We start from the raw sequence: 121,896 nt of genomic DNA on the forward strand, positions 1-121,896 counted from the left end.
CCTCTTTCTCGCCTATCTCTCCAGATGAAATCCTGTGAAATTAAGTGAGGTATGGCCACCCGATAAACTGTCCGACCCCATCTCCGACCACATCCCCTCCTAACTTCAGACGATCTCTGGAGATCATCTTCCATTCCTAATATCCCTCATCAACAAATCCTTGACCGCTGGCTGTGTTCCCTCTGACTTCAAAATGTCCCGAGTCGCCCCTCGCCTCAAGAAACCTACACTCAACTCATACGAAATAAAAAAAACTATAGACCTGTATCCCTTTCTTTTCGTTCAACACCTAAGCGTGCTGTCTCTAACATTTCTTGTTACCTCTCTCAGAACGATCTTCTTGACCCCAACCGCCCTCCCAGAGTGCAAAGAACCTTGACATGACCCTGGACAACACCCTGTCTCTGCAAACATGATAGCAGTGACTTGCTCAGGTCAACATCCATAGAGCACAACCCTACCTCACAGATGAAGTGGCGCAGGTCCTATTCCAGGCACTTGTCCTCTCCTGTCTGGACAACTGCAACTCCTTGTTGGCTGGACTCCCCGCTTGTGCCATTAAACCCCTGCAACTTATCCAGAACGCTGCAGCCTGGTGTTCAACCTTCCCCAGTTCTCTTATGTTACCCCGCTCATCCTCACACTCCACTGGCTTCCAGTCGAAGCTCACATCCACTACAATACAATGGTGCTTACCTACAGAACAACAAGAGGAACTGCCCCTCCCTACCTTCAGGCTATGCTCAAACCCTACACCCGAACCCGAGCACTCCGTTCTACTCACACGGGAGGGCAGCTCCCACTCAGCCCAGTCAAAGCCCTTCTCTGTCCTGGCACCCCAATGGTGGAACCAGCTTCCTCCTGAAGCTAGGACAGCAGAGTCTCTGCCCATCTTCCGAAAACATCTGAAACCCTACGTCTTCAAACAGTATCTTAAATAATCCTCCTCCTCACCTCAACCCTGAACCAGCACTGATAGCTACTTTATTCTGGAAATATTGACTTTCTATGCATGTGAAATGTGGTTGTCCCACCTAGCTAGCTTAAGATAAATGCACTAACTGTAAATTGCTCTGAATAAGAGTGTCTGCTAAATGACTCAAATGTAAATGTAATGACATTTTTGTCCATAATGGGGCCAGAGTCTGAATTAATTTGTTGGGGCAGAGAGGAGGAAGTGGAATCCTTTAGAGATTTGACAGTTTTCCAGAATTTAGCCGGGTTCCCCCAATCAGAAATAGTGGTTACATAACAATCTGATCAAAAATCGGATTATTAAATCGGTCTTACACAATGATTTCTCAGTTGCCTAAAAGATTACCAATCCGGGCCTAAACTTGTGTTCCTGGCCTTCACCCAGGCAACATTTCTCTTTTATAAATTATTTCGAATGCCTCGTTAACTCCTGAATTATCCGATCTTCCGTTCACTCTGAGTTTTGAAGGAGGCATGATTATCTACAATAGTATTTTAGACATTAGCAAAAAATATTAAAGCTAAATCCGATTCAACGATAGCTGAGATACAATCAAGGTCACTAAAATAAAGATCATGTAAAAAAAGCTTGGTCACTAAAGTTTTTAAAGTTCCTCTTAGTGTTGACACGAGGCTTTGATTTATGCATTTTCACATCTCTGACGGACAACTGGGCAATGGTCACTAAAGTCCAGTTGGAAAAACCCACTAGCAACATACTGAACAAAAATATCAATGCAACCGTGGAGGCTGCTGAGGGATGGACGACTCATAATAATGTCCAGAATGGAGTAAATGGAATGGTATCAAATATATTTTAATGTGTTTGATTTCATTCACTCCATTCCAGCCATTACACTCAATTTCAGCCATTATTATGAGCCGTCCTCCCCTCAGCAGCCTCCACTGAAACTTTGTTTGAACAACTGAAGAATTTCTGCACAAACTGTCAGAAACCATCTCAGGGAAGCTCATCTGCGTGCTCGTCTTCCTCACCGGGGTCTTGACCTGATTGCAGTTCGGTGTCGTAACCGACTTCAGTGGGAAATTGCTCACCTTCAATGGCCACTGGCACGCTGGAGAAGTGTGCTGTTCACGGATGAATCCCGGTTTCAACTGTACTGGAAGGATGGTAGACAGCATGTCTGGTGCCCGTGGGGTTATGGTATGGGTGGTGGGGTTATGGTAAAATTGAATGCACAGAGATACCGTGACGAGATTCTGAGGCCCATTGTCGCACCAGTCATCACCTCATGTTTCAGCATGATATTGCACGGCCCCATGTCACAAGGATCTGTACACAATTCCTTGAAGCTGAAAATGTCCCAGTTCTTCCTATGGAAGTCATCCATTGAGCACGGGAACAGACATAGAACAAGACAGGAACAGCGTCAGAACACAGGTAACACGGACATGAGACAAATAATCCCGACGCAGAGAACAGAGCTTGGGAACAGACAGATATAGGGAAGGTAATGACACAAGTAATTGAGTCCAAGTGAGTCCAATGATCGCTGATGCGCGTGACGTCACCACCAACTGTTGGGGATCCTGGCGCCCTAGAGCGCAGGCGTGACAGTTAACCCCTTATTAGAAAATACTATAAGATTGGTTGGTTTGAATTGTATAGGTACAAGATTGTCTAGAACTTAACCAATAGGCCTATGCCTCGTGTGTGGACGCGGGTTAAAACAGTCAATGAGTCAGTCAATGAGGGCCTTCAGTATGATGACAATTCTGATCGTTTATGGTTTGGGTTACCTAAGCGGGACTTATTGAAAATGGCAACATTTTGACACTGAAGAATCTTGGTTTTGTTGGTAAAACCTGAGCAGAACTTGAACTCTCTTAGTCAATATCTTAATGCAGCCTTGAAATGTGAAGAGGGGGTCCAGGCTCCTAGATTGTTTGGGTGGAGTCCATTTTCTCTGTAGAGCATCTTTTTATTTCCAAAAAGTGACGAAATTGTCAAAAGTTTTGAAGTGCTAAGAACCTGCTGCACCTTTTGCAGCCACGACCCAGCGACAGCACAGGGCTAGAGATAATGGAATGCAGAGCCTTTCAGGGTGTTGATCAGCTCAATAAAAATCCTGTTTCATTAGCTCTGATTTAATACTTTTGATATCAATTAATCCCACATGCACTAGGACATCAGCAGCCCTTGGCTGTGTTTCTGCTCCAGGAACCGAGATGTGCCTCACCATGAAGCTACCAATGATGACGGCTGGAAGATGGGAAGTGGCTGTAGACTTCCGGCTATCAAGTTTCAGGTAAGACCCAAGTGTTGACTGTGTTGAAGGAACAGGAGACAAAGGGCTGTGAGACATGGGTTTATATCTAGACACATGAAAAGTAGGAAGTATACAGAGGGTACGCGGCAACAGAGGACGAACAGCAGAGGGGCTATTGATTTTGGAGCAGGGGGGGAAAGGTCTCGGCTTCCGGGGGTGTAGCCACAGGGTTCACTCCCGCAGGGTACACCCCCCCCCCCTTGGATACCGGTCGGTGCTGCGGAAGCGAAGTGGCCTGGGCCTTACTGAAACCCTCCCGGAGGTCCTGTTACTCTACAGGGCTGGCAGAGAGGTCCGGACAATTTCCAAACCCCGAGGCAGGCAAAGCTGACTTCAGGCAATGAGTGTGGCAGGACGGGCTTCAGCGCACGATGACACCAGTAGCCCAGTTAATGGATGGATTGTGTCGCTAGAGCCAAGAGAATCCCAATAGCACGGGAACCTGCGGAGACTCAACTAGCTGGAATTGGATTGTCTCGCTCTGGTTCCCTGACACGTGTAGGTTGATGGGGGTGGTATGGTGGGTGACCTGGCCTAGAGAGAGCCCGTCCAGTGCTCTAACATCTATAGGAATGGAGAGGGGTTGAGTGGGGATGCCCAGCACTGACGCCAGGGTAACGCCCATAAGACTCACATCAGCCCCCGAGTCGATGAGTACCTGCGGAGTCTTGGACTGGTCTCCCCCACCGCAGGGTGGCATGGAGAGGGGGGGCAAGTAGGGGGAGAAGCAAAATTATCCTTAAGACCCACCAGAGTACTCATTCCTACCAATTAGCTAGGTCTCTTGAAGGGACAGGTAGACACATAATGACCGGCAGTACCGCAATACAGACAACTCTGGGTGTAAATTGGACATTAGACCAGTGGAAATCTGTCCTTTTGGTCTGATGAGTCCAAATTTGAGATTTTTGGATCCAAGCGCCGTGTCTTACGCAGAGTAGGTAAACGGATGATCTCCACATGTGTGGCTCCCACTGTGAAGCATGGAGAAGGTGTGATGGGGTGGGGGTGCTTTGCTGGTGACACTGTCAATTATTTATTTCTTATTCAAGGCACACTTAACCAGCATGGTTACCACAGCATTCAGCAGCGATATCCCATCTGGTTTGCGCCATTTGTTTTTCAACATGGCAATGACCCAAAACACACCTTCAGGCAGTGTCAGGGATATTTGACCAAGGAGAATGGAGTGCTGCATCAGATGACCTGGCCTCCGCAATCACCTGACCTCAACCCAATTAAGATGGTTTGGGATGAGTTGGACTGCAGAGTGAAGGAAAGCAGCTAACAACTGCTCAGCAAATGTGGGAACTCCTTCAAGACTGTTTGGAACAGCATTTCAGCTGACTACCTCATGAACTTGGTTGAGAGAATGCAAAACTGCCATCAAGGCAAAGAGTGGCTACTTTGAAGAATCTCAAATATATTGGGATTTAACACTTTTTGCTTACATGATTCCATATGCGTTAGTTCATAGTTATGATCTCTTCACACAAATTTACAAAGCCAAATATACACTAGTTGCTTACCAGGATGACATTGAGTGGCCTAGTTATAGTTTTTACTTGAAAATCTATGACAAGACTTGAAAATGGCTGTCTAGCAATGACTTGAGAGCTTGAAGAATTTTATAAAGAATAATGGGCAAATGTTATAAAATCCAGGTGTGTCCTGGATTTCCCCATAGGCCTGCAAATACAGCTATAGAGAGCATCTTGGAGTTGAACAAGCTTCCTAGGGGCGCAATTTCAGATGTATATGCAATCATTCATGACTTACAGAACCCTTCTTTGGTGCCTTTAAAGACTCGATGGGAAAAGGATTTGGGGGAGGAACTTGGGGAAGACGCCTGGGAATCTGTGCTGCACAGGGTGCACTCGTCCTCTTTTAGCACTAGACACAGCCTCATTCAATTCAAGGTGGTTCACCGTATCCACTAGTCGGGGGCCAAACTTGGAAGAATAGTCTCTGATTTTGATCCTACCTGTGTCAGATGTAAAAATGGAACCAGCCACACTGTTGCATATGTTTTGGGGCTGTCATAAACTGTCAGGTTTCTGGGAATTAATATTGAAATGTTTCTGATATATATGACACTGTTATAGATCCATCTCCCCTTATAGCCCTTTTTGGAGTACTGCCCATGGGTACCCCCCTATCAAGAATCCAGTCGGACACTGTTGCTTATACAACTCCTTTAGCTAGACGGCTAATACTACAGAACTGGAAGACTGCAGCTCCCCCATCTTATAAATATTGGGTGAGAGATGTGTTGTGCTCTCTGAAACTAGAAAAAATGTAATTAAATTCACGTGGGAACCCCAAACTGTTTAATGAGGCTTGGGCTCCATTCCGGTCTTACTTTAAACAGTCCATCCTCTGATGGCATTCCAATTAAAACTAAAATAAGTCTGTATTTGACCCCCCTGTGACTTAAGGGTTGGAGGAGCCTCTCTCTGTGTTTTTGCTGGGGGGGCATTAAGGTCTATGTGCTTATTGATTTTGACCCACGGATGCCTTGTTCATCTTGCCCGGGCAGAGACCGAAGTGTGAGCTTGTTTTTCCCAGTTATTTTTACATTTTGTTCACACCTACATGAATAATCATTCTATTTTTTTTGGTCCAGTGGATGGTCAGTCTGTGGCCATGACTGTCTGTGAGTGGTTGCATTTCTCCACCCTTATCCTTTGACTGTTTACAAGAACAATGGTGAGGTGTTTGCTCTGTCCCTGTACTATAGATTACCCTTTAACCTTTGTAGCTTTCTCCCTGGTGTGTTTAACTTGTCTAAAGTAATCTATAGTAATCTATATTATTTTAATTTTTTTTTTTTCTAGTTGAGTATATTATTTATATTGCTTTGTGTTGTTTTGTATGTGTGTGTAAAACTTAATAAACAGAGTTAAAAAATAAATACAGGTGTGTAAAGCTCTTAGACTTACCTAGAAAGACTGACAGCTGTGATTGCTGCCAAAGGTGATTTTAACATGTATTGATTGATTTCAGGGGGATGAATTTAATAAAAAATATAAAAAAATCTTCCACTTTGACATGTGTTTTGATTGTTGACAAAAAATTACAATTAAATCAATTTTGACTAAATGTGGAAAAAGTCAAAGGTTGCGAATCCTTTCTAAGGGCACTTTACATTTTTGTGAATTAGATTTATTTGCTCTAATTTAAAACTTCTTAGGGATAGCCCCCTTTTTTTTCAATTTTCGCCTAAAATGACATACCCAAATCTAACTGCCTGTAGCTCGGGCCCTGAAGCTAGGATAGGCATATTTTTTTGTACCATTTGAAAGGAAACACTTAAGTTTGGAAATGTGAATTAATTGTAGGAGAATAACACAATATACCTGGTAGAAGAAAATACAAAGAAATAAAAACGTTTTTTTCATCTTTGAAATGCAACCGAAAGGTCCCAAATCTAGCCATCACTCTGGTTGTAATTCCGATGGTGTCCATAAGCGAGCAGCAGTGCATTTGCAAAGTTTCAGACGGATAACTTCAACTATGAGCAAGCTACATGACATTTAGTGTGAAGTCACCCAGGTACATTTGGGCAAATCGTGAAGGAGACATTTACATTACGTTTTTCTGCAAGAATATCATCAAATCTGTAAACTTGGACTTTGATTGAGCTTTTCCAGTATTAGTAGCCATATTGTAAGTTGAACATTTGCAAAACACCCAGTTTTCATAACTTCATAACTCTCCATTGTAATTTTTGTCCAAAAGAAAAAGGCTTGCTGTCGCACAAGGTTAGCAGCAACATTTTGCGACATATACGCATTCTCCTGTAAAGCACAGTTCATTGGCTATCTAGCTAGCTTTGTTTGACCCCAATTGGTGCTTATTTGACAAAGTTAGTCAATCAAGTGAAGACTGTAATAGCATGGCATTTTCTCACAGTAATAGCTACTGTAAATTGACAGTGCAGTTATATTTACAAGAATTTAAGCTTTCTGCTGATATAAGACACTTATATGTACCGACATTTGTTTCACTAACATCTGCGATCGTGACACGGCGCTGCATGATTTACAACTGTCCCGTTGACGGGACGCCTATTTAACTAGGCAAGTCAGTTAAGAACAAATTATTGTTAAAAATGACGGCCTGCACATAGGAAGAATATGTCCAGACCAGATAGTCTGTATTGAGCTTCTTCTTAATTCCTCAATGAGGCACACTGTAACGATGGACATTTGTAACCTGTAGATTAGACTACAAGTATGTGGGTTGTTGTGCCCTACTATGATACAAAATGCAATTGTATGCATAGACTGCCCCACTTGTAAGGTCTAAATAACTAAACATGGCAAGTTCATCGGCTAAAATGACATAAAGCACAATAACACATTGCTATTAACTCAGATTTTGGTTCTCAAATGCTTTTATAAAGACATTCAACTGACTAGAAACAAGACAGGCAATGTAACTGAACATTTCTTTCTCGCCCCAAAAACAATGTCAATGTCATATTTTAAAGCACACCAAACAATACATGGTAACACACAAAGACCAACCCGCTCCTCTAAAGTACAAAGCAACCAAAACAACACAATACATTTTACTGCATTAGATACCCATTTACAGAACCCATGGGAGTACATTCATAGTGGACATATACCGTACGGACCTGACTTGGAATCGTCTTAATGATGTACATTTCTGATCTGTTTGAGAAAAAATAACATTGCAACCAACTGGTCTCTGTTACAACCTGGTAAAGACATTTTTCACAACAAGAAAACAATGGGAAAGACATATTTTGGATGTTATCTGGTCAGATTAAAACTAGACAAAGACATGTTTTGGATGTTATCTGGTCAGATTAAAACTAGACAAAGACATATTTTGGATGTTATCTGGTCAGATTAAAACTAGACAAAGACATATTTTGGATGTTATCTGGTCAGATTAAAACTAGACAAAGACATATTTTGGATGTTATCTGGTCAGATTAAAACTAGACAAAGACATATTTTGGATGTTATCTGGTCAGATTAAAACTAGACAAAGACATATTTTGGATGTTATCTGGTCAGATTAAAACTAGACAAAGACATATTTTGGATGTTATCTGGTCAGATTAAAACTAGACAAAGACATATTTTGGATGTTATCTGGTCAGATTAAAACTAGACAAAGACATGTTTTGGATGTTATCTGGTCAGATTAAAACTAGACAAAGACATATTTTGGATGTTATCTGGTCAGATTAAAACTAGACAAAGACATATTTTGGATGTTATCTGGTCAGATTAAAACTAGACAAAGACATATTTTGGATGTTATCTGGTCAGATTAAAACTAGACAAAGACATATTTTGGATGTTATCTGGTCAGATTAAAACTAGACAAAGACATATTTTGGATGTTATCTGGTCAGATTAAAACTAGACAAAGACATGTTTTGGATGTTATCTGGTCAGATTAAAACTAGACAAAGACATATTTTGGATGTTATCTGGTCAGATTAAAACTAGACAAAGACATATTTTGGATGTTATCTGGTCAGATTAAAACTAGACAAAGACATGTTTTGGATGTTATCTGGTCAGATTAAAACTAGACAAAGACATGTTTTGGATGTTATCTGGTCAGATTAAAACTAGACAAAGACATATTTTGGATGTTATCTGGTCAGATTAAAACTAGACAAAGACATATTTTGGATGTTATCTGGTCAGATTAAAACTAGACAAAGACATGTTTTGGATGTTATCTGGTCAGATTAAAACTAGACAAAGACATATTTTGGATGTTATCTGGTCAGATTAAAACTAGACAAAGACATGTTTTGGATGTTATCTGGTCAGATTAAAACTAGACAAAGACATGTTTTGGATGTTATCTGGTCAGATTAAAACTAGACAAAGACATATTTTGGATGTTATCTGGTCAGATTAAAACTAGACAAAGACATATTTTGGATGTTATCTGGTCAGATTAAAACTAGACAAAGACATATTTTGGATGTTATCTGGTCAGATTAAAACTAGACAAAGACATATTTTGGATGTTATCTGGTCAGATTAAAACTAGACAAAGACATGTTTTGGATGTTATCTGGTCAGATTAAAACTAGACAAAGACATGTTTTTCTGGTTGATAAAAATAGCCAGTATGCAACCTGACCATGACCTCATAAAATAGATTATACTGACATCATTGAAACCAGTTTTGCACGCTGGGTTACCTGTCAGATTAAGCCTGACATTGGGTGAGTTACTGCTGATCAATAACTTGTCTCCCTGACGTTACACAGACCTGTTATCATTTACCACGTCTCATTACTAATCCTGATCATCTCAGGAGTATTGGCTTTGGCTTAGGCCTTAGGTGATAAATGATCAAACATTTAGACTTAAGTTGGAAAGGGGAAAATCTCACTGATAAGATTAAGGTTTAGGGGCGTTCAACTGAGAGCACATTCACATGGTCCATAGCGCTGGTTGGCAAATGGGTGCCTACTGTCTATCAGTGATGCTCCACTAATAAGCTAGGTGGTGCAGTTGTTCCCTTTCAACTGAGCAGAACCACCCAAAAATACCAGAGAACAAAAGGACAAAGAGTACAGTTTGTTGTAACATGTTTGCAAATCACAAGCCAAAGAAGTATCCTCAGAGAGTCAACTTTGAGATTGTTTAAATATACTGAACAAAAATATCAACGCAACATGCAAGAATTTCAAAGATTTTACCGAGTTACAGTTCATTTAAGGAAATCAGTAAATTAAAATAAATTTGTTAGACCCTAATCTATGGATTTCACATGACTGGGAATACAGATCCCAGATAACTTCAAAAAAAGGTAGGGGCGTGGATCAGAAAACCAGTCAGTATCTAGTGTGACCATTTGTCTCATGCAGCACGACACATCTCCTTCGCATAAAGTTGATCAGGTTGTTGATTGTGGCCTGTGGAATGTTGTCCCACTCCTCAATGGCTGTGCGAAGTTGCTGGATATTGGCGAGTACTGGAACATGCTGTCGTAAACGTCGATGCACAATGGGTGACATGTTTGGTTAGAATGAAGGCAATGGAAGAACTGAGACATTTTCAGCTTCCAGGAATTGTGTACAGAATTTTGTGACATGGGGCCGTGCATTATCATGCTGAAACATGAGATGATGGCGGCAAATGAATGGCACGACAATGGGCCTCACGATCTTGGCACGGTATCTCTGTGCATTCAAATTGACATCGATAAAATGCAATTGTGTTCGTTGTCCATAGCTTATGCCTGTCCATACCATAACTCCACTGCCACCATGGGGCACTCTGTTCACATGTTGACAACAGCAAACCGCTCGCCCACATGACACACACATGGTTTGCTGTTGTGAGGCCGGTTGGACATACTGCCAAATTCTCTAAAATGATTTGAGGTGGCTTATGGTAGAGAAATTAACATTAAATTCTCTGGCAACAGCTCTGGTGGAAATTCCTGCAGTCAGCATGCCAATTGCTTGCTCCCTCAAAACTTTAAACATCTGTGGCATTGTGTGACAAAACTGCACATTTTAGAGTGGCCTTTTATTGTCCCCAGCACAAGGTGCAACTCTAATGATCATGTTGTTTAATCAGCTTCATGACAGGCCACACCTGTCAGGTGGGTAGATTATCTTGGTAAAGGAGAAATGCGCACCAACAGGGATGTAAAGAAATGTGTGCACAAAATATGAGAGAAATAATATGTTTGTGTGTGTGGAAAATGTCGGGGATCTTTTATTTTAGCTCATGAAACATGGTACCAACACTATACATGTTGCGTTTATTTTTTTGTTCAGTGTATATATTTTTCAATGTACTGTGTATGTCATTTAGTAGGACTCCCATTCTGAAAATATTCACTTTTCCCCTCTGTAACAGAAGTGAAGAGCTAGACATCCTCATTCTTTTCTACCCTTGTGTGTGAAATATAAGGTATTTTGACATCATCTTGTAAGTAAAGGAAAAAGGATCATTAGAAAATATGAAACTCAAAATGAGTCTGGAATATAAGAACTTAATGTGAGAGGGCTAGCTGGTTATAAGTAACCATCTGTCTGTAAGTGACCAACTGTCTTATGTAACATATCATACTAAATGGAGTGTCTTGGATTTACGTATAGAATAAATCGAAATGCTCTGAGAACATATTGCGACAATATTAATTCACCCAGAAGTTGTCATTTATGGCCAAATCTAATTCTCCATTCTTCCTTGTCATCGCAGTTTATCTTGAGCAGACTAAAGCAATGAATTGTTTTTTTATGACCAAAAAGATTTTGAACAGTCCTGTTGAATACATATGTCCTGTTGAATGCTAATTCACAACTTAACAGCCATAAGTGTCCATTTGAGACATTTCACCAATGTCAATAAGATAATCACCACCATGCCAATTGCGGGCTACCTCCACTACTTCTTCCTAAAGCACATAGCCAAGCAGGCTGTAGAGCACACTTTGTGGACTGGTATTATTATGGGTAACTGAGCCTTGCACTATGAATCAGGTTTGAGGAGTTGAGGTAACTTTGGTCAACTCGGGATAAGTGGTGACACGAATATGGCTCTAGCCAGTAACATATCTATGGCAACGAATCCTTCAGAAGTAGCCTGCTCCCGGGCAGGCTAACTCGGGGCTTGTCCCACTTCTATTGAATGAAGTGTTTGAGCCGAAGGACCCATCAAATTCTTGTGTTAAAAATAGTAATAGTAATAACACATTTGAAACTTCACGTGCAGAAACACTCGTATGACTTAATACTATTTTTGTATCGTTAGGAGTGGGGAATCATGGGACTTGTGCATTGATAAGCACAAACAAACAAACACAATATGTGTAAAAAATATAAAAACCGTCTAGTTGCCCATTTCACACCATAGCCTGCTGAATTTGCAGGTAAATTGATTTTGGCAAAAATGTAAATGTGGCACTGACTCGCCCACGGATTGATGTTTCAGCATTGTCTCAATGAAGAGTTCGGAGTTCGACTAGCCATGTGCGACATGAACGCACAGTTCATGAAGTTAGGTAATTTCAGAAAAGCCTGAGTACATCTAGCTACATTCGTAGTATACTCCTCTGGTCTCCACTTGATTAATGTTCAATTATATAGATATAGAACAAACTGATATTGTGATACAGAACAAACACCACTGTGAAACAAATAGAATAAAGCCTGTGAAGGCTTCACATAACACTAAGGCCTCTACATGTTAGAGAACACCAAGTCAGTCACAAAGTGAAATAACCACAAATAACACATTGGACTACTCTCGTCACGATAAACAACAGGTCCAACAAGATTGTCCCAAAATGTTCGTTCTTGAAAGCGACAGTTACAACTCTTGAACACTGGGTGGAGATGTTCGCAAATGCCCATCGTCCTTGCCAATCGGAGGAGGTGGGGCCTCACCATTCGGCACACGGCGGTGTAACAGTGATAGCTTTCCTTTGGTTGGAGAGGTACAAGTCTAAAGCTGTCCATGGAAGGTCAACGTTGATAGCTTATGCACCATAGTAGGTCAATCTAGAGAGAGCGTTTCCACCTAAAGGAGCCAAGGAATGCCCTTGAAGAGCAGTGAGACTGAGTCGATGAGACTATCATTCTGGAGGAGGTTGTCAGGAGTATTTGTTTGTGGCTTATTTCTATTTCACCCCATTCCTATGTGTCTGTATGCATGTCTGTTCCTTTTACCTCAGTCCTCCCTTGCCTTACCTCTCTTTTCTACGGCATCTTTCCAATACTGTCTGTCTAATTCTCTCTCTCTCTCTCTTTCTCTCTCTACTAAGCCATGTTGTTGATGCTCTCCCCCAGTAGCCAGTAGGTCTTCATCCTCCCTTTGCCCTTCATCTCCACGTCTCCTCTCAGCTCCAGCTGGAAACAGTTGAAGTCATCCAGCACCGAGCGCGTGGCCTCCGACACGTGGATCTTCAGGGCTGAGGGATGAGAACATGACAGAAATTTGGTCATTTAAACCAGAGAAGGAATAGTGTTTGTCCTGATAGGTCATGGGATAGTAGATAAGAGGTTGGTCACTCTCACCCTCCCCATTGGACTCCATGCGAGAGGCTGTGTTGACTGTATCTCCAAACAAACAGAACCGAGGCATCTTCAGTCCTACGACGCCAGCACATACAGGGCCTGGAGAGAACACACAGACAAACTATTTCAATATTCCACAGACTCCAATGATTCCAGTGTCAGAAAAGCTCAATGAAGTGCATTTGTCCGAGAACAAATACAGTACTGCTTGAACTCTACAATCCTGCCCCCACCACTGCTCACCACTGTGGATGCCACTGCGCAGACGGAGCTGCTGAGCAGGTCGGTGGCGGATCCTGAAGGAGTGTACGGCCTCCAGCAGGGCCAGGGACATACGGGCGATCTCTCGGCCGTGCAGCTTGCCGTTCCTCACCGGCAGCCCAGACACCACCATGTACGCATCACCTATCGTTTCCACCTGAGGACGCCACAGAGAGAGCGAGACGGTCACACTGTCACTAGGGTTCTTAAAGGTACATTTTTCAACGTCATGTTTTGTCGTCTCCAGCACCACCCCAACATCAACATATATGAAAATGGTGCATTTCTATGTTTTGTAGTAAAAAAAGAGAGGAAGAAAAGTGTTTCCAATGACATCATCGGTGTGCATCGTGTGAGTAGGCATTGTCTACTAATTGGTTTATGATGTCATTCTCCACCCGGCACAGCCAGAAGAGGACTGGCCATCCCTCATAGCCTGGTTCCTCTCTAGGTTTCTTCCTAGGTTTTGGCCTTTCTAGGGAGTTTTTCCTAGCCACCGTGCTTCTACACCTGCATTGCTTCAAATCAAATCAAATCAAATTTTATTTGTCACATACACATGGTTAGCAGATGTTAATGCGAGTGTAGCGAAATGCTTGTGCTTCTAGTTCCGACAATGCAGTAATAACGAGCAAGTAATCTAACTAACAATTCCAAAAAAAAAAACTACTGTCTTATACACAGTGTAAGGGGATAAAGAATATGTACATAAGGATATATGAATGAGTGATGGTACAGAGCAGCATAGGCAAGATACAGTAGATGATATCGAGTACAGTATATACATATGAGATAAGTATGTAAACCAAGTGGCATAGTTAAAGTGGCTAGTGATACATGTATTACATAAGGATGCAGTCGATGATATAGAGTACAGTATCAACGTATGCATATGAGATGAACAATGTAGGGTAAGTAACATTATATAAGGTAGCATTGTTTAAAGTGGCTAGTGATATATTTACATAATTTCCCATCAATTCCCATGATTAAAGTGGCTGGAGTAGAGTCAGTGTCATTGACAGTGTGTTGGCAGTAGCCACTCAATGTTAGTGGTGGCTGTTTAACAGTCTGATGGCCTTGAGATAGAAGCTGTTTTTCAGTCTCTCGGTCCCAGCTTTGATGCACCTGTACTGACCTCGCCTTCTGGATGACAGCGGGGTGAACAGGCAGTGGCTCGGGTGGTTGATGTCCTTGATGATCTTTATGGCCTTCCTGTAGCATCGGGTGGTGTAGGTGTCCTGGAGGGCAGGTAGTTTGCCCCCGGTGATGCGTTGTGCAGACCTCACTACCCTCTGGAGAGCCTTACGGTTGAGGGCGGTGCAGTTGCCATACCAGGCGGTGATACAGCCCGCCAGGATGCTCTCGATTGTGCATCTGTAGAAGTTTGTGAGTGCTTTTGGTGACAAGCCGAATTTCTTCAGCCTCCTGAGGTTGAAGAGGCGCTGCTGCGCCTTCCTCACGATGCTGTCTGTGTGAGTGGACCAATTCAGTTTGTCTGTGATGTGTATGCCGAGGAACTTAAAACTTGCTACCCTCTCCACTACTGTTCCATCGATGTGGATGGGGGTGTTCCCTCTGCTGTTTCCTGAAGTCCACAATCATCTCCTTAGTTTTGTTGACGTTGGGTGTGAGGTTATTTTCCTGACACCACACTCCGAGGGCCCTCACCTCCTCCCTGTAGGCCGTCTCGTCGTTGTTGGTAATCAAGCCTACCACTGTTGTGTCGTCCGCAAACTTGATGATTGAGTTGGAGGCGTGCGTGGCCACGCAGTCGTGGGTGAACAGGGAGTACAGGGGGGCTCAGAACGCACCCTTGTGGGGCCCCAGTGTTGAGGATCAGCGGGGAGGAGATGTTGTTGCCTACCCTCACCACCTGGGGGCGGCCCGTCAGGAAGTCCAGTACCCAGTTGCACAGGGCGGGGTCGAGACCCAGGGTCTCGAGCTTGATGACGAGCTTGGAGGGTACTATGGTGTTGAATGCCGAGCTGTAGTCGATGAACAGCATTCTCACATAGGTATTCCTCTTGTCCAGATGGGTTAGGGCAGTGTGCAGTGTGGTTGAGATTGCATCGTCTGTGGACCTATTTGGGCGGTAAGCAAATTGGAGTGGGTCAAGGGTGTCAGGTAGGGTGGAGGTGATATGGTCCTTGACTAGTCTCTCAAAGCACTTCATGATGACGGATGTGAGTGCTACGGGCGGTAGTCGTTTAGCTCAGTTACCTTAGCTTTCTTGGGAACAGGAACAATGGTGGCCCTCTTGAAGCATGTGGGAACAGCAGACTGGTATAGGGATTGGTTGAATATGTCCGTAAACACACCGGCCAGCTGGTCTGCGCATGCTCTGAGGGCGCGGCTGGGGATGCCGTCTGGGCCTGCAGCCTTGCGAGGGTTAACACGTTTAAATGTCTTACTCACTTCGGCTGCAGTGAAGGAGAGACCGCATGTTTCCGTTGCAGGCCGTGTCAGTGGCACTGTATTGTCCTCAAAGCGGGCAAAAAAGTTATTTAGTCTGCCTGGGAGCAAGACATCCTGGTCCGTGACTGGGCTGGGTTTCTTCCTGTAGTCCGTGATTGACTGTAGACCCTGCCACATACCTCTTGTGTCTGAGCCGTTGAATTGAGATTCTACTTTGTCTCTGTACTGGCGCTTAGCTTGTTTGATAGCCTTGCGGAGGGAATAGCTGCACTGTTTGTATTCAGTCATGTTACCAGACACCTTGCCCTGATTAAAAGCAGTGGTTCGTGCCTTCAGTTTCACACGAATGCTGCCATCAATCCACGGTTTCTGGTTAGGGAATGTTTTAATCGTTGCTATGGGAACGACATCTTCAACGCACGTTCTAATGAACTCGCACACCGTATCAGCGTATTCGTCAATGTTGTTGTCTGACGCAATACGAAACATCTCCCAGTCCACGTGATGGAAGCAGTCTTGGAGTGTGGAGTCAGCTTGGTCGGACCAGCGTTGGACAGACCTCAGCGTGGGAGCTTCTTGTTTTAGTTTCTGTCTGTAGGCAGGGATCAACAAAATGGAGTCGTGGTCAGCTTTTCCGAAAGGGGGCGGGGCAGGGCCTTATATGCGTCGCGGAAGTTAGAGTAACAATGATCCAGGGTCTTTCCACCCCTGGTTGCGCAATCAATATGCTGATAAAATTTAGGGAGTCTTGTTTTCAGATTAGCCTTGTTAAAATCCCCAGCTACAATGAATGCAGCCTCCGGATAAATCGTTTCCAGTTTGCAGAGAGTTAAATAAAGTTCGTTCAGAGCCATCGATGTGTCTGCTTGGGGGGATATATACGGCTGTGATTATAATCGAAGAGAATTCTCTTGGTAGATAATGCGGTCTACATTTGATTGTGAGGAATTCTAAATCAGGTGAACAGAAGGATTTGAGTTCCTGTATGTTTCCTTCATCACACCATGTCACGTTGGCCATAAGGCATACGCCCCCGCCCGTCTTCTTACCAGAGAGATGTTTGTTTCTGTCGGCGCGATGCGTGGAGAAACCCGCTGGCTGCACCGCTTCGGATTGCGTCTCTCCAGTGAGCCATGTTTCCGTGAAGCAGAGAACGTTACAGTCTCTGATGTCCCTCTGGAATGCTACCCTTGCTCGGATTTCATCAACCTTGTTGTCAAGAGACTGGACATTGGCAAGAAGAATGCTGGGGAGTGGTGCACGATGTGCCCGTCTCCGGAGTCTGACCAGAAGACCGCTTCGTTTCCCTCTTTTTCTGAGTCGTTTTTTTTTTTTTGGTCGCTGCATGTGATCCACTCGGTTACACTGGTTGTAAGGCAGAACTCAGGATCCGCATCGCGAAAAACATATTCTTGGTCGTACTGATGGTGAGTTGACGCTGATCTTATATTCAGTAGTTCTTGTCGGCTGTATGTAAAGAAACCTAAGATGACCTGGGGTACTAGTGTAAGAAATAACACGTAAAAAACAAAAAACTGCATAGTTTCCTAGGAACGCGAAGCGAGGCGGCCATCTCTGTCGGCGCCAATGCTTGCTGCATTGGGTTTCTGTACAGCACTTTGATATATCAGCTGATGTAAAAAGGGCTATATAAATTAATTTGATTTAAATTTGATTAGAAATACATCTTAATTTACCTTTTTTACTACAAAACATAGAAAAGTGCCATTTTCACATATGTTGATGTTGGGGTGGTGCTGGAGATGATGAATTTGAAGTTGAAATTATTACAAATTTCCCTTTAAATATGTCCCTAACCCAGAGGTGGGTAAGTGTAGTACAGGAGGACCGCAGTGTGTCCAGGTCTTTGTGACATTCTAGCTCCAACACAGCTGATTCAACTAATGCTGAATCAGTTGTATTAATGCTGGACTGGAACAAAAGCTTGCACACCCTGTGACCATGTGTGAATAAACAAGGTTTGGACTCTGACTTCACCTTGTAAACGTCGAAGTTGTCGATGATGGCATCGAAACACGTGTAGAGGTCATTCAATAGGGTCACCACCTATGGGAAAACATGAAGATTATTAGCCCCTGCATAAAATATGTTTCCTTTCAGTAGAATAACAGTGAATTCATTTGCCGAGCAATATAAGGCATTTTCAATACAGTCAACTTCTGAAAAGTGCACATTGAACACAATTATGCTGAAATGGGGTGCAGTTCATCGGGCCCAACTCAAATATATTATTTTAATTTGCTCTGAAAATCGGCATACTCCACTTCTCATTCATGACAGCCCAAAGCCATTGCATATCAGGAGTAGACTGTACTGGCAAATTGCTGTTGACTACGTTCATTCTGGACTGACCTGCATGGGCGTGCTCTCTGCTGAGATGGCGGTGAAGCCCACGATGTCACTGAAGTAGATGGTGACTGAGTCAAAGGCCTCAGCCTGCACCGTCTCCCCTCTCTTCAACTGCTCCGCTACAGAGCTATGTAAGACACAGTGTTAATCAGAGTGAGTAGGCTGTGTGTGTGTGTGTGTGTGTGTGTGTGTGTGTGTGTGTGTGTGTGTGTGAGTGATTCAGTTTAATCACCAAATGATGTTTGGATTTATTCGTCCTCTGCAGAGTGGAGCCTCTGAGTATTTCTGTGTGGGGGTGTGTTTGTGTCATTTTTTTTGTCACAACTCAGTGGATACACTGCCTTCAAAATCATTGAGGACAACACAAAAAAGTTGAACTACATATTTCCATTGTGGTCCTCTTCATAGACTCACTGTGGAAGTATCTGGTAGAGCAGTGCCTCGGCCTTGCGTTTCTCTTCATGGTAAGCCTGTGTCCTTTCCTCCACCAGTTCTTCCAGGTTATTGGCGTACTGCTCCATACGAGACAACAGGTTGTCCAGGATATTAGACCCATAACCTCTGGGGAGGGAATGATGGAGAGGGGAGTAAAGGACAGGTAACACATTGGAGGGAGTATTGGAAGATAGTGGTCAGAGCAGTGCAAACCGGTTGTTGTGAGTATAAAAAGTCACTGGGGATAATAAATACATGCTTGTGTGTGGAGTGTTATTTTGAATGCAGAGGAAGGAAGATCTCTAAAGCGAGTGGATGGGTGAAAGTGCATGGCGTCAAGAGAGGTTTAAGCAGTGCGTACAGAAATAGAGTACCTGTTGTGTTTGCGCAGCAGCAGCTTGATGTGGTGGAACTCGGGCCTCTCGTTCACGTCCTCGCTCCAGCAGCGCTGCATGAGCTGGCCCACCTCTTCACTGTGGCTCTGGGGGCAGAGGGAGGGTCGCAGGTAGGGCCACTGGCCCAGGGCCACACGCTCTACAATCTCTGGTAGAGACAAAGAGGGAGGGAAGAAGAAAGGGGGATGTGCGAATTCATATAACCATTTTGTACTAAGGCACACATCAATTTCAGAGAGAGAACGAGAGATAGAGAAGCAGAGAGAGAGAGAGAGAGGTGGAGTTCAAGGGAGCTTCATTTAGAAAAGTTACACAGCCCTTGGACAGGCAAGCCTCTTTTCCTTTCACATAACAACACGACACGTTCAAATATTCCCAAGGTGACAGTAAAACCAGCCTCTTTCCCATGGTCAATAGTTTCAGAGACATAACTCTGTCATCTAATCTCTCCATCTCCTTCCTTTCTTCCCTCTCTCCGTTTCCTTTCTTTTCTGTTCCGAAGAAGGCGGGCGGCACTTGAAACGCAGCGCCATCCCAATAGACTTGAATATGGAAGAGGAAAGGCAATGCAGAATGAGGTTGAAAGAAATGATGTGTTCTGTTAAATGCGTCAATACTCAATACTGTATCTGGGTCACCTCCCGTGTTTACTCTATATCAGCTCTTCTTCATTTCATAAACCAACAATATTTCCACCCGGGGACCGGGCTCTTCCAGTGCTAATGGCCTGAACTCATTGTCCATCCCACCTCTCTCTTCTCATTTCATTTATTTTACTCTTATTTTTCGTTCCCAACTTCTGTCTCGTCTCTCACACATAAATGATATGACCCACCCACCTCTTCAATTCAATGTGTATATAACTGCCATAAGTGTGCTAGCTTAGCATATAGCGCTGCCTCCCTGAACCAGGGTCCCCTACCTCAGTGGTTCCCAATCTAGGGGGCGCACCCACCCCATAGGGGGCGGCAACATTTCGTAGGGGTGCACGGGTCCTTCCTTTTTAAAATATATATTTTTTAAATACACAATTAACGATTGATATAAACAATCTAAAATGACGCATACAACTTGTCTCTAAGACATTCATATGAAGCTGAGCTACGACCTAAAGTCGAGTAGTGAAAGAAATTGGAATTGGCTTAGGACGTTATCTTATACAATGTGTCACTGTCGCTATCAATTGATCTAATCACTTTCTGTAAAAGAGAATATGTATAATTAAATTAAGGGTTCATATAATTTATCATAATAAAACATATTCGGTAGCGGAATATCATTTTGGGAAATTGGGTCTAGACTTTATTTCCTTAAACATTATTATCATAATTATAATAATTATTGTTATTATTATTATCATTAAATAGCCTACCTAAAAGATGAGTCTTGTTAAACTACGAAGGAATTGCAGGAAAGCTTCAAAGAATACTTTTCCTAGGTCCCTCAAATGAAACAAAACCAAGCTGGCGGTGTATTGAAAATAGACAATCTCAATAATGAAAATGACAATGAAAATGTGAAACAGGGGGCCCTGGGGGAAAAGGTTGGGAACCCCTGCTCTACCTCACCAACACATGTGACCGTCCGTTCGACAACGTACCAACCGATTGAGCTATAGAAAATGGTACAGTATTTGAATGTACTTTCATAAAAGCATGCCTAGGCATTATTATTATTTTTTTTAAATTTCACCTTTATTTAACCAGGTAGGCTAGTTGAGAACATGTTCTCATTTACAACTGCGACCTGGACAAGATAAAGCAAAGCAGTTTGACACATACAACAACACAGAGTTACACATGGAATAAACAAACATACAGTCAATAATGCAGTAGAAAAAGTCTATATACAGTGTGTGCAAATGAAGGTAAAGGCAATAAATAGGCCATATATAGCAATTAAACACAGGAGTGATAGATGTGCAAGTAGAGATACTAGGGTGCAAAGGAGCAAAATAAATACATACATACAGTATGGGGATGAGGTAGTTGGATGGGCTATTTACAGATGGGCTATGTACAGGTGCAGTGATCTGTGAGCTGCTCTGACAACTGGTGCTTTAAGTTAGTGAGGGAGATATGAGTCTTCAGCTTCAGTGATTTTTGCAGTTCATTCCAGTCATTGGCAGCAGATAACTGGAAGGAAAGGTGGCCAGTGAGGAATTGGCTTTGGGGGTGACCAGTGAAATATACCTGCTGGAGCGCGTGCTACAGGTGGGTGCTGCTATGGTGACCAGTGAGCTGAGATAAGGTGGAGCTTTACCTAGCAGAGACTTGTAGATGACATGGAGCCAGTGGGTTTGGCAACGAGTATGAAGCAAGGGCCAGCCAACGAGAGCATATAGGTCGCAGTGGTGGGTAGTATATGGGGCTTTGGTGACAAAACGGATGGCATTTGATAGACTGCCTCCAATTTTCTGAGTAGAGTGTTGGAGGCTATTTTGTAAATGACATCGCCGAAGTCAAGGATTGGTAGGATAGTCAGTTTTACGAGGGTATGTTTGACAGCATGAGAGAAGGAGGCTTTGTTGCGAAATAGGAAGCTGATTCTAGATTTAATTTTGGATTGAGATGCTTAATGTGAGTCTGGAAGGAGAGTTTACAGTCTAACCAGACACCTAGGTACAGTGGGGCAAAAAGTATTTAGTCAGCCACCAATTGTGCAAGTTCTCCCACTTAAAAAGATGAGAGAGGCCTGTAATTTTCATCATAGGTACACTTCAACTATGACAGACAAAATGAGAGAAAAAAATCCAGAAAATCACATTGTAGGATTTTTAATGAATTTATTTGCAAATTATGGTGGAAAATAAGTATTTGGTCACCTACAAACAAGCAAGATTTCTGGCTCTCACAGACCTGTAACTTCTTCTTTAAGAGGCTCCTCTGTCCTCCACTCGTTACCTGTATTAATGGCACCTGTTTGAACTTCTTTTCAAAATGGTTTGTGTTCTACACAGAAGGTTATATAGTCCAGGTCTCTCTTGAAAAATTGTTTTTATCTCAATGAGACTAACCTAGATAAATAAAGGTCATATTTATTTGTACAATATTGTGCAATGAAACACTTTGTCTTTCCCAAAAATAATCAAAATAAAAGACGCCAACCTCATTCATTTTTATTTTATTTTCATTGTTCCAAGTGCCCATCCATATTTGTCTGTACTTTCATCTTTAACCCTAACCGTATTTACCTTGATATATATTCTTATATAATTGCAGTGCCTTCAGAAAGTATTCATACCCCTTGACTTATTCCACATTTAGTTGTGTTACAGCCTGAATTCAAAATGGATTAAATAGATTTTTTCCTCTCTCCCCATCTACAAAAAATACCCCATGTTTCTAGAAATGTTTGCATATTTATTGAAAAGGAAATACAGAAATAACTCATTTACATAAGTAAATGTCAATACTTTGTAGAAGCACCTTTGGCAGTGATTACAGCTGTGAGTATTTCTGGGTAAGTCTCTAAGAACTTCCCACACCTGGACTGTGCAACATTTTCCCATTATTGTTTTCAAAATTCTTCAAGCTCTGTCAAATTGGCTGTTGATCATTGCTAGACAACCATTTTCAGGTCTTTCTATAGATTTTCAAGCAGATTTAAGTCAAAACTGCAACTCGGCCACTCAGGAATATTCACAGTCTTCTTGGTAAGCAACTCCAGTGTAGATTTGGCCTTCTGTTTTAGGCTATTGTCCTGCTGAAAGGTGAATTAATCTCCCAGTATCTGGTAGAAAGCAGACTGAAGCAGGTTTTCTTACAGGATTTTGCCTGTGCTTAGCTCCATTTTGTTTCTTTTTTATCCTGAAAAACTCCCCAGTCATTAACAATTACAAGCATACCCATAACATGATGCAGCCACCACTATGCTTGAAAATATGGAGAGTGGTACTCAGTAATGTGTTGTATATGATTTGCCCAAAACATAACACATTGTATTTAGGACAAAAATGTAATTGCTTTGCCACATTTTTTGCAGTTATACTTTAGTGCCTTGTTTCAATTAAGCTTCCTTATTTTCATCTCGTCAATTAGGTTAGTATTGTGGAGTAACTACACTGTTATATGTTGTTGATCCATCTTCAGTGTTCTCCTATCGCAGCCATTACATTCTGTAACTATTTTAAAGTCACCACTGGCCTCATGGTAGACCCCCCCTTTGTTTTTACACTGCTGCTACTCGCTGTTTATTATTTATGCATAGTCACTTTACAAATTACCTCAACTAACCTATACCTGTGTATAGCCTCTTTATTGTTATGTCATTTTATTGTGTTACTTTTTGATGTAATTGTTTCAACTTTCAACTTTAGTTTAGTTAACTCTATTTCTTAAACTGATGTTGACGAAAATGATCCCCCGAAAGGGATCGGTGCGCCAAGAGGTTCAGAACTTGCAAGTAAGCATTTCGCGGTAAGGTTGAAAATACCTGTTGTATTCGGTGCATGTGACAAATAACACTTAATTTGATTTGACACACACACCTTTGGGGCTGAAGGTGTCCCCCTCAATGTGGAAGACCCCTCGGAGCAGGGCCAGCTCCTGCAGGATGATGCCGAAGCTGTAGATGTCCCCTTTCTGAGTGCCACATGGTGGGGGACACTCTGCCCTCAGCAGCTCTGGAGCTGCCCACAATTTCCCTGTAAAGGGGGATTGGAGAGAAAGAAAGAGGGAGGTAGAGTGGGAAAGTGGGAGAGAGAAGAGGTGGATACAGTTTCCTTTGTGGATACAGTTTGGATACAGTTTCCTTTGTTTTAACAGGGAAGACGTATTGAGACCTAGGTCTCTTTTTCAAATCCGCCTTGTAAAACACAACTTAAATACACAAAATATATATTTACACATTTAACGTGACATAAGAATAAAAGGCCATTTCAAGATGTATTATGAGTTTTCTTTAGCCAAAGATGTACTTAGAGAGAGAGAGAGAGAGAGACAGATTAACTGGGAGTTTTAATACCTACCTTTTCAATCTGCAACTAGTCAAGACTTTTTCAGCCAGGTGATTTGACTGTTGCGCCACATCAATGACATGTATTTCAATGTAGCCAGCAAGGGCTTTCTCTCAGGAAGGGACTTTGTTACACAACATTTAGACAGAAATCTATTGTGTAAAAACAAACAGCCAATTGTATCAGAAAATGGGCATGTTTGGTTTTTGAATAACAACAAAGGCAGGGAAATCACTTGGTTTGAGTTATTTAGAGTGTGTGTGTGTGTTTACTCATGGGTTCAAATCTGTGTGTCTTTGTCTACGTGTGAGTGTGAGTGTGTCTCTGCAGCTCAGGTAACTCACGGGCATAGTAGGCGTGTGTGTCCTCCATATTGGACTTTTCGCGGAAGCTGGCCAGCCCGTAGTCAGTAATCTTCAGAACAAAGCGACTGTCAACCACACAGTTAGAGGACTTCAGGTTACCATGGGAGACGATGACGCTGTTGTGAAGGAAGGCCATCCCCTAGAATCAAAGACAGTGTGATTCACAAGGTATGCAACCAGTGGATGACCCTGTGTAAAATGTTTCGGGAACTGTCACACATGCTTTAGGCCAACAAAATTGCATTTGCTGAACAATCTACAGTATGCATTGCAAGTCAATAACCAACAATTCTATACCCTCCCATTAACTTCCATTGAAGATGTGCATAGCTTCCTTTGCAAAGTACGGAGGTAGCCTTCTCACGACAGCTATCTCTGCTAGAATGCACAGTGAGGGGCATTAAATCGAGGCTAACTCAAGTAAAAGCCGTGAACTCGTCGTTCATCATTCTAACCAGGACACCAGGAGGTGTCAGACACCATCCGTCTACCCTTCGTTATAAGCATCGCACATGCCTGGCCGCATGCATCTACAAAGCCTGGACAATCCCAACTCCTGCTGCAGGCAATACACATGACGGGTTGGTTGGATCTGGTGTAATCCCAAACATCTTGTTGAAAATATATGATACAAATCAGCGTAAGAGCATGAAATAAAGTGAGAGGTAACATGCTTGGCATAACTTTTTGTATTGACAATTTAAAAAACCTGAAGAAGTATGATAGAATAAATATTATTTGAATATTTTCTACCTCTCCCCTAGCACAACGTTAGCCCCCATAATGTGAATATAACATTAAGTATCAGTACAATCAGTACATATATGCCCGTGACCCCGTTGGTTGAGAATCCTGGACCAATCGCAACTTAATCACAAACCTCCTCCTCTCTTTCCTCCTACAGTGTCTTATGTCTTTGTTTAAAACCTCTGAATGGAGGATGAAGGATGGAGAAACACCTTAACAATGTCGTTGATGAGAGAGTATCTGAACATCCAGTCCAAGGTGATGGTCTCGCTCTCCATAAGATCCTGCACAGCACATGAACATAAACATGACAATTTACACAGACACACACACAAATATTCAGAACATATTTCAAATCAGCCAGACATGAAAGTCACCCAGAGGTTAATAATCCCAGTCCACAATGCTAACATCAGAATATACATGACATGTCATACTCCTTTCACACAGGCTGTCGGTATTCAACACATGTAGCCTAGAGGATGAACCAACCATCTCAAGACCCAAGGGTTGTAATTGTAGGCTAGATGGTTCATGAATTCATTGTGAGAATGTGTGATGAGGGAGATAAGAGACCAATAGGGGTTTTGGTTAACAACGCTAAGGTTATATAAAGTTAAAGAATAGAATGGAATAATATAGAATAGAACAATTAGATCCTATAGGCTGTGTGAAGTACCTGCAGGCTGCCCCGGGGGCAGTACTCTGTGATGATACAGATGTTGGGAGGATCAATACAGGCTCCGATAAAGCGAGTTAGGTGCTCGTTTTGAACATCACGGATCTGGAGGAAAGAAGATTAACATCAATACCAACATACTAGCAACTGCATATATAATCACCAACATACAAAAGCATTTACAACCGAGACAAGTATACACCTTACAACATAACGAGTAGACAGAATACTAGAAAGGACATTGTTGCTCTGGCAACATGTTTACAAGCCTACTGAATAAAACCCTCACATGTTTAAGCTCAAAGAGCACCATCCTGGTGAGCTCGATGCGCTTCTTGTTAGTGACGTACTTAATGGCCGCAATGTTTCCCTGGAAAGGAGGACACATTAATTAACACAATATTTCACCATGATTTTACTATCTGTGTCCGTTGGTAATATGAGGTGATGTAAAATGATTGTAATTCACTTGTAATTCCGACTAAAAGGATGTAATCTATGCAAATGCCCAGGTGAAGCCTATCAGAATCCCGGGACAAACACTTCTCACTGGCAAATATTGGGTCCCAATATAAAGGCTTTATATAGCATTCATAAAGGCTTCATAAGCACTACATAAATGCATCACAAATAATCCGTAAGCGTATGTCATACACTATAAATGGTTAATAAAAGGTGACATAATCATTCCTCCTGTAGAGCGAATTGCCAAATGTGACATAACACACTATGCATGTTTATACACCGTTTATAGCAGGGGTTCTCAAAGTGTGTTCCAGGTACTGCAGGGGGGTCCGCGGACAGATATTTTTTGTGTGAATATTACTAACGACAACAGATTGAACTCCTTTTGGCAAAGGGATCTGTGGAATACGTTTAGAGGGCGTACTGCAATACAATGTAATATTATTCATCTACAATGTATGTTATTAACCCAAGGCAACATGGGCCTGGGAGGGTCACAGGGTTATTAGTATCCACAGTTCTCAACCAATTATCAAGGTTTTAACTGAATACTTCTTGTATTCCCCAAAAATGGTTTTTAAAACATAAATGCACTGTAATTTAAGCTTCAAAACTATAACGTTTTCTCTCTGCCTCATGGCAAAATACATGGAATTGCACGATATTACCTATAAATATCCTTTAAAGCTGAATCAACAAAAACATCTCTCTGCCCCATGACAAAATGTGTCAAACTGCAGGAAATTAGCTTGAAAACGGCAACATTTTCTCTCAGAGTCTTAGAGGCGGGATTTAAATGTCATCCCCAAGGCCCGAGACTTGGTTCGTCCGGCACTGCCAGAGTCATAATCATACTCCTTTTATGATATTTGTATCTCACTCCAGTTGTGTTCTGATTATGAGGGGTCCCTGATGAATTTGCTATCATAAAAGGGATCCCCAGCCCCCCCAAAAGTTTGAGAACCCCTGATTTATGGAGTATGTCATACGCTTATAGATGATTTGTGAAGCATTTATGTAGTGCTTATGAAGCCTTTATGTATCCAACTACTGTAGTTATCACTACACAAATCCTTAATAAAGCAAACATCATAAGCATTGTCAGTCTATTACAACAATCCCTGTGTAAAAGGACAGACCTTGTAGTAGCCAGTCTTGGCGTAGATCTGGAAGTTTCCGTCCATGGTCAGGAGGGAACCATAGTTGGAGCCTCTCTGTGGACCATATAGAGACATAGAGAGGGAATGAGAACAATGTCCTTTTCAACAGTGTGTTTCCCTGTGTAATTGTGTAGCTGCTCTGTATTTCAAGCCTCTATACGCTGTACGTGTGTGTTTCTCCGTGCAGTACCAGAGACAGGGTGAGTCTGCTGCAGGCCCTGCGCATCACTTTCTCCAGGTCGCTCATCTGCACGTCCTCCCACTGCACCCGCCAGAGCTGAGCAGCCAACTCATTCTCCAACTTCAGTTTCCTGATGGAGAGGGTGTAGGGGGGGTGAGAGAGGGACAAACAGGGAGAGAAGGTGGAAGGTGAGAGAAAGGGAGACAAAGAGTGATGGAAAGAGGAGGCTTGAGAGAGGTTCAGAGAGAGAGAGAGAGAAATAGGTAGAAGGATAGAGTAGAGAAAGGAGGTGAGGATGGTGGAAGACAAAATTGTGTGAGGGCGACAGAGAAAGAGAAATCATGAAAGAGAATGAGAATCCAGAATAAAGGACAGAGAGATTAAGGAGAGTGATGGATGTGTTTCAGCGTGAGTGTACACTGTGTAGGACTGAACCTCTACCCACACAGGCCATCAACACTCCAAAATCAGAACCTCTATCACCCACCACCAAACTGTATTCACACACACATTTCTCAGAAACAAATGCAACCTAACTATAGCATTGGGGATGGGATTAATTAATTGAGTTTGGATAGAGCTCTATTATAGTGCTCTATTATAGTGGGTGACCTGATTGGAGTGTCGCCCCTCAATTTGTGAATACAACTTAATCGAGTCATCATTCACCAACAGTGCTGTCTGTGTGAAGTTGTTCAGACATGTACCTTGATATCACAGGCGGCTGGTTGCACCTTAATTGAGGAGGACGGGCTCATAGTAATGGCTGGAACAGAATCAATGGAATGGTATCAAACACATCACGCACATGGTTTCCATGTGTTCAATACTATTCCTTTCACTCCATTCCAGTCATTATTATGAGCCGTCCTCACCTCAGTAGCCTCCTCTGCTTGATCTAACATTCTTTACTGTAATGGAACATTATGTAAGAAGAGGTCAAAAAGTCACTATTCATGTGTAGTAATAACACATTTATGTTGTTTAAAAAAAATCTATGAACATACAAACACATCATACAGTAGCTTCCATTTACTTTAAGCAATACATTTACAGATAGAGTTAGTAATCCATAGATTAAGTCATTCATATAATAAGCACTTATTTTACAAGAATATGAAAAGAAACATTCATAAATGTATTCGCCTACGGCTATGTGCTTTTCAAATGTACTACACGTTGCTTTATTTTATAACGTGAAAAAAAAGCGAAAAAAAGGGTCTGTGTAATTTTACAGCACATTTAAAGGGATTCTTTGGGATTTTGGCAATGAGGCCCTTTATCTACTTCCCCAGAGTCAGATTAACTTGTGGATAAAATGTGTATCCATTTAAAAAGGAAGTTACTGTGTCCAGTAAAAAGGAAGTTACTTTCATGAGCCAATGCTAGCTAGCATTAGCACAATGACTGGAAGTCTATGGTTATCTGCTCGAGTGCTAGTAGATACCCATAGCACACTAGCAGATACCCATAGAGTGCCAGTCATTGCGCTAATGCTAGTTAGCAATTGTGCTAGCGCTAGAAACATAAAAATGGTAAGTTCACCTGACTCTGGGGAAGTAGATAAGGGCCTCATTGCCAACATTTTGAAGTATTCCTTTAATAAAATGTGAAATATCGGAATTATCAGACAAAAGTAAAGATTGAGGATAGTTTATATCAAACACAAAGTGACTTTAGCATAATTATTGGCTAGAATATGTATCTGAACTTGAACTATTTCACTTTTCACCTATCAAAGTTAACATAAATCTCTAGAAAATGTAAAAACATATTTATTTTTTATATTTGATACGAGACATAATATACTTCGACCTTAGGCCTGATATTCCTCCAGAGAAAACAATTATTTAGAAAGTAAGGTATACTTTCACCTGGACTTGCACTCAATGTCAAACAATTTTATCACAAGACATGACAAGCTATAAAGCAAGTGACCTTTTCAGCTGCAAGACTGATGGAGCTGGAAACAGGCCAGAGAGCAGGGTCAAAGGGCAAACACGGGGCTGGAGGTAAATATATAAAAACACTTTTCAATGGAAAACGAAAATGAATGTTTTTTATTAAAACAGGTCCAGGTAGTCCCTCACTGTTTCTGTCTGTTTATTTCTGTGTGGTGCCTAATGAACAAGACCCTGGTGGTGAGTCATCACTGAAGAGGAGACAGAAACACTTTTATTCGTTCCTTCTTGGCCTGGCAGTGATCTCCCTGTAATGTGTGAAGAAAGAGTAAGGAAAAAGAGGGCAGAGGAAGAAAGATAGTGAAAAGAGGAGCGTCACAGGGTGAAGAGGACAAGAGAGAGATAGACAGAGTAACAATGTGGGTAAGAAAGTTAAACAGGGAGGCAAAAGCATACCATGATTGTAGAAGGTAGAAAAACAAACAGAAGAGGAAGAGATAGGGGGAGATAAAATAGAGAAAAGGAAAGATGTGCAGAGTATGGGAAGAGAGTGAACAGAATGGCGAGAGCAATAGAGGATGGGTGGAGGAGGGGTAGGGAGTGGAGGGGAAACATAAGAACCCATAACCATCGACCAGTGTCCTGCTCAGGGAAGGGGTACACTGTACAGTAAAAAAAGGGGTACCACTGACCTGTAGATGAAGACGGTGACGGTGGCGATGATGATGAAGATGAAGCACACAACGATGGCCACCATCTGGTGCATAGTGACAGTCCCTGGGACGAAAGAACAAACTATGTTATTGAATTCTATGAAGTTATACCCAGGGCAAATTCAATAACATCTGTCATAGTATGTGTAGCATATGGCAAGGTTTTGTTCATATAGCTACTACAGTCCCATAGGGAGGAGCATTGACCCAGCTTGGTCCGTGTTTGGCCGGAGTAGGCCGTCATTGCAAATAAGAATTTGTTCTTAACTGACTTGCCAAGTTAAATAAAGGTTAAATAAATAAACTAAATACATTAACATTTGAGTCATATAGCAGACACTTATCCATAGCCACTTTTAGCATGTGCATTCAGCTAAGGTAGGTAAAAATAACCAAATAATATAAGTTGCTAAAACAAGTAAATAAATCCATTTAATATAGCCATCACAATAAAATTGTGATAAGCTTCTAAACCTGAGAATGTCTTAGAAATCAAAACATAAGGGCTGCATGACGCAGCTGTATAAAGCCATATCTATGAGAAGTATCCGGCCATAAGCAAACAAGAAAATGCTCATCCAGAAGCGGCCCTCCTAGTGGCCAGGGACTTTAATGCAGGCAAACCTAAATCCATTTTACCTCATTTCTACCAGCATGTCACATGTGCAGCCAGAGTAAAAAAAAAAACTCTAGACCACCTTTACTCCACACACAGAGACGCATACAAAGCTCTCCCTAGCTCTCCACTTGGCAAATCTGACCATAATTCTATCGTCCTGATTCCTGCTTACAAGCAAAAATTAAAGCAGGAAGTACCAGTGACTCCCTCAATACGGAAGTGGTCAGATAACGTGGATGCTACGCTACAGGACTTCACTGACATTGTCAACCGCTCCCTGACCGAGTCTGTAATACGTACATGTTTTTGGCTTGGCCCCTAAATCCCTCACAAACTTTTACAGATGTGCAATTGAGAGCATCCTGTCGGGCTGTATCAGCGCCTGGTACGGCAACTGCACCACCCACAACCGCAGAGATCTCCAGAGGGTGGTGCGGTCTGCCCAACGCATCACCGGGGGCAAACTACCTGCCCTCCAGTACACCTACAGCACCAGATGTCACAGGAAGGGTAGAAAGATATCAAGGACATCAACCACCCGAGCCATGGTCTGTTCACCCCGCAATCATCCAGAAGGCGAGGTCAGTACAGGTGCATCAAAGATGGGACCGAGAGACTGAAAAACAGCTTCTATCTTAAGGCCATCAGTTTGTTAAATAGCCATCACTAGCCGGCTTCCACCCGGTTACGCAACCCTGCACCTTTGAGGCTGCTGCTCTATATATATGGAATCACTGGCCAATTTAATAATGGAACACTGGTCACATTAATATTGTTTAAATAATGTTTAAATACTGCTTTACTCAACATATGTGTATCCTGTATTCTATTCTACTGTATTTTAGTCAATGCCACTCCGACATTGCTTGATCTAATATTTATATATTTCTTAAATCCACTCTTTTACTTTTAGATTGCGTGTATTGTGAATCGTTTTTAAATACTACTGCACTGTTGGAACTAGGAAAACAAGCATTTCACTACATCTGCAAAATATGTTCATGTGACCAATACAATTTGATGTTTCAAGCAGATCACCATAGTCCCTGTGCCCAAGGAAGCGAAGGTAACATGCCTAAATTATTACCGCGACATAGCACTCATGTTGGTAGCCATGAAGTGCTTTGAAAGGCTGGTCATGGCTCATATCAACACCATCATTCCGGAAACCCTAGTCCCACCCCAATTCGTATAACGCCCCAACAGATCCACAGATGACTCAATCTCAATCGCGCTCCACACTGACCTTTCCCACCTGGACAAAAGGAACACATACCTATGTGAGAATGCTGTTCATTGACTACAGCTGAGCGTTCAACACAATAGTGCACACAAAGCTCATCACTAAGCTCGGGACCCTGGGACTAAACACCTCTCTCTGCAACTGGATCCTGGACTTCCTGACGGGCCGCCCCCAGGTGGTAAGGGTAGGCAACAACACATCTGCCATGCTGAACCTCAACACTGGGGCCGCTCAGGGGTGCGTGCTTAGCCCTGTCCTGTCCTCCCTGTTCAACCATGACTGCATGGTCAAACACAACTCTAACACCATCATTAAGTTTGCTGACGACACAACAGTGGTAGGCCTGATCACTGACAACGATGAACCTATAGGGAGGAGGTCAGACCTGGCAGTGTGGTGCCAGGACAACAACCTCTTCCTCAATGTGAGCAAGACAAAGGAGCTGATTGTGGACTATAGGAGAAAGCGGGCAAAACAGGCCCCCATTAACATCGACTGGGCTGTAGTGCAACAGTTAAAGAGTTTGAAGTTCCTTGGTGTCCACATCGTGAAGAGGACACAATAACACCTTTTTCCCCATCAGGAGACTGAAAAGATCCGGCATGGGTCCCCAGATCCTCAAAAAGTTATACAGCTGCACCATCGAGAGCATCCTGATCTGTTGCATCACCGTCTGGTATGGAAACTGCTCTGCATCTGACCCTGAGGCGCTACAGAGGGGAGTGCGTATGTCCCAGTACATCACTGGGGACAAGCTTCCTGACATCCAGGACCTATATACTAGGCAGTGTCAGAGGAAGGCTCAAAAAATGGTCAAAGATTCCAGTCACCCAAGTCATAGACTGTTCTCTCTGCTCCCGCACGGCAAGCAGTACCGGAGCGCCAAAAGGCTCCTTAACAGCTTCTACCCCAAGCCATAAAACTGCTGAACAATTCATCAAATGGCCAGCCGGACTATTTACATTGACCCCCCTCCATTCTTTTTTTACGCTGCTGCTACCCGCTGTTTATTATGTATTTATAGTCACTTTACCCGTACCTACATGTACAAATTACCTCGACTAACCTGTACCCTCGCACATTGACTCAGTATCGGTACCCCCTGAATATAGTCTTGTTATTGTTATTTTATTGTGTTACTTATATTTTTACATTTATTTTTTTAAACTTTACTTTATAAAGTTATTTAGAACTTTACTAAATAAAGATATTTAGTACATATTTTCTTAACTCTATTTCTTGAACTGCATTGTTGGTTATTAAGGGCTTGTAAGTAAGCATTTCACCGTAAGGTCTACACTTGTTGTATTCAACACACATGACAAATGCAAATGTATTTGATTTGATGCAACTCTATACATGGGCTCTGATCCTTTCCCTTCCAGCAAGGAGAGAGAGACAACTGCATTGCTGCTATGATTTGTAGCAATAAAGGCAGGGGATATTTAATCAATGAAAGATGGAATTTAAATTACAGAAATGAGAAAGAAAAGTTACAACGACCAAAAGCCAACAGGTAGGCTGCTATTTACGCTATAATCAGAGTGGAGTTATGTTATCCACGATAATCGAGAATTTCACAAAGCATGCTTTCCACCTGTCTACCCCAACCCCGGCCAACAGCTCCGCACCCCCCGCAGCAATTGGCCCAAGCCCCCCCGCTTCTCCTTCACCCAAATCCAGACAGCTGATATTCTGAAAGAGCTGCAAAATCTGGATCCCTACAAATCAGCTGGGATAGACAATCTGGACCCTCTCTTCCTAAAATTATCTGCCGCCATCATCCGCCGCCAAACCCTAAAACTAGTCTGTACAACCTCTCTTTCGTATCGTCTGAGGTTCCTAAAGAATGGAAAGCGGCCGCAGTCATCCCCCTCTTCAAGGGGGAGACACTCTAGACTCAAACTGTTATAGACCTATATCAGTCCTGCCGTGCCTTTCTAAAGTCTTCGAAAGCAAAGTTAACAAACAGATCACCGACCATGATCGAATCCCACCATACCTTCTCCTCTATGCAATCTGGTTTTCCGAGCTGGTCACGGCTGCACCTCAGTCACACCCAAGGTCCTGAATGATATCATAACCGCCATCGATAAAAGACAGTACTGTGCAGCCGCCTTTATCGACCTGGCCAAGGCTTTCGACTCTGTCAATCAGAGTCTGGTTTCTCTAATGACTGCCTCGCCTGGTTCACTAACTACTTCTCAGATAGAGTTCAGTGTGTCAAATCGGAGGGCCTGTTGTCCGGAACTCGGGCAGTCCTCTATGGTGGTGCCACAGGGCTCAATTCTCGGACCCACTCTTTTCTCTGTATATATCAATGATGTCGCTCTTGCTGCGGGTGATTCTTTGATCCACCTCTATGCAGACGACACCATTCTATATACAGTTGAAGTCGGAAGTTTACATACACCTTAGCCAAATACATTTAAACTCAGTTTTTCACAATTCCTGACATTTAATCCTAGTAAAAATGACCTGTCTTAGGTCAGTTAGGATCACCACTATATTTTAAGAATGTCAAATAATAGTAGAGAGAATTATTTATTTCAGCTTTTATTTATTTCATCACATTCCCAGTGGGTCAGAAGTTTACATACACTCAATTAGTAATTGTGTGCAACATACACTCGATTAGTAATTGGGAGCATTGCCGCCTTTAAATTGTTTAACTTGGGTCAAATGTTTCGGGTAGCCTTCCACAAGCTTCCCACAATAAGTTGGATGAATTTTGGCCCATTCCTCCTGACAGAACTGGTGTAACTGAGTCAGGTCTGTAGGCCTCCTTGCTCGCACACGCTTTTTCAGTTCTGCCAACACATTTTATATAGGATTAAGGTCAGGGCTTTGTGATGGCCACTCCAATACCTTGACTTTGTTGTCCTTAAGCCATTTTTCCACAACTTTGGAAGTATGCTTGGGGTCATTGTCGATTTGGAAGAACCATTTGCGACCGAGCTGTAACTTCTTGGTGACAGGGGGGCAGTATTGAGTAGCTTGGATGAATAAGGTGCCCAGAGTAAACTGCCTGCTACTCTGTCCCAGATGCTAATATATGCATATTATTAGTAGTATTGGATAGAAAACACTCTGAAGTTTCTAAAACTGTTTGAATGATGTCTGTGAGTATAACAGAACTCATATGGCAGGCGAAAATCTGAGACAAATCCATCCAGGAAGTGGGAAATCTGAGGTTTGTAGTTTCATTTAAGTGATTGCCTATCCAATAGGCTGTGTCTATGGGGCCAGATTGCACTTCCCAAGGCTTCCAGCAGATGTCAACAGTCTTTAGAAAGTCGTTTGAGGCTTCTATTGTGGAAGGGTGTCGAATAAGAGCTGTTTCAACAAGTGGATTAGGCTGAGGCCAATCAGTTGTTTACTGTGGGTTCACGCGGGCGCGCCATTCCTTCTTTTTCCTCTGTAATGAATACGCTATTGTCCGGTTGGAATATTATTGAAGATTTATTATAAAAAGACCATAAGGATTGCTTGTAAACATTGTTTGACATGTTTCTACAAACTGTAATGGAACTCTTTTGCGCTCACGCATTGTGCCTTTGGAATCGTGAACTAAACGTGCGAACAAAATGGAGGTATTTGGACATAAATATGGACATAATCGAACAAAACAAACATTTCTTGTGGAAGTGGGAGTCCTGGGAGTGCATTCCGACGAAGATCAGCAAAGGTAAGTGAAGATTTATAATGCTGTTTATGACTTTTGTTGACTCCACAATTTGGCGGGTAACTGTATGGCTTGTTGCATTAGGAACAAGTTTATCATGAATTCTATGTAAAACATGTATCTTTCAAAGTTTATGGCTGCAAACTTTCTACATTTAAACTCGGACAAAACAGAGATGCTTGCTCTCGGTCCCAAGAAACAAAGAGATCTTCTGTTGAATCTGACAATTAATCTTGATGGTTGTACAGTCGTCTCAAATAAAACTGTGAAGGACCTCGGCATTACTCTGGACCCCGATCTCTCTTTTGACATATCAAGACTGTTTCAAAGACAGCTTTTTTCCATCTACATAACATTGCAAAAATCCGGAACTTTCTGTCCAAAAATTATGCAGAAAAATGAATCCATGCTTTTATTACCTGTTCTAGGTTAGACGACTCTACTTTCCGGCTACCCGGATAAAGCACTAAATAAACTTCAGTTAGTGCTAAATACGGCTGCTAGAATTCTGACTAGAACAAATGATTTATTTTTTTAATCATATTACTCCAGTGCTAGCCTCCCTACACTGGCTTCCTGTTAAGGCAAGGGCTGATTTCAAGGTTTTACCGCTAACCTACAAAGCATTACATGGGCTTGCTCCTACCTATCTTTCCGATTTGGTCCTGCCGTACATCCCTACACGTACGCTACGGTCACAAGATGCAGGCCTCCTAATTGTCCATAGAATTTCTTAGCAAACAGCTGGAGGCAGGGCTTTCTCCGATAGAGCTCCATTTCTATGGAATGGTCTGCCTACCCACGTGAGAGACGCAGACTCGGTCTCAACCTTTAAGTCTTTACTGAAGACTCATCTCTTCAGTAGGTCATATTGAGTGTAGTCTGGCCCAGGAGTGTGAAGGTGAACGGAAAGGCTTTGGAGCAACGAACCGCCCTTGCTGTCTCTGCCTGGTCGGTTCCCCTCTCTCCACTGGGATTCTCTGCCTCTAACCCCATTACAGGGGCTCTAACCCTATTAGGGGCTCTAACCCTATTACAGGAGTCACTGGCTTACTGGTGCTCATCCATGCCATCCCTAGGAGGGGCGTGTCACTTGAGTGGGTTGAGTCACTGACGCGGTCTTCCTGTCTGTGTTGGCGCCCCCCCTTGGGTTGTGCCATGGCGGAGATCTTTGTGGGCTATACTCAGCCTTGTCTCAGGATGGTAAGTTGGTGGTTGAAGATATCCCTCTAGTGGTGTGGGGGCTGTGCGTTGGCAAAGTGGGTGTGGTAATATCCTGCCTGTTTGGCCCTGTCCGGGTGTATCATCAGATGGGGCCACAGTGTTTCCTGACCCCTCCTGTCTCATCCTCCAGTATTTATGCTGCAGTAGTTTATGTTTCAGGGGGCTAGGGTCAGTCTGTTATATCTGGAGTATTTCTCAAGTCTTATCCAGTGTCCTGTGTGAATTTAAGTATGCTCTCTCTAATTCCCTCTCTCTGTCTGTCTCTCTTTCTTTCTCTCTCTTGGAGGACCTGAGCCCTATGACCATGCCTCAGGACTACCTGGCATGATGACTCCTTGCTGTCCCCAGTCCACCTGGCCGTGCTGCTCCAGTTTCAACTGCTCTGCCTGCGGCTATGGAACCCTGACCTGTTCACCGGACGTGCTACCTGTCCCAGACCTGCTGTTTTCAACTCTCTCGAGACAGCAGGAGCGGTAGATATACTCTCAATGATCGGCTATGAAAAGCCAACTGACATTTACTCCTGACGTGCTGACTTGTTGCACCCTCAACAACTACTGTGATTATTATTATTTGACCATGCTGGTAATTTATGAACATTTGAACATCTTGACCATGTTCTGTTATAATCTCCACCCGGCACAGCCAGAAGAGGAATGGCCACCCCTCATAGCATGGTTCCTCTCTAGGTTTCTTCCTAGGTTTTGGCCTTTCTAGGGAGTTTTTCCGAGCACCGTGCTTCTACACCTGCATTGCTTGCTGTTTGGGGTTTTAGGCTGGGTTTCTGTACAGCACTTTGATAAATCAGCTGATGTAAGAAGGGCTATATAAATACATTTGATTTGAAGACAGCTACTATGTAACCAGATGGGATGATAAATAACTAGCAAGAAGTTAGTCTAGCATGAGATAAGTGGTTGCGGTCTCTCCCTCTGTGCCTTATGGTGCTCTGAGCTTCCTATGTGTTACACACACACACACACACACACCAAACAGCCTCCACTCCTCCTAATAGCCCACAGCTGCTCGCTCTTTGCCTCTCTCTCTCTCCCCCTTTCTCCATGGCTCCGGTTGAATAAAGTAGAAAAACATTTGGCAATTGGCAAAACAATTTCTGCTGCTTCCTTCACTTGTATTGGACAGTTTGTCCTTTCGGTACAGGTTTAAAAAATGTCTGCATAATGGGTCCGGGTCAGGCTTTACCGTGTCCATTTCATAACAGCACTCTAAAGGAGTTAGAACGCTTCAGTTCGGGTGGTGGCTAGCCAAAGTCGGATAGTCGAACCGAATGAGAAACTAAAATCGGCAGTAGTACTGTTTGACCATTTTAAGATGCCATAGCCAGCATACACTTCCTCAAAATAGTCAGAATTAGTCTAAAATAACTGAAGAAATCTGTCAATAATTTTGACGTAAAAATCCTTAGCGAAGTCCAAAATTAACAAAAATGTCAAAATGTCATCATAATATTTGCACAAACTCTTCCAAACTGCAAAAAGCATGCTGAGCGCTGAGTACCAGCTAATTAGCAAGGGCCATTAGCAAGTTTGGTAGGCTACCCATCAGCGCCATTAACTTGCATAGTTTTGGATTGAGATTACCGTGATCAACGGTCACAGGAAATTTGTCTCCTATCATCATGACTGCCGGTGTGGTGTTAATATGGCCACCGCAACGGCCATAATTGTGAGCAGCACAACATTTTAATCTTTCTCTCAGTGTTTATAAAATCTCCAGGGGTTTTGTTAATTCGTATGCAAATATACATACAGTGGGGAGAACAAGTACAGTGCCTTGCGAAAGTATTCGGCCCCCTTGAACTTTGCGACCTTTTGCCACATTTCAGGCTTCAAACATAAAGATACAAAACTGTATTTTTTTGTGAAGAATCAACAACAAGTGGGACACAATCATGAAGTGGAACGACATTTATTGGATATTTCAAACTTTTTTAACAAATCAAAAACTGAAAAATTGGGCGTGCAAAATTATTCAGCCCCCTTAAGTTAATACTTTGTAGCGCCACCTTTTGCTGCGATTACAGCTGTAAGTCGCTTGGGGTATGTCTCTATCAGTTTTGCACATCGAGAGACTGAAATTTTTTCCCATTCCTCCTTGCAAAACAGCTCGAGTTCAGTGAGGTTGGATGGAGAGCATTTGTGAACAGCATTTTTCAGTTCTTTCCACAGATTCTCGATTGGATTCAGGTCTGAACTTTGACTTGGCCATTCTAACACCTGGATATGTTTATTTTTGAACCATTCCATTGTAGATTTTGCTTTATGTTTTGGATCATTGTCTTGTTGGAAGACAAATCTCCGTCCCAGTCTCAGGTCTTTTGCAGACTCCATCAGGTTTTCTTCCAGAATGGTCCTGTATTTGGCTCCATCCATCTTCCCATCAATTTTAACCATCTTCCCTGTCCCTGCTGAAGAAAAGCAGGCCCAAACCATGATGCTGCCACCACCATGTTTGACAGTGGGGATGGTGTTTTCAGGGTGATGAGCTGGGTTGCTTTTACGCCAAAAATTGTTGCCAAAAAGTTCAATTTTGGTTTCATCTGACCAGAGCACCTTCTTCCACATGTTTGGTGTGTCTCCCAGGTGGCTTGTGGCAAACTTTAAGCGACACTTTTTATGGATATCTTTAAGAAATGGCTTTCTTCTTGCCACTCTTCCATAAAGGCCAGATTTGTGCAATATACGACTGATTGTTGTCCTATGGACAGAGTCTCCCACCTCAGCTGTAGATCTCTGCAGTTCATCCAGAGTGATCATGGGCCTCTTGGCTGCATCTCTGATCAGTCTTCTCCTTGTATGAGCTGAAAGTTTAGAGGGACGGCCAGGTCTTGATAGATTTGCAGTGGTCTCATACTCCTTCCATTTCAATATTATCGCTTGCACAGTGCTCCTTGGGATGTTTAAAGCTTGGGAAATCTTTTTGTATCCAAATCCGGCTTTAAACTTCTTCACAATAGTATCTCGGACCTGCCTGGTGTGTTCCTTGTTCTTCATGATGCTCTCTGCGCTTTAACGGACCTCTGAGACTATCACAGTGCATGTGCATTTATACGGAGACTTGATTACACACAGGTGGATTGTATTTATCATCATTAGTCATTTAGGTCAACATTGGATCATTCAGAGATCCTCACTGAACTTCTGGAGAGAGTTTGCTGCACTGAAAGTAAAGGGGCTGAATAATTTTGCACGCCCAATTTTTCAGTTTTTGATTTGTTAAAAAAGTTTGAAATATCCAATAAATGTCGTTCCACTTCATGAGTGTGTCCCACTTGTTGTTGATTCTTCACAAAAAAAATACAGTTTTATATCTTTATGTTTGAAGCCTGAAATGTGGCAAAAGGTCGCAAAGTTCAAGGGGGCCGAATACTTTCGCAAGGCACTGTATTTGATACACTGCCGATTTTGCAGGTTTTCCTACTTACAAAGCATGTAGAGGTCTGTCATTTTTATCATAGGTACACTTCAACTGTGAGAGACGGAATCAAAAACCCAGAAAATCACATTGTATGATTTTCAAGTAATTAATTTGCATTTTATTGCATGACATAAGTATTTGATCACCTACCAACCAGTAAGAATTCCGGCTCTCACAGACCTGTTAGTGTTTCTTTAAGAAGCCCTCCTGTTCTCCATTCATTACCTGTATTAACTGCACCTGTTTGAACTCGTTACCTGTATAAAAGACACCTGTCCCCACACTCAATCAAACAGAGTCCAACCTCTCCACAATGGCCAAGACCAGAGAGCTGTGTAAGGACATCAGGGATAAAATTGTAGACCTGCACAAGGCTGGGATGGGCTACAGGACAATAGGCAAGCAGCTTGGTGAGAAGGCAACAACTGTTGGCGCAATTATTAGAAAATGGAAGAGGTTCAAGATGATGGTCAATCACCCTCGGTCTGGGGCTCCATGCAAGATCTCACCTCGTGGGCTATCAATGATCATGAGGAAAGGTGAGGGATCAGCCCAGAACTACACGGCAGGACCTGGTCAATGACCTGAAGAGAGCTGGGACCACAGTCTCAAAGAAAACCATTAGTAACACACTACGCCGTCATGGATTAAAATCCTGCATCGCACGCAAGGTCCTCCTGCTCAAGCCAGCGCATGTCCAGGCCCATCTGAAGTTTGCCAATGACCATCTGGATGATCCAGAGGAGGAATGGGAGAAGGTCATGTGGTCTGATGAGACAAAAATAGAGCTTTTTGGTCTAAACTCCACTCGCCGTGTTTGGAGGAAGAAGAAGGATGAGTACAACCCCAAGGTCACCATCCCAATCGTGAAGCATGGAGGTGGAAACATCATTCTTTGGGGATGCTTTTCTGCAAAGGAGACAGGACGACTGCACCATATTGAGGGGAGGATGGATGGGGCCATGTATCGCGAGATCTTGGCTAACAACCTCCTTCCCTCAGTAAGACCATTGAAGATGGGTCATGGCTGGGTCTTCCAGCATGTCAACGACCCAAAACACACAGCCAGGGCAACTAAGGAGTGGCTCCTTAAGAAGTATCTCAAGGTCCTGGAGTGGCCTAGCAAGTCTCCAGACCTGAACCCAATAGAACATCTTTGGAGGGAGCTGAAAGTCCGTATTGCCCAACGACAGCCCCGAAACCTGAAGGATCTGGAGAAGGTCTGTATGGAGGAGTGGGCCAAAATCCCTGCTGCAGTGTGTGCAAACCTGGTCAAGAACTACAGGAAACGTATGATCTCTGTAATTGCAAACAAAGGTTTCTGTACCAAATATTAAGTTATGCTTTTCTGATGTATCAAATACTTATGTCATGCAATAAAATGCTAATTACTTACTTAAAAATCGTACAATGTGATTTTCTGGATTTTTGTTTTAGATTCCGTCTCTCACAGTTGAAGTGTACCTATGATAAAAATGACAGACCTCTACATGCTTTGTAAGTAGGAAAACCTGCAAAATCGGCCGTGTATCAAATACTTCTTCTCCCCACTGTATTTTTATGTTGATAAATGAGGCCCCAGGGGTTCCTCAGTGCATACGTGCTAAGCAAGCGGGCTTGTCATTCTTGAAGCCACAGTCGGGAATGTCTTGGGGCGGGGCGCCCCCCGGCCACTGGACCTTCATGCCCGGCACTGGAACCAACTCCTTCAGGGTGCTGTTGTAGACGGATACGATCTGGAGATACACAGGATAGATGGTTAGCCTAACTTTGGGTGTTGAACGAAAGTGCATGGCATTGCAGGTTTTGTAGCTGCTACACTGGAAGAGGACAAAGAACACAGCTACAGAGTGTGAGCGTGTATTTATGTGCCAGTGTGTGTTTGTGCCTAACCACCATTTTGCTAGAGGAGCAGTCAGTGCCTACCTGAAAGACCCCAGAGTCAAGATCGGTCATGTCCCACAAGGCAAAGTCAATCTCCCGATCGCCTTCCCCATCAATTTGAACCAAGCCAGTAACACCTGCCACAGAAGAGAGAGAGAGAGAGAGAGAGAGAGATAGAGAGAGAACAGAGGGATTAACACAAAGGATTCAGGTGCACAATCTGGGCGCAAGCTGTGCTTTTTCCTCATTGCTTTCAAGATTGAGAGATGGGCACTTTGTTCAATCCCGTTAGTTGATTTGGTTGCCCTTCACAAAATAAATGAACAAACTAGCCAGCTGGGTCCATATTGTGTAGCACCACCTGTTGCCAGTCCCTGTGTGTTGCTATATCCTGTCCCCCGCAGTAAAACAAACCAACAGGATGCAGAAAGTTAGCCTTGCCAAGTCACAAGTACAGATGTAGGAACTTAATTTGAGCCAGTTTGCTACAGCAGGAAAATGATCCCGCAATAACAGGAAATGTGAATTATTATCTGGATTAGAAATTGACATTTTTGTAGGGGTTGATACATATATATCAAACTTCAGAAGCCTTTTTTAAACCTGAAATACACAACAAGTTTCAGATTTAAAATTAAGATCCTACACCTCAAGTCAAAATTTGAGGTAAATTAGCAACTTAACTTCTGTACACCATCTTTAATGTTGTGGAGGGGGTAATGGGAAATAGGAGCATAATGTGATGTAAAGCCCCTCTCTTGAATCAAGTCTTTGGTTAAGTAATCCATACGGCACATTTATCAAGCTCGCTTATAAAAAAAACTTCAACTACACCGTGCACACTTGAGACGGACATGGTTTTAAATATCAATAGAGCTGACTTTTAGTTTGGAAGTTTTTAGAACTTCCCAGGCACCTAGGCATTTCCCATACTTCACCTCTTAGACTTATTTGATCAAAGACAGAGACACACAGTATCTGGAAACTGAACCTGCAACCTCACAGTGAAAAGCCTCCTAACCCAAACCTCCCACTTCTTCACACCACTGTGCTGGAAGAGTGTAGTAATAAAGTTTGGAAAAAAAATCTCTCTCCTTCGGCACTCTCAAATTCCTCTATCTTCTTGAGTCAGAGTTGAACAGATTTGATTTGAGCCCATAGAAATAAGATCCCTGTAAGTGGTGCGTAACTGACTGCAGGAAGTCAGGCGAAGGAAAGCAGAAATGGGTAACAACTGGAGCACTTTAATAATGCAAAAACGAGCTGTACCCACAAGAACAAAATATGGGTAAAATAACCCGTCACAAAACCAGTCAGAAGTGCACATGCACTTCACATGCAACAAACAATCTCACACAAAGACATGGGGGGAACAGAGAGTTCAATACACGACAAGTAATGAGGGAATGTAAACCAGGTGTGGGAAAATAAGACAAAACAAATGGAAAATGAAAGGTGGATCGGCGATGGCTAGAAGCCCGGTGACGTCGACCGCAGAACGCCACCCGAACAAGGAGAGGAACCGACTTCGGCGGAAGTCGTGACAATCACTTTATTATGTTATATTTACTACTTCTATGATTGAGTCTCTACCTTGCTCAACGCCATCAGAAATGAATCATTGCATAATCATAATTAATTTAACACATTTATTTATCTCTGTGTCCAACATGCTGCCTCCTACATGTTCTACTGCGCTGACCTCAGATCAGATATGCAAGGTATCATACAGTGGCTGTCCCTGACCTGAGTCTATAAGGCTCATAGTTGACTGAGGTAGTACAGCTCACTGTACCAAATTACTGCTTATATATTACAAGATCTCTAAGGTTAACAGGGTGAATCACGGATGGAATGCATTTATATAACGTTCAAGGCCTAGGTCTCAAAGTACTTTACATTGTATGGGGGTTAGTCATCGTATAATTCATCTGCATTCCTATTTCCAAAGGTATTTGGCACAGATGGCTATGGTTCTTTCAAAGTCATCATCATTTCAACAGACACAGTCTATTCTGACATACATATGACGGACCCCCAAGGACATAATGTACAGTAAACGCGTTCCCTAAAAAGGATCTAATTTGTTTCTACAATACATGATGTCCATCTATAAAGAATCATGATGATACTGGCAATTTATGGCTTCTCAATGTCAAACTATAAAGGGGAGGTCAGAACAGGTGCATCTAAGCTGGGACCGAGAGACTGAAAAACAGCTTCTATCTCAAGGTCATCAGACTGCTAAACAGCAATCACTAACTCAGAGAGGCTGCTGCCTACATTAAGACCCAATCTCTGGCCACTTTAATAAATGAATCACTCGTCACTTTAAACAATGCCACTCTAAATAATGGCACTTTAATAATGCTTACATATCTTACATTACTCATATCACATGTATATACTGTATTTTATACCATCTATTGCACCTTGCCTATGCCGCTCAGCCATTGCTCATCCATATATTTATATGTACATATTTTCATTCCCCCTTTATATTTGTGTGTATTAGGTAGTTGTTGGGGAATTGTTAGATTACTTGTTAGATATTACTGTACTGTCAGAACTAGAAGCACAAGCATTTCGCTACACTCGCATTAACATCTGCTAACTATGTGATTTGATTTGATTTGAGCAGCTACCCAACTTTGAATCTCCAGGACAGATATCCATCACTTGTAAATCTGACTAAAACCGTTTTGAATAGTTGTGAATTGTATCCCTCCGCTCCCTGCCTTGAAGTAATTATCACTAATCGTACACAACTGGAAAGGTGAAAGCAAGGGTTCCACTACATAATTTAACCTAGTCCAAAAATGTCAGATCTAGGATTACTTCAAAGAAGGAAGAAAGGAAGGAAGAAGGGAAGGACTGAAGGAAGGAAGGATGCATTTGAGAAGTATTCTAGCAGGGCCTTATGTCTAAATGTAAAAAATAATCGCTCTTTCTTTCTTCACAAAAAAGGGAATCATCTTTCGTCTCTTCGCCAGGTGGTTAAACTGTCCTTGTTCTAAAATCTACATCCATTGTGTTGTAAAATAACCGGCTAATTAGCGTGGGAGTAAAAAGCAGTGGCAGCAGCGCTAGTCTCTGACAAGACTAATCGTGGTAGCAGTGGCATGTGCTTTCAACTTGATGGGTGAACAGGGGAGTGGTCGAGGGGTGCATTGAAAACAGAACTGTAATTAAAGCAAGTAAAGCGTGTGTGTGTGTGTGTGTTTATAGAGAGAGAGAGAGAGAGAGAGAGAGAGAGAGAGAGGAAGAGAAGCAGATCTCGTCTGACATGTTTTCCCAGCTCTTAGACAGGCAGAACCCGAGGAGGGCCGTGCACCACCACAACAACAAAAAGAAGAGAATTTGCATTTAACTGAATGATAACAGTGATGCTGCTTTTAATTTCACACAGGGTGATTTGACAAAAACAAGATGAAAAAAAAAAGCGTTCTGGCTTTCAGTCTCATATGTTGAAAAAACACACACACATCAACCCCTGGTCCATTAGTCATTGTAATAGGAGCTCCTCTGTGTAGAAGCTGAAACTCAATGCTCTGGCCCCTGGTGCCTGTGCTGCTCCATTGGCAGTCCTAACTGAACACTGTCATTCACTTCACAGGACCACTCTGCCTCATTCCCCCTCTATTTCGGCTTCCTTTCGATTTAGTTTTTGCTATGTACAGTAAGGTTAATTGTATTAGTATAAAATAATATCATTTGTAAACAAATCTGAGCATACAATATAGCACAGCATTTGGATTATTTATTTAACAGTGTTTTTTTTTTTTAAATCAAGGGTGCCAATAATTGTTGACCTGACTGTATTTATAGTCCAGTATTAATGTATTTCTCTCTTTACTGTATCTTTTACTTTTATCTTTTATCTTTTACTGTATCATACCCTTCACTATTTTCCTATTTCTGTGTCGTTCAATGTTGTTTTCATCTCTCTCACCTCTCCTTCCCCTCTCTGCTCCACTCCCCATCTTATTTACCCACTCGTTCTAAAAGCACTCTCTCAAGCTTTTCTCTTCTCCTCCTCTCTTTCCCTCTCTCCTTCTTTCCACATCTCTCCTTTCCCTCTCTGTAACCACCTCAGTCCATCACCCTACCTTCTCCTCTATCCATCTCTCCTCTTCCCTTCTCCTCTATCCATCTCTCCTCTTCCCATCTCTTCCACACTTTCGTAACCTCCTCCAATCTCTCCATCTATCTGTTGCCAATCTGCCTGAGTCGCCAGGCTCAGTGGGTTTCAGTATAGGTCTAACCCATTGTGGTGATTACATAGCCCAATCCACTAACAGCTCCCTCTCCTCCACCAATCTGTCCCTTTGTGATGAGAGCAGAGCACTCTACCCATCTGTCACTTGCTGCTCAGGTCAATGAAGAAGTACCTGTCTTACCCCTGTTCTTTGAAACCTCCATTAATCGAGTCCCTTTCAGCGTAGGTCCCTCTTGTTAATATAGCTTATTCATGCCTTACTCATGTTTTATTCATGCCTTATTAATATATTATAAATGATTAATAAATGGCAAAGGAAGGTCACTCGATAACGAGCTAAGTTGACATTTCCTTTGTAATTTTCACTGTGAAGATGCGTGTTTGCTTTAGAAATGTCAATTATGAAGGCCATCTCTCACATATTTTAATTCAATTCACAAGCCTTTCTTTTCCCTGTATGTTTAAAAGCAATACATTCCAATGTAGTGGCATCTTCCATGTCACATTGAAACAATCAGCAAGGAAACACATAGGAATCCACGGCTGTTAGACAACCCAAAACATGCATGTCTCAATCTAACGGGGGCCTCTTATAATGGTCAGCACAGAAGAAACCTGCCAAGAAGTCACAGAGGAACCAACCACTGCTCAATGATCAACCACACACATATGACCACATATGAATTCATCATGCAATAATACAGGCTTTCCCTTACGATATGCAACAGTGCCACCCCGTATTGTCACCGAGGGGGTTGTGGGTAACTGAAGAGCTATGAGAAGAGGCTTGTGGAGTTCAGAGTGTGGGCTGTGGGAATAGGAGAGAGCGAGTGATCCCACTCGCAGGTTGGGATTAGGAAAAGACAAAAGATGGAAATCACAAGAGAACAACATCAACCTCCAGCCTCCATGGACCCCCACTGTGTAGATGCCTTCCTATCTCTGAGGTGATTGGTTGACGAGGCTTAATTTATGGAGTAAAGAGGGGGATTTTTTGGTTGAGCGTCTTTTGCTTCAGGAGCTAGTGGGTCCTGATTTCTGTCGATAAGAGTTGAACAGATGTAGGACCTTAATTTGATCACTCTTTTGTTGCTGACAATTTCCCTGCATAGCAGGACATGCAAACGTAGTGTATTAAGGTTTAAAAAGGCTTCCAGTTTGTATTTTCCTCTTAATTTATTTTTATCAACCCCTACAAAAAATGTCCAATAATTATAATCCACATAAAAATGCACATTTCCTGTTCCTGCAGGATCATTTTCCTGCTGTAGAAAACTGTCTCAAATTACGATCCTACATCTGTATGTGCTCAATCGATACAACTCCTCTAAAAATGTACTCTCAGAATGATTCAAGGATGTGGTATTGTGCAGTGACGCTAAATTTGGCACAATGTCGCTAGTGAAGGCGATGCTGAAACTCGGCGTAATGTAAGGCAGAGTGGTTGATTTTCAACAGATTTATTGACATTTTGTAGTTCTGGATGTTTCTTGGCACCCATTTAGCTGGGTAAAATCATATCTTGAAAGACGATAATGTCCTTGTTTTTCTCAAGGGGCCTGAGCTTTCAGAGTGTGTCATTATTTAACTGCTCATTGAAGTACAGAGGCCATGGAGCCACTATGTGCATCAGGTAAAGGTGTATTGTGAGCTTTGATGTGGTAGGTGGTTATTTGGTTGGCATATATTACATGATACTATTAAACTAATTTAAGGTAATCATCCAAATAATTACCATCAGATAACTGGGATTGTGCCTTTCATTTCCAGTCTCGCCTATTATTGTCATTTTGGTTCAGTCATTGAGATTTCTCCACGTAGGGGATTCAAATGTAAGATTTGTTTATTCATTAATCATCCAAGCTAGCCTGTGTGTTTGTGTTTGTGTGTGTGTGTATTTCAGGCCTTCTATTTCGATCTATATTAGGCTGAACAAAAATCTAAACATCACAGTTCATATAAGGAAATCAGTCAATTGAAATATATTCATTAGGCCCTAATCTATGGATCATTTATTTTTTGTATTTTAACCCCTTTTTTTGATATCCAATTACGATTTTGTCTCATCGCTGCAACTCCCCAAAGGGCTCGGGAGAGGTGAAGGTCGAGTCATGCATCCTACGAAACATGACCTGCCAAACCGTGCTTCTTAACACACTGCCCGCTTAACCTGGAAGCCAGCCGCACCAATGTGTCGGAGGAAACACTGTTTAACTGATGACCGAAGTCAGCTTGCAGGCGCCCAGCCACAAGGAGTCGCTAAAGCACGATGAGCTAAGTTAAGCACGATGAGCTAAGTAAAGCCCCCCCGGCCAAACCCTCCCCTTACCCGGACGACGCCTGGCCAGTTGTGTGGGACTCCCGGTCACAGTCAGTTGTGACATAGCCTGGGGTCGAACTCGGGTCTGTAGTGACGCTTCAAGCACAGCGATGCAGTGCCGTAGACTGCTGTGCCACTTGGGAGGCCCTCTAATCTATGGATTTCACATCACTGGGAATACAGATATGCATATGTTGGTCACAAATACCTTTTAAAAAAAGTAAGGGCGTGGATCAGAAAACCAGTCAGTATCTGGTGTGACCACCATTTGTGTCATGTAGTGAGACACATCTCCTTCACATAGCTTAAATCCAGCTGTTGATTGTTGTCCCACTCCTCTTCAATGGCTATGAGAAGCTGCTGGATATTGGCGGGAACTGGAACACACTGTCGTACACGCCGATCCAGAGCATCCTAAACATGCTCTATGGGTGACATGTCTGGTGAGTATGCAGGCCATGGAAGAACTGGGACATTTTCAGCTTCAAGGAATTGTGTACAGATCCTTGTAACATGGGGCCGTGCATTATCATGCTGAAACATGAGGTGATGGCAGCGGAAGAATGGCACAACAATGGACCTCAGGATCTCATCACAGTATCTCTGTGCATCAAATTGCTATTGATACAATGCAAGTGTGTTTGTAGTCTGTAACTTATGCCTACTCATACCATAACCACACCGACACCATGGGCACTCGACGCCATACACAGTGTCTGCTATCTGCCCGGTACAATTGAAACTGGGATTCATCTGTGAAGAGCACACTTCTCCAACATGCCAGTGGCCATCGAAGGTGAGCATTTGCCCACTGATTTCGGTTAAGACGCCGAACAGCAGTCAGGTCAAGACCCTGGTGAGGATGACAAGCACGCAAATGAGCTTCCCTAAGATGGTTTCTGACTGTTGAGAAATTCTTTGGTTGTGGAAACCCACAGTTCCATCAGCTATCCGGGTGGATGGTCTCAGACGATCCCGCAGGTAAAGAAGCCGGATGTGGTGGTCCTGACTGGTGTGGTTTTATTTATTTAACCTTCATTTAACTACTAGACAAGTCAGTTAAGAACAAATTCTTATTTACAATGACAGTCTACCAAAAGGCAGAAGGTCTCCTGGGATTAAATAAATACAATATAAATATAGGACAAAACACACATCACAACAAGAGAGACACAACACTACATAAAGAGAGACCTAAGACAACAACATAACAGCAAAACATGACAACACAGCATGCTAGCAACACAACATGACAACAACATGGTAGCAGCACAACATGGTAGCGTCACAAGTACATGGTACAAACATTATTGGGCAAGGTCATCAGCACAAAGGTCAAGTAGGTAGAGACAACAATAACGTGGTTACATGTGGTCTGCGGTTGTGAGGCCAGTTGGATGTACTGCCAAATTCTCTAAAACAACGTTGGAGGTGGCTTATGTTGAAATGAACATTCAATTCTCTGGCAACAGCTCTGGTAGACTTTCCTGCAGTCAGCATGCCAATTGCACGCTCCCTCAAAAATGATCAGGCTGTTTAATTAGTTTCTTGATCCCTCACACCCGTCAGGTGGATGGATTATCCTGGCAAAGGAGAAAGGCTCACTAACAGGGATGTAAACAAATTTGTGCACAGAATTTGAGAGAAAAAAGCTTTTTGTCCGACTTAATTTTTGGGGGATCTTTTATTCCAGTTCATGAAACATTGGTCCAACACTTTACATGTTGCGTTTATATTTTTGTTCAGTATAGAAGTGCTTTGTCAATTAGGCCCCCGGCGCTGAATGGACTATATTTACTGCTGATTACTACTGATTAGAGCCCTAATGAAATTCTGCACTGGTTGATGTCACACGTCAGGAAAAGGAGGGAAGGCAGACTGGCAAAGAGCGATTATCACACTGTTGACGTGTCAGTGTTACTCCAGTCCCAATCATTCCAATGCTTCTTCGGTGGTTGTAACAAGAACAGGCAATCTGATCATCAAAACATTTATGTTTGTGACCTGTACAAATATAAAGGTTTACAGGTTTATGACACTAAACTATTAGTCCAACTCAAAATCAACAGTGCGATAGAAACATCGATCCAGATGCGATGGAAAAGTACAGTGCCACCAGCAGCAAGGGACTTTCTCCCATTCAAAATACAACTCATACCAGCTGTCCTATACCGTAATAAAACCATTAAGTATATTACCATATATAAAACATTTGTCCAATCAACATTGTGCGAAATCCAAAACAGAAGTACCACCAGTGCCTGGAAACCAACCACAGAAAAGAGGGACTCCACTTTCTCTTATTCAAAACATATGGGTGCTTCCCAAATGGCCCATAGGGCTCTGGTCAAAAGTAGTGCACTGTATAGGGAATAGGGCCCTGGTCTAAAGTAGTGCACTGTATAGGGAATAGGTGCCATTTGGAAGCACACATGGACACAGGAAGTGTGTCCATCAAGGGAATTGACAGGCTGGGCCCAGCTGCAGCTGGCAGCTAATCTAATCAGTGAGAGGAGAGATGGGGAGGTGGAGAAAAACAGGGGAGAGGGTATTCATTCAGGGGAGAGGGTATTCATTCAGGAGAGAGGGCCATAATTCAAAGAGGTACTTACATTTAACAATTGGGAGCTGGAAAGATCTTCTAATTCCCAAACCAGATTTTTTGGTCAATCAAAACAACTTTTATGAGAGAAAAAGAAAAAGATGGAAAGAGACAAAGAGAGAGGGAGCACGCGAGAGAGAGAGAGACACTGAAAAATAAAGAGAGAGGGAGAAGGGGGACTGAGAGAGAGAGAAACCAACAGTCATCAAAGAGCTACCTGCAATTTTGAGGCTCCCGAGTGGCACAGTGGTCTAAGACACTGCATCTCAGTGCTAGTGGCGTCACTACAGACACCCTGGTTTGATTCCAGGCTGTATCACAACCTGCCGTGATTGGGAGTCCCATAGAGTGGCGCACAATTGGCCCAGCGTCGTCTGGGTTTGGCCGTCATTGTAAATAAGAATTAGTTCTTAATTGACTTGCCTAGTCCTATGAAGGTTACATTCTATATATATGTTTTTTAAATGAACCCCTATGCAAAGAAGACTTCACGTAGGCCTTCATGACAAACTCCCTCCTCCAGGTAGTCCAGATGGGTGAAAAGGCTCAGTAGCACACAGGTCAGCACAGTGGGGGTGGAGACACACACACACCAGCACAGTGGGGATGGAGACACACACACACACACACAGGTCAGTACAGTGGGGATAGAGGTACACAGGGAAGCAGGCTGACCTCAGTGTAACAGGAGGCCATGATGATTCAGTAGTCAGCAGCACAACACAGAGCTCACATTACCCACAGGCAGCCTCTGGCAACATTATGGCTGTTTAGGGTTTAGCTCTACATCCCCCAGGGCTGAATAGATTGAATAACCACTTGTAACCAGACTTAATAAAACATAATACATAAGCGTCAAGGGCGATTTATCGAATCAATCCAGGGGTTGAACTGTTGTCAGGTTCTGAAGTCATGTGGACCTTGTGCAGTTTGTTTCACTTTGTTAGCAAAACTTTTGACACTTGCTCTCAATAGAAAAGAACCACACTGGATCCAAAACAAACCCTGAAGTCAGCTGAACGATCACATTCTAAGCTGTGCTGCAATGAACTGCAACCGAATGTTTCCATTTCTGAAGCACAACTCAACCAATGTGCACCTGTAAACTATTTTACGTACACACAGGAGCCATCATTCCACAACACAGTTTAGAACCATTTAGAACTTAGTCAAATACATGGTTTGGAGGTACAGTAAAACACACATTAGTCTGAGTAAATTGGTTAAGTAGTATAAAGGTGCAGAAACAAGTCACATTGGACTGTCACTCCATTCCGAACAGACGCTCAAAGCCATGATCCACTGACCTCTTTGGTCATTGCTGAAGAAGATAGACGTCAGGCTCAGACCACTTAGAGTAATGTGACCTCTGACCGGCACTATCAAGATCATAATATCAGTTGGGGGGGTGCTTATACTTGTCCTGTTACACACAAGTGTATAATATATTTTTGTTGTTGTTGCATATTCCAACCCTCCCCAAGACACCCGCAGGGAGTGGGGTCACAATTGTACAGTGCCCCTGGAACAATTAGGATTAAGTGCCTTGCTCAATGGTACAGCGATAGGATTTTAAATGTATTTTTAGCTGGTTGGCTCTGGTATTCCATCCAGCAACCTTTCGGTTACTGGCCAACGCACTAACCTTGAGGCTACTTGATGCCCATACGTTCAACCAATAAATTACCTAATGATCTACCCATGCAGTGTATGAGTTAGGAAGCGTATGAGTTCACTAAGTGACCTACTGCATGTAAATAACGCATATTCTGTCATTTTATTTACACAATTGACTAGCATATAAAACATCCATGATAGCTAAAGCAAACCAATAAGCATACGTTTGACGCACATTAGGTAAGGAATACTTTATGTTAAGAACACCAAATAATTATACATATAGTGAGTCATATAGACCAAACTGGGATAAGAAGGGCATTATACCAACACAGCATGTGGCTATGACAGTCCAACACTGTACATTGTCCGTCAGAACTACAGTACAAGAATAATGACCAAGCGAAAGGCATAGACTGACATCAGGCGAGCGGCTGCCTTTGTTTTCCTTCCCACTCATAAGGGTGACTGAGCGACCAGCGTCCATTTTGTGCCAGTCAGGGTCAGCTGACACGGCTCTGGTGGTGTGATGATGTGTCTCTGCTCTTTGTCCAGACTGTCTTTTACAGTGCCTTCGGAAAGTATTCAGACCCCTTGACATTTTTCACATTTTGTTATGTTGCAGTCTTTTTCTGAAATGGCTTTTTTATTTTTTATTTTTTTTTAATCCTCAGCAATCTACTCACAATAACCCACAATGACAAAGCGAAAACAGGTGCTTAGAAATGTTTGCTAATTTAAAAATAAAAATACCTTATTTATATAAGTATTGGGGTGGCAGGTAGCTTAGTGGTTAGAACGTTGGGACAATAACCGAAAGGTTGGTGGCTCAAATCCCCGAGCTGACAAGGTACAAATCTGTGGTTCTGCCCCTGAAAAAGCAGTTATCCCACTGTTCCTAGGCCGTCATTGTAAATAAGAATTTGTTAGTTAAATAAAGGTAAAAAATAAATAGAAATTCAGACATTTTGCTATCACTCAAAATTGAGTTCAGGTGCATCTTGTTTCCATTGATTATCCTTTATGTGTTTCTACAACTTGTTTTGATTTCACCTGTGGTAAATTTAATTGATTGGATATTATTTGGAAAGGCACACACCTGTCTATATTAGGTCCCACAGTTGACAGTGCATGTTAGAGCAAAAACCAAGCAGTGAGGCCGAAGGAATTATCCATAGAGCTCTGAGACAGGATTGTGTCGAGGCACAGACAATGCTGGAGTGGCTTCGGGACAAGTCTCTGAATGTCCTCGACTGGCCCAGCCAGAGCCAGGACTTGAACCCTATTGAACATCTAGGGAGAGACCCAAACATAGCTGTGCAACAACGATTCCCATCCAACCTGACTTAGCTTGAGAGGATCTGCAGAGAAGAATGGGAGAAACTCCCCAAATACAGGTGTGCCAAGGTTGTAGTGTCACCCCCAAGAGGACTCTAGGCTGTAATCGCTACCAAAAGTGCCAAAGTACTGAGTAAAGGGTCTGAATACTTATGTAAAATGTGATATTTCCGTTTTTTACATTTTTTATTAGCACAAATTTCACAAAAACGTTTTTTGTTTTGTCATTATGGGGTATTGTGTGTGGATTATGATGAGGGAGAAAAACTATTTAATCCATTTTACAATAAGGCTGTAACCGAACTACATGTGGGAAAAGTAAACTGGTCTGAATACTTTCTGATAATGAGGAAAGAAAGAAGAGGGGGAGAAAGGAGGGGGGAGACTGGGGTGTTTGAAGCAACGAAAGTCTAAAATACATGTTCAGGAGGTAATAGCAAAGTTAGAGAAAGTCTTCGGTTGGGGGTGGCGGGTCAGAGAGAGTGAGCCCACTGTGTAAAATTAGAAAGGAAAAGGAGAAGAAAGAAGGAGAAATAGAGAGGAGAGGGATGGATAGCAAAAAAAACTTTGAAGAGACCTCAGAAGTCAGGGAGCATCAAGAAAGGGAAAGAGAGCTTCGAGCAGCAATCATCAATAGATTCAGCTGCAGGCTGATTTTTTTCTTCTTGAAAGGATTGTCTGGGGGCCGGAACATAAATACAAATAATTTGTAGACTGCAAATTCAGCGCAAGAAGATATCATATTTGCCCAAACATAATAATTTCAAACCTTGCTTACATTTGTAAAGGTTCACATACACTGAGCATACTGTACCAAACATTGAGAACACCTTCCTAATATTGAGTTGCACACCCAGTTTTGCCCTCAGAACAGGCTTAATTTGTTTTCTTCATATCACTTGGGGGGCCAAATAAAAATATTGTGGGCCAAATTTCGGCTGGCGGGCCACCAGTTGTGGAATCCTGGCTTCAAGGAACAGACCAAGGAAGAGAAGAAAGGATAAACAGATGGGGTAATGAAAAGAGAAGATAAACAAGACAAAGTAGCCAGACAGACCGTAAAAGTAAAGTAGCAAGATAGTAACAAGAGTACAAGATGAACAGGATAAAGAAGTTAGACAGGTAAAGGGGTAATAAAAAGAGGGTGAAATAAACCACAAGATCGAGAGCATGGACAGAATGAGACCAATTTAAAAGGACACAGCAGTTTTGAGGAGGGGACAAATAAAGGCAACATTTTGCATAATGATGTCATTATCTAGTTGAAAACAAGCTTCGTGGTTGTAGAGACGTCAGATTATTGTGTGAACATGTCGAGACGTCTTTTTTCATGACGTCATCCAGACGTTACTTAAATACATTATTCTGGTCAGATTACCAGATTACAACCAGTGAAAGATGTATTTTTCTGATCACTGAAAAGATGTCTAGAAAATCTCCTACTATAACTAGTAAACGACCTGAACGTGACGTCCCAAAACACTCCATAATAACTTTACCGCAACCAGCACACTGGGTAGGACTAGCAACAAGACAGAGACAAAGTGTGAGGGTAAAACTGATTTCAGAGGGGAGGGTGCTGCTCTGCTGTGCTGTTCTCTGTATGACGGAGGCAGAGCGAGACGGGACCCAGATGGGAGAGATAAACAGGACACTCTGTTTCCCCTTTATTAGATTCCCTCCCTTTTATTATTGAGGTCCTGCAGCGCCGTGTGTCCTGACAGAACCCACACGGGTGTTTTGCAGGACTGGACTGGACAGGGGGGGGTAGAGCGGGAAAAGAAGAAGAGAGGAGGACATGAAAGGTGGATATGCAACGCAATGGATACTCCCTCCACTGACTGACTCACTGAGGTGTGGACTTACTGTATGTATCCTCATCACACGCACACACACACACACACACACACACACACACACACACACACACACACACACACACACACACACACACACACACACACACACACACACACACACACACACACACACACACACACACTTCTCTACTCACGCACACACATATGCATATCAGCATGAGCATAAACACACATTCCAGTGTCTGTGTGCTGTCTGGTCGGAGTTCACCTCTACCCTCTACGTATTATCTCTCTCATGTCCCAGTGTGTTTACTTCCATCTGCCGACACATGAAGACAACCCAGCAGGACAACCTAGTTCAGCAGAACTGAGCCAAATTCCTCCCATAGGCCATTACTCTGACACATCATTTCAAGTAATTGAAACTACAGTACATTGCTCCTGGGAAAAGGTAACATTCCTGATTAAAAAAACAACCTGCATCATCTTTGTGCTCATTAGGGTAACTTGAGCTCTTCAGGCGATCAACACTTGGTAGGATGAACTTTGAGGGGTTTCAGCATAACAGAAGAAATGTCGAATTCAAAGGAATGAAAATGATTATGGTCATTGCTTGCTTTATCTACAGGGGTGGTGAATATGATTGTATTTTGTTGTGTTGAAAACTTTGTAACCATTCCCAACACAAAAACCATGCTATATCACCCAGTTCAGATTCAATCAGGCCCCATCAACTAATGTGATAAGCGGGGCTCGCTCCAATTCTACACCACATCTGTCTCCATCTCTCCCCTGGCCGTTTACACCCGCTAGCCACAGAGGAGCGATTAGCTGACCGCGCGGCCTCTCATGACGCAAATCCAGGGCAAACTCCCCCAGATCCCCACTTTAGACTATAAATATACTGAGGGACAGTTTGCTCAGGACTGAGAGACCAGTTTATAGGGCGGCAGGTAGCCTAGCGGTTAGAGCGTTAGACCAGTAACCGACAGGTCGCTGGTTCGAATACTTGAGCCGTCAAGGTGGAAAATCTGTCAATGTGTCCTTGAGCAAGGCACATAACCCTGATTTACTACTATGGCTGACCCTGTAATACAAAACATTTCACTGCACCTATGTGACAATACAAATAATAATTATATATATAAAGTTACTCTTTATGTGGAGGGACCCTCTGGGCCTCTGCTTTCTCAGTCTTTCCTCTCCCTTTCCCCTCTCTATATCTCACTCTCCCTTTCCCCTCTCTATATCTCACTCTCCCTTTCCCCTCTCTATATCTCACTCTCCCTTTCCCCTCTCTATATATCACTTTCCCCTCTATATATCTCACTCTCCCCTCTCTATATCTCACTCTCCCCTCTATCTCCCTTTCATTATCTTAGGCCTAAAGGCTTTATTATTGATTTCTGATGGCTGGTCCATCTTCAGAACAGCAGCAATACAAACAGAGCAAGATTCAATTCTAGCTAGATGTGGTGGCTAAATATTTTTGATGGAATTAAGGCGCCTATCAAAAGGGAGGCTGATCTTTAGGTGAGATAATAAGTGTCAAGCGGTGGTGGTGGTGAGGAGAGGATGGAGATGAAGAGGTGAAAGGATGGAGGGATGGGGATAATGGACATGGAGGAGAGAGAGTAGAGCAGACAGGTCATTTAGGCAGCGGGCTGAGCATCTGTTTTTTAAATGGTCAACAGATTGGGTCTGTCAATGTAGAGGAGAAGGGATTAAGCCAGAATGAGGTTTAGTACAGAGTGGCATTTTGTGGTATATCTCGTGAAGATGTCAGTCATTGTCCTGCCCACAAAGACTACACGTCCCATGAGCACACACAACCTACACTCTTAGAAAGAAAGGTTATATCAAGAGCCTAAAAGGGTTCTTTGGCTATCCCCATAGAATAACATTTTGAAGAACCCTTTTTGGTTCCAGGTAGAGCCCTATTGGGTTCCATTGTAGAACCCAGAGGGAACCCAAAAGAGTTCTACTTGGATACCAAAAAGCGTTCTCCTATGGGGACAGCCGAAGAACCCTTTTGGAACCTTGCATCTTCAGCCCCAGCTGAAGGTGGTTTCAGCTAATCAAGGGCTGGCATCAATACAGTAGGTGTCTTTCATTGAAGGATGAAGCTTGGTATAAGGATGACATTATCAGTGCCATAGAAGGCCAGAATGAAGAGATGGCACATTAAAGCGATCTCAAAAGCAACCCTGTAAAACGTCAGTTAAAATGTTGTTTGTCGAAAGGTAAGTGCAATAAATGATGCTTAATATTAGGAAAGCAGGTGTTTTGCGCTTATTAAATAAGATTCCTTTTATTCTGGTACTGACAACACAACCGTGCTGCATCCTGCGCCTGATCAAGTGTAACCCTATTTAACTTCTGTTAAGTTCTAACAGTTGCTGTACAGTAACATGCTAGACATGATGTCAGAGCTCAAGGTCTCTGCTTTACAGAGCTGTATGCGATTCAACTGAAATATATGTTCCAAGTGGGAGCAGGACCTGCAACAAAAACATGCCCACATCCTTCCTGCCAATGGGGTTACTTTTGCACACGTTGGTGTTGTCTGAGTAAAGTGAGGTGAATGCAGTAAATTTGAGATGAAACCTTGAGGATTATAATAAATAAGACTGTGATGTCACACAAGCAATCCACACACCCATGAGTCCAAATGTGCTCTTGAAGCGCATATGCGACAAAACTCATTTCATTTACAGTATCGACATTCAGAATTGCTAAGTGTCACAGTATGTACAGTTACGAAGATGACATGGTGTCACACCCCCGGTTGTTCTGAAAAGAATCAGCCTCTGTTCGCCGTATTCTGAAGAAACGTAGCCACGGAATGCACTCATGAATTCTCTACGCACCAACAGTTACAATGTGTTTCTCTGTGCTTTGTGAGAACCTAACACTGTAAGATCTTACTTTAGAACTTAGCTAGTCATGTTGGCAATCGAATAAGCTTTCAAATGATGCCCCCGGGACCCAGTTTGCGATTTGTAGCAGAACGAATAAACAACAACGGTCATCGTGTGAGGGTGGGGGATGCACGGCTGTGTTCCAAACCAAAAACTACAAGAGTGCTGGCATCAGTCCTTCAACGGCACAGCCTCGAGTGCTTAAAAGAGCACCTAGTAGTTAAAGGCTCTTTCCTTGAGTCATAAAAGTGCATTGAAATGACTTAGGAACTGTGCACACTTTGGAGAGGTGTGCGGCAGAGCAGCGCCCCTGGATCACGCAGGGCTCCTCAATGTAATGTAAAGGGATCAGGGCAGCTTTAGAAAGCTTTAAAAAATAGTATTTATGCTGTACTTGCCAGCTGTACCTTTCATGGTGCTGCTCGTGCCACCACAAGGCCCCAACCCCTGGTTAGTGATCCAGGTACAGTTGGTACAAACATAAACATGGGAGAGCGATGAACTTGTGCTGACCATGTGCAGTCCTGTTAATACAGCTTCACGCACAAGTATCACACTTGAATCCAGTCAAGGAGGTGCACAGACCTGGGTGTTTATACTGTATAATATACACACACATTCCAGGGTCGGTGTGCTGTCTGGTCGGAGTTCACCTCTACCCTCTACGTATTATCTATCTCATGTCACAGTGTGTTTACTCCTATCTGCCGACACATGAAGACAACCCAGCAGAGATGGCTTAAAATAACCAACTGCAGAACAGAAAGCTTTCCTCCCACTAAGTAGTCCCAATAAACGCACGGCACTCCAGGAAGAGTAGCTGATGCTTTAATAGTGAATGGAGATCCTATTAAAATAATAAATACCAAATACACACACACTCTCTCTCTCTCTTTCACACACACACATGGGATGACTGTGGTAGGTGACTGGCTCTTGTGTGCCTTGGTCGGAGCAGATACAAAAACCCTGAGGGACAAACTGAGTCAGTCAGGGGCTGCTGGTCAATAATCTGGAAGCAGAACAGAATAGAGCTGAAGTTGGTGCTCTCCCTAATAGCGCCGACAGTTAAGACACCTGATAGACCCTTCATCAACATTTATTGTATTAATCAGTGTCCGTCTCCATCTCTCACTCATCATTTTCTATCCATCTGTCTCTTTCTTTCCTCTACATATCTCTTCCCATCTCTCTCTCACATGCTTTCTCTCCCTACATTATGCTATTCCCTGTCAGCCACCAAACACAATGTGCCCAATATAAATCCTCCGAGGCAAACCGTCAATATGACAATGTACCCATACAACATCTTACAGTGCAATCCTATCAACCACAGATACGAATCGATGGTGCTGTAACAGGCTGTCGCTGAATGTGACCATCGGTCTCTGTGAGCTTATCGTCATGATGAAAAGAAGGCTTGCTGGTGTAGCGACGCAAACGGTGCCCAGTCAGCTAACTCGTTAGCACGATGACATCAACAACAAAACCAGAGATAAGAGCTCGGAAAGGCCTCAAGTGAGAAATATGGACTTCGGCTCGACAAGCTAATCGTTCTGTGGTCAGAATGAGAAACCCCTGAGGATCATTTGTAATCTTATAATTGTATTTTTTTTAAATCAGTGCAATCAAGTTAAGGTTTAGCTGCGAGGTGATGATAGGCAGGGCATAAGCGACATAAGTGGTATTTTATAACTCTTCCTGTTGAGCATTAGAATAGTAGAATACACAAGGTGCCATTTCGAAATGTGGCTGTGCATTGGCAGAGTATCTCTTATGTCTGTCACTGAAAGTCACTCAATTTTGATTGTAAGTTAGTCTAGCCAGCTATCTGACCTCTAGAGGGCCCCCATTGATTTGGTTAGTCACTCTCACTCAGATATCATATGAACATGGCATAAGTCATGATAAAATGTGTAGAATTGCAGGAAATGAGCTTTAAAACAGCAAGAATGTCTCGCCACCACATGGCAAAATGTGTAGAATTGCTGCAAACTCGCTTTAAAACTGCATCATTTTCATGTTATAATCATTGGCCAGAACGGAGAATGAAGAAAAACAACCAGTCCAAATCCTTACCTCCATCCATGGTTAATTTAGGAAAGGGACAATTTTAGCGAGCTAGCCAATGGAGGACAACAACACAATGAGATGCAACAATTCAAGTTGTTTCTAACAGTGATGCATTTCTCAGTGATGGGCTGAAGCCAAATCCAAACTGGCTTCCCTTGACCCTTTTTGTTCTGCACCAGGACCATTCACAGTTGAGCTCACTCAGTTTATAGATAGATGGCCTACACACACAGAGACAGAGGGGTGCTTTTTACAAACCTGACTCAGTTACACCAGCTCTGTCAGGAGGAATGGGCCAAAATTCACCCAACTTATTGTGGGAAGCTTGTGGAAGGCTACCTGAAACGTTTGACCCAAGTTAAACAATTTAAAGGCAATGCTACCAAATACTAATTGAGTGTATCTAAACTTCTGACCCACTGGGAATGCGATGAAAGAAATAAAAGCTGAAATAAATCACTCTACTATTATTCTGACATTTGACAATCTTAAAATAAAGTGGTGCCTAACTGACCTAAAACAGTGAATTTGTACTGGGATTAAATGTCAGGAATTGTGAAAAACTAAGTTTAAATGTAGTTGGCTAAGTTGCAAGTAAACTTCCGACTTCAACTGTAGGTTGGGGTAAAGTGACTATGCATAGATAATAAACAGCGAGTAGCAGCAGTGTAAAAAAAAATGCAAATAATCCGGGCGGCCATTTGATTAATTGTTCAGCAGTCTTATGGCTTGGGGGTAGAAGCTGTTAAGGAGCCTTTTGCACCTAGACTTGGCACTCAGGTACCGCTTGCTGTGTGGTAGCAGAGAAAACAGTCTATGACTTGGGTGACTGGAGTCTTTGACAATTTTTGAAGCCTTCATCTGACACGCCTAGTATATACACTACCGTTCAAAAGTTTGGGGTCACTTAGAAATGTCCTTGTTTATGAAAGAAAAGCACAATTTTTGTCCATTAAAATAACATCAAATTGATCAGAAATACAGTGTAGACATTGTTAATGTTGTAAATGACTATTGTAGCTGGAAAGGGCTGATTTTTTATGGAATATCTACATAGGCGAACAGAGGCCCATTATCAGCAACCATCACTCCTGTGTTCCAATGGCACGTTGTGTTAGCTAATCCAAGTTTATCATTTTAACAGGCTAATCTGGCTTATATGATTATGACGTTCATAATGCTTCATGACAGTGTCATAAAGTGTATTTTCTTAGTGCAAGTAAAGTGACACGGTATGGTCATAATGCTTCGTGACAGTGTCATAAAGTGCATTTTCTACAAGTTACTTAAAATATGATTGAAAAAAAGAATTTATTATTACAACAGCAACAACAACAAAGGATTTAATAAACAAACGTTCAAATGAAAGGAAGCTTCTTGGCAGGGAAATAAACACATTTCAATAAATGTGGGTTTTGAAACTATAATGAAGGTGTCATAACCAGCCATAAAATAACACAATATATGTCACAACAGGTTTGAATATATTGGTCATGACAGTGTTATGACCATATTATGGTAAGGTTATGACAAGTTGTGACATGGTTATGACAGTGTCATAACGTATTATGACGCTAGGTGTTAAGTAAAGTGTTACCCAAATTTGCAATCCCTTGCATAATATGTAGGAAATTGTTGACGTGCGATCACAGAATTGCAGTATCCTGGAGGGATAAAACGTGACTTAGGGCCTCCAAAACTCTAGGGCCGGCCCTGATGATTTGTTCTACAAGTTTGAGATTCAGTTAGTCGCCAGCACACACATGAATGCATTAGTTCAATATTCTCCCTTCATCGGTCAACTCTTCACAAATACAGGTGATTATACATTCTGTGTGTGTGTGTGCCTGCACTGACATCTTTGATATTGAACGTTCTATAAATGCTTAAATTGCCTTTTGACCCTTTGATTGGCTGGTTAGTGCTTATTGGGGACAGCGAAAGGAGGTTATGTGTGCTCTACAGTCATCAGTGTAATCAGTTTTAGAGGTGGGGTGGGGGAAGGGTAGTCGGGGTGTGTGGGGGTTAGACTGTTGTTATGGAGACAGGGAATGGCAAGGGGGTTGTATTCCATGCTGTGCAGGGTGCAGAGTGAAGTAGCGCTTTGATACAAAGACTGACTGTGAGAAGTATACTAACATTTCAACATTTGAAAGCCCTGACAGTGTGTGGTCACTGCAGGCCTCTAATTACTGCACCACATTAAATTATTTTATCAGATTTTATGCACATTTAAGCACTTTGAAGTGTGTCATTAGATTTTTTTCCCACACAGATAATGCCTAGGTAACTGGATTAGTCTATTTAGAAAATGTACTCAATTACAGCCCAGTTCGCTACCCACACGAAAAAAAATACTACAGTTTATAGAAAATACTACAGTACTATCTGGAAAAAAACACTGTAGTAAATACTAAAATATGACACTTTTTTAACTATAGTAAATACTACAGTATACAATTTGCATATACCCTGCCCATTCCCCTCTATCGCAATTTCTGCCACCCATAAGTGAGAAACCTACTGAACATGCCAAGTATAGATCATATACTGTATTACCTTCCCTACAGGTTATAGAAAAGAACAGAAGCACTGGACTATCTATTTAGACCTCAATCCAACCTATCTATGAAAATGGCGCCGCAGTGGATAGCAGCCATTTTACGGGCTTCTGACGGGCTCCTAATTTACATCTCGCTGGTTTTCCCATGCATCATCAAGTCCGGACGGCAGCCTTGGGTAAGATGAACGAGGGAGGGGTGTCTCTCTGTGTTAACAACAGCTGGTGCTCTCGAATGTTAAAGAAGTCTCACGTTTTTGCTTGCCGAGTTAGAGTTCCTCATGATAAGCTGCAGACTATACTATTTTTTGTAGCTGTCTATTTACCACCACAAACTGATGCTGGCACTAAGAACGCACTCAACGAGCTGTATAGGGCCATAAGCATAGAAGAAAATGCACATCTAGAGCAGCCACTTCTCGTGGCCAGGGATTTTAACGCAGGGAAACTGAAATCCATTTGACCTATTTCTTACCAGCTGTACCACCTGTGCAACAAAACTCTAGGTCACCTTTACTCCACCCACAGAAGCGCATACAAGGCTCTCCCTCACCCTCCATATGGCAAATCTGACCATAACTATATCCTCCTGATTCCTGCTTACAAGCCAAAACTGAAAACAGGAAGTACCAGTGACGCACGCCCTTCAATACGGAAGTGGTCCAATGAAGTGCATGCTAAACTACATGACTGTTTCGCTAGCACAGACTGGAATATGTTCTGGGATTGATCAGATAACATTGAGCAGTTTACCACATCAGTGCGTCGACAACGTCATCCCCACAGTGACCATACATACCAGGGTTTCCGTTAACTGGTAATTGAAAAAAAAAAAGAAGCTGATAATTAAAATAGTTGCCGACCAAAATGACAGGGATTCCCACTGATTGTGGGACCAAATTCCCACTGATTGTATTTGTTTATATGTGCCCTTTGTTCACCATGGTCTTGTCGATTATTTTTACTATGTCCGTTGGTCATGTGAGTACCTGTGCTGTTTGTTTCGGGCTTTCATGCCATTGTGGATTGCTCAGATGATTACGGGTCTCGTCCCCGTGTGTTAATCATTGCGCTCGTGTGTTATTTATTCAAGGTACTCGCTCTTTTTTTTGCGTTTCAACCCTGTGTTTTGTATAGTGTTTGTTTGGTCTTCGTCACCGTGCCTTTACACGGCACACCGTAATTTGGGCTTAATAATTGTTTTAAAAAACAACGCAACTTCAGCAGCTGCAACTGGCCCATCCAACGTTGCCACAACGGGTCCGTCCGCCGACCAACTTCGGCAACGGCAACTGGCCCTTCCCCGTGTCTTTACACGGCACGCCGTAATTTGGGCTTAATCAAAAAAACTATTACGCATTCCTGCGCCTGTCTCCTGACCCTTCATACCAACGTGACAGTACTGTATACAGAGACTATTTTGAACTGGATTTCTACTGTAGTAAAAAAAATGTGCTTTTCAAAGCCAATTCAATACGCAACAACTCTAAATGCAATTGCATGTTAAAAAACTTTTGGGGCACGAGTAAAAAGAACTGCTATTTTTATTTCTCAACTGGTAATTGAAGCACGTCTCCCATTCACCAATTAAGCGCAGGCAACAAGCTATCAGTGTGTCACCGACCACTTTACAATGTGAGCTGGAGGCAGTATGCATTTTGAAAACATAATTCATTATTTGAACCCTGAATATTATTATCTTACTTCAAAGTAGCTTTTAGGCAAAATCTGACCATGGACGTAGAGGCAATTATTTTATAAAGACTTTCAAGTTTGGGGAAGCTTCCAATTCATCCTACATTTACATCATTTAGCAGATGCTCTTATCCAGATCGACTTACAGGAGCAATTAGGGTTAAGTGCCTTGCTCAAGGGCACATGGACAGATTTTTCACCTAGTCAGCTCGTGGATTCAAGCCAGCAAACTTTTGGTTACTGGCCCAACGCTCTTAACCACTATGATTTTCACATATGCATTTCTGTCTCTGCCATATGGACACATTGATACATCGTGATCCATTGGCAGCTAAAGAAATGAATGCATGGAACTCATAGCCTATAGGCCAAATGCAGCACTAGGCCTTTAACATCCATGTCTCTTTCACACTGAGGATTGGTGATTATCGAGGTGGAGATTGTTGGGAAGATTTTTCAAATAGCTTACTGTGAGGAACTTATAGGGTTAATATATTATCATTCGTAATGGATGTAAAAAAACAACAACATTTTCCTACATTTCCACATTTCCAGTTACTAAACATTATCAGGAAGGAGAAACCAGACACATGCTCATATGGTGCACTCCAAAAAAAAGACAAAGGAATTTTTTTTACAAATCTCATATATGTTGGTTATGAAATAATTCAAAACTTGTTTCTCACAAGGGTAGCAGGTTGTAACAACGTTTCCACTCCAAGAATGAGAACAGTAAATGACTGTGATTAATTCATGCATTAACAGAAATTGATGTAACCGAATGACAGGGATTAAGGGTACATTGACTACTGGTGACATATGTAATGGGGAATTGATTGAAAACAAAAAACAAAGGGAAAATCATTCACACAATGGAACAATGAATGCGCAAGAATTGGCGGGGGACAGCTGAGACATTCTGGAGAGAGATTTGCCTATACAGTGCATTTGGAAAGTATTAAAACCCCTTTACTTTTTCCACATTTTGGCTTATTCTAAAATGGATTAAATAAATAAAAACCTCAATCTACACACAATACCCCATAATGACAAAGCGAAAACAGGTTTAGATTTTTTAGCAAACGTATTACAAATAAAAAACAGATATATCTTATTTACATAAGTATTCATACCCGTTGCTATGATACTCAAAATTGATTGGACATGATTTATTTGGAAAGGCACACACCTGTCTATATAAGGTCTCACGGTTGACAGTGCATGTCAGAGAAAAAACCAAACCATGAGGTCTCAGGAATTGTCCATAGACCTCCGAGCCAGGATTGTGTCGAGGCACAGATCTGGGGAAGGGTACCAAAAAATATCTGCAGCATTGGAGGTTCTCATGAACACAGTGACCTCTATCATTCATAAATGGAATAAGTTTGGACCCACCTTCCTAGAGATGACCGCCCGGCCAAACTGAGCAGTCAGAGGAGAAGGGCCTAGGTCAGGAAGTTGACAAAGAACCTGATAGTCACTCTGACAGAGCTCCAGAGTTCCTCTGTGGAGGTGGGAGAACCTTCCAGAAGGACAACCATCTCTTCAGCACTCCACCAATCAGGTCTTTATGGTAGAGTTGCCAGACGGAAGCCACTCCTCAGTAAAAGGCACATGACAGCCCGCTTGGAGTTTTACAGAGGGCACCTAAAGGACTGTCAGACCATGAAAAACAAGATTCTCTGGTCTGATGAAAAGAAGATTGAACTCTTTGGTCTGAATGCCAAGCGTCATGTCTGGAGGAAACCTGGCACCATCTCTACAGTGAAGCATGGTGGTGGCAGCATCATGCTGTGGGGATGTTTTTCAGCGGCAGGGACTGGGAGGCTAGTCAGGATCGAACGGAGCAAAGTACAGAGAGATCCTTGATGAAAACCTGCTCCAGAGCACTGAGGTGAAGGTTCACCTTCCAACAGAACAACAACCATAAGCACATAGCCACTCCTGCGTTGTCTTGGCTTCGGGACAAGTCTTTGAGTGGCCCTGCCAGAGCCCAGACTTGAACCTGATCGAACATCTCTGGAGAGACTGAAAATAGCTGTGCAGCGATGCTCCAAATCCAACCTGACAGAGCTTGAGAGGATCTGCAGAGAAGAATGGGAGAAACTCCCCAAATACAGGTGCACCAAGATTATAGTGTCATACCCAAGAAAACTCGAGGCAGTAATTGCTATCAAAGGTACTTCAACAAAGTACTGAGTAAAGGTTCTGAATACTTGTGATATTTCTGTTTTTTTAATACTTTAGCAAAAATGTCTGAAACCTAGTTTTTGCTTTGTCATTATGGGGTATTGTGTGTAGATTTATGAGGGATAAAAAAATATATATATTTTAGAGTAAGACTGTAACGTAACAAAATATGAAAAAAGTCAAGGGGTCTGAATATTTTGATATGCACTGTATCTTCGCCACACATCCCTCCCTTCTTGTCTCAACATTTAAAATTATACTCAAGACACATTATCTTCACACATATTTTAGATGCTTTTCACTGACAGCCACCACTCGGTAATCAGCTAGGCCTATCGTCACGCACGCTGCCCAAATTGCGGGCTTCCAAAATAGGCATAGGCCTACGAGCTTGGGATTTGAAACAATCCACAGATATTTTTTTAAAGAAGCTTATGATCCTCATTTCCTCTGTGGCTAAGTCATGCTTTCTGGTGAAGTATTTTGAATTAGGAGTAATAATATAATTTTGGCAAATTGATTTCCGTTTACTTCCCTATTAGATCCGCTATGCTTTCTCTCTCCCGTTCTATTGATTTTCATATCAACTTTATTTCGTTTTCCATGAAGCCAAAGGCACAATCCTAGTCGTATTAGCAATCCATCCTAGTTGTTGAATGTTTAGATTACCCCCCTTTCTAAGTTTCTAGAAGAGATTTTCATCTGTCACATATGGAACAGCTATCAGGTTCATATGTTTAGAACGGGTCTTTTCCTGTGAATTGCATTTTGGCAAATGTTTGAAAATGACATTTTATTGACTGCTTCATTACATTAGTTGCATGTTCTGTTAAGATGCATTACCATAATTTAAATGTGATTTCTGTCATTTTGAGCACAGTGGGTGGATGCCCTAATTTAAATCTTCCCGGTAACGCTGTCCGGTGCCACATTTTCCTAAGGGAAACCTTGGCATGTACATATCCCAACCAGAAGCCACAAAATACAGGTACCATTCGCACTGTAATAAAGGCTAGAGCTGCCACTTTCAGGGAACGGATTGTGCAACATTTGCCCATTATTCCTTTCAAAATTCTTCATGCTCCATCAAATTGGTTGTTGATCATTATTAGACACCGACACAGATTTTAAAGTAGATTTAAGTCAAAACTGTAACTCGGCCACTCACAAACATTCCCTGTCTTCTTGGTAATCAACTCCAGTGTAGAGTTGGCCTTGTATTTTAGGTTATTGTCCTGCTGAAAGGTGAATTCATCACCCAGTGTCTGGTGGAAAGCAGACTGAACCAGGTTTTCTTATAGGATTTTGCCTGTGACATTTACTTTTTATTCGGAAAAACTCCCCAGTTATTAACGATTACAAGCATACCCATAACATGATGCAGCCACCACTATGCTTGAAAATATGGAGAGTGGTACTCAGTAATGTTAGGGATGCAAATCTAATACAACACAGAGCACTTTGTATTCAGGACAAAAAATGAATTACATCTGCTGTATTACTTTAGTGCCTTGCTGAAAACAGTATGCATGTTTTGGATGTATTGGGTGTATTGATACAACATCAAAAGGGTTTTTAATAACTTCACCATGCTCAATGTCTGCTTTTTCTTTTACCCATCTACCAATAGGTTCCATCTTTTGCAAGGCATTGGAAAACCTCCCTGGTCATTGTAGCTGAATCAATGTTTGAAATTCACTGCTCGACTGAGGGACCTTAGAGATAATTGTATGTGTGGCGTACAAGAGATGAGGTAGTTATAAAATAATGATGTTAAACACTATTATTGCAGAGTGAGCATGCAAATTGTTAAGCAAATGTTTTACTTCTGAAATTATTTTGACTTGCCATAACAAAGGGGTTGAATACTTATTGACTCAAGACATTTCTGCTTTTCATTTTTTATAAATGTTTAAACATTTCTAATAATATTATTCCACTTTGCACATTATGGGGTATTGTGAGTAGGCCAGTGATTTAAAAAAAGTAGGCTATAACGCAACACGATGTGGAAAAAGTCGAGGGGTGTGAATACTTTGACGGCACTGTACATACTGCATCTACCTCAATTACCTCGCAGCCTGCACGTCAACTCGGTACTGGTACCCCGTGTACAAAGTTATCGTTACTCCTTGTCTATTTATTCCTTGTGATATTATTTCCCTTTCTCTCTGCGTTGTTGGGAAGGGCCCATAAGTAAGCATTTCACTGTTAGTCTACACTTGTTTTCTACGAATCATGTGACCCAATAACATTACATTTTATTGGATTTTGATTGATTTGATTTACAGGTTATGGAAAATGTGCTATTTTATTATTTCTCCATTATGTTTGCTACCATGCTGTGTTATGTGTTGCTGCCATGCTATGTTGTCTTAGTTCTCTCTTTATGTAGTGTTGTGGTGTCTCTCTTGTCGTGATGTGTGTTTTGTCCTATATTTTTATTTTATTTTAAATGTTTAATCCCAGCCTCCGTCTCCACAGCAGGCCTTTTGCCTTTTGGTAGGCCATCATTGTAAATAAGAATGTGTTCTTAACTGACTTGCCTAGTTAAATAAAGGTTCAATTAAAATAATAATAATAATAACTAATTCCTCAAGGAGGAATTTGGGGAAGCAGGTAGCCTAGTGGTTAGAGAGTAGGGCCAGTAACCGAAAGGTTGCTAGATTGAATCCCCAAGGTAAAAATGTGTTGTTCTGCCCCTGAACAAGGCAGATAACCAACTGTTCCTAGGCTGTCATTGTAAAAAAAAATAAAAGGAGAACGACTCCATTTATAAGTCAAAGACATTAACACTATGGTAAATAATAGATTAATGTCTGCAAACACTACAGTATACTAGTCTGCAAAAGCTACGGTATATACTACAGTCTGCAGTGTACTACAATCTGCAAAAACACTACATTAATTACTTAAGCAATAAGGCCTGAGTGGGTGTGGTGTATGGCCAATGCAGAGTGCCTGGATACAGCCCTTAGCTGTTGTATATTGGCCATATACCACAAACCCCCGAAGTGCCTTATTGCCATTATATAACACGGCTGTCAGCCAATCAGCATTCAGGACGCGAACAACCCAGTTTATAATATAGTATATACTACAGTTTTATTTTACTACATTATTTATACTATAGTTAACTATAAATGTTACAGTATACTACAGTGAATACTACAGTGAATACTACAGTAAAGTTCTCAAAAACACTACAGTGAATACTATAGTATTTATATCATTGTATACCATAGTATTTTTTATGTGGGATTGTTATTGTAATATTTTGTACAGCATATTGTGGCATCTATCTCATTGTGTAAGCTATATGTACACTTCTTAGAAAAAAGGGCTCCAAAAGGGTTCTTCGGCTGTCCCCGTAGGAGAACCCTTTTTGGTTCCAGGTAGAACTCTTTAGGTTCTAGATAGCACCTTTTTTTCCCCAAAAGTGTACAGATGATGGGTGACATTTTCTGTCCAACGCACAAGCCTTAAAGTGAGCTAAATAGTGATCTTACCAAAAACAACCATATCATTTCAAATGGATGGTATGGCACTACTGCAAAATAAGTTTGGAATATTGTATTGATACGGGCATTGTTTGTGTGTGTGTGTGTATCTGCATTGACTCACCATGGTACGTGCGGTTCCACATCCTCTTGGTGACGATGTCACCTCGCGGCCGGCCCCCTCCCTCGGCCATGGTCTCGTTCAGGGCCTGAGAGTAAAGCATTACCCCGTCATAGAAGCCTCCTGCTATCAGGTTCGTCTAGAAAGATGGAGGGAGGAGGACCGTCATCAAATCTTGTTATATCCACTCTCATACCATCTGTTGTTCTCTCCTCTTCATCTGTTTATTGTTACTTTTCCACCTGTCTATCTTTTCAGTCACTTTTTAGTCCTCTACCTCTCTCAGACACACGTCTCACGTCTGAGAGTATCCATAACAGTGTGTTTGTTTGTGCGTGTAAGTGTGTGTGTGCGTGTGAGCCAGAGTCAAGCCTGTATGTTACTCGGTTTGTAAGCACGACTGTGTGTCTTGAATAGCCCTTGAAAGAGTTCACGCTGACATAGGGATTATTTACTGGCCCCGAATGTAACTGTGTAACTATAAATATGAACTATTATAGAATGCCTAACACAGGCTCAAAAGTAAAAACCTGTATTTGTTTGAGTTAGAGCCCAGACTAGGAGCTTGGATTTACACTTGTGCCAAAACTGGCCATATCTCCACATCACTCAGACATGGAGAAATAGATCCTATTCCCCTGTGGTTAGAAATATGTCTAACCTCCCACTGCGGACTTGGGACAGCTGGAGAAGCCCTGTAAATGAACCTTGACGATGCTGTAAATGGCACAGTCCACTGGAATATCCTCGGAGTAGCTTCGTCTCTTTCACTGAATCATAATTCAAGCCATCTACAGTCAGCTCCAGAATTATTGGCACCCTTTATAAAAGATGAAAAAAAGATTGCATAAAATAAATAATATAAATACTATAGTTATAGTGAATGCTAAAAAAAAACTCAGAGAAAGAGATTTAGTTTAACAAGTAATAATTCTTGATCTTAAAAAGATAGGGGTATCGGCACCCCTGTTTTCAATACCTTTCAATACCTCACCTTGCGACGATAACGGCACTGAGACTTTTTCTAAAATGTTTTATAAGACTGCAGAACACTTTGGGAGGGATCTTAGACCATTCAAGTCAGGAGACTGACATGCCCATTGCAAAATGTTGATTTTCTGGTCAATTAACCATTTCTTTGTGGATTTGTATGTGTTATTGTCTTGCTGGAACAATATCCACTTGCCTACAATGTTCAGCCCTCTGGCCGAGGCAAACAGGTTTTTGGCTAAAATGTCCAGGTACTGGATAAGGTTCATGATGCCATTGACCTCAAGAAGAGTCCCAGGACCTTTCTCTGAGCAATTGTATTCGTTTAAAATAAAAATGTTTTGGGAGGATACAATATATCTCTCAGTATTTGTATTATTTATTTTATTCAGTCCTTTTGTTCATCTTTATCAAGGGTGCCAATAATTCTAGGAAAGTTTATTTAACTTGGAAAGTCCGTTAAGAACAAATTCTTATTTACAATGTCAGCCTAGGAACAGTGTACAGGAGCAGAATGACAGATTTTTACTTTGTCAGCTCAGGGATTTGATCTTGCAACCTTTCGGTTACTAGTCCAACGCTCTAACCACTAGGCTACCTGTCGTCCAGCCATCCACCTATCTATCCATCCTCCCACCCATCCACCAGCAAACCTTAAAATCCAAGCAATGTTAGCTGAAACATTGCCGACAAACTATACACCCACCCATCCAACCAACCAACTATTCCTTCATACATTAATCAAACATAAGCTTAATATAAACAAACATTATGCGTATTTAGCCAGTTCTCTTCTATGTCTGTTTCTATTTAAATTGACCTTTTACTCTGTACATGTTGTGGGATTCAGTGTGTATTATCAATAAGTACAGTACTGATTGGATTTTAGTGACTCGTGCTGTGTTAGGTATTTTGACAGATGCTGTCGTTGTTGCCCACATGTAACAAGAGATGAAGATATGAAGGAGTTTAATAATGAAACTATGAGTATATAATGAATCTCCAAAGCATGCAGAAGTAGTTGTAGGGGCGAGAAAAATAAACTTCCAATATGGGCATTTAAAGTGTTGGGCGGCTGAAAGACTTTACTATGTCAAAAACAGTGTCCAGGTGGACTGATTCAAGCCCAGTACAGACACAGAAGACAGAAAAATAAAGCTTGGTGTGTGGAGAGAGCTGTTCACTGGCAAAAGACAGAAGGAAGGACAGACGGATGGACTAACGGGCGGACAGACAGACAAAAGCCAAATTTATGTTTGAAAAGGCAAGTTTCATCCTGGTGAGTCGCAGACCGATGTGACGGCAAAGCAGAAAAATTAAGTAGGTGTTGGCCACAGTGGAGTCGCACAGAATTGTGTCTGTGACTCACCAGGACGCCACCTTTCTACCATAAATGTGGCTTAAAGGCCCAGTGCAGTCAAAAATGTGATTTCTCTGTGCTTTATATATTCTTCCACACTATGAAGTTGGAATAATACTGTGAAATTGTGAAAATTATGATAATGCCCTTTTAGTGTAGGAGATGTTTGGTGGGATGGAGTTTTGGCCTGTCTGGTGACATCACTGTAAATTGGTAAATAAACCAATAAGAAAGAGAGTTCCAAACCTCTCTGCTCTGCCAATAACAGCTAGTTTGCAGGCCACTCCCAGACAGTCCTAGTAAAATTCTTGCTTGAGAAATTGCTCTTGCTAAGAAGCTATTATTTTTACCATTTTAATTGAAAACAATCACAGTTAGGTACTTAATTGTATCCAGAAAGGATTTGATATTAAGATAAAAATGGCTGCATTGGACCTTTAACAGGCAGGCAGGCAGGCAGACACAGACAGACACCGGTACATGAGCTGGCCCCTGAGCGAACAACATTCCCCACACTCCATCCCTTGTAGGCTCTAATAAAGGTGGAGCGCCTGCCCTCCACATCTCTCGTTCAGCACTTTAGCAGGCACCACCTAGGGACGTTGAGTACCAATTTAAGCTCTCTTACAGAGGAAAGCCCTGAATTTTAGCCAGGCAGCTCTCTACACCCACACTCCCCCTACACCTCACGCTATTACCTCCCACAACTCAAACATAATAACATCATTTATATACCTTGACATGGTTTCACACATTTAATGTCTTGCACAAACCGTGTAATTTACAAAATGTTCATAGAGACATTTTCATTTGTGTATTTAGGTGAAACTTACTATGTCTACCACACAAATGCAATAAAGATGCTTGGAACTGCTTTCACGAGCTGACAAATCCACATAGATGTTTGGCCTGAACTTTAGCCCGTCTCCTAGTGTAATAAGCAGGGCTGCTCAAGTATACTGTGCAATAATGGCTGCCATTTCTACATTGGATCTGTGTTGCTATGGCAATTAGGATATCATCAAGTTTTCCTAAGTGCCAAATGAGAGGGGAAGCATAACTTTCTACCTTTCCTGGACTGCTGCTGCGCTAATTAGTGACCAGCTCGCTAGCTTCCTAACTGAGGGGCCATTGATTGGGCTGAGACTAGAGACACTGGAGTGTGACACACAGCCCTATCACTCGAATTTAGGTCAGCCCCACCATGCTTATGAGAGTCTGTGAGAGACTTTCCAACAACCTTAGCTCACTGACATTGAACCCAGCAGTGGCTATAAAGCAACAGTTTGTTATTTTCCATAAACAACATGATGCCACACACCAAAAAGATGCCCAAAATCTTCCCAAGGGGAGATATGTAACTCAATATGCTCTATTTGACAGATAAATCCCTGTTTGCAGTGTAAAAAGACCTGTGTCATAACTTCATCCATCGAAAGCCAGGTTTGTGTGGAAAATATACACTCTAGCAAGCCCAATAATCCACTTAGAAAACAGGGTGACGCATGAGATTCATGAATGCTACTACTGTATGTTTCAACACCAGGATTCTCAGAGACAGAAAAAGCAGTAAGACACTGGCATTCAGCCTATTTTAATTTCTGCAAGATGCTTCTGTACAGTATATCACATTGTGAGCTTGTTATCGGTTCTATAACCTATACTATATTAGCATAGCCAAAAATAACATTGTTTTTTTTAATGAATGCATAGCTAACCATTTATTATAGCAATGGTTACCAGAACTGCATGTCCCAACATGCAGAATTTAGCATTTAAGTGGAACATCTAAATCTGTTGCCAGACAACAGTCTGTTGCCAGACAACAATTAAGTTGTCATTTTACTTGACATTCATACTTAGGGATTGTGCAAACCAAGTGCAAGGAAATGTCCATTTCTAGATGTCCCACAGCGATCACTGACGGACTTTAAAATAGTGGATTTTAAATGCAACACCTATACTTACAGTTTGATAATTGCATACTGGTAATTAAGTTAATTCTATACTAGCAAATCCAGCCAGAGCCAGAAGGCAAAACACCAGAATGTTAATTCTCTACACAAAAAGGGTTCCAAAAGGGTTCTTCAGCTGTCCAAATAGGAGGACCCTTTTTGGTTCCAGGTTCTACCTGGAACCAAAAAGGGTTCTTCAAAGGGTTCAACCCCAAAAAACATTGTTTTTTCTAAGGCTGTAGATTCAAAGCATAGACTCCAATCTTCACCTTTCTATAAATAATTACAGCTGGTTTTAGAACAGGAAAGGAGAGAGAGGGAGAGAGAGACAGAGAGAGCAAAACTATCTAAATAAAGAGAAAGATTGGGAGAGGAGAAAAGAGAGGGTAGAGGAAATTGTGAAGGTGTTTTTTGATATACGAGGGGCCAGAGTCTTAACCACCCCATTTATGTCACCAGAAGCTTAACTGGCATGCTCTGCCCTGAATAATTCATACAAGCAACATTTATCCAGTAAACCCTGTTCATGGAATGGGACAACCCAAGGATCTGTAGTGGGGACAATGAGGAATTACTATAGCAGTATATCGTACAATTTTCCGTCCACACCTCATAGGACATTATTAAATCGTTGAAAATGGTGCATCAAATGACAATATTCCATATCTACGGTTGCGATTCAAATACCATTTAAGAACTAGTGTTGCACACATCCCATTGCAGAACATCCGTATTGGTGAAGAATAAACCTACCTACGTTTTTTTACCATGAGATCCATTAGCACTGAGGGGATGTCATGAAAATTCTACAGCCTCTTGGATGTCCTCTCTTGGTCCCAGCAGCCTTTGAAAGGTCATGCATTGTGAAGGCAGGTAGAGGTGGTACAGTTTGGGCCCACATCGGTAACAGTGAGCCAGTTACCCACCTTGCGAGCAAAACATTTTAGCGATCCCCTTCATGACAGCGAAAACTAAAACAAAAAAATGTTAAATTCATTTCCTGTAATTCTACACATTTTGCCATGCGGCTGAGGGAAAGATTTCGCTGTTTTTAATATGATAACTGATGATTAATTGGCCCGACCCCAGTTGGGGATTTGACCATGATTACTACACGTTTAGATAGCTGGCCGCTAGACTACCGTATCAATCTAAAAAATAATTTGCTGACATGGGATAATTGAGTGACTGCTGATGCACAACCAAATTTTGAAATTGCACCTTTTATTATTCTAACCTTTTATTGTATTATATTGTTATAACTCTCAACAGTAAGTTGAGGCCAGGACTGAGTTCCAAAATATTCTTTGGTTTGATTTTTTTTATTGGTCAGCGGGCCTACAAAAGGGGTTTGCCCATCCCTGGCAGTCTCTATGGGTGTGCCACAGGGTTCAATCCTAGGGCCGACTCTCTTCTCTGTATACATCAATGTCGCTCTTGCTGATGGTGATTCTTTGATCCACCTCTACGCAGACAACACCATTCTGTATATCTCTGGCCCTTCTTAATACACTGTGTTAACTAACCTCCAGATTAGCTTCAATGCCATACAACTCTCCTTCCATGGCCTCCAACGGCTCTTAAAAACTCTTGGAACTACCCATCCCGGATCCGGAAGAATTGTCATCAACTACACTAATATATCAACTGGGACAATTGGCTTTTCAGTAGGAGCGAGAGGAAAAATGACTACCTCTGTCTTTTACGCAAGAATCACTCTGAGAGCCCTCAGTTGGCCACTGACGCAATGTAGTCGTTTACGCTCATTCTTCAAAATAAAGGCCTGAAACTACGTCTAAAGGCTGTAGACACCTTAGGGAAGCCATTGAAAAAAAAGGAATCTGGTTGATATCCCTTTCAATGGGCAATAGGGATGCATAGAAAGACAGAGGTTTCAAAATAAGAGCCACTTCCTGATTGGATTTTTCTCAGGATTTCGCCTGCAATATCAGTTCTGTTATACTCAGACAATATTTTTACAGTTTTGGAAACTTTAGAGTGTTTTCTATCCTAAGCTGTCAATTATATGCATATTCTAGCATCTGGTCCTGAGAATTAGGCGGTTTACTATTCCGCAACAAAGCATCCTTCACTCATGCTGCCAAACATACCCTCGTAAAACTGACCATCCTACCGATCCTCGACTTCGGCGATGTCATTTACAAAATAGCCTCCAACACTCTACTCAACAAATTGGATGTAGTCTACCACAGTGCCATCCATTTTGTCACCAAAGCCCCATATGCTACCCACCACTGCGACCTGTATGCTCTCGTTGGCTGGCCCTCGCTTCATACTCGCCGCCAAACCCACTGGCTCCAGGTCATCTACAAGTCTCTGCTTGGTAAAGCCCCGCCTTATCTCAGCTCACTGGTCGACATAGCAGCACCCACACGTAGCACGCGCTCCAGCAGGTATATCTCACTGGTCACCCCCAAAGCCAATTCTTCCTTTGGCCGCCTCTCCTTCCAGTTCTCTGCTGCCAATGACTGGAACGAACTGCAAAAAATCTCTGAAGCTGGAGACTCATATCTCCCTCACTAGCTTTAAGCACCAGCTGTCAGAGCAGCTCACAGATCACTGCACCTGTACATAGCTCATCTGTAAATAGCCCATCCAATCTACCTCATCCCCATACTGTATTTATTTATTTATCTATCGTGCTCCTTTTCACCCCAGTATCTCTACCTGCACATTCATCTTCTGCACATTCTACCGTTCCAGTGTTTAATTGCTATAATGTAATTACTTTGCCGCAACTGCCTATTTATTGCCTTACCTCTCTTATCCTACCTCTCTTGCACATGCTGTATATAGACTTTTTCTACCGTATTATTGATTGTATGTTTATTTATTCCATGTGTAACTCTGTGTTGTTGTATGTGTCAAACTGCTTTGCTTTATCTTGGCCAGGTCGCAGTTGCAGATGAGAACTTGTTCTCAACTAGTCTACCTGGTCAAATAAAGGTGAAATAAAAAAATTAAAAAATAATTAATACTTTTTGTCTATTTCATTCTGCCTGTGGGTCTGAAATAGGTACAATGCTTTTCAAAGTTGGATTTTCTTGAGTGTTCATCCTGTGAGTAAGAGAGACGTCCTCAATTTTTTGTCTCTACCACTCTTACTGACTTATTTCTGCCTGCTTTCTATTCTGACCTCCCAATGCCTGTCAATCAACCAACAAACCAGTCAAGTAACCAATCAGCCATCCCCACTTACCAGCGAGTCTTCTACGGTGAAGTTGAACATGTTCAATGCGTCCGTCTTCAGGTTGGACACAAACTCCAGGTACTCTGGGTTCTGTGGCTCTTTGTAGGTCAGGATCTTCACACTCTGTCAAGAAAAATGAACGACAACCAGTCAGAAAAATGCAATAACAAATAAGGTCCATCAGGACAGACTTTCCTCCATCTTGGAACTTTTTGAAAATCTTTGAAAAACACTAAATCTTTGAAATAACACCAAATGCAGTATGTATCACCATGGTAAATCTCTTAACTTAGTTTGAGCTATGGGATTGGTTAAGAGATAGCTGAGTTATGGATAATTCAGGAAATCGGATTTTACATGTCCATTTAAATCCTTTGTAAATCCACTCCTTTGTAAATCAACTTTTTAGGATCGTCAAAGACATGACCATGATGAACCATGTTTGGCATTGATATCTTTAAAAATAAGGAAACTATTAACAATTCACTTTTGATTATGTAAAAATCTTCTCATAGACTAAAAGTCAGATTCACTCCAAATGTAGTCTTTGAACTCATCACAATTGTCCCTAAGGAGATTGTGAAAATAACGTTGATGACCACACTATTCTAGTAGATGCATATTAGTACATATGCTAAGATATGCTACAAATACTTCAAAAAACCACACTGAATTTGGTATTGCCATCTTGAAAAACAAGGAAACTATTAGCAACCCATTCTTTGCATATGTAAGGCTAATTCTCAAAATAATTCTCTCTTCATGAACCATAGTCAGATTCACTCCAAATGTTGTATTGGTCTCATGATGGCACATAAAGGAAGGTAGTTCCTACACGATAGAGGGCCTGCTTTGTTATCCAACTGATCTTGCGTCCTTCCTGACATCCTATGAACTTCTTTCATTGCTGCTGACAGATATATTTTAAATGGTAAAAATCAAAAGAAAATTTTGAATGAACAAAAAAGAAGAATGAACAAAGAGAAAAACAAACTAGAACATTGTTTGTATGACTCGACATGGGTCAAAATTCGACCAGATCCAGCAACAACAAAAAAGGACCATATGTATTTCAGGTAAAATACAAACAAATGTTTATTTTTCAGGACAAATTAGCTAGCAACAGCAAGCTAGCTAAATGTCCATAAATGTTTCATGTGTGTTTCGACCTGTCCCCAAATCAATATAGTTGGCCCAAACCCATCGGTTTTTGGGACTAGAATGGGTTTTCAATCTAGAAATCATTAGGAAGTCATTGAGGAAAAGAAACTAACGTCCGTGGGTGTGGCGTAGCATTTAGCCAGAGCAAGGAGTCTGGGTAGGCAAATTACCATCGTAAAACAATTCCATAAGTTAGTACATATCGCCATCTAGAGGCTTAGACTCTAGTCTAGGAGGTTAAGTGGTATGCTAGTGTGGATATTGGACCAAACCTTCTGTTTCCCTTCCCTACCTCCGACTCATCATCCCTTTCTCTTCTGTCCTGTATTTTTACATGTTCAAAGCATTCACGACATCTTTGTGATATGCTGCCTTCTTTACATTTTCCAATCTATTTTTATTCATGTTTCTTGTTCACTCTTCTTATTGTATTGTAGATGGAAATCAAATCAAATTGTATTTGTGACATACACATGGTTAGCAGATATTAATGCGAGTATAGCGAAATGCGTGTGCTTCTAGTTCCGACAATGCAGTAATAACCAACAAGTAATCTAACCTAACAATTCCACAACTACTACCTTATACACACAAGTGTAAAGGGATAAATAATATGTACATAAAGATATGAATGAGAGATGGTACAGACGACATAGGCAAGATGCAGTAGATGGTATCGAGTACAGTATATACATATGAGATGAGTAATGTAGGGTATGTAAACAAAAAAGTGGCATAGTATAAAGTGGCTAGTGATACATGTATTACATAAAGATGGCAAGATGCAGTAGATGATAGAGAGTACAGTATATACATATACATATGAGATGAGTAATGTAGGGTATATAAACATTATATTAAGTGGCATTGTTTAAAGTGGCTAGTGATACATTTTTTACATCAATTTCCATCAATTTCCATTATTAAAGTGGCTGGAGTTGAGTCAGTATGTTGGCAGCAGCCACTCAATGTTAGTGATGGCTGTTTAACAGTCTGCTGGCCTTGAGATAGAAGCTGTTTTTCAGTCTCTCGGTCCCTGCTTTGATGCACCTGTACTGACCTCGCCTTCTGGATGATAACGGGGTGAATAGGCAGTGGCTCGGGTGTTGTCCTTCATGATCTTTATGGCCTTCCTGTGACATCGGGTGGTGTAGGTGTCCTGGAGGGCATGTAGTTTGCCCCCGGTGATGTGTTGTGCAGACCTCACTACCCTCTGGAGAGCCTTACGGTTGTGGGCGGAGCAGTTGCCGTACCAGGCGGTGATACAGCTTGACAGGATGCTCTCGATTGTGCATCTGTAGAAGATTGTGAGTCATTTTGGTGACAAGCCAAATTTCTTCAGCCTCCTCTCCACTACTGTTCCGTCGATGTGGATAGGGGGGTGCTCCCTCTGCTGTTTCCTGAAGTCCACAATCATCTCCTTTTGTTTTGTTGACGTTGAGTGTGAGGTTATTTTCCTGACACCACACTTCGAGGGCCCTCACTTCCTCCCTGTAGGCCATCTCGTCGTTGTTGGTAATCAAGCCTACCACTGTAGTGTCGTCCGCAAACTTGATGATTGAGTTGGAGACGTGCATGGCCACGCAGTCGTGGGTGAACAGGGAGTACAGGAGAGGGCTCAGAACGCACCCTTGTGGGGCCCCAGTGTTGAGGATCAGCGGGGTGGAGATGTTGTTACCTACCCTCACCACCTGGGGGCGACCCGTCAGGGAGTCCAGTACCCAGTTGCACAGGGCGGGGTCGAGACCCGGAGTTTGGAGGGTACTATGGTGTTAATTGCTGAGCTGTAGTCGATGAACAGCATTTTCACATAGGTATTCCTCTTGTCCAGATTGGTTAGGGCAGTGCGCAGTGTGCAGTGTGGTTGCCATTGCGTCATCTGTGGACCTATTGGGGCGGTAAGCAAATTAGAGTGTGTCTAGGGTGTCAGGTAGGGTGGAGGTGATATGGTACTTGACTAGTCTCTCAAAGCACTTCATGATGACGGAAGTGAGTGCTAAGGGGCGGTAGTCGTTTAGCTCAGTTACCTTAGCTTTCTTGGGAACAGGAACAATGGTGGCCCTCTTGAAGCATGTGGGAACAGCAGACTGGGATAAGGATTGATTGAATATGTCCGTAAACACACCAGCCAGCTGGTCTGCGCATGCTCTGAGGACGCGGCTGGGGATGCCGTCTGGGCCTGCAGCCTAGCGAGGGTTAACACGTTTAAATGTTTTACTCACGTCGGCTGCAGTGAAGGAGAGTCCGCAGGTTTTGGTAGCGGGCCGTGTCAGTGGCCCTGTATTGTCCTCAAAGCGAGCAAAGAAGTGATTTAGTCTGTCTGGGAGCAAGACATCCTGATCCGCGACGGGGCTGGTTTTCTTTTTGTAATCCGTGATTGACTGTAGACCCTGCCACATACCTCGTGTCGGAGCCGTTGAATTGAGATTCTACTTTGTCTCTATACTGACGCTTAGCTTGTTTGATTGCCTTGCGGAGGGAATAGCTACACTGTTTGTATTCGGTCATGTTTCCGGTCACCTTGCCCTGGTTAAAAGCAGTGGTTCGCACTTTCAGTTTCATGCGAATGCTGCCATCAATCCACGGTTTCTGGTTTGGGAATGTTTTAATCATTGCTGTGGGTATAACGTCGCCGATGCACTTTCTAAAGATTACCCGCTGAACTGTACATACTGTCCATAGACCAAGTAATTAGTCATTTAACATGACTGTATACATTTAGGCAATCTATAATGCTCAGGACGTGAGATATATTCTATTGATGTAATAATTAGGAATGTATGACAAATGGGCTCTGTGCTACATATAACACTTTTAAGACGATGGGCCCGATCTCCCACGAGCTTGTGAGTAAAAACATGGCTGTAATTTAGGAATGTGGTGATAATGTTAGAGCATGCATTCTGCAAAAATCTAACAATCCTACCAGACTTTATGCTGTACACTCTTAGAAAAAGGGTTCCAAAAGGTTATTCGGCTGTCCCCATAGGAGAACCCTTTTTGGTTCCAGTTAGAGCTCTTTTTGGTTCCAGCTAAAGCCAAAAGGTTTCTACCTAGAACCAAAAAGGGTTCTTCAAAGGGTTATCCTATGGGGACAGTTGAAGAACACTTTTAGGTTCCAGATAGCACCTTTTTTTGTAAGCGTGTACTACACAGTAAGTATGCTAACGAAGCTCTAGACTTTATTTGTGAAGGAGTGAAAGATATTTGATTTACAGTACAGACTGCAGTACATGGCTATTTAGGGTGAGAAAACATGCTGACAGCGCTGTACAAAGCTGGCCTTCCCCCTTGAGATGCACATTTTTTCCCCCAGTAGTGTGGTGCAGCTTGCATCTATTTAAACTGTCCGCCAGAGAGACAAACATAACTTCAATTCACTGTGCAAGTTTGTTTTGTCAAATGGTTTAGTATGCCGGGAAAATGGAGTAGCTTGGGTTAATTGACCGTAATGCCAAGTTATAACTGGCTGTAACATTGTAGATGTGGACTGGATTTGGGCCGTAAATAGTCTTGCTGTCTGGGTACTGTCATCAAGACAAGTCATCTGAATGCTTAACACCCTATATTCCTCACTCAGTGTTACTCTGACAGTGTAATGGGAGATATGCTACAGCTGGATATGTTTGGTTACATTTTTGCCATAGTCCTTTGTTCCTCTCTTGAAAAAGGTACATATATCGCAGAAAAAAGATGCATGTTTAGCCAACCACTCTCCAATTTTTCACTGGGTTAGTGCTAATTTCCTTGAACTTGCGATAAAGTGTCCTATTTCACAATATTCTCAAAATGTATCATGTACCTCTCATTACCTACCAATACAGCTGCATGACTGATGCCCTTTCTCTCTTATCTGCTGCTGAGTCATCACTCATTTACCCTCCCTGCCTTTGTAATATCACTTATAACGACAGTACAGCATCCAACTAAATTCCTCTCCTCTATCCCCTACTCATGATATACCCCCTACATTCCTCTTTATTAGGCTATCTGGTAAAAGTAGAGTTAAATCAAATGAAACAATTCTCTCATCCCTCCTTCATACCAGTCAAATCTCACTCATAACTGCAGTGTAATGACAGTAATACATCCGATTAAAGAGCTTTTCTCAGACCCAAAGATGCAGTCCCCACTAAATCCATCTCCTATACCCCCTACTCAATCTACCCCTCCCTTCGTTCCTACAGACCTCCCTCATCCATCCCTCTGTCATCCCCCTCTCACCCTGAAGGCCTTCTTAGCGGCATGGTCGTCTCCGTCTCCTCTGTACCAGGGCCTAGCGGGCCGCTTCCTCAGGCTGTGGCCGAACAGGTCGATGAAGAAGAAAGCATAGTCCTCCGGGGGCAAGCCCTCCCTCCAAAACTGTACCATCAGCATCCGGAAAGTGTCCCATGAGCAGCACATGTACACCACTGAAGAAGAAGAGACATAGAAGAGAGAATGTATCAAAGACATATATATCAGTGGAATTTACCCATGTGCTACGGTTTGTGATTCACAGTGGAATTTACCAATGTTCTGTGTGTGTTAAATTTAGGCAATCACTGAACTGATCAATTAGCAATTAGCTCAGATGTGGTGCCTATGTTGGAATAAAATCCTGCAGTACTCTAGGAAAATAGTTTCGACCCCTGTGATACTGTTTGTGAGCAACTACAAAGGGTGGACAGAAAACAATAAGGGGAATTGGCTACTACTGTTAATGGGAAATACAGGTGCATCACTGAAGAAAAGGGACAAAGATGAAAGAATGTAGCAACGACTGCCCTATGTGCATTACTAAAGGAGAGAGAGAGAGAGAGAGAGAGAGAGAGAGAGAGAGAGAGAGAGAATACTGTAGCATCTACTGATTATGAATAGTAGACTTTAGGTACACTACTAAAGCGGAATGACAGACACAATTAATGTACACTTGTGCAGCATTTGGAGAACAACATAGCCTCTGCTGCTGTACACACACCAGAGCCGGATGCCTGGTCAGGACCCGAAAAAGGCGAGTGTGAAAGCTGCCGTTCCGCCAATACTACTCGCCAACGTGCAAACATTGGACAATAAACTAGACGAGGTACGATTACGAATATCCTACCAACGGGACATCAAAAACTGCAATATCCTATGTTTCACGGAATCGTGACTGAATGGCGATATGGATATTCAGCTAGCGGGATACACGCTGCACCAGCAAGATAGAACAGCACACTCTGGTAAGACGAGGGAGGGCGGTCTCTGCATACTTGTAAACAACAGCTGGTGCACAAAATCTAAGGAAGTCTCTAGATTTTGCTCACCTGAAGTACGGTATGTTGTGATAAATTGCAGGCCACACTACTTGCCTAGAGAGTTTTCAGCTATACTTTTCGTGGCTGTTTATTTACCACCCCAGACAGATGCTGGCACTAAGACCACATTCAGTCAGCTGTATAAGGAAATAAGCAAACAGGAATCCACTCACCCAGAGGCGGCGCTCCTAGTGGCCGGAGACTTTATTGCAGGGAAACTTAAATCAGTTCTACCAAATCTCTATCAACATGTTAAATGTGCAACCAGAGGGAAAAAAATTCTAGATCACCTGTACTCCACACACAGAAAAGCGTACAAAGCTCTCCCTCCCCCTCCATTTGGTATATCCAAACACAACTCTATGCTCCTGATTCCTGCTTACAAGCAAAAATTAAAGCAGGAAGCACCAGTGACTCGGTCTATAAAAACGTGGTCAGATGAAGCCGATGCTAAACTACAGGACTGTTTTGCTAGCACAGACTGGCACATGTTCCGGGATTCTTCCGATAGCATTGAGGAGTACACCACATCAGTCACTGGCTTTATCAATAAGTGCACCGAGGGCGTCGTCTCCACAGCGACTGTACGTACATACCCCAACCAGAAGCCATGGATTACAGGCAACATTCGCAGTGAGCTAAAGGGTAGAGCTGCCGCTTTCAAGGTGCGTGACTCTAACCCGGAAGCTTACAAGAAATCCCGCTATGCCCTGCGACAAACTATCAAACAGGCAAAGCGTCAATACAGGGCTAAGATTGAATCATACTGCACCGGCTCCGACGCTCGTCCTATGAGGAAGGGCTTGCAAACTATTACAGACTACAAAGGGATGCATAGCCGCGAGTTGCCCAGTGACACGAGCCTACAGACGAGCTAAATCACATCTATGCTCGCTTCGAGGCAAGCAACACTGAGGCATGCGTGAGAGCATCAGCTGTTCCAGGCGACTGTGTGATCACGCTCTCCGTAGCTGATGTGACTAAGACCTTTAAACAGGTCAACATACACAAGGCTGCGTGGCCAGACGGATTACCAGGACGTGTGCTCCAGACATGTGCTGACCAACTGGCAGGTGTCTTCACTGACATTTTCAACATGTCCCTGATTAAGTCTGTAATACCTACATGTTTCAAGCAGACCACCATAGTCCCTGTGCCCAAGAACACAAAGGCAACCTGCCTGAAAAGACTATCGACCCGTAGCACTCACGTCTGTAGCCAGGAAGTGCTTTGATAGGTTGGTAATGGCTCACAACACCATTATCCCAGAAACCCTAGACCCACTCCAATTTACATACCGCCCAAACAGATCCACAGATGATGCAATCTCTATTGCACTCCACACTGCCCTTTCCCACCTGGACAAAAGGAAGACCTACGTGAGAATGCTATTCATTGACTACTGCTCAGCATTCAACACCATAGTACCCTCAAAGCCACACTGATCCTCAACACTGGAGCTCCCCAGGGGTGCATGCTCAGTCCCCTCCTGTACTCCCTGTTCACCCACGACTGCATGGCCAGGCATGACTCTAACACCATCATTAAGTTTGCAGACGACACAATAGTGGTAGGCCTGATCACCGACAACGACGAGACAGCTTATAGGGAGGAAGTCAGAGACCTGGCCTGGTGCCAGAATAACAACCTATCCATCAACATAACCAAGACTAAGGAGATTATTGTGGACTACAGGAAAAGGAGGACCGAGCACACCCCCATTCTCATCGACGGGGCTGTAGTGGAGCAGGTTGAGAGCTTCAAGTTCTTTGGTGTCCACATGAACAACAGACTAGAATGGTCCAAACACAAGAAGACAGTTGTGAAGAGGGCACGACAAAGCCTATTCCCACTCAGGAAACTAAAAAGATTTGTCATGGGTCCTGAGATCCTCAAAAGGTTCCACAGTTGCAACATCGAGAGCATCCTGGTTGCATCACTGCCTGGTACGGCAACTGCTCGGCCTCTGCCCGCAAGGCACTACAGAGGATAGTGCGTACGGCCCAGTACATCACTGGGGCTAAGCTGCCTGCCATCCAGGACCTCTACACCAGGCTGTGTCAGAGGAAGGCCCTAAAAATAGTCAAAGACCCCAGCCAGTCATAGACTGTTCTCTCTACTAACACATGGCAAGCAGTACCGGAGTGCCAAGTCTAAGACAAAAAGGCTTCTCAACAGCATTTACCCCCAAGCCATAAGACAGGTAATCAAATGGCTACCTGGACTATTTGCATTGTGTTCCACCCCCCAAACCCTCTTTTTACACTGCTGCTACTCTCTGTTTATCATATATGCATAGTCACTAACTATACATTCATGTACATACTACCTCAATTGGGCCGACCAACCAGTGCTCCCGCACATTGGCTAACCGGGCTATCTGCATTGTGTCCCACCACCCACCACCTGCCAACCCCTCTTTTACACTACCGCTACTCTCTGTTCATCATATATGGATAGTCACTTTAACCATATCTACATGTACATACTACCTCACTCAGCCTGACTAACAGGTGTCTGTATGTAGCCTCGCTACTTTTATAGCCTCGCTACTGTATATAGCCTGTCTATTTATTGTTGTTTTATTTCTTTACTTACCTATTGTTCACCTAATATCTTTTTTTACACTATTGGTTAGAGCCTGTAAGTAAGCATTTCAGCGTAAGGTCTACCTACACCTGTTGTATTTAGTGCACGTGACAAATAAACTTTGATTTGATTTGACTTCAAGGAGGACAGATTAAAGATCAATAGCCAACATATTCATGCTTCGCCTATTCCTCTTTGATTTAGAAGATACAGTTGCACAAACAACATGCTGATTTAATATCACATAATGACAAAGCGAAAAACAGGTTTTTGGACATTTATGATAAATTATATAAAAATAAAAATGATTTACATAAGTATTCAGACCCTTTGCTATGGGACTGCTTCTGAGCCAGAATTGTGTCGAGGCACAGATCTGAGGAAGGATACCAAAACATTTCTGCAGCATTGAAGGTTCTCAAGAACACAGTGGCCTCAATCATTCTTAAATGGAAGAATTTTGGAACAACCAAAACTAATCCTAGAGCTGGCTGCCCGGCCAAACTGGGCAATCGGGGGAGAAGGGCCTTGGTCAGAGAGGTGACAAAGAACCTGATGGTCACTTTGACAGAGCTCCATAGTTCCTCTCTGGAGATGGGAGAACCTTCCAGAAGGACAACCATCTCTGCAGCACTCCACCAATTAGGTCTTTATGGTAGAGTGGCCAGACAGAAGCCACTCCTCGGTAAAAGGCACATGACAGCCCGCTTGGAGTTTGCCAAAAGGCACCTAAAGGACTGTCAGACCATGAGAAACAAGATTCTCTGGTCTGATGAAAAGAAGATTGAACTCTTCGGCCTGAATTCCAAGGGTCACGTCTGGAAGAAACCTGGCACCATCTCTACGATGAAGCATGGTGTTGGCAGCATCATGCTGTGGGGATGTTATTCAGTGGCAGGGACTGGGACACTAGTCAGGATCGAGAGAAAGATAAACAGAGCAAAGTACAGAAAGATCATTGATGAAAACCTGCTCCAGAGCGCTCAGGACCTCTGACTAGGGCAAAGGTTCACATTCTAACAGGACAACGACCCTAAGCACACAGCCAAGACAATGCAGGAGTGGCTGCGGGACAAGTCTCTAAATGTCCTTGAATGGCCCCGCCAGAGCCCGGACTTGAACCCGATCGAACTTCTCTGGAGAGACCTGAAAATAGCTGTGCAGCAACGCTCCCCATCCAACCTGACAGGACTTGAGAGGATCTGCAGAGAAGAATGACTGAAACTCCCCAAATACAGGTGTGCCAAGCTTGCAGCGTCATTCCCAAGAAGACTTGAGGCTATAATCGCTGCCAAAAGTGCTTCAACAAAGTACCGAGTAAAAGGGTCTGAATACTTATGTAAATGTAATATTTCAAACAAAAAAATATATATATATTTGCAAAACAATCTAAAATTATGGGGTATTGTGTAGATTCATGAGCAAAAAAACGATTTAATACATTTTAGAAAAAGGCTGCAATGTAACAAAATGTGGAAAAAGTCAAAGGGTCTTATTACTTTCCGAATGCACTGTATACTTAGTTTAATACAGTGACAACTAAACGATACCAAAAACAATTTAGTCCAATCAAAGTTTTTATTTTTATTTATTTTTTTATTTATTTTATTTTACTAGGCAAGTCAGTTAAGAACAAATTCTTATTTTCAATGACGGCCTAGGAACAGTGGGTTAACTGCCTGTTCAGGGGCAGAACGACAGATTTGTACCTTGTCAGCTCGGGGATTTGAACTTGCAACCTTCCGGTTACTAGTCCAACGCTCTAACCACTAGTAAGTGGTAAAGTAAGCTAAATATGCTAAATATGATTTGGCTGTCCATAGAACTGATTTGTGTGTGTGTGTGTTTGTGTTTCGCTTTTAGTTTTAGTTTTAATTGTCCTAGGCTACCTGGCTAAAATGCTTGCTCGCTAGCCTAACTTCCTTTCATGGGCAATGATGCGCCAGGCCAGCTAGTTAAAATTAGCCTAATACACCTAGCTACATATTGAACTTTCATCCTCTCAGGGGCACAATGTATGGTTGGATCAGAATCCCCGTTATAATCATTGGCCAGTGCGGGGAATTAATTAAAACCGCAAGTCCAAATCCCTACCTCCATCCATGGCTAATTTAGGAAAGGGATGATTTTAGTTAGCTAGCCCTTGGAGGACAACGACACAACGAGATGCAACAATTTTTTTCTGTAAATTACGTTCTGTTTTTGATGTGATGTGATTGGTCTGAAGGCAAATCAAAACTGGCTTCCCTTGACAATTGTTTTAGGTGTGCCAGGACTAGGGTTGCAGTGACCGTATTACCGCCACACCGGCGGTCACGAGTCATGAAGGCAGTCAAATTTCCACATGACTGTTTGGTCACGGTAATTAGGCTTCTCCAAGCTCTGATGCCGCTGATGGTCATTAGTAGCCTACCAAACTTGCTAACTGCCTGGTACTCATCACTCTATTGTCCCTCTAATCACTCTGACATCAATGCAAATGTGTTAAAAAAGATATTGAATCAAACACTTCATGATAGCCCATGAGCTCATGTTGTGCAACATTTCTATAGGCTATGCAATGTGTGAGAAAACAGAGTTATGGCCTCTATTAAAAAGAGGAGGATCCCATCAGCTTTCTATAAGCTAGGCCTACTATATGTTCCTAAACTTTCCTAATATTAAGCAAATATTAAGCACATTGCTTATCTTTACAACAGGAGTATAGTCTACCTGGCTGGCATGAAAACGAACCACGGGAAAAACGTCCTCCATTCGCTACTTAAGCGCAGAGATGACATGCATGTTGAGACAGGTGCATGGTAATGTTCCATTCAAAATAAAAAATATTTCATATTATTTAGAATAATCTGATGGGGGACAACATTAGCCTATCACTTGTGAATGATATATTATCACTTGTGAATGATGCCCAGCGTAAGACAAGCAACAATGCCTTTTTTTGTGACTTTTTCTAATCATAGTCGCACACATCATGTAGCATAGCCTATAGGTCTATATGTTTTGATAAGGTTTGTATCACAACTAAAGTGGAAAAATAACTTCTTCAAATTAAGCACATTAATAGCTAGCTTTACAAGGGATGTAGAGCCTAACTGGAATACAGTTGAAGTCGAAGTTTACATACACTTAGGTTGGAGTCATTAAAACTCGTTTTTCAACCACTCCACAAATTTCTTCTTAACCAACTATAGTTTTGGCAAGTCGGGTAGGACATCTACTTTGTGCATGACACAAGTAATTTTTCCAACAATTGTTTACAGACAGATTATTTCACTTATAATTCACTGTATCACAATTCCAGTAGGTCAGAAGTGTACATACACTAAGTTGACTGTGCCTTTAAACAACTTGGAAAAATCCAGAAAATTGTGTCATGGCTTTAGAAGCTTCTGATAGGCTAATTGACATAATTTGAGTCAATTGAAGGTGTACCTGTGTATGTATTTCAAGGCCTACCTTCAAACCCAGTGCCTCTGTGCTTGACATCATGGGAAAATCAAAATAAATCAGCCAAGACCTCAGAAAAAAACTGTAGATCTCCACAAGTCTGGTCCATCCTTGGGAGCAATTTCCAAACACCTGAAGGTATCACATTCATCTGTACAAACAATAGTACGCAAGTATAAACACCATGGGACCACGCAGCCGTCATACAGCTCTGGAAGGAGACGCGTTCTGTCTCCTAGAGATGAACGTACTTTGGTGCGAAAAGTGCAAATCAATCCCAGAACAACAGCAAAGGACCTTGTGAAGATGCTGGAGGAAACAGGTAAAAAGTATCTATATCCACAGTAAAACCAGTATTATATCGACATAACCTGAAAGGCCGCTCAGCAAGGAAGAAGCCACTGTTCCAAAAACCGCCAAAAAAAGGCAGACTACGGATTGCAACTGCACATGGGGACAAAGATCATACTTTTTGGAGAAATGTTCTCTGGTCTGATGAAACAAAAACAGAACTGTTTGACCATAATGACCATCGTTCTGTTTCGAGGAAAAAGGGGGAGGCTTGCAAGCCGAGGAACACTGACCCAACTGTGAAGCATGGGGGTGGCAGCATCATGTTGTGGGCGTGCTTTGCTGCACGAGGGACTGGTGCACTTCACAAAATATATGGCATCACGAGGGAGGAAAATTTTGTGGATATATTGAAGCAACATCTCAAGACATCAGAAGTTAAAGCTTGGTCGCAAATGGGTCTTCCAAATGGACAATGACCCCAAGCATACTTCCAAAGTTGTGGCAAAATGGCTTAAGGACAACAAGGTCAAGGTATTGGAGTGGCCATCGCAAAGCCCTGACCTCAATCCTATGGAAAATTTGTGGGCAGAACTGAAAAAGTGTGTGCGAGTAAGGAGGCCTACAAACCTGACTCAGTTACACCAGCTCTGTCAGGAGGAATGGGCCAAAATTCACCCAACATATTGTGGGACGCTACCGGAAATGTTTGACCCAAGTTAAAGTATTTAAAGGCACTGTTACCAAATACTAATTGAGTGTATGTAAACTTCTGAACCACTGGGAATGTGATGAAATAAATAAAAGCTGAAATAAATCATTCTCTCAACTATTACTCTGACATTTCACATTCTGAAAATAAAGTGGTGATCCTAACTGACCTAAGACAGGGCATTTTTACTCGGATTAAATGTCAGGAATTGTGAAAAACTGAGTTTAAATGTATTTGGCTAAGGTGTATGTAAACTTCCGAATTCAACAGTACATAAGCAGCACGTGAGTTCCAATTTTGGGGAAGATCATTTTCACCATAAAAATGCACCTTAATAATATTAAAATAATTACATGCATAATCGCATTTGTGGTCACTTTTGATAATGTGCGAGAAAAAAAAAATATCCCGCAAATGGAACATTCGCAGTTATAAGCCTACTGGAGTGTGCGAATTGCTGTGCTTATAATGTGAAGAAATAGCCTAACAGTTTATCAACATTAAGCTAATCGTTCCAATCTGTTGCGCCAACCTCATTGCGTAAAAAATATTTTTGATACTAGTGGTTGTATTCACTTGGGATCTATCGCATCCCACAACTGTCCCAGACTAAGTTTGGAATAATTATTTTTCGCACAGAATATGACAACTTTTGTACTTATTGGGGATAGTAGATTGACATAGGCTAGTGCTTTCATTGTTCATTAGGCCTACTCATCTTGTTGGCTGACGAAAAGTAAATGTGGACAGTTCTTCCAATATGGATATGGATGAGCGCAGTTGAGTCTCCTATGTGTCGGTCTTCACTTATAGCACTTATAGCCTGTGAGAAAGACCCAAACACCTGATGGAGAGTTGTGTGTGAGAGAGGTGCTTCGGAGCAGGCAGCACTCAGGGAGAAGAAGGGCTGTAAAAGGTATGGATTTTTTGGGGTGCTGTTACGGTTTTCTAGTGGTGATAAAGGAGAGTCGGACCAAACTGCAGCGTGTCGATTGAGATTCATGTTTAATCAAATAAAGAAACACGAACACTACACAAAACAATAAACGTAATCGAAACCGAAACAGCCTATCTAGTGCAAACTAACCGAGAGTACACATTGGACACTAAGGACAATCACCCACGACAAACTCAAAGAATATGGCTGCCTAAATATGGTTCCCAATCAGAGACAACGATAAGCACCTGCCTCTGATTGAGAACCATTCCAGACAGCCATAGACTTTGCTAGATAACCCACTAAGCTACAATCCCAATACCACCACCAAAACCCCAAGACAAACACACCACAATTACAAAAACCCCATGCCACACCCTGGCCTGACCAAATACATAAAGATAAACACAAAATACTTTGACCAGGGCGTGACAGGTGCATTATGGCCACACAGTGAGATACATTATTAAAATACATTTTTGGGTACATTTTTGGGGAGAAGCCTCTGGGAAATTTGAGGCATTATCAAGTGCTCCTCAAATTGTGAATGGGAGACTGATGAAGTGTGTACACCCTGTGCAAAAAAACAAAGCAGACCTCATGCCTTTCAAGTAACTTTTTTCAAATCATCATTAGAGTTGCATCATGCAGCATTACAATATATTAAAAATCAAAACATATAGCCCAACGTTTGTAGAACAACTACAGTTACATCAATAAATGTAAAGCATATAGGAGTACCTATTTATTTGTAAACCGCTCAACACAGAATCGTCGCATGTGCGCACTCCCTGAAGTCGTTTGGAGAAAATATCCTTTCTATTTTATTCAGCTTTGTTCAGTTGTATTCTCCATACTAAAAAATAATATAAAATAATTCCACGGAATTCTAAGCAAATCTTGTCTGCTAAATAAACTACTGTAGCCCACAGCCATATGGCATAGCCAGATCAGGACAACTCAGAGTATGCTATTCTGTTCTTCTGAAATAGACTACATTTTCTTCATATCATGTTTCTTTAGACATGTCTAAAATAAATAATGGATTTATTGTGAAGGTGTAGACTATATTACATGGATTTATTAGACCTTTTAAAATGTAGACGTTCCAAAGGTCTGCATCAGTGGCTTGTAGGCTATGTGTGGAAGCCAGGAGATGCTAAATGTGTTTATGTTAATTAATGGTCAATTACCATGAGACAGATAGTTAATTGCTTGACAATCACCGGCTGACGAAAGTTCATGACCGCTTAGGACAATTCACAGTTGCGCTCACTCAGTGTAGCTCAATGCTGATGGGCTATTATTATAACTTTTTTATCAAGGGAAGCCAAATACTCACTGGCTTCCCTTGCATTCAATGCTACGGGCGAAAACAATGTCATACTCTTAATTACCAGACAGCCTCAGATACATGGGCAACACTTCCTGAGAAAGAAGGGCGCTGTTTCGCTCGCTTGGATGCTTTCTCCAGTGAGATACATTAAGCCTCTTGCGAATTGAAGTAAAATTGTGAAACACAGAGACGAGAGATACATTATTAAAAGACATTTTTTGGGGGAAGCCTGGCTTCCCTTGGCATCCATGAGTACACGCCACTGGTCCTGTAGTGTACATTGTGTCAGAGAGAAGATATAATACTTGACTACATTACATCCCGCGTTGTGGTGATTTTCCATAGAAATAGTGTTCTTTAATGCTTATACTGTAGGGTACAAGTGAAAGGAATACTTTACACAAGGTCAACTAGTAAAGACACATAACATGAAGTGCATTCTGCAACATACCAAGAACCACTCTAAGGGGAAGACATACAGTAGGCTACATAGACAGAACAAATATGTTGACAGGTTCTGTGTGAAAGTCTCAAACTGATTCACAGCAGATGTTCTGATGACAGTATGATGTGAACGGCCCATGTTGCTGTTAGCAATACAATATACTGCCAACTCACCTCACCCGCCCACACACACAAAAAGGGGAGAACCGGGATGAAAGTGACACTTTTCGTTTTTTTCCTAACTACTCAGAGATCAATAGATCTAGAGACACCATATTTTATGGCAAACAACTTATATATGTCCTCTACCATTAACAAATGTAATTTCATTTCTAGGGTAAATTATTTTAAATTAAATAGACCAAGAACAGAACTACCGCAACCAATGATCGTTTACATTTTTTCTGCTTTAAGTTACAGTTTTAACAGTGGTCAAGTAGGCTACTGTGGTCAAGTAGGCTACTGTGGTCAAGTTGGCCTAACAAGCATTTCGCTACACTCGCATTAACATCTGCTAACCATGTGTATGTGACAAATAAAATTTGATTTGATTTGAGTGGCCTATCATCAAAAACAATGGAGAAAATATCCCATAACATTTTAATATGGAAATAGCTGTTCTATCATTCAGCCTACAGTAGCAGCCAATATGTGGTGTTCAATTTAGGCCTACATTCAATGAGACTTCTGAAAACAAACATGCAAGCCTTGACATTAACCTGTTTATCCATTTGTCCTTCAGACAAGGAGGTGACTGAAAATGTTTGTGTTGTTTGATGCAAGAAACCCCTTTTCAAAATAAAATGCATTATTATTCCAATACCATTATTACAGAGAATCAGACAAATTATGCAACCTTCGGCCTATTGGCTACTTAGATTATTTAAACCTGTCTAAAATACAACACTGCCCCTTAAAAAAAGAATCTCTTTACCTGACTCGCTTTTAAAAGATGGCTAGTGCCCTGACGTTGCCCTCTTTGGGTACAGCAAGTCCCATCCCCCTCTCCCTGTCTCCTACACCCAGGCTGCTGTGGTCAGAGAGAGGTCGTAAATTCCTGAAGGAGATTATCTCCTCATGGCCACAGTATAGAGAGAGAGTAGAGGTCCCAACAACATTTATGTTCCGGAAAAGGTACAAAAGATCGGTGAATAATCCAGCTACGGACTGGTCCGTTTGGTACAATTTTGTGAAACTCATGGGAGACAATACGGCCACATTACCATAACGCTGTTTATATAATAGCCTCAGATATGAGGTTTACATCTAATTGTTGTATAAGATGAATGAGTGAGGATGATACTGTTTGTAAAATTGTGTAATGTGATTTTGGACTGTTTAATGAAGGAAACTCCAATTCCCTTTTGAGTTTAACTAAATCAGAGGACCGCCCATGAGCACAGTTATGGTCGGGCATCCTGGAACAGGCCCTTTTCTGCAATTCCGAATATAACCCCCACCTTGAGAATTTCTCAACAGACTATGTTGCTCTCAATTACGGGAGGACAAAGGTTGCAGACCAGCTTACCTCGATAACGAGAGGGCCAGGGTTTGAAACCAGACTGCTGAATCTTTTAACCATCCCACATGGTTAAACTCTTAGACTATCGATACCGACAGAATAAGAACAAGTCTTTGATATTAATTACTAGTCTGCAGCTAGGAATTCAGTATCATTGAGCACGAAGACCGACAACCGCCGAAACATCTATCCATAACGACATGAATGAATGTCACTCTGAACTATACAATCTAACCACGACAGAGGGCAGACAAACTCTCCAACAGAAACTAACTTTTCAACAGCGACCCCGACGACACACTGAGCGTAAATATATATTGATTGCAGTTGTTCCCGAATGAGTGAGCGTTCATGTGCAAAGGATTAGCATTTCAATTGTTATAATTATCAACTGTGTGTTGTCTTATCTCAGTCGACCCCCACTTCCCTTTTGTACACCAAGCCGTGATGCCGGTTTATCCCACTAGGGAAACTCCGTTATCATTTCCTTGTAACTATCTACTGTTTGTTAATGCATTTCTGTGAATTACTTAGTTAGTAAATAAATTATTTTAAGACAATTGATGTATGGATGACTCATAGTGAAGACTGGGTTCATGCAGATAACCAACAATTTACGACGTTTGGAATGAGACTAACGTGAGGTAAAGAAGAATTCATTAACCAGAAGACTATTGATCAGATATGAAAATATCTGAAAAAGTTACATTCCAAAAATATAACTTTGTAATCTGAATATTTTCCTTGGTGCCCCGACTTCCTAGTTAATTACAGTTACATGATTAATCAGTTTAATCATGTAATAATAATTACAGAGAGCCATTTGCTAAAGATGAATCTTCAGTTTAATGATTGTAAAGACACAACACTAGAAATGCACACGTTTTGTACCCTTGTAGGAAGCAATCACTCCCCCATTGCTGACTACAAATTATCTATAACTGGGCTAATAACTCAATAACGAGCAAAGGATATGAACAAATGTGCACCTGTGGCCGCTAATATTGCGTTGATTCGATCACAATTCCCACAGTAAAGGGAAACGATATGTGTTAACTAACGGGGAAAACTCTAGAAAGTTGAGTGAAATTCAATCTCGTGCTTCTCTGTGTAGGCTGATATTACTTCTGAGTGGGCACGTGTGCAGCTTAGAGGGAACATTGACCACAACGTTACTTTTGTACCTGCCGGCGTGGCAGCAGTAACACAGCCCTGGGACAGAAGTAAGACGTGGCGAGAAGGTTTGTAATGGTTGTTACTTTCAACAAATGTACTATCAGTTCTAATTTCATGTTTTTGTTGATTTGAATAATGAATGCTATAGGTTCTACATTTATGAAAATGAACCATACGTCAACATCGTAATGTTGCGCAAGCACTATATTTTGCCTTACAATATTAATCGGACAAAATTGGATCACATAATTGCTATATTAACTATCCTTTTATCATCTCACTTTAATGTAAATGCAGTGGGAGATTTTCTATTACTATTCATGCTTAGGCCTATCAATCAGGTGTGTTGCAGTTGTCCTCATCATGTCTGTTTTTTTAAACTTACATTGCTCAAAACCACTTTTTGTTGATAACTCGGCGAAACATGGTCGGACTGGGCTCTTTTTTTTAAAGGGAGGTTGTCCTCCGCATGAGGGACATGCTGACTTCAGTGCACCATTCTAGCTTCTGTGTTATCTGAGAAAATGGGCGTGTTACTTTCGCCCGTGTTACTTTCATCCAGGCTCTCCCTTACACATCAGGCCTACACACAGTTTAACCAATTCACCCAACCCCCATTATATTTCTAGATCTATTATACAGTGAGGGAAACTCAATATCCCCCTCTCCATGGGGTCAACTGCACTTCACTGATGACTTCACATACTAGGTCAATCTCTATGGTAATTACCCGAGATCGGTTCTCCTAACGAGCTGCTTAACAATCAACTAAAGAAGAGCTAATTACTGTTGAGCCTATAGGAACAAAATATGAAAAAGGGTTTGAAGGGGACTCTAATGGCTTTGTTCTGTGTAACACACTTCTATCATTTCTGAGGCTAAGACAGAGGATAAATAAAGTGAAGTCTCATTATCACTAAGAAGGAGAGATGAGGAAAATGAGTTGGCCAAATGTACTGTAGCTACCTAGCTACTGCTGGTGATTTACAGGTAATTGGTGTATGTGTAGATCGCTAACATCATCAAAACCAAAAATAATCGCAGGGGTTTACATTAACGTTAGCTACTCTGGGTAATGTTACCTGCAGTCAGATGGTAAGTTACCTAGCTAGTAAATAAGGTGGGAAAGAATAGCTGGGTCATTCCTACAATGTGGTGTCATTTGGAAGTCAACGTTTTTAAAATTATTTTTAGATATATTTAAAATATATATACAGTTGAAGTCGGAAGTTTACATGCACTTAGGTTGGAGTCATTAAAACTTGTTTTTCAACAACTCCACTAGTTTCTTGTTAACAAACTGTACTTTTGGCAAGTCGGTTAGGACATCTACTTTGTGCATGACACAAGTAACTTTTCCAACAATTGTTTACAGACAGATTATTTCACTTATAATTCACTGTATCACAATTCCAGTGGGTCAGAAGTTTACATACACTAAGTTGACTGCACCTTTAAACAGCTTGGAAAATTTGAGAAAATGATGGCATGACTTTAGACGCTTCTGACAGGCTAATTGACATCATTTGAGTCAATTGGAAGGTACCTGTGGATGTATTTCATGGCCTACCCCCAAACTCAGTGCCTCTTTGCTTGACATCATGGGGAAATCAATAGAAATCAGCCAAGACCTCAGATAAAAATGTGTAGACCTCCACAAGTCTGGTTCATCTTTGGGAGCAATTTCCAAATGCCTGAAAGGTACCACGTCCATCTGTACAAACAATAGTGCGCAAGTATAAACACCACTGGACCACGCAAGCCGTCATACTGCTCTGGAAGGAGATGTGTTCTGTCTCCTAGAGATGAACGTACTTTGTTGCGAAAAGTGCAAATCAATCCCAGAACAACAGCAAAGGACCTTGTGAAGATGCTGGAGGAAACAGGTACAAAAGTATCTATATCCACAGTAAAACCAGTATTATATCGACATAACCTGAAAGGCCGCTCAGCAAGGAAGAAGCCACTGTTCCCGAAAACCGCCATAAAAAAGCCAGACTACGGTTTGCAACTGCACATGGGGACAAAGATCATAATTTTTAGAGAAATGTCCTCTGGTCTGATGAAACAAAAATAGAACTGTTTGGCCATAATGACCATCGCTATGTTTGGAGGAAAAAGGGGGAGGCTTGCAAGCCGAGGAACACCATCCCAACCGTAAAGCATGGGGGTGGCAGCATCATGTTGTGGGAGTGCTTTGCTGCAAGAGGGGCTGGTGCACTTCACAAAATAGATGGCATCATGAGGTGGGAAAATTATGTGGATATATTGAAGCAACATCTCAAGACATCAGTCAGGAAGTAAAAGCTTGGTCGCAAATGGGTCTTCCAAATGGACAATGACCCCAAGCATACTTCCAAAGTTGTGGCAAAATGGCTTAAGCACAACAACGTCAAGGTATTGGAATGGCCATTGCAAAGCCCTGACCTCAATCCTATGGAAAATTTGTGGGCAGAACTGAAAAAGCATGCGTGAGCAAGGAGGCCTACAAACCTGACTCAGTTACACCAGCTCTGTCGTCAGGAGGAATGGGCCAAAATCCAACTTATTGTGGGAAGCTTGTGGAATGCTAACCGAAATGTTTGACCCAAGTTAAACAATTTAAAGACAATGCCACCAAATACTAAATGAGTGTATCTAAACTTCTGACCCACTGTGACATACCAGAAACTTTGAGAAAAAACCATTTATATCGGATTTGTGCCTTGTCTCCACTAGTTACCACAGCCACAAAGTCATAAACCCTGCCTATTTCTAGAATTTATTTTCTTAAATTTTGATTCTAACACTAACCACATTGCTAACCTTAAAATATAACCAAAAAACACATTTTTGTTTTCATGAATATTTATGAAATAGCCAACTCATTTTCCTCATCTCTCCTTCTTAGTGATAATGAGACTTCACTTTATTTATCCTCTGTCTTAGCCTCAGAAATTATAGAAGTGTGTTACACAGAACAAAGCCATTAGAGTCCCCTTCAAACCCTTTTTCATATTTTGTGGCTGTGATAACTAGTGGAAATTGTTGTGCCTGTTGTTCACACGCATATCTGGACTCTCATTGGCTAGAATGGTCCCATCTGATCTCCTTCAGACAGCCTTCCATTTTTGAAGACATTTCTTTAATTTAAAAGTGGCCACTATAGTATCTGGTCAATATAATTAATAAATTGTGGCATAAATCAACCTTTCCTGAAAAAATCCATCCTATACCTGACAAAACAACCAGGTGTATATGGACAAAAACAATACCAACTGCCACAAGTTATTCCCCAACCTGAAACAACCTATGCCGTAATGCCAAATGTAAAGCTTCAAAGAAACGTTCATTATTCTAAACAAATTCTGCCAAATTAAATGGTTCTGCTGGATGTGGCTGTGAAGTGGCTAATGTAAATTAGCCGTGGTGAGAGACTTAAGACTGAGAAGCTGGGAGACTTAATTACTGGAGGACTTGCTAATCCATTTCTCACACACACATTCTGTCTCCATCTCTCTCCTTTTTCTTTATAATCACTCATTATTTATACTCGGTCGTCGCTCTCCTCTTTCTTCTGCATTGCTCTCTTCCATCGCTCTCTCATTTCCCTCTCTCTCTCACTCTCTTTTTTCCACTCTCCCACTCTTGCCCTTTCTCTCCCTTGCTCACATGGTCTCTATCTTGTCGATGATGTACAGTTCCTTCAGAACGTATTCACACCTTCTCCACATTTTGTTGTGTCACAGCCAGAATTTAAAATGTATTATATTGAGAATTTGTGTCACTGGACTACACACAACACCCCATAATGTGAAAGGGGAATTATGTTTTTGGAAATGTTTACAAATTATTTACAAATGAAAAGCTGAAATATCTTGAGTCAATTAGTATTCAACCTCTTTATCATGGCAAGCTTATATAAGTTCAGGAGTAAAAATGTGCTTAACAAGTCACATAAGTTGCATGGACTCACTCTGTGTGCAATAATAGTGTTTAACATCATTTTTGAATGACTACCTCAGCTCTGTAACCCACACACAATTATCTGCAAGGTCCCTCAGTCGAGCAGTGAATTTCAAACACAGATTCAACCACAAAGCCAGGGAGGTTTTCCAATGCCTCATAAAGAAAGGCATTTATTGGTAGATGGGGTAAAATACATTTTAAAAATGACATTGACTATCCCTTTAAGCATGGTGAAGTTATTAATTACACTTTGAATGTTGTATCAATGCACCTAGTCACTGCAAAGATACAGGCGTCCTTCCTAAGAGAAAGGAAACCACTCAGGTATTTCATCATGAGGCCAATGGTGACTTTAAAACAGATAGTTTTCTCCTATCGCAGCCATTAAACTCTGAGGATGGATCAACAACATTGTAATTACTCCACAATACTAACCTAAATGACCGAGTGAAAAGAAGGAAGACCATACAGAATAATAAATATTCCAAAACATGCATCCTGTTTGCAATAAGGCATTAAATTAAAACTGCAAAGAATTTGGCAATGAAATTAACTTTATGTCCTGAATACAAAGCGTTATGTTTGGGGCAAATCCAACACAACCGAGTAACACTCTTCATATTTTCAAGCATAGTGGTGGCTGCATCAGGTTATGGGTATGCTTGTCATCACCAAGAACTGGGAGTTTTTTTAAAGATAAAATATCTGCCAGGGAATATTAACAGGTTGACTAAGCTCTCTGACATTATGTTCAAATGTTTAGCTTGGAGTAACATATTTCCATTCCGTCTAACCCATTTTTCTTGTGTCGAGGAAGTACATATGGCAGAGTTGGCTTCTACATGGTGAAAGAAAAGCAGCAGCAGGCCCATCTTGTTTACACACTACGTCCAACACGTCCATGACAAGTGACGGCGGGCCTTGCATACGGCAAACAGCAGCAATTACAGCCTCTCCTGTCTTGGCACACGGCACGTAGGCCTCGCATCTCCAGCGGCAACAGATGGCCCCCTTTATTATAGCCCACTGAATCCAGGGGAGCGTTTGCCATGCTAACCGGACCAGCAATCTTTCGACCAGCGTCATGATCAACCGTATCAGCCGTAATAAATCAGATAGGGTCAGACCCTTCGCTCCTCTGTGTGTTTTCCCATGTGTGTGTTGTACCATTTAGCGAGGCGTCGACCCCGGAGCCGCGCCTCAGTGGATTTCAGCCAAAGAACATGCCACGTCTGTTGGGTAGCCGCGCCGGTGTCCAGGTGCATCGTCCTGTCTGAGTGTTAGGCCTAAACACTGACCCCCCTCAGGTGGATTCCTCTTCAGTTGTCTTTCACATCTGGCTCAATTGGAGGGGTGTTAGATTCAGGGTGCGTTCAGCAATGTCCGGTCAACTGTACTTCATACCCGTACTGACCGCCATGGACCATCTAAGGTGGATATCTGTCAAACCTGGATCGTTTGAAAGTGGTTGCTTGTTTTTGTTTTTTTAACAGGTGTGAAAAAAAAAGGCGACCTAGTTTGCCAATAGGAAAAGATGTTAGATTCCCAGCTGGTGTGAAAGTAATTCTCTCCAATTCAGAGAAGTGGAACGATATCGTATCATTTTGCCCCAGCGCACAAGGCATCAGTTTACCTTCTCAGTTGATGTGACAACTCAACCAATGATCAACCTCTGTTCAAGCATATCATTTGAAATGATGACAGGGAGCGTGTTCACTCAAAAACTATAATCCATTCTACAAACAGTCAGTGCTGACTTAAACTGTTGTCGATAGTGGCAAATAAAACATTCCACAGTAGCAAAGATTTTTTTTGTTACCTTTATTTTACTAGGCAAGTCAGTTAAGAACAAATTCTTATTTTCAATGACAGCCTAGGAACAGTGGGTTAAACTGCCTGTTCAGGGGCAGAACGACAGATTTGTACCTTGTCAGCTCAGGGATTTGAACTTGCACCCTTTCGGTTACCAGTCCAATGCTCTAACCACTAGGCTACCCTGCCACCCCAGATAAAACTGAACATAGCTTAATGAATGTGAATAGTTGCTTTATTTTACATGATTTAATGTGCGTGACAAAACTTCTAGGGACGCCCTTGCTTGCACAACCAATTTCTAGTTTGAAGTGAATCAAATCCAGGCAAGTTGAAAAAAGTGAATAAATGCTTGCAAATAATCTCTACAGTTCAGCAATCTAACAATGTAACAGCAATTAAAGCAAACACGAGGCTGTCTGTTCAATTTGTAACCATGTCCCCAGAGTTCAAATGTAAAAGAATTCCCCCTGGGGTACAATTCACTGTAGATACTCTTAAGAATGCAGAGTCCTGTCAACATATCCCACCTAGAGTGTGATGAGGTAAGGCTCTGCCATATTGCTCCTGTAGAAACTGGTCAGTTTTTTTTCCCTACATCCTCGTATTTAGAAAAAGACAAGCAATTTAAAGGAATTGAGGTGAGGGTCAAAATAGATAGGATTTTGATTAATTGGAGTCCAAAGTTAACCTCGTACAACATTCTGGAAGTCTTGCGAGCTTACATTCAGTTTACCTACACAGATTCAGCAGTAATCAGTCTGGTAAAGGCTAGTCCAAAGTTACTCTGCTGAAACATGCATATGTCAGTTCTCGAAGTCCTGGCTTGTAAATTATTTATGGCAATTCCAGTTAAATGTTTAGGTAAAAAGCAAATCTTTGATTTGATTTACATGTATCTGGGAGTATTGAACATCCACACATTCAATTTAGCCTGTCAGATGCACATGCATAGACAAAGTGACATGTTTTCGAACATATGGTTATTGTGTGTGTATTTGAGAGAGAGGGAGAGAGAGAGAGACTGTGTGCTTCTGTATGTTTGAGAGCATGTGAAAGAGAGGGAGTAAAGAGTTGTGGTCACACTGACAGTTCCACTGTGCGCCCGATGAAAATATACGACACGGGAGTGCAGGTGACAGCTCCTGTCATGCCCACACGTTCCTGCGCAGATGCTGCCTGTCGCCATGGAAACGATATCCTCGGCTCAGACATGATTGCGGATCCTCCTCTCCGTCAAACTTTCATCATGGCACATCGGGAGTAGGAAAGAAAATGGAGCATCTATCCAAATACCATTGACAATGCCAGTGCCTCATAATCCCTCCTCAGTGAAGGCTAAACTCACAAATCCAGCTAAAATGCGGTTTAGACGTAGTGAGCTTTACAAAGCAGCTCTGTGCTTTCATTCACACTAAATGTGTATTTCTCTCGTTCCTTCTGTTTTGGCTCTCTTGGTATTTTTCTTTCTTTCTCAGAGACACCCCTCACTGGCCAAGACTCCGCCATATCTTTCTGTCTTGACTTCTCTCACTCGTTTCTATGTTTCAAACTAATTTATTTGTAACTTTCTTTGCATCTACACAGGGCAAGTGATATTTATGCAAGTAAGGTACTACAATTGGTTGAAATTTGAACAGGAGGATAAACAGCCAGAACTAAATCCTTTGGAATGCGATCAAAAAAAATGACTTTGCATATTTCTCTGGGAGTAAGTTAAACCAAACTATTTTCTCATTGCCCCTCGGGTTGTTCGACAAGCTGCCACATTTTGGCACACTCAGTCTTCCCTTCTGGTGAGATCTATGACTCTCTGGCAAATTAATGTTCTGATCCAAATATTCTTTATCAGCATGACTGTGAAAGACGCAATGCTACTGGGGAAATTAGAAGTAATAATGGAACAGTATTACAAAAGCTCTCCCAGCTAGCACATTTAGTTTCTTGGAAGCTGTGGGAACATATGCTTTTGGTTTCACATTGGTTGTGGGAACGAAGCTATGCATTTCCTGACCGGTAAACTGAACATTTTTTAAAGGTTCTGAGAATAGAAGTGAAAATGTTGCCTGTTCTGGGAACTTTCATTTTTAGGTTGCAGGGAGGTTCTGAGAATGTTTTACTCTGGTTCGTTGGAGATTTTCCTGGGAGGTTTTATTAACACTAACAATGGAAATTATAGGTTATTTGGAGGTTTTTGAATAACTTTCTAAAAACTTTAATTGAACATTTCATAAAGACTTTTAATAACACTGCTAGCTCATTTTGAGTTAACTTTGTTGTACCAATCACAGATAGGACATGGAAAATAATTACCTTAGTCATTAGGCCTAAACATGCAAACACATTTTTTTTTTTATTATTGTGACATGGCATCAGTGAGATTTGAACCTATAATCTTCTGTTCTCTATCCATGGAATGAGTCCACTGTGCCACCAGAATGGAGCTAGCATTCCATTAGTTTTTTTTACGCATTCAAAGCTGTTCATTTTAGTATATTCAAACAGACCCCATTCAAAGGAACAAAGCACTGATTAAGATCAGGTGTGGCCAATCAGTGGGTGCCACCAACACACCTGAACACATAAAACAAGAGAGGTTAAGAGTTTTGTTGATGCTGAGAATGGCGTGTATATTTTTAAATAACATTCTTAGAACGTTCTCTGAACGTTAAAGTTGTGGTTTTTATGGAAAGTTTTCTTAATGTTCTCAGAACAATGAGAACATGACCGACCCAATTATCATAGAAATGCAAGTTATAGATCTTTCATTCCCAATGAAAGTAAGTCTAAGTGGTAGATCTGTTTTATGTGCACTATTTCAATACTTCCCGTTCTTAAGTGTCTTTTCAGCTTCTTAACAGCTTCTACCCCCAAGCCATTAGACTCCTGAACAGCTAATCAAATGGCTACCTGGACTATTTGCATTGACCCCCCTCACCCCCCATTTTTACACTGCTGCTACTCTGTTTATTATCTATACATAGTCACTTTACCTCTACCTACATGTACATTTTCTTATTTTTGTAAAAAAAAAATTACTTCAGTTTATTTGAGTAAATAACACTTGTTTTTCTTAAAACTGCATTGTTGGTTAAGGGCTTTTAGTAAGCATTTCACAGTAAGGTCTACTGTTGTATTCAGCACATGTGACAAATACAATTTGATTTGATGATTTTTACTTTCGGTATTACACACCAGCTTCAAAACAGCTCAAAACACAATATTTGTGATTATGGAAAATATACTGCATTTCACAGCAGCTTAGATAGTACAATGATTCTCTACACAATAACTCCTTGTTTTGTCAGATAAACTGAAATTATTCAAATTTTAGCAACCAGGAAACGGCGGAGAGATTTCTGCATAGTGCATTTTTAAATAGAATCCTGAAGAAACGTTATGCTGAAGTACTGAAATTCCCCCAGAAGAACGTTGTTTCTTAATGTTCTCTGAAATATTTGAAAACATTCCCTATGTCAAATCAGTTAGAAAACATTCTGAAAAATGTTTTCCTTCTCTCATTCTCTCTCTCTATCCCCTTCTCTTGCCTTCCAGTCTAACAAACCGACACTATCCCCAGCTTTGATTTAATAAATGCTGCTGGGGGGGTAAACAAGAAGGATGAGACAGCCACAGCACCACTAAGTAATCCCACACTGGAAGTCTCCATGCTGTTTGAATTAGGGGCGCTCTCTGCCTCCACTCCAACCCAAAGAGCCAGAGACACCAGTCTTATATTTTGCCTTTTAAATGGGACTGCTGGCTCCGATATAGATCTCTGCTTGCAAATCACTTCATCAAATGACGTTGTTACAGAGCTCCCCCCCAACGCCTCTCCCCCAAAACCCAAACCCCTTTTACCACCAGCCTTAAATCATTCCAGAGGCCCTGGGGCTTGGACAGGCTATAACTGAAAAAATACAAGAGGAAAACACTCGGATATTGTACGGAGCCCTGGGTAATTGAAAGAATAATTCATTTGAAACGGTGTGTTCTGACCAGTTAAGAGTGGTTCCCATTGGTTTCCTAATCTTGTGAAGCGGTGGTTGTTGAAGGGAGGCAGAGGGGGCACTGATGGTCCTGTATTATTTTTGACCAACCACGAAAACTTCAGGCTCCTGGTGAGGGAGAGGGAGTGCAGTGAAGACCATGTGAGAATGGAGCATCCCTCACAATGGACTGGGGTAGAGCCAGCCATCCCGCTTCTCTCTCTCCTTCTCTCTCCCACCCATCACCACTCCACCCCTGCTGGGTCAGCTTAGCCTGCAAATTGATTCTCCGGTTGCTCGGTGAGACAAACGACTGTGTGACAGTCAATAAACTCAGATGGCGATCATACGGGGCCGGTACCAGAAATAGCCCTACAAAACATTAGAGAACAAAAAAAATCTGGACGAATTATGTTTCACAGGAAATATCTTGGTGTCAGAAATGTCCTGAGCCGTTTGCCTTATAAAGTCAAAGAGGGGCCACTGGATTGACCTCTTGCTTAAGTTTGGGACTTTTAATTAGAAATGTTGTCGTACCCATGTGGGAACTGGGGGAGTGGGCTGAGGCCGGGCACAGCGCGAGGTGGTTCCTGACAGGGCAGTTATACCACCAACATTCTACCATTCAAGTTCATGTAATGTCCTCTTTCAGAAACCATGAGCCACACTATCAAAATTCCACATTTACAGCAAGCCAAATACATTGAAAGAAGCCATGTTAAAATTAATACCATCTGCTAATAATAATCAAATAGCTTATGATCAATTTGAAGAAGTCAAAAGTAAAATCTATAGAAAACGATGAGTTCTGATCATTCAATGTGCTTTCATGTACCTTCTTCAGTGTGTCCTGAGGCTAAGAACACAAAGTACTGGCAACAGAAATGCATATGTCTACTTGAAGGAAACAAAGACTTTCTCCATTACAATCCAACTAGAACCAATCAAGTGTTCCCATTCACACATTGTTGGATTTTACAGCCAACTAGATACAGTTTCTTGTGGATTCATTCCAAAATAAAGAATTCAGTAGTGTGAAAAAATGCTAATGAAATGCTGTAGGTCTTAGAAGGTAAAACAAGCTCCCTCTTCCGTTCACATTTGCCCTTTGTACATCTCCATCTCCCTCTTCCGTTCACATTTGCCCTTTGTACAAGAGTTATTTTGCCTGGACATGACAGCTTTGTCTCAGGTCAACTTCATGCTCAAACAGCACACCAACTGAAGGGCTCCAGAACATGTTTATTTTAATCCTCTCTCTCTAGGTGGCCTCCTCCAGTATTTCTTGGACTCTCTCTTGGGGGAAGACCCAGTCTGACAACACATTTCAACATCTGAACTAGCCAATTATCGAATAAAAGTCAAATTAAAGCCACATCGAATTAAAGTTCACAGTACTCGCAAACTTCATATTGGATATATTGATTGCTTGGTGGTGGTTCAGTTAAGGGTGCTAGCCAGGGAGCACTTATAACTGCAATATGTAACTTTTTGGGTGATCTAAACAAAATCACATAGAAATGGGACTTATAGATCTTACACTCTCATTGAAAGCAAGTCTAAGAAGTGGTAGATTTTGTCTATGTACGCTATTTCTATCCATCCCATTCTAAAGTTGAGTTTTTGTGTCTTTTACTTTTGGTTTTGTACACCAGCTTCAAACAGCTGAAATAACAATATTTTGGGTTATGGAAAATATATTTCACAGCGGTTTAGATGTTAGTGATTCTCTACACTATACTTGCTCACATAAAATTAAAATTAGGCAAACTATTTGAAATTTAGAAACCAGGAAATGTCGGAGCAATTTTGGCATAGTGCACCTTTAATTAGTTACATATTTGAAATAACAATGAAGCACTCAAGTACATAATAAGGTTATCTGTATGCCAAGTGGAGTTGCCTCTGCTGACGTTGGCCTTAACTTTCCATTGCTATTTGGTGGGGAGGTGCCCAACTTAGTGTGTGTGTGTGTGTGAGTGTGTGTGAGAGAGAGATTTCAGGAACATGTTCTGTCAGCATTTCCTGGACGCATTTCCTCTACTTCTCTCCTAAACTTTAGTGCCTGTGTGGCCTGGCTGCAGCAAGGTGATGCCAGCGAGGTGATGCCAGCGAGGCTCCTCACACCTGCAGACACAGTGCCAGACGCAGCATCTCTTAAATGGGAAGACGTGGTGAGATGTCGTTTCAGAATGTGCACACAGGGTGTTCTCCTGCTGCCATATGGATAGGACCACTGCCACACATGGAGCTAAAGTAGAGGAGTGGACTAGTTATGATTCATATTTGACCTAGATAGTTTGTGTGTATGCATTGATTGGTAGGCTTGTGCCGTAAAAAAAAAAATTTGGTAGTTTTGTCCATGAGCTGTTCTTGTCTATTAATGTTCTGTATTATGTCATGTTTCGTGTGGACCCCAGGATGAGTAGCTGCTGCTTTTGCAACAGCTAATGGGGATCCTAATAAAATACCAAAAATACCATCCATAGCCCAGCAAAGCAGGGAGTACTATTCTACTTCCTTTCAACACTATTGTACTTCAACACTTGCCGTCTCTCTGACAGCAGGACTACGTCGTCTAACTATTTGCACTCTATCTGTAGATCTTTATTTATCTTTCACCATCCTGTTTTGTCCATTATATATTTGACAGACCCATCACTTTGCTTGTGCATACGCTCCCTCTCCACTCTCCATTTTTTTTTTACCTGCCAGGATTCATTGTCCCCCACAATGAAATCGGGGAGGGGACTGTGGATTTGTCTCCGTCCGTTAGTCACACGCGACATCTCTCACAGCACTGGCCCAATTTTGACGATACTTGGGTGAATGATACGGCTTGCCACAGAGATCGTTCGTGGAGGACGAGATGTTTACTGTTGCCTTGTTTTAATTCTAATTTCTCTAAAATAGTTGTTCCCTTGGTGGAATTTAAAAGTGGAGAGTGAAAAATGAGTTGTGTTTGTTGTCTTTGTTGTATACATTGTCATGCTGTCTGTTAAATGTGTGTTAACAGATGTCTGTTTTCTCTCCCTCACTGTGTTGTGTGTTAATTGTCGTTGTGGCAAGTTGACAGCATTTTGAATACTCGATCTGCCAGGGCAATGCATTAATTAGGCTTTTGGTTACATTTTCCATCTAGGTCCATCTGTTTGACTCACTAGGTCAACAAAACATAAGCTCAAATAATATCATTCAATCTATTGGACTTAAACTGTGCATGTGCAAGTAGGCCTAATTCTGGTAATTGGGACGTCATGTGTCGACATAATTAGTAAGTTTACAGGTCAATTCAAAATAATTAAAAGAGTGGTTGGAAATGAAAACAGCATACACATGGGGGTCTTAAAATAAGGACCAACTGGGAATGACTGCTCGCTACAGCTTCATGAAATAACGGAATTAAAATACCATTACTGCCAAAAGCAATTATTCAGGCCACTTATTCTCACACATGAAACATATGGCTTTAATGCACGGTCATAAAAATTTGACCAAATCTACTGCTAGCTGAGTTTGTGACTGATTGAGAGCTATTTTCTCATGTCTTTGGCATGAGAAAACCATGTCAACATGTACGTACGTGTCTGTAAGCAATTGTACAAACAAACCAAAAACATTTCATATCAAGATGAGAACAAGGAACAGTCACCCAGATAATGTCAGAGGGTGTCCAGAAGACTTTAGGTAGAAAAGGGATAAAGGTCAGATGGACAGAGATTAGACTTGGAGCTCACCTCGGGCACTCTGGCTGATGACACTGATGAGGTTATCATACTGGACCGGTCCATTCTGCTCATTGAAGACCTTGTCTGCTGTGGTGATGTTGTCCAGCTGCAGCTGCGTGTACAACCCCTCGGCCGTAAAGTAGTACGGCCGGTCGTCGTTCTTGTTGTCGCTGAACATGAGCATGGCGTGTCTGTGCCAGCCAAAATGCCGATGCAGGCGCACCCCAAATTCGCCCAGCTTCTTGTGCGTGGGGCCCGTGTTGGTGATGGACGTGTACAAGTGGAAGCCGATGGCCGCTGCCCCGGCCGTCACCATGGGAACGTCCCAGTGGGTAGTGAAGCGGCCCACGGGAGATGAAGCATAGTCGCAGCCAGGGCCGATGAAGGCCCATGGGTCGTAGGAGAACTTAAAGTCCACGGCCACCAATGGCGCCACTGAGTCGGAGCAGACGCCGTCCTTGTTTTCGCTGCTGTCGTAGACTATTCGAAGGCGGTGGCCCGGTAGCAGGGTGGGGTCGTCATTGACTCGCTCCAGAGCCCTCATCAGAGCGGGCCCCACGCGAGGCCAGGCCCACGGGTATTCAGTGTTGCTCAAAGGCAGAATAGCAGCCAGTGTCACATTCTGGGGTTCCGAAAGTCCATTGAAAGACAGCTCGAGCTGGAGCGGTTCGGTCCTGAGGAGCGGGAAAACCAGAAACAGCAGAGGAATCCCCAGTTGTCCCTGCCACCACCAGGTTCTCGTCCTCTGCATTGCTGGGTTGGACTCGGGCATCACCATCAACCACAGAGGGGCTGGCAGGAACAAACACACAGTGCATGAGGTGGCCTGTGAATAATGATTTAGAACATGACACCAACCCAACTCCCAGAGGCATGTGGCCTTTATTTTGAATGATTCAGTTCAATTCTGTAGCAGGATTTTGAATAACCACTAGACTACCAAAGTAGTGTTGAATTTATTCGATTGACAGAATAAGCATTTAAAAAAGGTGGTGGTGGGGGATAAGGGAAGCATCATGTTATTAACAGGTTCTAATCTACTTATTTGGTGTGTGTGGATAAGACACATGATATGAGAAAGTCTAGCATTTGACTGCTTTGTTAGTGAGGGTGGCTAGACCTGCCACTGTATACTTAACTTTAAATAGCTTATATAGCAATTGCCTAACAGTCAGTTTCTTACTTGAGACACCAAAACATGTAGTATAACCCCGTAGCCAACCTGTGACTAGTTAAAAAGATTCACTACTATGCCATTGCGTGTGTGAAGCCAAAACTAACTCAGCTGTCAGTGCGTGCTCATCTTTGCAGCCAAATAGGCTAGCTACTCGAACTATTAATATCAGATAGCCTATTGTAGGGATCATCAACTAGATTCAGACGATGTTTTCTTGAGAAGATGGTCACGGGGTTCGAACTTAATTACAAATAATTTGTAGACTGCAAATTGACCGCAAGAAGCCCAAACAGATATAAAAGTTGACTAAAACAAGCATTTCAAACCGTGCTTACATTTGCATAAGATCACATCTCTATTGTGCGTGCGTACTTCGGGAGAGATTTCCAAAATTAAAATCACTAAGAACAGATTTGCTGGTGTTTTTACAGTCTTTTATGTCCCCCCTCTTCCCCACAAACAAATCTCGGGGAGCCAAATAAAATCACCAGTGGGATGGCAGTTGGGGAACCCTGGACTATTGCGTGAAACTTTCCACGATTGGCCTAAATTGAATTAAAATTACATTTTACCTTAATGTCGATGGTTATTTCTCTCCATTTTTTGTATCTCCTCCACAAGTGGCACAGATGTTCTCAGTTGATTGTCTCTTGGTTGTCCTGTCAATGGAAGATGCGAGGCTGTAAAGACATTGCGCCTCGCGCGAGAAATATTTTGTTGCGCACCACTCCTAGAGTGCAAATCCCTGATCTCCTGACTCTTTCCTTCAGTTTAATTTGAACAGGATATTTGAACTGTTGTTTTCTTTAATTGCCTACTTTAACGCAGAAAACCGTTTATTAAAAAAAGAGCTCTCTAGGTATGCCAGGAGTGTCTATGAACTAGGCTATAGGCTAAGCTAAATTGGCAACACTAGGCCTATAGGAAAATTCTTTAAGCTCTGGCTGGTATTTGGGATCATAAATAACACAAAAGTTAGGTGAATATCTGCAGTAGGCGACTGAATTATTGCATAATGTATATCACTTTTGTTGTTTTGAAGAATGAAAAAAAACCGGCTAATTATTTCAATCTGTAGCCGCTGCTTCTTAGCCTAAATTCCAACACATGTTTTGCTGGTGCTGTGAAGGAAGCGATTTTACTCGTCTCTTGTTGATTCCATTAATGCTCAAAGTTAAAATAGCAACTAAACATCCAAAGTTCTCGAAGCCGACCGATAAACCGAAGTGTCATTCTTAGCGTTGCGTGCGGTGGTTTCCTCTCTGCGCACATCGCCAACATTCAGCTCATACACCAACACACAATGATCTATCGCTCTGATGAATAAGCGCTGGGGAGCTCCGGGCACAAGGGTAACCAGTCTGTGTGCGCTGCAGTGTGATAGGCTATATTTGCTTTTGTGCACAGGGCTGGGAAGGGTGAGGCATATACCATTACATTACCATGTGTCATCAATAACAAGAGATGTGCGCCTAAGGGATGGATGGGGAGCTGTGTCATTGCAGGGACATTTATGCCAAAACATGTTGTTTGATTGTGTGCATAAGGAACGTATGCATTGTCAGTGTTCCCAAATGCATGTACTGTAATAGTTAGAATATCAGGGCTGGTGGTCTGATTTCCAGATAAATGCTTAATTGGGTGAGCTTGTTCGATGTGCACATCTGAAACCATTGTTCCTCAAACTGAGTAAGCAAGCTGAGATAGTGTATTTTTTTTGCCAAATGTCTAAGGTTAACTGTGATTGCATACGGTAAACCAGTCACTCCTATTATGACTGGATAGCGATGTAGGTTAATGTTCGTGACTTCTGCTAAAGGAGAGCAACAATGTATTTAACAATTGCCTACTACTGACTGTCGCTAAACTAGATATTGAAGAATTTCTGCCCGTCGCACGTTCCGCTTCCTTTTAATTCTAAAACATACTATTTTTGTAAAAGTCCATTAAGCTTTTATTGCCACTTAGTCCTTCTCCCCTCAATAGTCTTCACTGCACTTTAATTTCACCTTGCCCTACCTCGTGTCTTGCATCACTTGCAAGCGTGTTCTGCTCGCTTAACTTCCAGCTCAATAGAGGGAAAACAAGCGCTCGCTTGCTTCCCGGACGCCGGGAGGCGGAAGAACGTGTGTATGCAAAGTGCCAAGCAGAGGTGAAGCTTCCCGAGTCATGGCCACTCGTAAATCATCCGCGGGACGCATGCTGCCTTTACTTCCAACAGAGGAGGAGTTCATTCACCATGCTCCTCTTACCCCGGCATGTGTTTTTTCTTGGCTAATGTACAACCTTCCTCCACTACTGTCCACCCACCTAACCCATTCTCTCCCCTCTCGTTCCCTCATCCTTCTGCCCAAGCCGCACTCCAAAAGGCTGCAGGATACCGTTTACAAAACAGGATGTGGCACAGTTGTGCACTCCCTTTCTCCCCTGTGCCTTTTCCTGGATATTATCACCGACCTCCGGACAGGACCCCCCCCCTCACTCACTCACACACACACACACACACACACTCTTCCACCCCCTCCCTCTCCTCTTCCACTTGGCCCGTGCACTCAGGTTATTGGTCATCACACTGCTCTGACAATTAAACACATGCGTCCCTCTTCCCTACCCACACTATTAACTGGTGGAAGACAGAATACCTCCGGATAAAATAGCATGAGATCAGTAGTCTCTTATGTAGCTATCTTACACATGAACGTACAGATATAAGACTAGAAAACCTCCACAATTCATTCATGTGGTGTTTTGCTTTCCTCCAGCTCTTGATGACTCTTTCCCTGCACTCCCACTAGCATTTTCTGCCCAGCGAGTTGCATGTGATGATGCCTAACCTCTCTGTGTCCTTTTCCCCTTCTCTCTGGTCTCTGTCCCTTTGAACCTGCTGAATCACACTGTTCCAAACTGCTAATGGTCTCACTGAGTAAAATAGAGAGCCGAACATCGCTGTGGTGACAGATATTGATGTGTGTGTGTGTGGACGCGCACACACATTTGCGGGTCTGTGTGGGAGTGGGAGAGTGCCTTGATCTTACTACAGAAAACTAGTTACCACTTGCCTCCATGGTTCTGACATGATGCAGCTCCACTAATGATGGTTTGCATCACCGTGTGTGTTTGCCTGTGAGTGTGTGAGTAAGCTACAGTCTAGTAAAAAGCATCAACCCCCCCCCACACAAAAAAAAAAGTTTTGTACAGAGTAATCTGTATTAAAACATTTTTAAAGTTGGACACTATGCCCCCAACAATTGGATAATCCTAACCAACATGTACATGACCAAAAGTATGTGGACAGCTGCCCGTTGAACATCTCAATCCAAAATCATGGTCATTAATATGGAGTTGGTCCCCCCTTTGCTGCTATAACAGCCTCCACTCTTTTGGGAAGGCTGTGGGGACTTCTTTCCATTCAGCCACAAGAACAATAGTGAGGCCAGGCACTGATGTTGAGTGATTACGCCTGGCTCACAGTCGGTGTCCCAATTCATCCCAAAGGTGTTCCATGGGGTTAAGGTCAGGGCCCTGCAGGCCAGTCAAGTTCCTCCACACCAATCTCGACAAACCATTTCTGTGTGGACCTCGCTTTTTGCACGCGGGCATTGTCCGAAAATGGGCCTTCCCCAAACTGTTGCCACAAAGTTGGAAGCACAGAATCGTCTAGAATGTCATTGTATGCTGTTAAGATTTCCCTTCACTGGAACTAAGGGGTCTAGCCCGTACCATGAAAAACATCCCCAGTCGAATATTCCTCCTCCACCAAACTTTACAGTTAGAACTGTGCATTGGGGCAGGTAGCGTTCTTCTGGCATCCGCCAAATCCAGATTTGTCCATCAATCCAGAGAACGCGTTTCCACTGCTCCAGAGTCCAAGCTTTACGCCACTCCAGCCAATGCTTGGCATTGTGCATGGTGATTTTAGGCTTGTGTGCAGCTGCTTAACCATGGAAACCCATTTCATGAAGCTCCCGACGAACAGTTCTTGTGCTGACTTTGCTTCGAGAGGCAATTTGGCACTCAGTAATTATTTAACTAGGCAAGTCAGTTAAGAACAAATTCTTATTTACAATGACGGGGCTGGGGCTGGGATTTAAAATAAAAATATAGCACAAAACACACATGACATGAGACACCGCAACACTACATAAAGAGAGACCTAAGACAACAACATAGCATGGCAGCAACACACGACAACACAGCATGGTAGCAACACAACATGGCAGCAGCACAACGTGGTAGCAGCACAAAACATGGTACAAACATTATTGGGCACAGACAACAGCACAAAGGCAAGAATGTAGAGACAACAATACATCATGCAAAGCAGCCACAACAGTCCGTAAGAGTGTCCATGATTGAGTCTTGAATGAAGCGATTGAGATAAAACTGTCCAGTTTGAGTGTTTTTGCAGCTTGTTCCAGTCACTACTGCAACGGGGTGGCAGGGTAGCCTAGTGGTTAGAGCATTGGACTTGTAACCGGAAGGTTGCAAGTTCAAATCCCAGAGCTGACAAGGTACAAATCTGTCGTTCTACCCCTGAACAAGGCAGTTAACCCACTAGGCTGTCATTGAAAATAAGAATTTGTTCTTAACTGATTTGCCTAGTTAAATAAAGGTAAAATAAAAACTAGCTCCAGCAAACTAAAGAGGAGCAACCCAGGCATGTGTGTGCTCTGGGGACCTTTAACAGAATGTGACTGGCAGAATGGGTGTTGTATGTGGAGGATGAGGGCTGCAGTAGATATCTCAGATAGGGGGGAGTGAGGCCTAACATGGTTTTATAAATAAGCATCAACCAGTGGGTCTTGCGGCAGTGATGTGTCTTATTTAGGAGCATTGGTGGCAAATCTGATGGCAGAATGGTAAAGAACATCTAGCCGCTCGAGAGCACCCTTACCTGCCAATCTATAAATTGCATCTCCATAATAGCATGGGTAGGATGGTCATCTGAATCAGGGTTAGTTTGGCAGCTGGGGTGAAAGAGGAGCAATTACGATAGAGGAAACCAGGTCTAGATTTAACCTTAGCCTGCAGCTTTGATATGTGCTGAGAGAAGGACAGTATACCGTCGAGCCATAATCCCAAGTACTTGTATGAGCTGACTACCTCAAGCTCTAAACCCTCAGAGGTAGTAATAACACCTGCGGGGAGAGGGGCATTCTTCTTACCAAACCACATGACCTTTGTTTTGAAGGTGTTCAGAACAAGGTTAAGGGCAGAGAAACCTTGTTGGACACTAAGAAAGCTTTGTTGTAGAGCGTTTAACACAAAATCCAGGGAGGGGCTAACTGAGTATAAGACTGTATCTGCATATAAATGGCTGAGAGAGCTTTATACTGCCTGAGTTATGTTGTTGATGTAAATTGAGAATAGCGTGGGGCCTAGGATCGAGCCTTGGCATACTCCCTTGGTGACAGGCAGTGGCTGAAACAGCAGATGTTCTGACTTCATATACTGCACTCAGAGGTAGTTAGCAAACCAGGCCAAAGATCCCTCAGAGACACTAATACTCCTTAGCCGGCCCACAAGAATGGAATGGTCTACCGTATCAAAAGCTTTGGCCAAGGCAATAAAAATAGCATCACAACATTGCTTAGAATCAAGAGCAATTGTGACATCATTTATGACCTTTGAGATTGCAGTGACACATCCATAACCTGAGCAGAAACCAGATTGCATACTAGGGATAATACTATAGACATTAAGAAAGCAAGTCACTTGATGTGAGTGTTGCAACCAAGGACAGGCAATTTATACTCGCTACGCGCTTTAGCACTCGGTGGTCCCGTTCTATGAGCTTGTGTGGCCTACCACTTCGTGGCTGAGCCGCTGTTGCTCCTGGCCGTTTCCACTTCACAATAACAGCTCTTACATTTGACCGTGGCAGCTCTAGCAGGGCAGAAATTTGACGTACTGGCTTGTTTGAAAGGTGGCATCCTATGATGGTGCCACGATGAAAGTCAGTAAGGCCATTTCACAGCCAATGTTTGTCTATGGGAATTGCGTGGCTGTCTATGGAGATTGCATGGCTCAATTTTATACACCTGTCAGTAACGGGTGTGGTTGAAATAGCCCGAATCCACTAATTTGAAGGGTTGTCCACATACTTTGGTTTGTGTGTATACAGTCCATTTGGTAAGTATTCAGACCTCTTGACTTTTCCCACATTGTTTTCACGTTACAGCCTCGTCAAGCTACACACAATACCCCATAATGACAAAGCAAAAAGAGGGTTATAGAAATGTTCATATATATATATATATATATATTTTTTTTAAATTATTTTTTATTATTATTATTATTATTTTTTCTTACAATTATCACATATACATAAGTATTCAGACCCTTACTCAATACTTTTCTGAAGCACCTTTGGCAGCGATTACAGCCTCAAGTATTCTTTCGGTATGAAGTTACAAACTTGGCACACCTGTATTTGGGGAGTTTCAGCTCATTATATTTTTGTTCAGTGAGATGTGTGTGTGTATTGAATTTATTTATTTGTTTGGAGTAAGCTTATTGTGTTCGCTGTTTCCGGTAATCAATAAATACTACTGCACAAAATTCTATAAATCACCCGATCAGTGTCATACCATGTACAATATATGAACTGTCTAATCGATATGATGTTTCACCATATTGCAGACATGAAGAGACGCAGAGAATGGAGTTGGGTTACTTCTCAGTAACTTTGGGTTACTCTTAAAGCTTGTTGCATGCGTCGCAGTCGAAACCGTTTCCGCATATATTGTGACGAAATGTTTAGACTTTTTTGTTCGTTTGGGGTTCGGCAGGTCATTTTGTGGGGTGGTTGTTAAAGCACACATGACTTTTTCTTGAGGCAAGTTGATGTTCAGTAGCCAAAGTCTACGCCCCCTTGTCTGTGATTGGTCAACAGTACTATTCCTAGTAGGATTGTGAACTATGGAGGGGATTCTATTAAATATTTGTCGTCATTCAATGAGAGATGACTAGTTTTAATGAAACATTTCTCACTTGAGAAATACTGCACGACTAAGACCTCCTCTGCAAAAATGTTCAAATCAATTACATGTTTCTTGATTTACATTGGATTAAAGCAAACTATTGTCAATACTGGATATGTTGTTGCTACGGCGTCTCCAACTATATTGCCGTTTTTCAAGCGAAGGTCTTTTTAGGGAGTATGCAAGGCACAGTCACTCGCGTCGCCTAGCCCTGCTAGGAGATAAACGTACCTAGTATGCGCGGGCGCCTTCAGTCATCATCTTCGACATTGTGACCTACCATTATAGAGCTTTGCTTTGATGGGAGTTCATTTTTTATTTAAAAAAAAAGAAAGTATTTAACTGATGTGAATTTAGGCCTATACATTCATATCAGTTGTGTTCATACATTGTATTCACCTTATTTCTATTGTGGATAGTGTTTGTGAGCCAATGGAAAGTCTACAAAACACTGATAAAACCAGCTTTTGTAATTGAATCCCATTGGATTGTGTGCTTCCAATTTTGATCATCATGATTTAGTGATGGCAAAGAAAAATGTTTTGATCTACTGAGATTTTTGAAAAGACAGACTAACTTGGTTCTGGACTTAAGAGCTAACTATGGTTGTGTTTTTTTTTTTTTTTGCAGGCAGTAGTTTTATTTCAAATCAAATCAAATCAAATTTTATTTGTCACATACACATGGTTAGCAGATGTTAATGCGAGTGTAGCGAAATGCTTGTGCTTCTAGTTCCGACAATGCAGTAATAACGAGCAAGTAATCTAACTAACAATTCCAAAAAAAACTACTGTCATACACAGTGTAAGGGGATAAAGAATATGTACATAAGGATATATGAATGAGTGATGGTACAGAGCAGCATAGGCAAGATACAGTAGATGATATCGAGTACAGTATATACATATGAGATAAGTATGTAAACCAAGTGGCATAGTTAAAGTGGCTAGTGATACATGTATTACATAAGGATGCAGTCGATGATATAGAGTACAGTATCAACGTATGCATATGAGATGAACAATGTAAGGTAAGTAACATTATATAAGGTAGCATTGTTTAAAGTGGCTAGTGATATATTTACATCATTTCCCATCGATTCCCATGATTAAAGTGGCTGGAGTGGAGTCAGTGTCATTGACAGTGTGTTGGCAGTAGCCACTCAATGTTAGTGGTGGCTGTTTAACAGTCTGATGGCCTTGAGATAGAAGCTGTTTTTCAGTCTCTCGGTCCCAGCTTTGATGCACCTGTACTGACCTCGCCTTCTGGATGGCAGCGGGGTGAACAGGCAGTGGCTCGGGTGGTTGATGTCCTTGATGATCTTTATGGCCTTCCTGTAGCATCGGGTGGTGGTGTAGGTGTCCTGGAGGGCAGGTAGTTTGCCCCCGGTGATGCGTTGTGCAGACCTCACTACCCTCTGGAGAGCCTTACGGTTGAGGGCGGTGCAGTTGCCATACCAGGCGGTGATACAGCCCGCCAGGATGCTCTCGATTGTGCATCTGTAGAAGTTTGTGAGTGCTTTTGGTGACAAGCCGAATTTCTTCAGCCTCCTGAGGTTGAAGAGGCGCTGCTGCGCCTTCCTCACGATGCTGTCTGTGTGAGTGGACCAATTCAGTTTGTCTGTGATGTGTATGCCGAGGAACTTAAAACTTGCTACCCTCTCCACTACTGTTCCATCGATGTGGATGGGGGTGTTCCCTCTGCTGTTTCCTGAAGTCCACAATCATCTCCTTAGTTTTGTTGACGTTGAGTGTGAGGTTATTTTCCTGACACCACACCCGAGGGCCCTCACCTCCTCCCTGTAGGCCGTCTCGTCGTTGTTGGTAATCAAGCCTACCACTGTTGTGTCGTCCGCAAACTTGATGATTGAGTTGGAGGCGTGCATGGCCACGCAGTCGTGGGTGAACAGGGAGTACAGGAGAGGGCTCAGAACGCACCCTTGTGGGGCCCCAGTGTTGAGGATCAGCGGGGAGGAGATGTTGTTGCCTACCCTCACCACCTGGGGGCTGCCCGTCAGGAAGTCCAGTACCCAGTTGCACAGGGCGGGGTCGAGACCCAGGGTCTCGAGCTTGATGACGAGCTTGGAGGGTACTATGGTGTTGAATGCCGAGCTGTAGTCGATGAACAGCATTCTCACATAGGTATTCCTCTTGTCCAGATGGGTTAGGGCAGTGTGCAGTGTGGTTGAGATTGCATCGTCTGTGGACCTATTTGGGCGGTAAGCAAATTGGAGTGGTATACGTTTTGATGTATACGTTTGCCATTTTGATGGTATAGTTTAGATTAATGTATTTACATTTTGAAAAAAAAAACACATTTACTGTTTTGGAAAGGGCCACAGAGTTCTGTCTTGTGAACTCGGTTTTGAAAATCGACAACATTGTTCCAAAAAAATGTTTGTATGTGATTGAGAGAAGCT

The 121,896-nt window shown here is 42.2% G+C and overlaps 1 protein-coding gene across 2 annotated transcripts; it reads right to left on the reverse strand.

The window, feature by feature from the left end:
• Positions 1 to 11,514: 11,514 nt before the first annotated feature.
• On the reverse strand, positions 11,515 to 113,864 carry LOC112229340 (atrial natriuretic peptide receptor 1). 2 transcript variants are annotated; one of them, XM_042310093.1, is made up of 22 exons: positions 113,067 to 113,864; positions 111,327 to 112,109; positions 84,329 to 84,516; positions 78,953 to 79,066; positions 71,431 to 71,566; positions 42,494 to 42,588; positions 42,168 to 42,303; positions 30,338 to 30,422; positions 27,754 to 27,874; positions 27,543 to 27,617; positions 26,228 to 26,308; positions 25,939 to 26,043; positions 25,472 to 25,543; positions 24,492 to 24,651; positions 23,680 to 23,835; positions 19,170 to 19,338; positions 18,775 to 18,921; positions 18,364 to 18,487; positions 17,989 to 18,057; positions 13,555 to 13,729; positions 13,312 to 13,410; positions 11,515 to 13,205 (listed from the first exon to the last, which is right to left on the reverse strand). In XM_042310093.1, the coding sequence occupies exons 2-22, from the start codon at positions 112,093 to 112,095 to the stop codon at positions 13,054 to 13,056; spliced, it is 3,228 nt and encodes a 1,075-aa protein (XP_042166027.1). In that variant the 5' UTR covers positions 112,096 to 112,109; positions 113,067 to 113,864; the 3' UTR covers positions 11,515 to 13,053. The 2 variants fall into 2 exon arrangements, with proteins under 2 accessions (XP_042166027.1, XP_042166028.1); XM_042310094.1 differs by having other exon boundaries at positions 111,327 to 112,143.
• Between the last annotated feature and the right edge of the window lie 8,032 nt (positions 113,865 to 121,896).

Source organism: Oncorhynchus tshawytscha, linkage group LG31, assembly GCF_018296145.1.
Source record: "Oncorhynchus tshawytscha isolate Ot180627B linkage group LG31, Otsh_v2.0, whole genome shotgun sequence".
NCBI lineage: Eukaryota > Metazoa > Chordata > Actinopteri > Salmoniformes > Salmonidae > Oncorhynchus > Oncorhynchus tshawytscha.

What these genes read in the sequence shown, in the direction of transcription:
- LOC112229340 (XM_042310093.1), bottom strand. Translation starts at nt 112,095, where the DNA reads ATGGTGATGCCCGAGTCCAACCCAGCAATGCAGAGGACGAGAACCTGG. An exon ending in GCCCCCGGGGCAGCCTGCAG is followed by an intron (nt 25,544 to 25,938) that starts GTACTTCACACA and finishes TGTGCTGTGCAG; the next exon opens with GATCTTATGGAGAGCGAGAC. An exon ending in CACACACGCCTACTATGCCC is followed by an intron (nt 23,836 to 24,491) that starts GTGAGTTACCTG and finishes CCCCCTTTACAG; the next exon opens with GGAAATTGTGGGCAGCTCCA.